Source organism: Musca autumnalis, unplaced genomic scaffold (assembly GCF_047663935.1).
Source record: "Musca autumnalis isolate F117 unplaced genomic scaffold, ASM4766393v1 scaffold_1, whole genome shotgun sequence".
Lineage (NCBI taxonomy): Eukaryota > Metazoa > Arthropoda > Insecta > Diptera > Muscidae > Musca > Musca autumnalis.
Genome location: NW_027411644.1, coordinates 313,763,510 through 313,907,688, shown reverse-complemented (window position 1 = coordinate 313,907,688; position 144,179 = coordinate 313,763,510). Strand labels below are relative to the sequence as shown.

The following is a 144,179-nucleotide window of genomic DNA, read 5'->3' as shown; positions in this document are numbered from 1 at the left end:
TTTAGCCGTCGGAAGATCAAGTTCGAAGATGGGATATATCGGTCCACGTTTTGGTATAGCCCCCATATAACGGTACCCCCCGATTTACGGTATTTTGACGTTTTCAGCTACATTTTCAGACCGATTTGGCTATAATTTGACATTTAGGGTTCTTAAGTGTCAATAAACATATATAACAAAACTTGTGGACATAGGTCCACGTTTTGGTATAGCCCCCATATAACGGTACCCCCCGATTTTCGGTATTTTGACGTTTTTAGCTACATTTTCAGACCGATTTAGCTATAACTTGACATTTAGGGTTCTTAAGTATCAATAAACTTATATAACAAAAGTTGTGGACATAGGTCCACGTTTTGGTATAGCCCCCATATAACGGTACCCCCCAATTTACGGTATTTTCACGTTTTTAGCTACATTTTCAGACCGATGTAGCTATAATTTAACATTAAGTTTTCTTAAGTGTCAATAAACTTATATAACAAAAGTTGTGGACATAGGTCCCCGTTTTGGTATAGCCCCTATATAACGGTGCCCCCCGATTTACGGTGTTTTGATGTTTTTAGCTACATTTTCAGACCGATATAGCTATAATTTGACATTTAGGGTTCTTAAGTGTCAATAAACTTATATAACAAAAGTTGTGGACATAGGTCCACGTTTCGGTATAGCCCCCATATAACGGTACCCCCCGATTTACGGTATTTTGACAGTTTTAGCTACATTTTCAGACCGATTTACCTATATTTTGACACTTAGGGTTCTTAAGTGTCAATAAACTTATATAACAAAACTTGTGGACATAGGTCCACGTTTCGGTATAGCCCCCATATAACGGTACCCCCCGATTTACGGTATTTTGACAGTTTTAGCTACATTTTCAGACCGATGTAGCTATATTTTGACCCTTAGGGTTCTTAAGTGTCAATTAACTTATATGACACAATTTGTGGACATAGGTCCACGTTTTGGTATAGCCCCCATATAACGGTTCATTTAAGTTCATATTTTCCTATAGCCCAGATACCTCCGAACTAGCTGTTAATGACATTTGAAGTTCCCACGTTATGTAACGATTTTCGATATTTTGAAGATTCTAGCTAAATTTTTTAACCGAATTAGGAGTTATTTGACATTAAAGGCTCCCATCAAAAACTGTCAACATAGGCCCATGTTTTATTATAACCCCTATATAACAGTACCTCCCAATTTCTAGCCCACCAAAAATTGTCAACATACATAGTTAGATATAGGCACCATAAAAAAGGGCCTCCCGAATGAAGCATAAATGTACATAAACATTATCTGACATTTTAACGTACCCACTTAAAGTTGGGGACAGGAATGAAAAGTAATTATTCCATTTTAGTTCAGAATATTTTATGGTGGAGGGTATGAAAAGTTCGGCCCGGCCGAACTTAATACTTTTTTACTTGTTTTTTTATACCCTCCACCATAGTATGGAGGGTATATTAAGTTTGTTTTTCCGTTTGTAACGCATTGAAATACTCATTTGCGACCCTATAAAGTATATATATTCTTGATCAGCGTAAAATTCTAAGTCGATCTGAGCACGTCCGTCCGTCCGTCCGTCTGTGGTAATCACTCTAGCATCCACAAAAATGGAGATAGGACGCTGAAATTTTGGGAAAATGCGTCTTTTGTTTGCAGGCAGGTCAAGTTCGATGATGGGCTATATCGGTCCACGTTTTGGTATAGCCCCCATATAACGGTACCCCCCGATTTACGGTATTTTGACGTTTTTAGCTACATTTTCAAACCGATTTGGCTATAATTTGACATTTAGGGTTCTTGAGTGTCAATAAACATATATAACAAAACTTGTGGTCATAGGTCCACGTTTTGGTATAGCCCCCATATAACGGTACCCCCCCCGATTTGCGGTATTTTGACGTTTTTAGCTACATTTTTAGACCGATTAACTATAATTTGACATTTAGGGTTCTTAAGTATCAGTAAACTTATATAACAAAAGTTGTGGACATAGGTCCATGTTTTGGTATAGCCCCCATATAACGGTACCCCCCGATTTACGGTATTTTGACGTTTTTAGCTACATTTTCAGACCGATGTAGCTATAATTTGACATTTAGGGTTCTTAAGCGTCAATAAACTTATATAACAAAAGTTGTGGACATAGGTCCACGTTTTGGTATAGCCCCCATAGAACGGTACCCCCGATTTGCGGTATTTTGAAGTTTTTAGCTACATTTTCAGACCGATGTAGCTATAATTTGACATTTAGGGTTTTTAAATGTCAATAAACTTATATAACGAAAGTTGTGGACATAGGGCCATGTTTTGGTATAGCCCCCATATAACGGTACCCCCCGATTTGCGGTATTTTGACGGTTTTAGCTACATTTTGCGACCGATTTAGCTATATTTTGACATTTAGGGTTCTTAAGTGTTAATAAACTTGTATAACAAAACTTGTGGACATAGGTCCACGTTTTGGTATAGCCCCCATATAACGGTACCCCCCTATTTGCGGTATTTTTACGTTTGTAGCTCCATTTTCAGACCGATTTAGCTATAATTTGACATTTGAAGTTCTTAAATGTCAATAAACTTATATGACAAATCTTGTGGACACAGGTCCACGTTTTGGTATAGCCCCCATATAACGGTACCCCCGATTTGCGGTATTTTGAAGTTTTTAGCTACATTTTCAGACCGATTTAGCTATAATTTGACATTTAGGGTTTTTAAATGTCAATAAACTTATATAACAAAAGTTGTGGACATAGGGCCATGTTTTGGTATAGCCCCCATAGAACGGTACCCCCCGATTTGCGGTATTTTGACGGTTTTAGCTACATTTTGCGACCGATTTAGCTATAATTTGACATTTAGGGTTCTTAAGTGTCAATAAACTTATATAACAAAATTTGTGGACATAGGTCCACGTTTTGGTATAGCCCCCATATAACGGTACCCCCCGATTTGCGGTATTTTGACGTTTTTAGCTACATTTTCAGTCCGATGTAGCTATAATTTGACATTTAAAGTTCTTAAATGTCAATAAACTTATATGACAAAACTTGTGGACACAGGTCCACGTTTTGGTATAGCCCCCATATAACGGTACCCCCGATTTGCGGTATTTTGAAGTTTTTAGCTACATTTTCAGACCGATGTAGCTATAATTTGACATTTAGGGTTTTTAAATGTCAATAAACTTATATAACAAAAGTTGTGGACATAGGGCCATGTTTTGGTATAGCCCCCATAGAACGGTACCCCCCGATTTGCGGTATTTTGACGGTTTTAGCTACATTTTGCGACCGATTTAGCTATAATTTGACATTTAAAGTTCTTAAATGTCAATAAACTTATATGACAAAACTTGTGGACACAGGTCCACGTTTTGGTTTAGCCCCCATAGAACGGTACCCCCCGATTTGCGGTATTTTGACGGTTTTAGCTACATTTTGCGACCGATTTAGCTATATTTTGACATTTAGGGTTCTTAAGTGTTAATAAACTTGTATAACAAAACTTGTGGACATAGGTCCACGTTTTGGTATTGCCCCCATATAACGGTACCCCCCTATTTGCGGTATTTTTACGTTTGTAGCTCCATTTTCAGACCGATTTAGCTATAATTTGACATTTAGGGTTCTTAAGTGTCAATAAACTTATATAACAAAATTTGTGGACATAGGTCCACGTTTTGGTGTAGCCCCCATATAACGGTACCCCCCGATTTGCGGTATTTTGACGTTTTTAGCTACATTTTCAGACCGATGTAGCTATAATTTGACATTTAGGGTTCCTAGATGTCAATAAACTTATATAACAAAAGTTGTGGACATATGTCCACGTTTTTGTATAGCCCCCATATAACGGTACCCCCCGATTTAAAGTATTTTGACGGTTTTAGCTACATTTTCAGACCGATTTAGGTATAGTTTGACATTTAGGGTTCTTAAGTATCAATAAACTTATATAACAAAAGTTGTGGACATAGGTCCACGTTTTGGTATAGCCCCCATATAACGGTACCCCCCGATTTACGGTATTTTGACGTTTTTAGCTACATTTTCAGACCGATGTAGCTATAATTTGACATTTAAAGTTCTTAAATGTCAAAAAAACTTATATGACAAAACTTGTGGACACAGGTCCACGTTTTGGTATAGCCCCCATATAACGGCACCCCCGATTTACGGTATTTTGACGTTTTTAGCTACATTTTCAGACCGATTTAGCTATAATTTGACATTTAGGGTTCTTAAGTGTAAATAAACTTATATAACAAAAGTTGTGGACCTAGGTCCACGTTTTGGTATAGCCCCCATAAAACGGTACCCACGATTTACGGCATTTTGACGTTTTTATCTACATTTTTAGACCGATTTATCTATAAATTGTCATTTAGGGTTCTTAAATGTCTTAGGTCTATGTTTTGGAATAGCCCCCATATAACGTTACCGCCCGATTTTAGGTATTTTGAGAATTTTACCAGCAAGTTTTAACCGAATTATCTGTAATTTGAACATTTGACATTTGAAATTCTTAGTGGTCACCACACCTCTCCACCAAAAATTGTCAAGAAAGCCCCATATAAAACGGTACCTCCCGATTTGCAGTAATTTGGCAATTTTAGCTGCAATGTTTAACAGAACTAACTGTAATTTGACATTTGAAGGTTGTAGTGGTCACCACACATCTGCATCAACAATTTTCAACATAGCCCCAATATAACGATACTTCCCGATTTTCGGTACTTTGAGGATTTTACTTAAAATGTTTAACCGAACGTAGGTCCATGTTTTGGTATAGCCCCAAAACAAACCTCCCGATTTTCCGTACTTTTGCTTTATTTTTTGGACGAACTTTCTGTAATTTGAAATTTAAAAGCCAACAAAAATTGTTCATTTAAGTTCATATTTTCGTATAGCCCAGATACCTCCGAACTAGCTGTTAATGACATATGAAGGTCCCACTTTATGTACCGATTTTCGATATTTTGAGGATTCTTGCTAAATTTTTTAACCGAATTAGGAGTTATTTGACATTAAAGGCTCCCATAAAAAACTGTCAACATAGGCCCATGTTTTATTATAACCCCTATATAACAGTACCTCCCAATTTCTAGCCCACCAAAAATTGTCAACATACATAGTTAGATATAGGCACCACAAAAAGGGCCTCCCAAATGAAGCATTTTATGTACATTATCTAACATTTTAAAGTACCCTTTTAAAGTAGGGGACAGGAATGAAAACTAATTATTCCATTTTAGTTCAGAATATTTTATGGTGGAGGGTATGAAAAGTTCGGCCCGGCCGAACTTAATGCTTTTTTACTTGTTATTCATTATGTCCAGTGGACCTACAAACCTGGCAGTAGATGAACCCAACCCCACCGGCGAGCTAATAAGGCCGTGTATCTGCGTGCCACTGCTACACAAAGTTTGTCATCAACATCAGCCACAGGAATTTCAACGTTGTATGCTACAAAAGAATCATTCGAATCAAGATGGATTATAGGTTGACAATATCGTATATTCCAGACCTTTAGTTCGGATTCAAAAGCGGGCACTCATCTACTGATGCTCTTGTTAAATTTGATATTGTTTGCAAATTACGAGAACGAAAGTGCACTATAGCGATTTCACTTGACGTTGAAAAAGCATTTGACCATGCTTCTCACATAGGAATTTTATATAAAATGGTTAGGCTTAACTTTAATTCGCATGTCATAAAGATTTTTCACAGTTTTTTTTTCTCAAATAGGAAGTTTTGTGTTGAATTTCATGGCGTTTTATCTGATCCAGGAAACGTTAATTGTGGTGTCCCACAAGGATCAATTTTGTCACCACATTTATATAGCATATTTATACACGATTTCCCTCACATTGAACCTGATTCTACCGGTCTTCTATATGCAGACGATTCATTACTTTACGCTTATGACGAGTCCCCTCAAAATGCATTGCGTAAAGTAAAATCTCGTTTAGAAAATGTTACACAATTTTACAATAACTGGGGTATTAAAATAAATGCATCAAAATCCGAAGCAATTTGTATAAGGAACGCGTCAGGGAAATGCAAAAAATTTGTGGTTCCCGAAAGTAAAAATTTGAAGTTAACATTCAATGGAGTCGAAATTCCAGTAGAAAATTCACTTAAATATTTAGGAATAACGTTTAATAATCTCTTCAAATTTAATACTGGGCTCTTTTTCCAGAATTTTGGTAAACAAAGATCTTCCTATGAGAACTAAACTTTTTTGTATAAAACAAGTATAAGACCAGTATTTATGTATGTCTTTCCTATATGTTTCAATATACACTTCACCCCGGTTAACTACCTTTCATAAAATTCCCAAAAATTGAGGCAGTTATGCGGGAAAGGCAGTTACGAAAATCCAGCATAACAACCTCATTTGGGTAGTTACAAAAATCTCATATCAGGCTTACAAAAAAATGACAGCAATTAGAACATAATCGCCAAAAAAACAAAACGGTCTATAGTAAAAAAGTCTAAAAATTTATAAGTTATATTATTTAATCAATAAGAAATGTAGTCATCAGTTAGCATAACACCATAACGTAACACTGGACATCTTCATCACAATTCACGTAGTCGTCGAAATTGATTTTCTCATAAATACACCAGTGCGGGTAATAAACCGAGAAAAACATTATTAACTGTTCTTTTTGGGGAAATATTTGACGGGCAAATATCCGAATTGGGTACTTATAGAAAAGTAGTTAAGCGGGACAGTTTGAACTCATTTATATGAAAAAACTTTGGGGATTCAGATTGTGAGGCAATTAAACGGGAAAGGCAGTTAAGCAGAGAGATAAATAAGCGGGGTGCAGTGTATCCCCTGTTGTAATCAGTGAAATGGAAATTCTGGAAAGGAAAGTTTTACGGCATTGTATTGGTAAATACTATGAATCAAGTTGTAAGCGTTTTTCAAATAGGGTAATTTATGGCCAGTCCAAAATTACTCCTATTGGTTTATATGTCTGTGACTTGATTTCAAAATTTGTTGAGCGAGTTAAAAATCATCAAAATAGTTATGTATCATCAATTTATGACAACCAAGAACCATATAGTTGGACGAACATAAATTATTTATCTCCAATCGGTTATATAAATGAGATGCCACCGAACTTTAACATCAATGCCAATCTGCGATATGAATTTTATACAAAAGCTATATCTTGTACGCACAGGGGTTAACGTGGATGTTGAGTTTTATTATTTAAAAATCCTTTTGTTTTATTTTAGTTTGTAAGATAATTGAGATTTTAACACTCGAAAACATTGTATTCTCGGGAGCAAGGAGTTCATAACATTATCTAGAATTAATTATTGCTATTTTCTTGTTCATATAAAAGCATGGTGCTGTACACACTCCACACCCAATACATTATAATCTTAAGTATACTACCAACCACTACCACTCTTAAAATTTATAACGTTTGTGAAAAGAAGGCTCAATAAATTAAACCTTAAACCTTATACACGTCAAACATATAAAGTATGTACATTATCTACCTCGTGCTGATACAGTTGACAATTTATCCATGCTCACGGTGCTCTTGAATCAAATTTAAATGGAAGGTGCTTACACCTGGGAAGTTTTTGCGGATTCTGGAACTACAATGTTCATAGATGAGAAAAATCAAAAAACAAAAAAAAAAAAAATCGCGGGAGCGCTTTTTAAATAAATCGCGATTCATGTTGACATCTTTAGGGATTGTTTATGTTTTCACGATTTTGCTTAGAAACCGCAAGTCCTATGTGACTGAAGAAAATGTTGTAGCTATGAAAATTCTCTACAAGATTTACCTTTACGGTATTTTCGTAGGTTTTACCATTTTTGAGATATTGACGTTCAAATTGGGACAATGCAATGACTGTATAGCCCCCTTATAAAACAATATCATGAAGGATGCGCCTTAACTAACATTTAATGGAAACCGCTTACACAGGGAAAGTTTTTGTGAATTCTGAAACGGCAATGTTCATAGATGAGAAAAATCCAAAAACAAGAAAAAATCGCTGTAGGAATTTTTAAATAAATCGCGGTCAAAATTCACATTTTTAGGTGTTTTTAGGGTTTCACGATTTTGCTTGGAAAGCGCATGTCCAATCGGAAAAGAGCTAAAGAATATGTTGTAGCTGTGAAAATTCTCTACAGGATTGACGTTTTTGATTTGTTCTCAGGCTGTACCATTTTTGAGATAAAGAAGCACAGTTTACATTTTTATGTTTTTTTTTTGTTAGGGTTTCGCGATTTTGCTTGAATACGGCAAGTCTTATCGGCATGGGACCTGAGAAAATTTTATAGCTGTTAAAATTCTCTACAAGACTGGCACATGTAATTTTTCCTAGGTTGTACCATTTTTAGATATATAAGTTTAAGTTGGGAAATTGCAGACATGACATTGTTTTATAAGGAGACGATACAGAATTGAATTTGAATTGTCCCAATTTCAACTTCTATATCTCAAAAGTTGTAAAACATACGAAAATATCATTACGGTCAATCTTGTAGAGAATTTTGATAGCTACCACACTTTTTATTCCCATTTTGATAGGACTTGCGGTTTTCAAGCAAAATCGCAAAAACCTAAACAACCCCTAAAAATGTCAACTTGAATCGCGATTTATTTAAAAAGCGCTTCGGCGATTTTTTTTGTTTTTTGATTTTTCTCATCTATGAACATTGTAGTTTCAGAATCAGCAAAAACTTCCCAGGTGTAAGCACCTTCCATTTAAATTTGACTCAAGGGCAAAAAATAAACGTAAAGTAGATACGTTATCCACGCCATGTGGATAAATTAGATACGTCATCCACGTCATGTGGATAAATTAGATAAATTATCCACGCCATGTGGATAAATTAGATACATCATCCACGTCATGTGGATAATGTAGATAAATTATTCACGTCCTGTGGATAAATTATCCATGTCAAGTGGATACTGTAGATAAATTATTCACGTCATGTGGTAATGTAGATAAATTATCCACGTCATATGGATAAATTAGATAAATTATCGACGTCATGTGGATAAATTAGATTTCTTATCGATATCATAAATAAATTAGCTACTTTAGCCACATAAGATGGATAAATTAGATATACTATACACATGTAGATGAATTAGGTACATTATCCGCGTCATGTGGATAAAGTAAATACATTATCCACCTCTTTTGGATAAAGTAGATACCTTAGTTAACCAATTCATGTGGACAAAATAGATACTTTATCGGCATTATGTGGATATGTAAAAAAAATGGATTCCACTTCCTGGTTATGTCGATTTATTTATTCCCTGACTGGATACACCACCCTCGTTTATAAATCAAATAACAATAATCACAAACCTTTTTACTTTTGCAACACACTTTCCTTCAATTAAATTAATTGTTGGGCTCATGATTTCACACTCATTGCCGGCGCCGCACAGTGGTTCAGAATCGTTTTTTCCTGGTCAAAATTCTGTAACTTTTGAACGGATAGAGATATTTTCACAATTCTTTTTTTGTTAGACAGATAACACAATCAGCTTTTCGGTGAATTATAAGCGGTCAAATTCGGTCTGGTTGTTGCAGAGGAATTCAATGTCAAAGTTAAACTTTTGATTTTTTTACTATTTTTCATCAAAATATCAGTGCTTTTGTGTTTTTATATCTTCTTATATATTAAAGATGGTCAAACGCCAATAAATAACTATAAAAATGCAAAAAAAAAATTAAAAAAATTTTCGAAAAAAAAATTAAAAAATTTTTTTCACAAATTTTTCACATTAAAAAATGCAAAAAATTTAAATTTTTTCAAAAATTTAAATAAAATGCTCCTTGGGTGTTCATAAAACTTATATAACTCATATGAAAACTCATATACTCCAAAAATGTTAATTTGTGTAAAAAAGCTGTAATTCATATGGGAATTGGTATGGAAAAACACACATTTTTACCCATGTAATTTCAATAAATTTAAAAAAGTGTTAAACGGACGGAACGGGACGGGAACAAAAGTATATATGGGCTAAAAGAGGAGACTTTCGGGCATATTTCTGTGGAAACAGAACATTGTTCCATGTTGTTCCACAAAAGTTCTAGTCCACTAAATTTGGAATTTCCTAAAATTTAGTACCTGAGGAAAAATAAAATAGCTCATGTTGTGTAAACGCCACGGTAATTTGTTTAATTTATTTTCAAAGGCCACAATCCTACCTACCTAACAAAAAAAGAGCGAACTCAATTTATGTTATAGTTTCCGAGAAATAGCTATTTTTTTCTCCAGAAGTTTTCAAAAATTACGTATTTCTCAAAAATTGGAAAAATGTTCGTCTTTAGGGGCACCCCACGCCCGCACCTTCCAATATTTTGACCTAATTTTTTGGTTTCCTTAGTTTCAATATGTGTGCTATCGAATCCCATATAGAAATTAAATATCTGTTACAAAACAAAATTTTGATTTTTGGCCAGGAAAATCGATTCCTGAACCATTGTGCGCCGTAAACAAATTAGGACCTAATTTTTTCTGTCTAATTGAAAACAAATTTTAATTTTCTCTCCACCTCTCTCTCTCTTTCTCTTTTCAGGCATAATTTCAAACTGAACTAAACATCATCTATAACAACAACAAAACTAAGATTTCTATAAGCAAACCTAATTCTTCCAAATCTTGGATCGATGACATTTCACCTCCCCCAACACAACTTTGTAACTCCCTCTTCACGACTTACGTTTAACGTATTTTGAGTTTTTAAAACTTTTGGAAATTTTGTTCGTGAAATCAAAAATTCTGATTGATTTCAAGCATTGTCATCATCGACCACTAACAAGCAACAACAACTATCTTTGGAATAAACGAAAACTAGAAATTATAGAAATTCATTAGTTTTTGATGTACGAAATTATTGCCCCCATAAACACAACAACAAGGAAAAACATCGTAAGAAACACGGATTTTTTAAACCAGACCCCCGAATAGTAAAAGGAACAGGAGGAGAATATTTATTTAGTTTTCTTTCTTTCGAAACAAAAGGATAGGAATTAATCTGAACACGGTAAGTAAACGTATTTTTTTTTATTTCAATTTGAATTTTTAAGACATTATTATGCATTTTGTTTTTAGTATGAAATCTAAATGCAAAATGTATAGCATGCCTATTTCATTTTTATAGTTAATAGTTTTTCTTTATTAAATCTAAGAAAAACCCTATTTTTAACATAGACTTTTCAATGAACATGGAAAGTGGCCATCCCCAGTAGGTGGACTGCTGATAGAAATTTGTTCAATACGTGAACTAAGACCGTCTCTAAGGCTATGTAGGTACAAATGAATAATTATTAAAATATTGAAATATATTCCAACAATACTTACTCTATGCTTTGTAACACCTTTGTATCTGCCCATGCTATATAGGTGATTACAAAAAGTACAGCGAGGAATAACTGAAATAAAAATCTTTTTTCTAGATTTTGTATTGTTAGTTTTTTTATTTTAAATTCTTACCACAAATTTCATATTGCTAACAAACGGCTTTGTTTTTTGGTTTAAGACTTTCTGAACCCAAAGTACGACTGATTCCAATTTGTGCCTGGGGCTAATTTTATATTGTTTCAAACCTCCACTATTTACCAAACAACAAACCTGTTTATTTGGTTTTTTAACAATATTTTTATCGTCCGAAATGGATTTGAATGAACATAAAAAATAACGGGTTTGATAATTATCATTTTTTCAATACGCTGGTCTTTTGGTAAACAATGTTAATTATTAATTAAGTTGTCGAGTTTTGGAGTCTATCGGACGTGAGTATCGATAACTTCGACAATTTTCCATTTATCGGCGCCATAAAAGCTGTCACCAAAGGTCGTCATACCATCTCTAAGGAGAATAATCAATCTGTAATACTTGAAGCAGAAACAGCACATTTGCAGAATAATATAACTATAAATAAAATGAAAGTTTCAGACCGTCTGCGTCTATAAATTAACCTAGTGTTTTATTTAAACCAACCTACACCACCAGTTTCCTAATAGCAACACGTAAGTATCGCCTGAATACTTGTTGTGTTGTCTATATTTATTGAAGTGTTGTTGTTGTTCGTCTTTTGGACAACAATTAATTTCGGTTCTAGAACTACTCTGTAGATTTAGAACCCCTACAAGTCCATACGCCTGTATCGGAACTTGTACATGGTCCTTCGAGCGTTTAAAAACGAATCGGCTGATTTGCCAAGAACACAAAATTTTTTAAATTTGTCTGAAAAAAATCTAAAATTTTCTGCCCATATTCAGTGTTTGAATGTGGCGACCCTTTGCATTATTGTTGTACACAATACACTACCAAGAAATACCGAGTGGAAATTAGAATAGAAAGAGAGAATTAGAGATTTTGCGTGTATTTATCAAATAAAACACATACACTAACATCGGGTAAGACCACGGAAGTCCAAGGTAAGAAGGTTAATATAGATTTTGTTTATGACAGTGACCACGGTGGACCATACATTGTATATATAGATAAGAATAACAAAGACGGTAAACGTGAAGGCATAAACACTATTCATCTTTCTAGAATTATCATAGAATTAGGTATTCAAGGGGTTCTGGATGTGTTCAAAATTGGCTTTGGCCGAGCCAAAGCGATTTGTAGAAATGCTATGGCAGCGAATTCGCTAGCCAAAAATACCCAATTAATTCAAAAAGGTTTTGAACCGAAAATTCTTCCCCACTTTGTCACAAAAATAGGTGTCATATTCGGCGTGCCAACGGACATAAGTGAAGAGCAACTGTTAAAAGTTATTGATTCGGAGATTGAAATCATACAAGTGACCAGAATGACTCGTTTTGAAAAAGGAGAGAAAATTCCTACACAGCGTGTGAAAATTATGTTTAAGGGAGCAGAGCTCCCCAAGACAGTAAAAGTATACGAATACACAAAACGCGAAGTGAAACACTTTATATCGTTCGGCCAGTGCTATAACTGTTTCAAATTTAACCACTACGCGCAACATTGCAAGCAGTCAATCCCAACCTGCAAGAAATGTTTTGTAACCCACGACCCGGACAGATTATGCAGCACTAAGCTAAATTGTACAAATTGTGAAGGGGATCACACCCCTCTTGATAAGAAATGCCCGGCGAGAGCAAAAGCCTTCCAAATAAAGAAGATAATGACAATAGAAAATATCTCTTATAAGGAAGCTCAAGCTAAATACCCTACAATTTTCCAAAATAGATTCCAAATCTTAAATGATGACGTCAACGCAGACTTTCCAATAATCCCTCCTAAAAGAGGCAGCAACAGAAACAATTCAAAAGATACACAGAACAACAGCAAAGAAGCTGCAAAATTTCTGCATTCTCAAAACTCTTTTGCAAAGGTCACGAAAAACAATGCCAACAAACTCAGAGAAGAAGCTAATGCAAAAAGAAACATGCAAGCATATAAAGATGCCCTTAACGAAGGGGAGGTTTACAAGTCACCTAACGGCAACGCCTTAAGAGCTCCAACACAACCACTTTCGGAAATTGGTAAATTTTTAAAAGAAATGAGAAGCAACTTATCAGAATTGACTGATGCAAAAAATGGAAGCCTAAATAAGGATCAATATCAATTGATCCAAAAAATGAAAGACATTTTAACTGAAGAAGAGATCAACATAGATGTGATGCTAATTAGAGAACAATCAATGTCAATAAATAATAATAATTTTGAATCCGAAATGGATAATGATTTAGAAGAACATTTTTAATTTAAACATCAATAATGATTAAAGTACTACAATATAATATTCAGAGTTTGAATAAAAACGTTAATAAAGATCTCCTTGAACTTTTCCTAGAGGACGAGAAAATTGATATCGCCCTCTTATCTGAGACGTGGGTCAGAGACTCCACGTCAACAAACATATGCAATTACAATTTTATAGGCAAAAGCCGAAAAGACGGGTACGGAGGCGTAGGCATATACGTCAGAAGAAACATTAAGTTTAAAATAATAAAATTCGAGGGTAGTGACGACATAATAGGAATTACTACTCTAAATCTTAAAAAAAACCTAAACCTAGTATCTGCATATATACCACCAAATCTTTCCAGAGGAAATTATAATAACATAGCTTTTAAAGTTTTCAATACAGCAGGGAAACTAAAACACCCTACTTTAATCTCAGGGGACTTCAACGCTAAGGCGTTCCTCTGGGGGAACCAAACCACGGATGCAATGGGGGATTTCATTGAAAGTCTAGCCAATCAATACAACTTTTTATGTCTAAACACAGGTGAACCAACTTTCATCCTAAATGATACAAGATCAGCTATTGACCTTACCTTTTTTAACAGTGTAAACGCGAAAACATCCTGGAGAACACACCCTACTAAAATCACCAATAGCAACCACACTCCTATTATAGTTGAAATTAATAATAATCATGAACCACCTAAAAATACAAAAATAATCTGCAAGAAAAAATTATACAAACAGATGGAAAACGTACAAATAGGCAACAGCTGGCAGGAAGCGAACAACATCCTAAAAGGCGAGATTGAAAAACACACCATCCAAATAAGCGAAAAGAATAGATACACGCCTAAGGCATGGTGGAATGAACGAATACAAGAGCTGTATAATAAAAGGAATGAAATGAGGAAAATATATCAAAGAACTAGGAGCATTGAGGACGCTGTTAAAACTGATGCGATCGAAAGGAAATTATACAGACAAATAGCAAGATTAAAACGTAAAAATTTTAACAAATTCCAAAATGAGCTGTCTGAATGCAAATCTCCTAAAGAAATGTGGAAATCGTTAAGAAATGTGAAAAAATATAGACAGGAGAAACCAGTAAACAACTCTTGGTGCGAAGATCAAAAAGGTGAATATCTGGAACATCTAGCAAAAGAATCATCCATAGCCCAAACGCCAACCCAAGTAAGATTTGGTCACACCTCCGACCCCAAACCAGAAGTGGAAATAGATGAAATGGAGGCTTTTTTAAAATCCAGGGATCCTAATTCTGCAGCTGGACCCGATAACATAACATACAAAATGATTGACAGTCTAAATTCCTCAGAAAGAGCGAAATTCCTCGGCTTCTTAAAAAACATATGGGAGCAAGGAGTTTTCCCAGATGAATGGAGAGAAGTCCGCATTGCACCAGTGCCAAAAAGAGGCAAGGACCTATCTGAAGTTAAAAATTATAGACCCGTAGCCCTGATGTGCACTGCACACAAAATTCTTGAAGGAGCTCTAAAACCAATCATTCAGAAATTTATTGACGAAAACAACATAATCCCGCAAAGATCGTATGCTTTTTCAGCTGGCAAAACAACATCCAACTGTATAAATGATCTAGTCAACTCCGTGGAGTTACACAAAAAAGCTGGAAAAATAGTGGTGGGAATATGCATAGACATAGACAAAGCCTTCGACAATGTGGATATAGGCAAACTTGCTCTAACACTCTTTGAGTATAACTGTAATAGCCACATAATAAAATGGCTGTTTGAGGGAATGGAAAAAAGAAAGTTGATTCTGGGAACAAAGGAGATTACCATCAAAAATGGTCTACCACAAGGCAGTGGTTTAAGCCCAATCCTATTCAACGTTTACACGGCAAGTCTTCACTCAGTAAATTCAGAATACTGTACACTACACCAATTCGCAGACGATTTTTTCCTGCTTTGTCACGGGCCAAACTTACAAGCGGCCAAAACAACCCTCACTGCTAAAATTCTGGAGTTTAAAACGAAATGTGAACAAATAAACCTCCACTTCAACATGGGGAAAGTGAAGGTAATGCACTTCAATAGAAGGTCTCGTCCACTGAACATTCAAATAGACGGCGTAGAGCTTTGTCAAACCAACAACCTTAAGTATTTGGGTGTAACTCTAACATCAAGCGGCTCGGCGAAAATACACATTGATAATTCAACCTCTGCAGTGAAAAACAGTTGCTCTTTTCTTAAGATTCTCAGTGGTTGCAAATTCGGCGTCAAACCGTCAAAAGCGATTCAGTTCTACAAGGCTTTTGCAAGACCGAAATTAGAATACGGGGCAGCCACTTTGTCAAATCTAACAAAAACCTCAGAGCAGAAGCTAAAAACCTGTGCACAAGAAAACCTCAGAAAAGCGCTTGGTCTCATACGCTCTACACCGATCCCTATTATCTATAATTTAGCGGCAGAACTTCCTCCACGATACAGATTCGAACTGGCAACAGCAAAAGAACTGGTGAAATGCAAAGCCTTCAATATACCAGCCGTAAACGCAGTCGAACAAAATAGTGACTTAAATACAAGCTACGCAAAAGTCTGGTCTAAATTTCAAAACGTACTAAAGGAGATCGCTCCGACTAAAACAACTTGGGTAAAGCCAAAAAAAATAGAGACAGTGAGCGATTTTTTCAAGAATACAGCCAGGAAAAAGTCTGAAGCCAACTCAAGCATTATTTCTCAATTGCTACAGGAAAAAATTAACAAACTTGTGAAGGAAGAATTCGAAATCTTTTTTACGGATGGATCTGTCCAGAACAACAAATCAGGAGCTGCCTTCTATCATTTGAGCTCGAAAACAACTAAATCCTTCTTCGTAAAGAAAAAACTCTCCTCTATGACAGCGGAAATACTGGCCTTCCTACAGGTAATATGTTACGCTGAAAATAACAATATTAAAAAAATAGCTATTCTTACAGACAGCCTTAGCGGCCTGCAAGCGATATCTAATAGGAATCACAAAAATTACCTGATTGACCATTTTGTAACGAAAGCAAACAACTACGCAGACAAAATCGAAATACACTACATTCCGGGTCACTCGGATATAAAATACAATGACATCGCAGACTTCGCCGCAAAAAACGCTGAACACGATGGCACCCTTCTCCAATTGTCATGGCCAATTGGCGATGCAATTAACGAAATAGCCAGACAGATTTGGGAGGAATGGTCAAGTGAGTATACTGTAATAGCTCGAAACAGCAACTCGCAATTTTTTAAGATTTTTCCGAACACATGCAGAACCCCTTGGTTCAAAAATTCCTCTTTGAACTCACTGCAACAAAAAACTCTAAACAGAATCCTAAGTGGTCACTATTTCTGTAACAATACCTTGCACAAAATGAACGTGGTCTTATCCAGTGACTGTGAAGTATGCAAATTAAATGACACTGCTTCACATATAATTTTCAACTGCTCTAAATATAATGACGCGAGAAGAATTTTCAGTTCTTTGTACGAAGTCCTCACCGTAGAGGAGTTCGTGAGTAAATTTGGCATGGGCAGCCTAAATGTAATTGTGGAATTTTGTAAAAGAGCTAATATTGAGCTTTAATCTGATTATTGATCGATTGATCTTCTTATTTTGATACATTGTACTTTGGTTTATGGCTCTGAACATCTTTCAAACTCCTCTAGGTAGGAGTGGGCCAAGGAGAGCGCTACTCTTTCAAGCATTAATTGTCAAAAAAAAAAAAAAAAAAAAAAATACACTAACATCATTTTTTCTAATAAAACAGTTATCATTTTCACTCATCACTTTTCCACATCATTTTGTTTCATTTGTTTATTGTTTGTTTTCATTTGTCATTTACAACATATAAACGAATATTGCCATCTGTTTATTGTTGTGCTTGATCGATTTGTCAATAGTCAACTGTTGCCATATCGACTATTGATCATTTAGTGTGGACACAAACCTTTGTGAATTAGTGTAACGTAACGCAAGGTTGTAGACCGTAACGTATAAAACGTAGCATAAATTATTGAATTCGAAACAATAATAAAAACGATAATAATTTCAATAAAAAATAATAATAATTTAATAAAATACAATAAATATGTTAATAAATAACATAAAATTTACAAATAATTAAAAAAATATAATATAATTTTTTCATTAAAATTTATAATTTAAATTTTTATTGAGAATACGAAAATTATACTGCAAACACAAAACAATTTTCGAAATAATTACATTTTATTTATTTACAAATAAATAAAATGATAGTTATAGTTTGATAGTATAATATAAATAATAAAAAAATATAAAATAATAAGAAATAAAATTTAAAAAGATAAATAATAACGATAAATAATTTACATAAAAATAATAACATAAAAACGCATAAATTTATAATATCAATATGGATTCAATGACATGTGCTAAATTTGAATACGAAACCGACAGCCTTATTCAAACTTGCAAAAAACTGGAAAAAACTCCAGAGAAAGATCTTTCAGATTCTTTGATAGAAACGAAGTTAGAATCAATTGATGAAGATTGGCACAATGTACGCAGTGCATTTGAATATGTCTTTTTTGTAGAAACAGAAGATGAGAAAGATAAAAAATATAAATTGACAGCCAAAAAGATGTTTGAGTCCGTCAGAGACATGTATCAAACGACAAAGGCCAATTTATTAGAAATATTGAAAAATAGAAAAGACAAAAATCAAAATACCACCGCTAGAGGCGAAGTTACAATTTGATATGTCGGAAATTTGTATTAAAGTGCCATCTTGTGACACTCAAGACTTCTACGGAAGTTATGAAGAATGGCCAACTGTTAGGGATATTGGAGAATTGTTCATCGTTATCCACTATCAGATCAGAATTTTTCCTTAGCCTGGGAAGCATTGTCTGTGCGATACGAGAATTTGAGAGTTCTGGTAGATAACCAAGTGAACATTTTATTTAATCTTTTGCCAGCTAAGGTTGAATCTAGTGTAGATATAAAGAGAATTCAATCAACAGTTAGCGATTGTCTAGCTATTTTGAAGGCACACAATGTAAAAGTGGATCAGTGGGATCCGATATTAATTTATTTGTGTTCAACCAAACTTCCGATTGAGACTTTGACCCTTTGGGAACAATCGCTCGAATCACATTCAGAGCTACCCAAATGGTCTCAAATGGAAGATTTCCTAAGAAACAGACATCGAGTTCTTGAGCGAATCGATAGTCTTAGAAGACAAGTACCTCAGACCAATGAATACGAATTTACAGCGCATCAAAATGCGCATACGACACTATCTAATGGATGTGTCATGTGTGGTAAAAACCACATACTAAAGAACTGTGGGAGATTTAATAATATGACAGTGAATGAAAGAGTTGAGTTTTCACGTGAGAATTGTTTGTGTAATAATTGTCTTAAAAGTGGACATGTAACACCAAGAATGTTTTAGTATGCATAGATGCTTATATTGCAAGAAGAAGCTTCATACAAAGTTACATATAGGGAATGCGTCACAATTTCCAACGATTACGAACCCACCAACACGTGGTTCTCAAAGTCCTCGATCGGAGGCAAATAGGCAAACATTATCACATGTCACGACAGATGACATGCCTAGTACTTCCCATACTCCAGTACAAACTTCTAATATAGAAACGCATTTATCTATGAGTGAAGATGATGTTTTGTTACCAACGGCAATTGTAAAAATCAAACATGCCGGAAAAACATTCTCTGCAAGGGCATTAATAGATACAGGATCTAAACGATCATTTATAACAAAGAGAATGGTGAAGAAAATAGATATTAAAACAAAAAGAACCAAAGCTGTTAATATAAGTGGGCTAAGTGGGTCAGTGGTTGCACATAGTAATGCAATGTGTAACATAACTTTGAGTGGATCTAACTCCGATATAAACTCAAATGTCGCAGTTATTCCAAACTTGACTAGTTCAATTCCAAATAAATCATATAATATTTCAAATTTGAGAGAAGTTCATAAGCTGAAACTTTGCCGATCCAGGATTCCTAAAGTCAGATCAAGTGGACATATTAATCGGAAGTGATTTGATACCATCCATTATATTAAATGGAACTAAAAGAAATGTAGTTGGGAGCATGATAGCTCAAAATTCCTTCTTTGGGTGGTATATCTATGGACACATAACTAACAACAGAAATATGGAAAATACGGCAAACAAAACTAAAAGCGACATAAAACAATAGTTAAATATTGTTGAAGAACAGATATGATCTATTAATTTGAGATGTGAAACTATGTATGGTTATGAATAGTTTAATTTCAAGGAACAAGTTCTTTCGACTGTATTGGTACTTGTGTTTGTAATTTGGAACAAAATGATGAAAGTGATGTTGAAAATGATGTGTATAGAGGCAAAATATTAATTGTTCCATTGGCGATTGTACAAGTATGAACGAGTACGAGGGCGGTTCGGAAACTTCTTAGCCTATCAATGAAAGAGAATAGTTAGTTTTTCAAAAATATTTTTATTTTTCAATATAATCTCCTGAAACTTCAATACACTTAGTCCAACCCTTTTCTAGCAATTCTATCCCTTGATTAAAATAGTTTTCCTCAAGGTCTTCAAAATAGTGGTTTACAACTGTAATTGCATCTTCATTTGACGCAAAACGCTTGCCAGCAAGGAATTTTTTTTAGATTTGGGAACAAGTAAAAGTCACTGGGAGCTAAATCAGGAGAATAAGGTGGGTGGTCAAGCAACTCGTACTTTAATTCGTTGATTTTAGCCATTGTTAAAACACTCTTGTGCGCTAGTGCGTTGTCTTGGTGAAAAATTATTTTTTTGTGTTGTAAGCCAGGACGTTTTTTTCGAATTTGTACATTTAATTGATCCAAAAGGTTGCAATAGTACTCTGAATTTATTGTTTTACCCTTTTGCAGATAGTCAATCAATAAAATACCTTTGAAATCCCAAAAAACCGTTGCCATAACCTTACCAGCCGATTGAATTGTTTTTGCCTTCTTTGGGGCATTTCCTCCAGCTTCAGTCCATTGTTTGGATTGTTCTTTTGTCTCTGGAGTATAGTAGTGGATCCATGTCTCATCAACAGTTATGAAACGACGCTTAAAATCCATTTTATTTCGCTTAAAACGATCCAAACAAGCTTGAGAAATGTTCATTCTTATGCGTTTTTGATCGACTGTTAACAAATGCGGCACCTATCTTGCAGAAAGCTTTTTCATCTGTAGTTCTTCATGCAAAATTAAATGGACTCGATCATTTGAGATGCCCATGATATTAGCAATTTCACGCACTTTTATTCGTCGATCATTTAATACCATATCATGCACTTTGGCTACAATTTCTGTTGTTGTTGCTGTTTTTGGACGTCCACTACGTGGTTCATCTTTAATGCTTGTACGATCACGTTTAAATTCAGCAACCCAATTTTTTACTGTTGCATATGAAGGAGCACTTTCACCTAACACATTCACCATATCATTATAAATTTCTTGTCCCAATAAACATTTTTTGTGTAAATATTTAATGACAGCACGCATTTCTAATTTTTCCATTGTAAAAAAATTGCGGATGCGTCTTTTTTGAACACCTGTTTCTATATGAAGGAGTTGCCAAATCGAAACAAAATTTAACAAGTGTTCATAACAGAGATGGAAGTTTTCAAAACACTTAACTTTTTTCTGTTTATACCAAGCTTTTTGTGCTAGGCTAAGAAGTTTCCGAACTGCCCTCGTAATATGGTGACATTGAGAAAATGTACCAACGTTTGAAAAGAATTAACTTGATTCATTGAAGTACATATATGTATGATATTTGTTGAAGATCGTTGAAGATTGCGACAGATAGATCATATTGCCCTTCGTGGCAACAGATTTTCAAATAGAATCCTGTGTCGCTGACACATTAACTGGTGGTTAGGTTTTGGCAAATCATCCGCGTATTGTGAAAATATTGAAGAGGCAACGGAAATTCGTAGATCAATTTAATATTGATTCTACGGTAAACAATAAATGTCACTAATGGTGGCTAATAAAAAAATAACACAATATTAAAATAGAGATGAAAAGATTTTAATAAAAAAAGAAGAAATGAAAAGAATGAATTATCCACATGAGGTGGTAATTTCAAAGAAAATGTCTACAAATCCTTTCATGAGTCACTAGAGGTGCCTCATTAACGTTTTCACTTTAAACAAAAGATGCAAAAAAATTGTTTAAATGGTAAATGATCCAATTATATGAATAACCACTAGAGGTGGTTATTACTCTAAAAATCGATTTAAGAATTGAATGCTTATGAAGAGAAAATGGTTTCGCTTTAGCTAGAAAAGCGTAATAAAATCGTTGGTTTACTTAAAAAAAATAAAAGTTGGTTATAAAAAATGAAAAATATGACCACTAGAGGTGGAAATTGAGATAAAGGAAGAAAGACTTTCAGCAAAAAATGGTTTCACTTTAGCCAGAAAAGTGTATCTAAAACTTGAGATTTAACTTTTATTAATATGCCATATAGAGTATGGTTTCTTTGCTTCAACGTTTTGCAGACTAACATAATATGATTGCATGGGAAAGACTTGACCACCGAGAAGCATTGGCCACCAGGACACAACACCTCAAAAGGCGTGAAAAAAGTTGCAGTAGTTCAGAATTTCGCTTGGGAAAGACCTGAATACACATCGAATTACATAGAAGAACTGGAAACAACGCACGACCATAGTTCCTACATTAACGAAGAAAATCTTATTTGCGAACGAAACGATGGCTTATTGCAATACGTGAAAATCAGTATACCCAATCCTTCCGAGGACATTTTATAATGTTGCACCCGTGCAAGGGGCCCGGCATGTCGAGTTTTGGAGTCTATCGCACGTCAGTATCGATAACCTCGACAATTTTCCATTTATCGGCGCCATAAAAGCTGTCACCAAAGCTCGTCATACCATCTCTAAGGAGAATAATCAATCTGTAATACTTGAAGCAGAAGCAGCACCTTTGCAGAATAATATAACTAGAAATAAAACGAAAGTTTCAGACCGCCTGCGTCTATATATTAACCTAGTGTTTTATTTAAACCAACCTACACCACCAGTTTCCTAATAGCAACACGTAAGTATCGCCTGAATACTTGTTGTGTTGTCTATATTCATTGAAGTGTTGATGTTCGTCTTTGGGACAACAATTAATTTCGGTTCTAGAACTACTCTGTAGATTTAGAACCCCTACAAGTCCATACGCCTGTATCGGAACTTGTACATAAGTTCAGCCAAACAATAATTAACTCAAGGTTACATATCGTTTATGCCTAAAGTGTTTTGTAGGTAGGGTCTCGTCCGACATGATCTTAAGGTGGTATTGAAAAACTACTTTGAAGTCGTCGATAAAGTCATGTAAATAAAATAGATAATAATAATCCATGTCGTGTAGATAAAGTAGATACAGATAAATTAGATACATTTTCCAAATCATAAAGTAGATAAGTTATCCACGTCATGCACATAAGATAAGATACCTTATACACGTCAAACAGATAAAGTATACACATTATCTACCTCGTGCGGATACAGTAGACAATTTATCCATGCCAAACGGATAAAAAATAATCGTAAAGTAGATACGTTATCCACGCCATGTGGATAAATTAGATACGCCATCCACGTCATTTGGATAAATTAGATAAATTATCCACGCCATGTGGATAAATGATACATCATCCACGTCATGCGGATAAATTAGATACATCATCCACGTCATGTTGATAATGTAGATAAATTATTCACGTCCTGTGGATACTGTAGATAAATTATCCACGTCATGTGGATAACTTAGATAAATTATCCACGCCATGTGGATAAATTAGATAAATTATCGATATCATGTCGATAAATTAGCTACTTTAGCACACATAAGGTGGATAAAGTAGATAAACTATGCACATGTAGATGAATTAGGTATATTATTCGCGTCATGTGGATAAAGTAGATACATTATCCACCTCTTTTGGATAAAGTAGATACCTTAGTTAACCAATTCATGTGGACAAAATAGATACTTTATCGGCATTATAACACGTCATGTGGATAACTTAGATAAATTATCGACGTCATGTGGATAAATTAGATAAATTATCGATATCATGTCGATAAATTAGCTACTTTAGCCACATATGGTGGATAAAGTAGATAAACTATGCACATGTAGATGAATTAGGTACATTATCCGCGTCATGTGGATAAAGTAGATACATTATCCACCTCTCTTGGATAAAGTAGATACCTTAGTTAACCAATTCATGTGGACAAAATAGATACTTTATCGGCATTATGTGGATATGTTAAAAAAATGGATTCCACATCCTGGTTATGTCGATTTATTTATTTATTCCCTGACTGTATACACCACCCTCGTTTATAAAATAAATAACAATATTTACAAACCTTTTTACTATTGCAACACACTTTCCTTCAATTAAATTAATTGTCGGGTTCATGATTTCACACTCATTGCCGGCGCTTTAAACAAATTACGACCAAATTTTTTCTGTCTAGTTGAAACCAAATTTTAATTTTCTCTCCACCTCTCTCTCTCTTTCTCTTTTCAGGCATAATTTCAAATTAAACTAAACATCATCAATAACAACAACCAAACTAAGATTTCTATAAGCAAACCCAATTTTTCCAAATCTTCGATCGATGACATTTCACCACCCCCCCTCCCCAAACACAATTTTGTAACTCCCTCTTCACGACTTACGTTTAACGTATTTTGAGGTTTTAAAACTTTTGGAAATTTTGTTCGAGAAATCAACAGCATTAAAAAGTCTGATTGATTTCAAGCATTATTATCATCGACCACTAACAAGCAACAACAACTATCTTTGGAATAAACGAAAGCTAGATATTATAGAAATTCATTAGTTTTTGTTGTACGAAATTATTGCCTCCAGAAACACTGCGGAACAACAACAACAAGGAAAAACATCGTATGAAACACGGATTTTTTAAACCAGACCCCCGAATAGTAAAAGGAACAAAAGGAAAGGAATTAATCTGAACACGGTAAGTAAACGCATTTTTTTTATTTTAAGATTTTTGATTTTCAATTTGAATTTTTAAGACATTGTTATGCATTATGTTTTTAGTATCAAATCTAAATGCAAAATGTATAGCATGCCTATTTCATTTTTATAGTTAATGGTTTTTCTTTATTAAATCTAAGAAAAAAACCTATTCCTTAAATATACTTTTCAATAAACATGGTTGAATTTGGCCACCCCCAGTATGTAGATTGTTGACAGAAATTTGTTCAATACGTGAACTAAGACCGTCTCTAAATGAACAAATGAATAATTATTAAAATATTGAAATATATTCTAACAATACTTACTCTCTGCTTTGTAACACCTTTGTATCTGTCCATGCTATATAGGTGATTACAAAAAGTACAGCGAGGAATAACTGAAATAAAAATATTTTTTCTAGATTTTGTATTATTAGGTTTTTTTATTTTAAATTCTTACCACAAATTTCATATTGCTAACAAACGGCTTTGTTTTTTGGTTTAAGACTTTCTGAACCCAAAATACGACTCCAATTTGTGCCTGGGACTAATTTTATATTGTTTAAAACCTCCACTATTTACCAAACAACAAACCTGTTTATTTGGTTTTTTAACAATATTTTTATCGTCCGAAATAGATGTGAATGAATATAAAAAATAACGGGTTTGATAATTATAATTTTTTTCAATACGCTGGTCTGTTGGTAAACAATTTTAATTATTAATTAAGTTGTCGAGTTTTGGAGTCTATCGGACGTGAGTATCGATAACCTCGACAATTTTCCATTTATCGGCGCCATAAAAGCTGTCACCAAAGGTCGTCATACCATCTCTAAGGAGAAAAATCAATCTGTAATACTTGAAGCAGAAGCAGCACCTTTGCAGAATAATATAACTATAAATAAAATAAAAGTTTCAGACCGCCTGCGTCTATAAATTAACCTAGTGTTTTATTTAAACCAACCTACACCACCAAAGTCGAGCCTTTAAAAACGAATCGGCTGATTTGCCAAGAACACAAATTTTTTAAAATTGCAATACGTGAAAATCAGTATACCCAATCCTTCCGAGGACATTTTATAATGTTGCACCCGTGCAAGGGGCCCGGCATGTCGAGTTTTGGAGTCTATTGGACGTGCGTATCGATAACCTCGACAATTTTCCATTTATCGGCGCCATAAAAGCTGTCACCAAAGGTCGTCATACCATCTCTAAAGAGAAAAATCAATCTGTAATACTTGAAGCAGAAGCAGCACCTTTGCAGAATAATATAACTATAAATAAAATAAAAGTTTCAGACCGCCTGCGTCTATAAATTAACCTAGTGTTTTATTTAAACCAACCTACACCACCAGTTTCCTAATAGCAACACGTAAGTATCGCCTGAATACTTGTTGTGTTGTCTATATTCATTGAAGTGTTGATGTTCGTCTTTTGGACAACAATTAATTTCGGTTCTAGAACTACTGTGTAGATTTAGAACCCCTACAAGTCCATACGCCTGTATCGGAACTTGTACATAAGTTCAGCCAAACAATAATTAACTCAAGGTTACATATCGTTTATGCCTAAAGTGTTTTGTAGGTAGGGTCTCGTCTGACATGATCTCAAGGTGGTATTGAAAAACTACTGTGAAGTCGTCGATAAAGTCATGTAAATAAAATAGATAATAATAATCCATGTCATGTAGATAAAGTAGATACAGATAAATTAGATACATTTTCCAAATCATAAAGTAGATAAGTTATCCACGTCATGCACATAAGATAAGATACCTTATACACGTCAAACAGATAAAGTATATACATTATCTACCTCGTGCGGATACAGTAGACAATTTATCCATGCTATACGGATAAAAAATAAACGTAAAGTACATACGTTATCCACGCCATGTGGATAAATTAGATACGTCATCCACGTCATTTGGATACATTAGATAAATTATCCACGCCATGTGGATAAATTAGATACATCATCCACGTCATGTAGATAATGTAGATAAATTATTCACGTCCTGTGGAAAAATTATCCATGTCAAGTGGATACTGTAGATAAATTATTCACGTCATGTGGATATAATATATATAATTGTTCCACAAACATCCCATAAGGGACAAGGAAGACTTCTCTCATACCAATGAGTGCACCCCGATTCATATTAGCTCAATGATATGGGACCTACAGTTTATCGCCGAGTCCGAACGGCGTGTCTAAGACACCACTTTGTAGAGAAGTTTTATATGGCTGAAATACTCAGGAAATGTCGCCAACATTACTGAGGGGTATATTGCCACCGTTGAAAAGTGTTTTGATGTTGCCTGGCCGGGGAATCGAACCCACTACCTTATGCGCGCAAGGCGGGTGTGCATACCATTGCACCACGGTGGCACCAATGTGGATACTGTAGATAAATTATCCACGTCATGTGGATAACTTAGATAAATTATCGACGTCATGTGGATAAATTAGATATACTATCGATATCATGTCGATAAATGAGCTACTTTAGCCACATAAGGTGGATAAAGTAGATAAACTATACACATGTAGATGAATTAGGTACATTATCTGCGTCATGTGGATAAAGTAGATACATTATCCACCTCTTTTGGATAAAGTAGATACCTTAGTTAACCAATTCATGTGCTCATGATTTCACACTCATTGCCGGCGCTTTAAACAAATTACGACCTAATTTTTTCTGCCTACTTGAAAACAAATTTTAATTTTCTCTCGACCTCTCTCTCTCTTTCTCTTTTCAGTCATAATTTCAAATTAAACTAAACATCATCAATAACAACAACCAAACTAAGATTTCTATAAGCAAACCTAATTCTTCCAAATCTTCGATCGATGTCATTTCACCACCCCCCTCCCCAAACACAACTTTGTAACTCCCTCTTCACGACTTACGTTTAAAGTATTTTGAGTTTTTAAAACTTTTGGAAATTTTGTTCTAGAAATCAACGGCATTAAAAATTCTGATTGATTCCAAGCATTGTCATCATCGACCACTAACAAGCAACAACAACTATAAACGAACCCTAGAAATTATAGAAATTCATTACTTTTTGATGTACGAAATTATTGCCCCAAAAAACACGGATTTTTTAAACAAGACCCCCGAATAGTAAAAGGAACAGGAGGAGAATATTTATTTAGTTCTCTTTCTTTCGAAACAAAAGGATAGGATTTAATCTGAACACGGTAAGTAAACGCATTTTTTTTTATTTTAAGATTTTTGATTTTCAATTTGAATTTTTAAGACATTGTTATGCATTATGTTTTTTAGTATGAAATCTAAAAGCAAAATTTATAGCATGCCTATTTCATTTTTGTAGTTAATGAGTTTTCTTTGTTAAATCTAAGAAAAAACTTATTTTTAACATAAACTTTTAATATTACATGGTGGAAATTTGCCACCCCCAGTAGGTGGATTGTTGAAAGAAATTTGTTCAATACGTGGACTAAGACCGTCTCTAAGGCTATGTAGGTACAAATGAATAATTATTCAAATATTTAAATATATTCCAACAATACTTACTCTATGCTTTGTAACACCTTTGTATCTGCCCATGCTATATAGGTGATTACAAAAAGTACAGCGAGGAATAACTGAAATAAAAATCTTTTTTCTAGATTTTGTATTGTTAGTTTTTTTATTTTAAATTCTTACCACAAATTTCATATTGCTAACAAACGGCTTTGTTTTTTAGTTTAAGATTTTCTGAACCCAAAATACGACTGATTCCAATTTGTGCCTGGGGCTAATTTTATATTGTTTCAAACCTCCACTATTTACCAAGCAACAAACTAACTATTTTGTAAAACCTGTTTATTTGGTTTTTTAACAATATTTTTAACGTCCGAAATAGATGTGAATGAATATAAACAAGTAAAAAAGCATTAAGTTCGGCCGGGCCGAACTTTTCATACCCTCCACCATAAAATATTCATTCCTGTCCCCAACTTTAAGTGAGTACGTTAAAATGTCAGATAATGTACATAAAATGCTTCATCCGGGAGGCCCTTTTTTATGGTGCCTATATTTAACTATGTATGTTGACAATTTTTGATGGGCTAGAAATTGGGGGGTACTGTTATAAAGGGGTTATAATAAAACATGGGCCTATGTTGACAGTTTTTGATGGAAGCCTTTAATGTCAAATAACTCCTAATTCGTTTAAAAAATTTAGCTAGAATCCTCAAAATATCGAAAATCGGTACATAACGTGGGAACTTCAAATGTCATTAACAGCTAGTTCGGAGGTATCTGGGCTATACGAAAATATGAAGTTAAATGAACAATTTTTGTTGCAGAATTTTTGTTGACTTTTAAATTTCAAATTACAGAATGTTCGTCCAAAAAATAAAGCTAAGGTACGGAAAATCGGGAGGTTTGTTTTGGGGCTACACCAAAACATGGACCTACGTTCGGTTAAACATTTTAAGTAAAATCCTCCAAGTACCGAAAATCGGGAAGTATCGTTATATTGGGGCTATGTTGAAAATTGTTGATGTAGATCTGTGGTGACCACTACAACCTTCAAATGTCAGTTAGTTCTGTTAAAAATTGTAGCTAAAATTGCCAAATTACTGAAAATTGGGAGGTACCGTTATATGGGAGCTATATCCGAACATGGACCTATGTTGACAATTTTTGATGGAGAGGTGTTCTGACCACTAAGAACTTCAAATGTCAAATTACTGCTAGTTCGGTTTAATATTGTAGCTAAAATCATCAAATTACTGAAAATCGGGAGGTACCGTTATATGGGGGCTTTCTTAACAATTTTTGGTGGAGAGGTGTGGTGACCACTAAGAATTTCAAATGTCAAATGTTTACAGATAATTCGGTTAAAACTTGTTGGTAAAATTCTCAAAATACCTGAAATCGGGCGGTAACGTTATATGACGGCTATTCCAAAACATGGACCTATGTCCACTAGTTATATAAGTTTAGTTACACTTAAGAACCCTAAATGTCAAATTATTGATCAATCTGTCTGAAAATGTAGCTAAAACCGTCAAAATACCGTAAATCGGGGGGTACCGTTATATGGGGGCTATACCAAAACGTGGACCTATGTCCACAACTTCTAATACGTAAGTTTATTAACACTTAAGAACCCTAAATGTCAAATTATAGTTACATCGGTCTGATAATGTAGCTAAAAACGTCAAAATACCGTATATCGGGAGGTACCGTTATATGGGGGCTATACCAAAACGTGGACCTATGTCCACAACTTTTGTTATATAAGTTTATTGACAATTAAGAACCCTAAATGTCAATTGATAGCTAAATCGGTCTGAAAATGTAGCTAAAAACGCCAAAATACCGTAAATCGGGGGTACCGTTATATGGGGACTATACCAAAACGTGGACCTATGTTCACAACTTTTGTTATATAAGTTTAGTTACACTTAAGAACCCTAAATGTCAAATTATAGATCAATCGGTCTGAAAATGTAGCTAAAACCGTCAAAATACCGTAAATCGGGGGGTACCGTTATATGGGGGCTATACCAAAACCTATACCTATGTCCACAACGTTTGTTATATAAGTTTATTGACATTTAAGAACCCTAAATGTCAAATTATAGCTACATCGGTCTGAAAATGTAGCTAAAAACTTCAAAATACCGTAAATCGGGGGCTACCATTATATGGGGGCTATACCAAAACGTGGACCTATGTCCACAAAATTTATTATATAAGTTTATTGACACTTAAGATCCCTAAATGTCAAATTATAGCTAAATCGGTCTAAAAATGTAGCTAAAAACGTCAAAATACCGCAAATCTGGGGGTACCGTTATATGGGAGCTATACCAAAACGTGGACCTATGTCCACAAGTTTTGCTATATATGTTTATTGACACTTAAGAACCCTAAATGTCAAATTATAGCACAATCGGTGTGAAAATGTAGCTAAAAACGTCAAAATACCGTATATCGGGAGGTACCGTTATATGGGGGCTATACCAAAACGTGGACCTATGTCCACAACTTTTGTTATATAAGTTTATTGATACTTAAGAACCCTAAATGTCAAATTGTAGCTAAATCGGTCTAAAAATGTATCTAAAAACGTCAAAATACCGCAAATCGGGGGGTACCGTTATATGGGGGCTATACCAAAACGTGGACCTATGTCCACAAGTTTTGTTATATATGTTTATTGACACTTAAGAACCCTAAATGTCAAATTATAGCCAAATCGGTGTGAAAATGTAGCTAAAAACGTCAAAATACCGTAAATCGGGGGGTACCGTTATATGGGGGCTATACCAAAACGTGGACCGATATAGCCCATCATCGAACTTGACCTGCCTGCAAACAAAAGACGCATTTTCCCAAAATTTCAGCGTCCTATCTCCATTTTTGTAGATGCTAGAGTGATTACCACAGACGGACGGACGGACGGACGGACGGACGGACGGACGGACGTGCTCAGATCGTCTTAGAATTTTATCCTGATCAAGAATATATATACTTTATAGGGTCGCAAATGAGTATTTCAATGCGTTACAAACAGAAAAACAAACTTAATATACCCTCCATACTATGGTGGAGGGTATAAAAATAACGGGTTTGATAATTATCATTTTTTCAATACGCTGGTCTTTTGGTTCAGCCAAACAATAATTAACTCAAGATTACATATCGTTTATGCCTAAAGTATTTTGTAGGTAGGGTCTCGTCCGACATGATCTCAAGGTGGTATTGAAAAACTACTTTGAAGTCGTCGATAAAGTCATGTAAATAAAATAGATAATAATAATCCATGTCATGTAGAAAAAGTAGATACAGACAAATTAGATACATTTTCCAAATCATAAAGTAGATAAGTTATCCACGTCATGCACATAAGATAAGATACCTTATACACGTCAAACAGATAAAGTATATACATTATCTACCTCGTGCGGATACAGTAGACAATTTATCCATGCTATACGGCTAAAAAATAAACGTAAAGTAGATACGTTATCCACGTCATGCGGATAAATTAGATACATTTTCAACGTCATGCTGATAAATTAGATAAATTATCCACGCCATGTGGATAAATTAGATAAATTATCGATATCATGTCGATACATTAGCTACTTTAGCCACATAAGGTGGATAAAGTAGATAAACTATGCACATGTAGATGAATTAGGTACATTATCCGCGTCATGTGGATAAAGTAGATACATTATCCACCTCTCTTGGATAAAGTAGATACCTTAGTTAACCAATTCATGTAGGCAAAATAGATACTTTATCGGCTTTATGTGGATATGTTAAAAAATGGATTCCACATCCTGGTTATGTCGATTTATTTATTCCCTGACTGTATACACCACCCTCGTTTATAAAATAAATAACAATATTCACAAACCTTTTTACTTTTGCAACACACTTTCCTTCAATTAAATTAATTGTCGGGCTCATGATTTCACACTCATTGCCGGCGCTTTAAACAAATTACGACTTAATTTTTTTCTGCCTACTTGAAAACAAATTTTAATTTTCTCTCCACCTCTCTCTCTCTCTCTTTCTCTTTTCAGGCATAATTTCAAATTAAACTAAACATCATCAATAACAACAACCAAACTAAGATTTCTATAAGCAAACCCAATTTTTCCAAATCTTCGATCGATGACATTTCACACCGACCGACCCCCCCCCCCCCCAAACCAACTTTGTAACTCCCTCTTCAAGACATACGTTTAACGTATTTTGAGTTTCTAAAACTTTTGGAAATTTTGTTCGAGAAATCAACAGCATTAAAAAGTCTGATTGATTTCAAGCATTATCATCATCGACCACTAACAAGCAACAACAACTATCTTTGGAATAAACGAAAGCTAGAAATTATAGAAATTCATTGGTTTTTGTTGTACGAAATTATTGCCTCCAGAAACACTGCGGAACACCAACAACAAGGAAAAACATCGTAAGAAACACGGATTTTTTAAACCAGACCCCCGAATAGTAAAAGGAACAAAAGGAAAGGAAGTAATCTGAACACTGTAAGTAAACGCATTTTTTTATTTTAAGATTTTTGATTTTCAATTTGAATTTTTAAGACATTGTTATGCATTATGTTTTTAGTATCAAATCTAAATGCAAAATGTATAGCATGCCTATTTCATTTTTATAGTTAATGGTTTTTCTTTATTAAATCTAAGAAAAAACCTATTCTGAACATATACCTTTCAATGAACATTTTTGAAGTTGGGCAACCCCAGTATTTGCATTGTTGAAAGAAATTTGTTCAATACGTGAACTAAGACCGTCTCTAAATGAACAAATGAATAATTATTAAAATATTGAAATATATTCTAACAATACTTACTCTATGCTTTGTAACACCTTTGTATCTGCCCATGCTATATAGGTGATTACAAAAAGTACAGCGAGGAATAACTGAAATAAAAATATTTTTTCTAGATTTTGTATTGTTAGGTTTTTTATTATTTTAAATTCTTACCACAAATTTCATATTGCTAACAAACGGCTTTGTTTTTTGGTTTAAGACTTTCTGAACCCAAAATACGACTGATTCCAATTTGTGCCTGGGGCTAATTTTATATTGCTTCAAACCTCCAGTATTTACCAAGCAACAAACTAACTATTTTGTAAAACCTGTTGGTTTTTTTTTAACAATATTTTTATCGTCCGAAATAGATGTGAATGAATATAAAAAATAACGGGTTTGATAATTATAATTTTTTCAATACGCTGTTCTTTTGGTAAACAATGTTAATTAAGTTCAGCCAAACAATAATTAACTCAAGATTACATATCGTTTATGCCTAAAGTGTTTTGTAGGTAGGGTCTCGTCCGACATAATCTCAAGGTGGTATTGAAAAACTACTTTGAAGTCGTCGATAAAGTCATGTAAATAAAATAGATAATAATCCATGTCATGTAGAAAAAGTAGATACATTTTCCAAATCATAAAGAAGATAAGTTATCCACGTCATGCGCATAAGATAAGATACTTTATACACGTCAAACAGATAAAGTATATACATTATCTACCTCGTGCGGGTATAGTAGACAACTTATCCATGCTAAACGGATAAAAAATGAACGTAAAGTAGATACGTTATCCCAGTCATGCGGTTAAATTAGATACATTATCAACGTCATGCCGATAAATTAGATACATTATCCGCGTCATACGTATGAAGTAGATACATTATCCGCGTTATGCGGATAAAGTAGATGGGCTTGGATGCAATTTTTTTCAATTTTCTTGATTTTTTTGTTTTTGTTTATTATAGTACGATCAATTACAAACATTTAAGTCATATTTGGTAGTGTGAGTCGAAGATTACTATTTCTTCTTAATTTTTTAAAGTTTATCTATAACATCTAAAAAACTTCTTCATTTTGCGATAATTCAAGAACCATCGTCTTTTATCATCCATGACGTGTCTCCGGAGTGACGTCTTAGGCGAGGGAATGAGAATCTCATTTCCAAATGCTAGCAGGGTGTCCTTCTGTATCAGAAGATTTTTTCTTATCATCAACATTTGTCAACGGAATCATTGAAAAGTTGATGGCGTTTAGATGCTAAGACGTCGAAGGTCAAATTTTAGTGATATTTAATTAATTCTCTTTCGAGTCGAGCTGTTTTGACCTAGAGGTACATTGAAATATTAGGTATCCACCGGAGTCCCACACACTCAACCATTATGCTAAGTTTCTGGGGGGTTCGTAGTTAAAAAAAATCAAGAAAATCGAAGAGTATAATAATTTCATCCAAGGCCACTGTGCAATTTTTTTCTATTTTTTGTTAAATAGCTGATAAAACAAAAAAAAAATAAAAAAAGATTTTTCAGTATTATTATGAGTATTTCTTTACCTATAGTTTTTACAGAATTCCACTTTTTTAAGGCGCGATATCTCGATATCTTTCACCGTTAGCACAAAAAATCTGAAATATATACAGCAAAAAATAACGGATATCAGAAACCTCATTATGAAAAGGTGTCCGATTTCACTCTGAAATCCCCATATATATGTATAGTACAGCGAAATTCGCCTTTAGCCTCCATACAAAGTACTATGGACATAAAGATCGGTCAAAAGGCACGTGTTATCGTTAACCGAATGACATAAAATTTGTAGAAATCGTTTTTAGCCACAACAATGAACTGACAATGTTTTTATCGATTGGACCATAATGGCGGCGTCTAGAGAACTTTCATGCAAATTACAATGGAAATAAAAATCGCTACGTTGACATGGGCTAATGTTAGCCGATCGCCATAAAATGTCATATTTAATTTTTTTTTTAATCAAATGGAAAGAAAAGATCCATTTTTTTAGGATCAGTCTGTTTTGTACATTATACATATATGGTAAAATTATCCCAGGCACAGGCTTGATCAGATAATACAATCAAATGTATTTTTTGTGACTTCTTTATCGTTTGTCTGGTAAAGGTAGCCATTTGGAAGCTAGAGGTCGAAATATTGATAACGGTTCAATTTTCTGAGAATATTCAGAATTAACATTTAAATCAAAAAACCCAAAACCGAACAAAATGTATAAAAACAAAGGCAAGTCTAAGACACCATTCCAAGTCATGTACATATTTTTATTAACAACTTTCTCTACATCACCTCCATTTATCTATACAGTTCTATAGGCCTATTCTGTAACTTTTTAACAATCGTCGGATCGACAACGTTGTCGACACTAAAAATTGTTTGCAGTAACGATTGTGCTATTCTGTAAAAATGTAGACAAATTGTCTATAAACTTTCAAAAGATTTAAATTTTGAATGTATTCATAAACTAAACAAACACACAAACCAAAGGCAAATCCAATATTGAACATTTTGTGGGAACACTTCCATGAAAAGATGTTCTTTAATAATATATCCACATTCTTTATACCGACACAAAACGCATTATTGAAACTTCCGAGTTAATCACTGTTGTAATAAGAACGACACATTCATGCAAATAAATACCTGGAGTTGCTGGTTGTTTTGTATGTTGGTTTGTGATCTTGTCGATTCTCTATAATATTCATCGCAATTAATTTTCCAACGATGCACTTTTATATGACTCTTTAATACTATAGCCTCAGTGACTTTGCTCAGAAATTAATTAATTTTGGATAATCCTTTCATAGAGTTATCTAAAGCAAACACAAAATTATTTCGCATCACAATTTTTTTTTTTATTTTTTGTTTCTCTATGCTGTATAATATTGCTTCTGTAAAAAATGTAACTTGCAGAACTTTTTATACCCTACACCACTATGTGGAAAGGGTATTATAAGTTTGTTTTGGGGAAAATTCATGTAACACCGTCCGTGTGTCCATTATAAATTGTAATCAAACTCCAGGCCGCAATTATGGACCGATCGTCACGAAATTTGGTATGGAGGTCGTTTTCATATCAGAATAGATCGCTATTTTAATTGGTGATGATCGTGAAATATTTAGCGGGTGAAATGGACCAAAAACATAATTTTTATCCGATTTTGTAGCTGCTCCGTAGGTAGCAATCGTCCGATCTCCTCGAAATTTTAAATATGGTAAGAGTATATGACAAAGAAGAAGTTTGCAATTTGAGATGGCGATCAGATAATATTTAGAGTGTTAAATGGACCACATCTTTTGTGTGAAAATTTGTAATAAACACCTTATATATTTGTTCCTGAAAGACACATTCCCCACTCGTGAGTTATATCTGGAAGACGATATCTTGACCTTTCAATTGATTCAATTATGTTGATGTACGTGATCAGATAACAGAGTTACAGCCTAATATATCCATTTTTTGTTTGTAGTGTAATCAGAAACCCGCTAGAGGTCGCAATTATAGCTCAATAGTCACGAAATTTTGCACGAGTTTAGGTTGAAGAAAATGCCTATAATTTTGCAAGATGATCTGATATTATTTAGCGGTTGACATACACCATTACTTTTGTATGAAAAATATACAAATTTTATTTTTGGTTCATATTTTGATTCCTGGAGGGCATTTACCGGCAAAGTAGCCTACATATGGAATAATAACTACTGAGCTTTCCCCTGATGCAAATTGCAATAATGTGCCTGCTAAATAACGCACCTACTGCCTGATATATAATGTGTTTTGTGCAGAGAACCACAATTTCCTCCCATGCTACAAATTGTCTCTATCATGACAGAGAAATTTTCAGTTCAGTTGTCAAATTGGATTTTTATACAAATATTGCAACATGGGGTCGCCTCGCCACCTATTTTATACCACAGGATTTAGGGTAAAGGGGATACAAACAAAATACGACCAAATATGTGTCTCATCGAAGTATTGGTTTTAGACCCCAAGTATATTTGGACGAAATTCATTTCAGACAATTTGGAGTCTATTTAGCGCTGTCCGTTCATCTGTCTCTCTTAGTGTCTAACTGGCTGGTGCGCACGATAACTCTCGAACATATCTACCGATTAGAACCAAATTTTATACAACGTAATATTTTGCCCAAACTTTGTTTAAGTTCAAATGTTTTCGAATGTTAAGTTCAAAATTGTTTTCGAAAAATTGTGTGAACGATAACTGGCGAACTGAGCAATCGATTTGCTCCAAAATTTCCATATATTATTATTCCTTCCAGATATAGATCGGGTAAGACTATATCGGTCCGTAGGGTACCGCCCACACAAAATTCGCAAAAGGGAAATTTAAGAGTCCTCTCGAATCGTTTTGAATTTTCTTCAGCAGACTGTACTTGCGACGCAAATCCACAAGTTAACTCTCAAGGGGATTTTCTGATTGGTCGAAACTTTACACATCGTATTATTTCATCCAGTCATGTGTCAGGTCGGAATATGGACTATATCCGTCCGTCCTTCGAGGATCTCCCACACAAAATTTGGGAAAAGTGCAGTTTGAGGACACGTATCGGATCTACTTGATCATTATTTTCTTTTTTTTTTTTGAAGAAGAAGAAGAAGAATGCTCTTTTTTTATAGTCCAGAAGTTCCAAAATCCACTGCCGGCTCCAACTAAAATTACAAATCTAAAAAAAAATAATTCTCAAACTTTTCGAAAACTCAGAAGTTAGCTTACTAAAATTGATTTGGTATAGCCCCATATTACGATACCTACAGATTCCACGTATTTTGAAGCAAACTCGTGTTACAAACTAAATATATATTTTTTAGAGGCTGAAGGTATATCACCGTTAGCGCAGCTGACTTATACTATCTTCTCTACTCTATAATTGAACATTAATAATTTTGGGATTTATAAATTTGTTTGCATGCATGTTTTTTTCTACCGGTATAAAATATATTTTTGATATCACAATATATGCCCACAATGAACTATTTTCGAAGCATATGTGAGGTAAAAGTGCACCATTTTTGGACGATAGATCTTTAATAAACGCGCAATTTTCCCAATTATCAAATATACCAAATTTCATGGTACATATCTAAATTTATTTTAGGTGTATTCCAAAAAGGAACCTGATATTCAAAGACAATTTGAAGATGTACCAGGAGGGGCCAATAAATTTGAATTTTCCAATTTTCGAATATTTTTTAGAAATCTAAAATTGTTATATTTTTCCACAAACATCTCAGTAAAGACAAGGGAGGCTTCTCTTATATCAGTGGATTCATATTAAGTTATTGATATGTGACCTAGTTTCTATCGCCGAGTCCGAAAGGCGTGTCCTAAGTTGCCACTTGTAGAGACGTTTTTCATGGCTGAAATACTCAGGAAATATCGCCAACATTACTAAGGGGTATTTTGTCACCGTAGACAATTTGATGGGAATCGAACCCGGACATTCAGCGTGCAAGGCGGTTGCACATAGCTAATTCCTACAGGTTGTGGTGTAGGGTATCACATGGTCCGCCCCGTCCGACTATAGCCTTTGCTTACTTGTTTTGGTTTTGTTTTGATTCTGCACCAAATAGAGGCAAATAGCATATCGCTCTCAGGTCCACCAGAGTTGTTATAGAAATATTGTATAGCCCAGAAAAAATGTATTGTACAAACAAAACGACCTACAAACCTGGAACAAACAAGAATCATCTGTGAAGGAAAGAAAAAGGACTAATTGTAATTAAACAATAATGCAAAAATAAAGAAGGTATTCCGATAATTATCGGTTAGAACCATATGTTGGCAACTCAACAGCCTTTTTTACATTCCTTGTTCTCTCTATTTTTCACATTGACTAGCAAAGGCCTAATCTTCCGCAGCCAAATTAACTAACTTTCTTTATTACAAAAACTTCAAGGAGAAAACATCAAAAAATATTAAAAAAAATCCAAATTAATTAAAAGTCATCCCTGTGGTTTAAGTTATTCTTTTTATTCCATCCAATTCTATCAAACGTGTGACAAATTAACTTCCATTTATTTAAAAAGTGTAAGATAATTAAATATTGCGTAGAAAAAGTACAACTTTTGATTTAAATTGTTTTATAAGGACTTCTCGCATAGCGTCACCTGTCGTTAAGCATCCATATATGAAAATAACCTTGATTCTGCATTGGGATTCCATTCCAAACGGCAATTTACTAAACTGTGCAACTACCAAATATTGGAGCCTTCCCAAAGGGAAGGCACTAAACGTATTGCTTTTGCTGGACAAATCTCAAAACCTCTTAATCAAGAAATAAGCCAACAAACCAAATATAATCGTGTCTACCCACAGGGAAGACAAGAGTTCCATATTTGTGTTTGATGCAATTGAGTTTTTTTGTATTCTTAAACAACTGGAACCGTCAAAATTCTGAAAACTATCCGGATCAAAACAGCCAAAGTCTCAATTGAGTAAAAAGTCATCGTTGGCCTGTCTTATAATACCTCAACATTTGCGAATTTCAACAAACTGCTTTTCATATTGGAACCAGGTTGCCACAGGGTATAATACTTGAAGAATCATAATAGAAATCAACTTCAGTCCTTTTGGTAAAGAGCAAGTATTACCAGGAGATATTGCAATTTGAATACTTGGGTACCATATTCATCAAAAAACCCCAAAAATGCCACTTCAAGACCAACTGCACCATAACACCTGGATACTGAGAATTTCCTGTTAAAAGAACTAGTAATAGCCTGTATCACCGTCAATTATCTTAATGTCATAATGATGTATTACATGCTACATATTTCATCAGTCATTACGCGTGAGTATAAAATCATATAGTGAATATTTTGATGCATTATATATACCAATTGAAATTTGTTTATTTAGTGAGACATGCATACATGTTTCTACCCGTTTTTTGTCTTCACTTTGAGTGGTGATTCATATTAGTTTCCATACCACATAATGTCAAAAATTTATATATGGTGTATCAAAATAATTTATATGTATATGGTGTATCAACATAATTTCTTTGTACTGCATACTAATTATTTGTCACTTATTGTATGATCGACACTTGAAACTTTTTACATTGAAAACCAAACAGCATCCCTCTCCAAATCTCGTTGAAACAGATCTGCATAACATAACAACAACATACGCATCGATTGTAGACCTTCATGACAAGCAGAGTATGTTGAAAAGTTTTTAATAAATCCCCATTTACACTAAATTTCTTATATGGATCAGAGAGCATATTTTACAAGAGAGATCATATGGTTTGAGTACCTAAAATTTACATGTTTTTTTTTTGTTTGAGTTATCCCTCCTTGTTTGGAATAACAGTATTAACATATAATCTCTCTATGATAAACGCTTAAAATGAAATATATCAGTTTGCTATTTTCTTATGCAGTTTTAAGATACATATTTAAGATAATAACCCTTTGAGAGCTCAAGTAATTTATATTTTCTTTATTTGAAAATATTGCCTTTTTAGTCGAAGATTTTTTTTAAATTAATTTATATTAGCGGTTATGGAAAATCTGAATCACCTTGCTAAACAAAGCGAATAAAAATATATTACTATATTCTGAAATTTTGAGCAACATAATTTAAATAATCTAAATGTATACATATTTATTAAGAATTTAATAGATTTTGAATATTTTGAAATGAATCCTTAAAAGATAAACACGAGACGTTTCTTACAATATGGTATAGGGTCGTAATGTTGGATTGAAATCGTACAATTAGAGGTCCAAAGTAAAACAATTGCCATTTGGACACTGGTTGGCGTGGCTTAAGAGGCATGACTCTAGTGACATCAAAGAGTTCGCATTTTCTTGCTCAAAGGTATTAACCTTTGCTGAAGAGGAAGTTAGTAGTTTATAATTATGGTTTTTTTTCGAATAACAATAAAGCTCAAAATCTACTTGTATGGGGTATTTCAATGTAGTGCCTGCAATCTGTACCTGTAAGGCCCAGACTCAGAAGATACAGATAATATTATCACCTAACGAGCAATGCATTTGTGAAAGATGTCACAACAACACCTAAAGGAAATGAATTTTCTATAGCCGGAAACTTACACATTTTGTCTAGTGATCCATAATGGTGGGTTTTTGTTTGCAAAATTTTCTTAAATTTCCATTTTCATTGAAAGGTTAAGTGACACATAATTTCACATAAGTTATAATCAAGAAATCTTTTCATAGGAAAGAAGAATAAGTGGAGGAGTACCATGTGCATCTCTGTTTAATTTTATAACTTTTATTATACTGGGAAATGTTAAACATGTGACTATTATATTTATTTATTATATTCATATTTTGCATCAGTCCAAAAAATTTAGTTAGTATAGAATGTTGAAGAATATGTATGATATGATGTTTCTGAAGCAGTGATTTTCATTTGAATATAACTGGACCAAATGCTGCCCTCTAAAACATAGCAGCGTACTTTTGTTGATGTAGTACTAATATTTATTTTGCCATCGAGTATTAGTTTGCCAATATTAGTTTTGTCACAGCTAAGAGTAAATTGCACATTATTTAAGTTAGACCAGATATGCGAGTTATAAGCACTACAGCCAATTGTATCTAAAATGTCAAAAACAATATATGTAAATAGGATATTTTATAAGACCCAATAATTTTTGAGCACACTTACCCACTGTACACTCATACTCATATATCGCACCTGTTCAACAAAAGGGTAGTAACTCAAAATTTTGAAATTTTCACTTTTTAATAAAAAACGATAGATAATGATCAACTCCATCCACTGTAAAAATCTCCCATTGTTTTGTCTACTCTTTCGTCAAAAATACCGTTATTCCACTCTTCGTGTCCTCAGAGTTACTAGTTAAGTATGAACAGGTTTTTGTCTCTACTGAAAAATAAGAAATTTTGAGTTGCTTCCCTTTTGTTGATCAGGTGCGATATGTTATCTCCAGATGTTGTTTTTTCACAGACTTCAACTACTTCAAAATAGGTTCCTCAACCATATTAGATGGAGTTATCTTCATTTGTTCCAATACAGCTCCATCAATGGATTTGGCAGGATTGAGGCTTAAAACAAGCGAAGCCTCTAGACTGCAGAGACATCCCAAGAGAGCAAAAATTACAAATTGTTTTGCAATGAAAATTTTGACTAATTGTTGTTGTAATTGAAACTGTTTGAACAGTATGTGAAAGCAGCGAATTTTATACTTCTTCACCAATCCGAAAACAAAGAATTTGGATTTGAAAGTCTATTTGGAAAATTCATAGAAAATTACACTGTTTTCAGTATTTCGACTTTTAGATTTCAAGTGGCTACAATGACCAGACAAAAGAAACAAAAAGTTACCTGATAATAAATGTGGTTCTCAAATGTCAAAATTGAACAGACAAAAGAAAAATGTAACCAGAAAATAAATTTGATTGTATTATCTTATTAAGTCTATGACTGCGACAATTTAACCATGAAACATACCTTGTAAAAGAAGTACAAGAGAACACTATTTTCAAAAATATTTATATATTTTTGTTTCTATTTCTATAACATTGTGTGTAATTTTTGGAGTCATGTTTTATTAAAAATATTCTGACTCCACAGTATGATAGAACACCAAAAATTATAAGATACGTGTCTCGCCGTTTTTTTCCTATCTCATCAACTTTCGCGGTTCTAGGCCTCCAAAGGTTTGAGGCTTTGATGTAGAAAGGGTCATTTAGTCAGGACTATATCTTCCAAAACGTTAGGAAATTTGAATTTATCTCAGAGGCAAAGTTGTAGCTCTTGTCTTAAAGAACAAAAGTTTTGAACACATATAACCCATCAAACTTCATCTGCAAGGTCAAAATCGCCATGGTCAAATTTCTTTTAAAATTTTTCTCAAGTTTTCTTATACAGCTATCAAACCGATCAAATTTGAAACAAACAAGCACCTACAAAATGTACCTCAGATCTCAATAAACATCTTTCTAGAATATACGAACTCTGCAGAAACGGATCTTAATCGTCAAAATAGCAAAACGATTGCGATTTTTATCCTCTTTTCTCGGCTTCTGCTCCATAGATACTAAACCGTTCAAAATTCAAGAAAAAATCAACCACAATAGTGTAGAAAAGGCTTCAATAAACAACTTTCTGGAATATGCGAAATGTCTGTGAACGGTTCTTAATGGTAAAACAAGTAAGCAAAGGCTATAGTCGGACGGGGCCGACCATGTGATACCCTACACCACAACCTGTATGTGCAACCGCCTTACACGCGGAATGTCCGGGTTCGATTCCCATCAAATTGTCTACGGTGACAAAATACCCCTTAGTAATGTTGGCGATATTTCCTGAGTATTTCAGCCATGAAAAACGTCTCTACAAGTGGCAACTTAGGACACGCCGTTCGGACTCGGCGATAAAAGCTAGGTCACATATCAAAAACTTAATATGAATCAATTGATATAAATATATACCATGAAATTTGGTATATTTGATAATTAGGAAAATTGCGAGTTTATTAAAGATCTATCGTCCAAAAATGGTGCACTTGTACCTCACATATGCTTCGAAAATAGTTTATTGTGGACATATATTGTGATATCAAAAATATATTTTATACCGGTAGAAATAACTAACAAGGAATAGAAATTAAAAAACATGCAAGCAAACAAATTTATAAATCCCAAAATTATTCATATTCAATTATACAGTAAAGAAGATAGAAGATGTAACACGAGTTTGCTTCAAAATACGTGGAATCTGTAGGTATCGTAATATGGGGCTATACCAAATAAATTTTAGTAAACTAACTTCTGAGTTTTGGAAAAGTTTTAGAATTATTTTTTCAGATTTGTAATTTTAGGCCGGCAGGGGATTTTGGAACTTCTGAACTATAATCTCAGGAAGTATGACTTACCCCGTGAAAGAGACCAGAATAGAGACCGTAAAAAGAGCATACTTCTTCTTCAAAAAAAGAAAAGAAAATAATGATCAAATAGATCCTATACGGCTCCTAAAACTGCACTTTTCCCAAATTTTGTGTGGGAGATCCTCGATATAGTCCATATTCCGACCTGACCCATGACTGGATGAAATAATACGATGTGTAAAGTTTCGACCAATCAGAAAATCCCCCTGAGAGTTAATTTGCGGATTTGCGGCGCAAGTACATCTGCTGAAGAAAATTCAAAACGATTCGAGAGGACTCTTAAATTTCCCTTTTCCGAATTTTGTGTGGGAGGTACCCTAAGGACCGATATAGTCTTATCCGATCTACATATATATGGAAGGAATAATAATATATGGAAAGTTTGGAGCAAATCGATTGCTCAGTTCGCCAGTTATCGTTCATACAATTTTTCGAAAACAATTTTGAACTTATTTGGGGGAGGTGTGAACCGACATAGCCTATATTCGAACTTAAAAAATGTTGGGCAAAATATTACGTTGTATAAAATTTGGTTCTAATCGGTAGTACTCGTATGTTCGAGAGTTATCGTGCGCACCAGCCAGTTACACATTAAGAGAGACAGATGTACGGACAGCGCTAAATAGACTCCAAATTGTCTGAAACGAATTTCGTCCAAATATACTTGGGGTCTATAACCAATATTTGGTCGTATTTTGTTTGTATCCCCTTTACCCTAAATCCTGAGGTATACAATAGGTGGCGAAGCGATCCCATGTTGCAATATTTGTATAAAACTCCAATTTGACAACTGAACTAAAAATTTCTCTGTCATGATAGAGACAATTTGTAGCATGGGAGGAAATTGTGGTTCTCTGCACAAAACACATTGTATATCAGGCGGTAGGTGCGTTATTTAGCAGACACATTATTGCAATTTGCATCAGGGGAAAGGTCAGTAGTTATTATACCATATGTAGGCTACTTTGCCGGTATATGCCCTCCAGGAATCAAAATATGAACCAAAAATAAAATTTGTATATTTTTGTAATGGTGTATGTCAACCGCTAAATAATAACAGATCACCATGCATAATTATAGGCATTTTCTTCAACCTAAACTCTAACCTCGTGCAAAATTTCGCTATAATTGCGACCTCTAGCGGGTTTCTGATTACACTACAAACAAAAAATGGATATATTAGGATGTAACTCTGTTATCTGATCACGTACATCAACATAATTGACATCAATTGAAAGGTCAAGAGATCGTCTTCCAGATATAACTCACGAGTGGGGAATGTGTCTTTCAGGAACAAAGATATAAGCTGTTTATTACAAATTTTCACAATTTTCACACAAAAGTTGTGGTCCATTTAACCCTCTAAATATTATCTGATCGCCATCTCAAATTGCAAGCTTCTTCTTTGTCATATACTTTTACCTTATTTAAAATTTCGAGGCGGTCGGACTATTATTGCGACCAACATAGCAGCTACAAAATCGGATAAAAATTATGTTTTTGGTCCATTTCACCCGCTAAATATTTCACGATCATCACCAATTAAAATAGCGATCTATTCTAATGTGAAACCGACCTCCATACCAAATTTCGTGAGGATCGGTCCATAATTGCGGCCTGTAGTTTGATTACAATTTATAATGGACAGACGGACACACGGACGGACGGACGGACGGACACACATCTCAAAATCGCTTTATCTCGTCGAGATATAAAGATTGGTATACCACATTGGGGTCTCCGACGAATATTTCGCGGTGTTACATGAATTTTTCCCAAAACAAACTTATAATACCCTTTCCACATAGTGGTGTAGGGTATAAATAGCAAAAATCTTTTGAAAATATCCAATTTTTATACTTTTTTCTCCAAAGATACGCCATCGCCCAAAAATTAAGGATACAGTCAACTACAAAAATGTACCTTAGATTTCAACAAACAAGTTTCTAAAACAAATGAAAACATGGGAACTATATTATAAATGTTTGCACCTATACCCACAACGAAGACCACAAACATAGTTATCTAATTACTATACCGTTTATGTGGGTGCCACCGTGGTGCAATGGTATGCACACCCGCCTTGCACGCTGAAGGTCGTGGGTTCGATTCCCCGTCCAGTCAACATCAAACACTTTTCAACGGTGGCAAAATACCCCTCAGTAATGTTGGCGACATTTTCTGAGTATTTCAGCCTTGTACAACTTCTCTATAAAGTGGTGTCGTAAGACACGCCGTTCGGACTCGGCGATAAACAGTAGGTCCCATATCATTGAGCTAATATGAATCGGGGTGCACTCATTGATATGAGAGAAGTCTCCCCTGTCCCGCCTGGGATGTTTGTGGAACAATTATATATATATATATATATATATATATATATATATATATACCGTTTATGTAATACATACAGTGACTGTCACTGAAAATGATGCAACCTCAAATAAAAAATATAAACGTTGATAACTTGGAAACGGGGCGAGATTTTTTAACAATTCAAAAAAACATTCTGTAGGCCCTCTTTAAGATGGCATAAAAAAATATTCCGCTTACAGTACCGTTATACTAAAATTTTACCGGATTTAAAAATGGTGCACCACTATAATCGATTAATAATTTCCAATTTTTTTTTGCTTTTTATGTTTGGGCATGAATGGCAACAATGGTTGTTGAAATTTTTGTTTTAGTAAAAGGAAACATGGTCAAAACATTGTTAACAATATTTCTGAAAGCTATTTTCAAAGAAAAGTGCAAAAAGTTGTGTTTTATGTCCCGATTTTTACCTCTATCAGGGCAACGCCGTTAAAGACAGGTCTAATATGGGGCAAACCTGGCTAATACAGTACTTTCGATATAGCATTAGGTTATTTGTACCTATTCTGGAAATAAACCATAATGATTTTTCATAGTCATTTGTTGGAAAATAACTTCAAAAACTAGAAATTTCTAGCCAAATTGCCTACAAAGGGACGTTAATTACAATCATGCCAAAATTACGTCAGGAACATCAGTTTTTTCTATCGGAATCAATGACAAAACTACTGAAAACGATAGGGAACCTATTATTCCACCATTTTGATTACTAAAATGGCATAAAAGCCAAAAATTTGGAAATTATTAATCGGTTATTGTGGTTCATCATTTTTATACCCTCAGCATTTATGCTTTTATACTTTCAAAATGTGCCTCATTTGGACGAAATATGTTTCAGACAATTTGGAGTTGATTTAGCCATGTCCGTCAGTCTGTATGTATGGCTGGCTGGAGCGCACGATAACTCTCAAACGGATCAACCGATTCGGTCCAAAATTCGGCTTTCGTAATATTTTGTCCAAACTTAGTTTAAGTTCGAAGATGGGTTATAGCGGTCCACTCCTTCCGGTACCTCCCCCACAAAAGTTCGGAAAATTTGTGAGCACGATAACTCTAAAAGGTAGTAACCGATTTGGTTGGGACTTAGATGATGTTTCAAGATGGACTCAATCGTTCTACTCCTTCGGGTACCTCCCACACAAAATTTCGGAAGAGTTCTGTTTAGGACCTGCTCTCGAATCGCTTTGGTTTTTGTTGTAACAGCTTGTAATCACAGCCCTCCAAACAACGGTACAAGTTTCATCAGGGGCAAGTCCACACTTCCTGAGAAAATAGCCGGAAAGGTGCAAAAAAACCTATAAAACCGTGTGTAGTGGTTGGAGGGCAATATAACTCTCGAGAGGATCTGCCGATTCGGTCCAAAATGTGGTCCTCGTAATATTTTGTGCAAATTTAGTTTAAGTTCGAAGATAATCCATAGTGGTCCACTCCTTCAGGTACCTCCCAAACAAAAGTTCAAAAATGTTAGGAAAAATTGTGCGCACCATAACTCTTGGTCCATACTTTACACATCCTAATATATCTTCCAGATATAGATCAGGTTCCAATATGGACTATATTTGTCCACCCACACGAAATTTTGGATAATTTCACTTTAAGACCTGTTCCCGAATCACTTTAGATTTTGTTTAAGCAACTCGCATTCGCTGCCTCAATTATGACAGTAAAAGTTTTTTTTTTTTCAGGGGCAAGTCTATACTTCTTGAGAAAACAGCCCGAAAGTTATAAGAAACCCCTATGTCACCGTTTGTAGTGGCTGGGGAGCTCGAACCGAATACTGCGCTCGTCCACATTTTGGATATTGTAATATTTCTTCGAATATTAGAAAGAAATTCGAAGATGGTGCTTATAGGTCCACTCCTTCCGGTAACTCCCCCACATAAGTTCGAAAATATTCGCTAAAATTGTACGCTCGATTTATCATTGACGTAGCAACCGATTTGGTCCAAACCATGGATTTAGTAATAATTTGTCCACATTTAGTTTAAGCTCGAAAATCGCTATATCAGTTCGCTCTTTAAGTTTAAGGTCTGATTGAGGATATGGTCCAAAAGCTCTAACTATAAGATAACTAACTGAAATAACAAAATAAGATCCACTACCACTATGTCGCTTTGGCCCATTCCTTAAGGTACATTCTCCTCAACACGCGGAAAGTTTATTCGTCCAAAAAGAGCCCCACAATTATGAAAACCCCCTAAATGCATAGTTTTTGGAAAAAATTTTTGGTTGTGTAGCCGGTATTCGATCTCTGGTTTTCTATGCTAGATGCAGACAGAGATATACCCTCAGCCTTTGTGAATTTAAATTATCTTCTACGGACAGATTGAATGTATTTAGGGTCTTTTCAGAATTTTGCAGCCTTTTTGGACATTTGAACTTACCGACAAAATGTGGTTTAGGATGAAAGTTCAAAAGTGTTGCGAAGGAGGTTCTTAAAGGAAAGGACCGACATAGTCCATTATGGAAATGGATCCTATTTTTTAGATATCGCTCCCAGTAGTCATTTTAGTGGATCATTGTATAACTTTTGGACCAGTATGCCAGGAAGCATGGACTTTTCCACACATAATATGGCTGTTAACAGGATCACAACGAAAATCATCTGTATACAATTTCAAAGGATCAGACCCAAAACTGTGCTTAGACGCAAATGTTGAGCTTTTGTTTGGGAGGTACCATAAGGAGAAAATCGATATCGAAAGTTAAACTAAATTTGGACAAATACTCGTATTATGAGATCCAAAGTTTGGAGCAAATTAGTTGCCCCATTCAAGAGATGTAGTCATTTAGTGACATTTTTAAATATTGGGGGGAAGTACCGGAAGTTGTGTGACGGGTATTGCTGCTCACCTTCGAACTGAAACTAAGTTTGAATAAAATATGACGAAGGTCAAATTTTATTTGACCATTTAGGTTTTTACACCTTTTGGATAGTTTTCTCAAGAAGTATGGACTTGCCTCTGAAAAACATGTTAGCGTCATAATTGAGGCAGCGAATGCAAGTTGCTTCAACAGAACTCAAAGTGATTCGAGAGCAGGTCTTAACCGAAATGTTGTGTGGAAGGTATCCTGAAGGAGTGGACAAACTTTATATACATCTGATAGTTTATTATGGTGTGTAAAGTATGATTCAAATCGGTCACAACCTTCAAGTGTTATTGTTTTCACAATTTTTCCGAATATTATTGAACCTTTGTGGGGAAGGTACCTGACGAAGTGGCTCAATATGGCTTATCATCGAACTTAAACTCAGTTTGAACAAAATATTACGAAGGGCACATTTTGGACCGAATCGGCAGATCCGTTAGAGAGTTATTTCGCGCTCCAACCACTTCACACGGTGTCATAGGGATTTGTACAGCTTTCAGGCTGAGAAAGTATGAACTTGCCCCTGATGAAACTTGTACCGTTGTGTTGGGGGCAGTAAATACAACTTGTTACAACAAATACCAAAGCGATTCGAGAGCAGGTCCTAAACTGAACTTTTTCGAAATTTTGCGTGAGAGGTACCCGAAGTGGTAGATCGATTCATTCCATATTGAAAACTCATCTAAATTTGGTAGAAGTTTGACGATGTGCAAAGCATGGATTGAGTCGGTTACTGCCTTCAAGAGTTGTAGTGCGCACAAATTTTCCGAACATTTTCGAACTTTTGTGGGGGAGGTACCGGAAGGAGTTGAAAAATATAGTCCATATTCGAACCTGATCTTTATCTCGTAGATATGTTAGGATGTCACTTAATTCAAGAGTTATCAAACAAAGCGCTTGTCATTTAATTTTGCCACCATTTTTAATTTATATACAAGCATTTTATTTGAGAGACCAATCGAACTAAAACTTGGCACACTTTTCAGATTTGAATGACAATACATGAATATGGGTCCATTTTTTTCTATAGGCCTCATACAGCGCTACCAAAGATACAGCCAGACTAAGCAAAGTTATGGCAAAGGGTCACTCAAATCCCACCTACATAAAAAGAAATAACGGTACCTGGTCAGAAAACTCGGCCGAATCTCTTGAAATCCTTCTTACGGCGCACGGATAGAACCTTGCACGGATAGAACCATCGAAGAGCAAACCAATACAGCTATAAATAAAGACAACATTGAAGCCGAAAAGATAATAAGTCCGAGTAAAGTCACATGGGCTATTAACAGCTTCTCTCCCTACAAATCTCCGGGGCCAGATGGTATTATACCAAAAATGCTTCAAAGCGCGGAGAGCATAATAACCCTTGGTTAGTACACATCTACAGTAGATGTCTATCCCTAAACTACGTCGCTACGAGTTGGAGACAGGTAAAGGTTGTTTTCATACCCAAAGCTGGAAAACGTAGTCACGAAAATGCTAAAGACTTTAGACCCATAAGTCTCTCATCATTTCTGCTTAAAACACTCGAAAGGCTCATCGACGTGTATATCCGAGAAAAGATGGAGAACTCAAATAACATATCTTCAAGTCAACACGCTTACCTTAAAGGACGCTCGACAGACACAGCCCTACATGAAGTCGTTAGGACTATTGAGATGTCCTTGGAGCACAAACAATACACCTTAGCCGCTTTCTTGGATATAGAAGGCGCTTTCAACAACGTTAGCACCTCAGCAATAGAACAAGCTCTATATAACTTCGGCGTGGAACCATTCATCAGTGGTTGGATTACCACCATGCTGCAGAGTAGAGTCATTAATGCCACACTGGGAAATAGCATGCTGTCGAAGCACGTAAATCGAGGAACCCCACAGGGAGGGGTGATCTCGCCACTGCTTTGGCTCCTTGTGATTAATGAAATCCTAAGCAAACTTGACCATATGGGGATTAAGGTGGTTGCTTATGCGGACGATGTGGTAATGCTCGTCTCTGGTTTATTTCCGTCCGTGCTGAGTGACATCATGAGCGGAGCCCTGAAATCACTGGATACTTGGGCCACAAGTAGTGGTCTGGGGGTGAATCCAGGGAAGACTGAGATGGTGCTATTTACTACAAAAACCAAATATGCAATCATCAATTTTCCTCGACTACGAGGTCAAGAAATACCACTATCAGATCACGCCAAATACCTAGGCGTTATCCTAGATTCAAAACTGTCATGGAAACGTAACATGGAACATCGTGCTCATAAAGCAACCGTTGCATACTACACATGTCGCAAAATGTTTGGGAGCCGCTGGGGTCTCAAACCCAAAATGGTGTTATGGATGTACACCAGCATAATAAGTCCAATACTCACATATGGATCACTAGTTTGGTGGCCAACAGTGGGAAAGAAAACAATTCAGAGAAAACTATACAGCATACAAAGATCGGCATGCATCGGGGTGACAGGGGCAATGAGAACTTGTCCGGCTGAAGCCCTGAATACAATGATGCATATACTGCCGATAGATCTACACATCAAAGCAACTGCGGCCTGCAATGCTGCAAGGCTACGTGCTCTAGGAACGTGGAGAGACAAAGCTTACGGACATGCCTGTGTGCTTCTCAAACTTACTTACTTACTTAGTTGGCCCATTACAGAACATTTGTTCCATAGACCGAACTAAGAAAAGATCTCCATTCCTCTCTGTTTTTCGCTTGACTTTTTGGAATACCGCGCCTTTGCATTTCTTCATCCACTTGTATGCTCCATCGAAGCTTAGGCCTGCCGATTCTGCGTGCACCGCCATGTGGCATGTATTCATACGCCTTTTTAGCGGGTTCATCATCACTCATTCTCATAATATGGCCTAGCCAACGCAATCGTTGCATCTCGATGCGTTTAACTATATTCATGTCTTTGTATAGTTTATATAGCTCGTGGTTCATACGACGTCGATATTCACCGTCAACGCAAATCGGCCCGTAGATCTTTCGAAGAATTTTCCTCTCAAACACACCAAGCACTGCCTTATCTGCTTGCGCAAGTACCCATGCTTCGGAGCCATACATTAGCACGGGTAGAATCAGCGTTTTGTATAGTGTTATTTTTGTTTGACGAGATGTGGCTTTGTTTTTAAATTGCTTACTTAAACCATAGTAGCATCTGTTGGCCAATACAATTCTTCTTCTTATTTCACAACTGATGTTGTTGGTTGTGTTTATGGCAGTGCCGAGGTAGACGAAGTCTTTAACTACCTCAAAATTGTAGGTACCAACTTCAACAGTTGGTCCGAGCTCTATGGACGCTTTGCGTGTCGACACCATCAATTTGGTCTTTTCGCCGTTTACCGCCAGACCCACTTTTGCAGATTCTGCTTCGATCTTCCTAAAGGTATCAGTTACTTCCTTTACTGATCGTCCCATGATGTCTATGTCATTAGCATAGGCAAGTAACATGTGGCTATTGGTGTAAATTGTGCCATTTCTTTTGACATTTGCATCTCGTATTACCTTTTCCAGCAAAATGTTAAATAGGTCACACGAAAGGCTGTCTCCTTGTCTAAAACCTCTTTTGGTACAAAATTCTTCGGAGAGGTTCTTTCCAATTTTTACTGAGGACCTAGTATCAGTTAAAGTCATCTTGCAAAGCCGGATGAGCTTTGCGGGGATACCAAATTCAGACATTGCATGGAATACCTTTGATCGGAGGGGACTGTCGAATGCTGCTTTATAATCGACAAAAAGGTGAAATGTGTCGATCTGCATCTCTTGGGTCTTCTCTAGGATTTGCCGCAGGGTAAATATCTGGTCAATGGTGGACTTGCCAGGTCTAAAGCCACATTGGTATGGTCCAATTATTTCGTTGACCATTGGCTTTAGTCGTTCGCACAATATCCCTGACACTATCTTATAGGCAATAGGGAGAAGACTTATGCCCCTATAGTTGGAGCATACAGTCTTATCTCCTTTCTTGTGGACGGGACATAGGATGCTCAGGTTCCAATCGTCGGGTACGCGTTCTTCCTGCCAGATGGTGCTAACAAGCTGATGCATACACCTTATCAGCGCGTCGCCTCCTGTTTTAAACAGCTCGGCTGGTAAGCCATCGGCTCCTGCCGCCTTATTATTCTTCAGCCGGTTGATTGCTGTTTTTACCTCATCTTGGCCGGGCGGTATACATTCTATACCATCTTCTGGGATTGGATCTGTGGTATCATCGTCTTCGCTACTATTGGATACCAGCAGATTGGAGAAATGTTCCTTCCATATCCTGAGCACGCTATCTGTATCTGTTACCAGATTACCTTGCTGGTCTCTACAGGAGGATGTGCCTGTACCAAAGCCATCTGTTTGATGTTTCACTCTTTGGTAGAATTTTCGGACTTCATTCTGGCTCCTGTACATCTCGATTTTTTCACACTCCCGCTTTTCCATTTCTCTCCTTTTCTTGCGGAAAAGACGTTTCTCCTCTCTCCTTTTCTCCCGATATCTCTCTCGCGCACTACGCGTTGCTACTGATTGTAAAGTAGCTCTATATGCCGCATTTTTCTCTTCGGTAGCAGCACGACACTCCTGGTCATACCATGAATTCCTTTGTGGAGGTCTCTCAAAATACCAAGAAAAATAGCAACTAATGCTGATTACTGCACACCTGCAATAACTTTTGATCAGCCTTTTAAAAGTAAATTTCCAAGCAGGAAAGAATGGAAAAATAGAACTCCACTGACGGGGTACGGCATCATTGTATACACGGACGGCTCTAAGATGAATTGTGGAGTCGGCTCTGGTGTCTACTCGGAATAAGCAAACATATCTAAATCCACAAAGCTACCTGAAGATTGCAGTGTTTTTCAGGCGGAGATACTGCCTATTAAGGAAGCTTGTAATATACTTCTACAGCACCCCTCACCAAACTCAATAGGAATTTTTGTCGACAGTCAAGCGGCGCTCCTAGCATTGAAGTCAAACATTGTCACATCAAAGCTGGTGAAGGAATGTAAAGAAGAACTTGCTAAGCTAGGGCTTCTGACAAGAGTAGTTCTTACTTGGATCCCAGGTCATAAGGATCTTGTTGGAAACGAAAAAGCAGACGAACTAGCTAGAGCGGGATCTGCCTCTAACGAACTTCCAAGGGCGTCAGTCGCAACACCAATGGGAGTAGTTAAAGGGGATATCTTCAAATACTATCTTTCACAAGCAGAGATAAGATGGGACAAGACTGAAACCTGCAAAATATCAAAATCTACATGGCCACACTACAACATCAAACGTACAAAGTTCCTGATTAGCCAAAATCGACGGAACCTGGCAAGACTAATTGCGGTGCTAACCGGTCATTGGGCCATTGGTAACCATGCAAAGCGCTTACATATTCCACACAATGACTACTGTCGCAGCTGCGGAAACGAAGAAGAGGAAGAAACGGTTGAACACCTCCTCTGCTCCTGCCCTGCACAATTGCAGAGAAGATTTAAAACTCTTGGACGACCGTTCCTACACGATCTTGCAGAGACAACCGAACTAGGTCTAGGGGACCTTCTGAGGTTTCTCAATTTATCAGGCTGGATATAATTTACCAACATACTATAACGGAATAACAATCTCTACCCGAGTGGTGTGGTTTTCAAAACGGTATATTTTAACATACTAATTGAGGCTATGAAGATTATAGCCACCACGTAAACCAACCAACCAACCCTCTGACTTATTATTTGTTAACCGGTTTATTAATGTCTTTATCTCATCTGGACGGTGCGGTATATATTCAATATCATCTTCTGGGATTGGATCTATGATATTCGTCGTCTTCGCCAGTATTTGAAAAAAAGGTACTGCTTAGTGCCGTATTTTTGCCGCTGCGAAGTCTATCAGCCTTATTCCATTGCCATTGAAGACTGAGTTTCCCGACTATTGGGCCAAAAATATCCTAATTTCCAATTTTGGCATTAAATTCGTCTAGTATAATTTTAATGTCGTGGGCAGGACAATGGCCGTATTTTTCTTCTAAGAGCTCGTAAAATATTTAGTCTGCTCGTCACTGGGAGCATGGACGCAGGTAAAGCTGATGTTGTATAATTTCCCTTTAAACGTATTGTATCAAGTCTTTCATTTAGTATAGTGGATATTGAGACCAATGAGTTAAATGCCGACTAACTACAAATCCGTAACCCAACTCACGTTTACATTTCCCAATCCATGGAATTTCCTGTACTCGTATGGCAGTAACATCGACATTATATTTTTCAAGTACATCTGCCAATGCATAAACTACATAATAATTGTTCCACAAACATCCCTGAAGGGACAAGGGATAGTTCCCTCATATCAATGAGTGCACCCGATTCAAATTAGCTCAATGATATGGGATCTACTCCTTATCGCCGAGTCCGAACGGCGTGTCTTAAGTTACCATTTTGTAGAGAAGTTTTACATGGCAGAAATACTCAGGAAATGTCGCCAACATTACTAAGGGGTATTTTGCCACCGCTGAAAAATGTTTGATGTTGCCTGGCCGGTGAATCGAGCCCACGAGCTTCAGTGTGCAGGCGGGCGTGCATACCATTGCACGACGGTGGCAGCCACGCATAAATGCATTAACTACACCTTCTCTGTAAAGATGGCGAACATTCCAGGTGCAGATACGAAGATCATGGTTTTTAAAATGTTTGTGGGGGTCATCAACTTTAGAGGGGTTTGTTTTTCTTTGTTTTTCCATAGTACGTTGCTACAAACGGAAAAACAAAATTAATATACCTTCCATACTGTGGTGGAGGGTATTAAAACTGTGGAATTTAATCAATGAAAATATACAAAAACTGTTGATGCTGTTTAGGACTTAGGACCTATGGAGTAGAATCCTAGAAAAGAGGATAAAAACCGCAATTGTTTTGCTATTTTGACCATTAAGATCAGTTTCTACAGAGTTCGTATATTCTAGAAAGATGTTTATTGAGATCTGAGGTACATTCTTGTAGTTGTTTGTGTGCTTCAAATTTGATCGGTTTGAAAGCTGTATAACAAAACTTGAGAAAAATTTTAAAATAAATTTGACCATGGCGATTTTGACATTGCAGATGAAGCTTGATGGATTATATGTGATCACATTTTTTGTTCTTTAAGACAAGAGCTACATCTTTGCTTCTGAGATATATTCAAATTTCCTAACGGTTTGGAAGATATAGGCCTGACTAATGACCCTTTTTGCATCAAAGCCTCAAACATTTGGAAGCCTATAACCGCGAAAGTTTTTGAGATAGGGAAAAACGGCGAGACACGTGTCTGCTCATTTTCAGTTTTCTATCACACTGCGGGGTCAGAATATTGTTAATAATTTTCGTGTTGCACAGTGATATTGTCTACAACAAAATTGTTCCAATTGCTATAACATTAAAAAAAGGCGTCTAAAACAAAAGCAAACACTCTACTAGTGCAGTTTTTAATAGATAAGTACATATACATACATTTACTTATTTGTATGTAATAAAAACCCGTTATAAAAGACATACAAAATATTGAAAACTTAGAGGGTCCAACTAAAAAACGACAAATAACCCAAGTATGGAGAAGAGAAAACACTTTTCAACAACTCCATTTGCATGTCAAGTGGATTTGTTTTTTTTTCAATATTTTTTCATTTAGTTTCTTTTAGCCCTCTCAGCAGTATCATCATCGGTTCAAAGCTTATGATGACAATGATAAAAATTACACATTTTTTTCTTCCGCTTTTTTGTTGAGAGTTTTTTTTTTGCATTTTTATAATTTCGGGTTGATTGTTATCATTATCATTGTCGTCGTTGTGACAATCGGAAAAAATATTAAAAGTAATGGCCTTTGGCACTAAAATAGAAAAAAAAGAAAAAACCAAACAAACAAACCATCTACAAAACTTGTTTACAAAAAATTTGTTGCAGTTCAAAAAATACACCAAAAACAAACAAAAATATATGGACAAATATTAGGCATTTGATAATAAAAATAATACGCTGTTACTCTCTGATATTCTTTCATTGTTATTGCTGCTGCTGTTTTTTTCTTCTTCTTGTTATTGTCGTCGTTGTTCACTCGGAAATGTAATGCAAATGGGAAAAAGTTATTCTTTCATTTTTATATTCATTTGGTTACTTTTTTGACAGTTGAGTTTCTGAAAAAATGAGAAAAAAACTTGCTGAGGCGTTGAAGGCTCCAGTGATGACAAAAACAAAACTATTTCAACAGCTTGCAACTTTTATTGGCCAAAGTTGGTAGACAATTTTTGATGACTTCTCTGTTATAATTATTTAAATCATCATAAATTTAAGAATATGTTCATTCTTTACTAAATTTATAATTTCAGTTATTTAAATATGCAATTTCAAGCACACGGTGCGCCTTTACTAATTTTAAATGGAAGGTGCTTACACCTGGGAAGTTTTGGCAGATTCTGAAACTACATTGCTCTTAGATGAGAAATATCAAGAAACGAAAAAAATCGCAGGATGGATTTTCAAGTAAATCGCGATTAAATTTCCCATTTTTAGGGGTTCTTTAGGTTTTCACGGTTTTGCTTGGAAACCGCGAGTCCTATGTAAATGGGCCTAAGAAAATTTTGCAGCTGTGAAAATTCTCCACTAGATTGACCTTTATGATATTTTCGTAGGTTTTACCGTTTTTGAGATATAGAAGTTCAAATTGAGACAATGCACTGACTGTATCGCCTCCTTATAAAACAATGCCATTACTGCAATTTCCCAAATTAAACTTATATATCTTGAAAATGGTACAACCTAGGAAAAAATAAATCATCCAATCATGTAGAGAATTTTCACAGCTTTAACATTTTTTAGACCCTCAGCCTTTAGGCTAAAAAGGGTATTTACACTTTGATACGACCAAAAATGTGCCTCATCAAAATAATGGTTTTAGACCCCAAGTATGTTTGTACGATATCCGTTTCAGACAATTTTGAGTAGATCTATCAATGTCCGTCCGTCTGTCTGTCTGTCCGTCTGTCTGTCTGTCTGTCTGGCTGGCTGGTGCGCACGATAACTCTCGAACGGATCAATCGATTCGGTTCAAATTTTGGGTATCGAAATATTTTGTCCAGATTCGATTTAAGTTCGAAGATGGGCCATAAAGGTCCACTCCTTCAGGTACCTCCCACACAAATGTTCAAAAATTGTCGCAAAACTTGTGCGCACGATAATTCTTGTAGGGAATAACCGATTTGGTCCATACTTTGCACATCGTGTAATTTCTACCAAACTTAGATGAGGTTTCAATATGGACTCAATCGGTCCACTCCTTCGGGTACCTACCACACAAAATTTCGGATAAGTTCGGTTTAGGACCTGGTCTCGAATCTCTTTGATTTTTGTTTACGCAAGTTGTATTTGCTGTCCTCTATACGACGCTGTAAGTTTCATTAGGGGCAAGTCCATACTTCCTGAGAAAATAACCTGAAAGTTACAAAAAACCCTATGACACCGTGTGTAGTGGTTGGAGCGCAAGATAACTCTCGAACGGATCTGCGGATTCGGTCCAAAATTTGGCTTTCGTAATATTTTGTCCAAACTTAGTTCAAGTTCAAAGATGTATTATATCGGTCCTCTCCTTCCGGTACCTCCCCCACAAAAGTTCGAAAATGTTCGGAAAATTTGTGCGAACGATAACTCTTGAAGGAAGTAACCGATTTGGTCCATACTTTGCACATTATGAAATTTCCACCAGACTTAGATGAGGTTCCAATATGGACTCAATCGGTAAACTCCTTCGAGTACCTCCCACACAATTTCAGAGAAGTTCAGTTTATGACCTGCTCTCGAATCGCCTTGGTTTTTGTTGTAACATCTTGTATTCACTGTCCCCTATACGAAGGTACAAGTTTCCTCAGGGGCAAGTCCATACTTCCTGAAGAAATAGCCTGAAAGTTGAAAAACAAACCCTATGACACCATGTTGATGGGTGGAAGCGCAAGATAATTCTCGGACGGAAGTTCCTATTCCGACCAAAATTTGGCCTTCGATATATTGTTTCCAAACTTACTTTAAGTTCGTAGATAAGCCATATCGGTCCACTCCTTCAGGTACCTACACCCCAAAAGTTCAAAAATATTCGGAAAAATTGTGCGCAAGATAACTCTTGATGGGAGTGACCGGTTTGGTCCATACTTTACACTTTCTCATAATATCTACCAGATATAGATATGGTTCGAATATGGACTATATTTGTCCACTCCATCCCGTACCTCCCACACAAAATTTTGGATAAGTTCACTTTAAGACCTGCTATTGAATTACTTTGATTTTTGTTGAAGCAACTTACATTCGCAGCCTCCATTACGATGGTAAAAGTTGTTTCAGGGGCAAGTCCATACTTCTTGAGAAAACAGCCCGAAGGGTGTAAAAACCCCCTATGGCACACCCATGGTCTATGACGGTCCATTCCTTTAAGTACCTTTTCCGCAAAATTTTTGAACTTTAATCCTAATCAACACTTTTATCGGTTCATACGACCAAAATTTTGAAACCCCTTAAATACATAAGTTTTTGTGTGAAAAAAGTGTTTCAATTTGCTGAGGGTATATCTCTGTCGGCAAAGCCGACTGATACTTTTTAACTTGTTTTAGTCCCATTTTGATATGACTTGCGGTTTCCAAGCAAAATCTTGAACCTCTATATCTCAAAAATGGTAAAACGTACGAATAATCCTAAAGGCCAGTCTTATAGAGAATTTTAACAGCAACAACATTTACTTTAGACTCATTTCGATACGACTTGCGGTTTCCAAGCAAAATCGTGAAAACCTAAAAAAACTCTAAAATTGTGAATTTTGATCGCGATTTCTTTAAAATGTCTCCGGCGATTTTTTCTGCTTGTTTTATTTTTCTTATTTATGGAAATTTCTGTTTCAAAATCTGCGAAATTTTCACATGTGTAAGCGGTTTTCATCAAAAGTTAGTTAAGGCGCACTGAGCATGATATTGTTTTATATGGAGGCGATACAGTCAGTGCATTGTCTCAATTTGAACTTCTATATCTCAAAAACGGTAAAACCTGCGAAAATATCATGAAGGTCAAATCTGTGAAGAATCTTCACAGCTACAACATTTTCTTTAGGCCCATTTACATAGGGCTCGCTGTTTTTAAGCAAAATCGTGAAAACATAAAGAACCCCTAAAAATGTGAACTTAAATCGCGATTTATTTGAAAATCCCTCCGGCGAATTTTTTTGTTTCTTGATATTTCTCATCATTGTAGTTTCTGAATCTGCAAGAACTTCACAGGTGTAAGCACCTTCCATTTAAATTTGGCTAAGGCACACCGTGAGTAGTGTAATGTCATGTTATGGAAAATGCATTCTCTTGAATTTATATATGGGGCAATATCCAGAGTTTATATAGGTACCTCTTTCGGCTGAATTGGATACTGATCTCCCATAGTATCATCTGGGTAACTGCTTTTAATACCCTTTTTGCACCAAGAGCAATACAAACTCGTGTCGGGCGATCTATTAAATAACAAAGGCGGAGAAAGTAAATCCAACCCAATGGTTAAATCACCTACAAATATTTTAAGGTCCTGTTCCGCGAATGCCTACTTGAATGAACGATGTGAATACGTCATATCGCTGTTCTAAACATTAGTTTTAATTACAAATCCTACCTCAGCACAAAAATTATTCTCTGTAGAAATTTCATATTTTTCAATGCATTTCCAGACTGGCCTATTATCAGCACATCGCCTTCGATCTTGAACAACTCGTCTGGTAAGTCATCTGTTCCCAACGGCCATATTCTTATTCAAGTGGCTCATTGCTAACTTTACCTCATTTTGGTGACTACTTTAACATGGCAAAGCCAAGAATTTATCTTAGTTTTTCTTTCATTTCATATGAATGTAGTGAGGTAACATGTTCCGTGCTTTCACCCATAAGATCGTTAAACCTTTTTAAAAACAATCTACTACGGAAGAAATCTTCTAAAATTGATGACCCCCGCAAAGATTTATGGGCAATGATCTGGGAATCTTCACCTGGAATGCTCGCACTCTTCGCAGAGAAGTTGAAGTTCACACACTGGAAGAAGAACTCGGAACGTGCAAGACCGATATTGATTAAAATCGAGCTTCCCGATTTTGACATGAAGTTTTATTGACGTTTTTGGATTTTTGGCATATAACTGCCAAAGCATTGAGATATGCGATCCAACACAGAGAACAAAATTGTAGCCAACACAATAATTAAGAACTCTCTAGTACATCGCAAAAGTATTGGAATGCTCCCTCAGGCAGTTTTGGCCTTGAGAAAGTGCACATTTTTCGGAAAATATCGATAAACGACACTGTGCTACAAAAGTTGACCAGAAAGAAATATTCAAGCGTTCTGCTATAAAATTCTATCGTGTTGGGGTCCATAGACAACGAAAATACCTTTGGTTCGTGTATAATATCTTTGTTCAGGTTAGGTTAGGTTGAAAAGAGGGCCGCAATTCGCCATTGATTAAGTCCCGGTATAGTGTCGGTCCCTAAAGACTGGGACCTGATATTTGCGAAAGCTGGACATTGGCAAAGAAGGTGTTCCAACGTTTCGTCGTCCTCCCCGCATGCCCTGCATAAGCTGTTTAATGTTATGCAGATGAGCTTGTAGGCCCAAGTGACCAGTAAGGATGTTAGCCTACAAATGTCTGCCTTACCTAAAAATAGTAAGTTTTTAGTTTTATCCTCGTTTGGGCCCCCCAGAGAATCTTAGTGGGTTTCCCTATCTCCTCTCTATTCCATAGGGATGTATAGGCCTGTTTTGCCCAATTTTTTTAACTCTAGATTGGGCAAAACAAGCCCAACATCCCTATATATTTGTTCAAATCGGTTAATAAATGGCTAAATTATAGTGGTTGGTTGATTCATACCAATACAATTACTTTGTACTTTAAGTGTTTTTTGTTCTGTTCAATATTAATTTTGAAAATTATGAGAAATTTCCCATGGTTCAGAGGAGTATTGCCAGAGGTTATGAAGTCGAGTGGTCTGTTTACAGACTCGGGGTGTCAGATGTTGAGTTTGTTGTTGTTGAGGTGACTGCGGGCGTCTCGTATTCAGACGATAACGAAGTTGGAGATACGCTGGAAAATGCTCTGGCACAGCTAACAGCAAGAAGAATCATATCGCAGTTGTCCTGAAGGCGACTAAGACCTGAGCGGCCTCCCATTTACTAAGTCCATTACACCTCACCGAGGTTGAAATATGGTGGGTGCGCTTTGTAAATTGGATATGGTATGACGATGCTCTAGAGCGATGATGATCGGGAACGATGTTGAGAGAATGACAATGTTGATTAATTTATATGACTTAGCGATGATCGGATCGATGGTGCTGGATTATATGATTTGACGTTGTTGGTTGCCATCGAGTTCTATGATGACGATGATCGGTAACGACAAGGTGGAAAAATTATGAAGATCGGGAAATCGATTGGTGACGGTGAATGACGATTATTTAAGAAGAAGTTACAAAGTACTGGAGTCTATTAACCGAACAGGATATAGTAGCCTCTTTGAGGGACATAGAGTGAATGCTCTGTGGAAGACAGGAGACCGAGGTCGAAGCCGAAGCTATTGTGTGGAATAGCAGGCTATAAAAACAGAATATCGGAATCTCTATGAAGGAATAGTAAACCGAAGTTCTTGAAATGCGCCGCCACAAAAGGTAGCCTTTCCACACAGGATTACCTTCCAAGAGTAACAGCTACAGTCAGAAAGTCTGTACTACTTAAGGCACCTACGCTATGAAGTGAATAAAAATTATAACTGATCCGTGAATCTGGGGCGAGGGTAGGTAAGGTTAGGTTTGGGGATGTGTAGTCAATATATATTGACTACGCCACTCGGAGACCTTTCGGTCCATTGTGATCATCCATAATCAGAAAAGAGAGACTCAGAATTACCTGAAAAAGATAAAAGAAGAGAAAAAGAGAAAGTAAAGAAAAGAGGGTGGGGTTGGGAAAGTAATAATAAAGATGTAATAAAGAAAGGAGGATGGTTTATTTGGTGATGGTAGAAGACCGTCGGGGAAATGGTTACGTTTATGGGTCGCGCCGTCCCAGCCAATTCAAATTGTTGATGATGTTGTTTATAATAGTTGGTTCCATGTTTGAGTAGAAGGTTAAGCTTGGAGGAATGCATACTCCTGTTAACCTATTTCGCTTTCGAGTTAACCTCGGGCAGCGACATAAGATATGCTCAATAGTCTCCGTTTCCTCCTTGCCTTCACAGAGCCTGCAATAGTCCACGCCATCACCCTGCCATTTGCCGACAAAAGCTCGGATGTTGCAATGACCGGTAATGACTCCCGTCAATACCCTGATTTCTGACTTTTTCAAATTTAAGAGTGAAGTTGTTCTGTTTGTTGATAGAGTCAGCCAAATGGGCCTTGACACGTTGCACCTTGGTTCATTATGCCATAGTTCCTTGGCTCGTTCTTCAAAGAAGGTCTCCACTCTCCGAAAAAGGTGGCATATGGGTGGTCTGATTGAATCAGTGATTGCTCGACTTGTTGATTGGGATCCGTGTCTTGCAAGTTCATCTGCCCTCTCGTTTCCCACAATGTCACAGTGTCCCGGTACCCAGCAGGTTCGCCATAGCAGTTCTACACTCAAGAACGGCCTCCGACTTGATATTGGAGGATTTGATGGGTTTAAGAGCCGGCTGACAATCAACGTTCAAAGATTTCAGCATCCAGACTTTTTATCAACTCTGCGGCCATTTTGATCGCGAAGATTTCTGCTTGGAAAACGCTACAGTCGCTGTTCAACCTATATGGGTATTCGAGACAAAGCTTTTCGCAGTAGACGCCAGCTCCGGTACCTTCTTCCATCTTGGAACCGTCTGTGTAGAAAGCCAGACCGTCCAGAGGAGGGTTACTACAGATCCAGTCATCTCTACTAGGGATAACGACCTCAAAATCTTCAAATTGGATTGGTTATAAGTAGTCGCTGAATTTCCCCTGCAGATTTAAGCTAAGGTTTGGTCCTAGCTCCCGAAGAATGCATGCATGTCCATAGGTGCTGTCACGCCAACGATTCAGTTCATGTAGCCTTAGGGCGCTACGAGCTGCTTGACCTTTGATGCTGAGTCTCATGGGCAAGAGGTTGAACATCGCATTTAGAGCTGCTTGTGGTGTACTGCTAAAAGCTCCAGTTATCAGGATCGAGGCTCCTCTTTGCACCTTGTCTATGCTGCCGGAGTTCGATTTATGTCGAAGCGCATGCCACCGGACAAGACATCCGTAGGATAAGATGGGTCTCACAACAGTATTATACAGCCAGTGTATAATAGCTGGATTCAATCCCCAGCTTTTCCCAATCGAATTCTTACATAAATAAAGTGCAATCATACCTCTCTTCGTCCGTTCCTCGACGTTCCTTTTCCATCTCAATTTAGAATCCAGGATTGTACCTAGGTATTTGGCCTCAGGAGATAGATGTAGTTGCACTCCATCCAATGTTGGTGGCACGAAGTCACCGAGCTTACGCTTTCTGGTGAACAATACCAGTTCTGTTTTCGTTGGATTTACACCAAGGCCATTTGCGGTGGCCCAACGAGACAGCTTTGATAAGGCTCTTTGCATAAGCTCCGATATTGTGGACAAGAATTTGCCAGTTATTAGTATAACCACATCATCCGCGTAAGCGACAACCTTAATGCCCTGATTGTCGAATTCCGCCAAAATATTGTTTTTCACAAGTAGCCACAGCAGCGGTGAGAGTACACCTTCCTGGGGGGTACCTCTAGTTACTGTCTTCCTTATTGTCAACTCCCCAATGCTGGAATTAATGATCCTGCTCTCCAGCATCTTATTTATCCAGCAGATCAGGGTTTCCGGGGTGTTGAATGGAATGGACTCAAGTTTTACGTTGTTAAAAGCTCATTCTATATCAAGGAAAGCCGCCAAGGTAAAGTTTGAATTCTCCATATTTCTCTCAATAAAACCCACGACCTCATGAAGAGTGGTTTTGACAGATTTACCTTTCATGTAGGCATGCTGCGAGTTGCTCAGCGAGGCAGTGTCTGCAAAGCTCCTAATCTCCAGATCGATCAGTCGTTCGAGTGTCTTGAGGAGAAAGGAGGATAAGTTTATAGGTCTGTATTCTTTCGGTGCAGAGTGACTGGCTTTCCCCGCTTTGGGGATGTAAGTTACCTTTACCTCCTTCCACAGATCTGGTACGCAGGAAAGAAACAAACAGGCCCTGAATATCTCCTCCAGAATTAGGTATATCTGCGGTGCGGCAAAATGAAGCATCACAGGAATTACTCCATCTGGACCAGGTGACTTATAGGGTTTGAATGTACTTACTGCCCACTTTATTTTGTTTCTGCTTACAACCTTATCGATGAGGCTCTCGTCCACTGACTCTTGGACTTGGAAGTTGTCACATTCAATGTGAAGGTTACTGGCGTCCGTGCAGTCAGGGAAGTGGGTCTCAGCTAGAAGGTTTATTGCGAATGTCAGCGAAACCATGGCTGAATGATCCGTTCAGCGTAGGTGTTGTTGCAGTAATAGGTGAGTAACATTTGTAACGTTACAAACCTTGAATACTTCTAGAAAACGGGCCCAATCGATTTATGTCCCTCAGATCGATCGAACTCCTAAAACACTGATAGTAGTGTGCATATGCCATATAGCGGATAGGAGCCCAGGCAGGTCAAAAGCATATTCATGTCAACCGCGCATGCCACAATAATCAGTGACACGCTGAGATGTCGAATCAAGGTCCTAAATTCCATAGCTGGCTACACTGATGAAGAAACCGTGTTGAACACATTTAACGCGATACGTCGGTATGTGGTAAGCTTTGCGACGCCATTTTGGTCCGCGAATAAAGGTGGAAAGCGGTGAAAAAAATATGTAAACCTGTCAGAACGCCGCTTGCGAACTGCACAGGTTTAAAAAGCATTCACACGGATGCAGCCGCAGATGCCATAAACAACTATCGAGTGAAAGCGGTTCTTGGAGAACATACCCCACCTATCGCAGCTGGGGAGCGTCGGCTGCCACGACAAACCAGAGTAGTTTTGGTTCAGCTACGCTCGGGATGGTGCAGCAATCTAAATTCCTATTGTGCAAGGATCGATGACACCGTGCAAAACATCTGGACAGCATGAGACAAAGCCCGCACGATACACTTCCCCTTTTCAACTGCTCTGTCAAGCCTACTCACCTAACTTCAGTATATCTGTGATTACATCCCATCGAAACAGCCACAATACTAGAACTGGATATAGCACACGAATATATATTAAATTCTGTTACAACAACCATGACGGTAGTTGTTGTTGTTGTAACAGTGTTTTATATTATTATGTTTGTATGTTCGTTCTCCTGTTCAATCTGGCTCTGGGTCTATCTTCAGTTCCAGAAAAGTGGCTACTTCGATGGGATGTAACCACAGATCCACTGGAGTTAGATGAGTAGGTTTAGCTGGGCAGTTGAATAGGTGCTTAGTATCGTGCGGGCCCATGCCGCATACTGTGCAGATGTCTTGCACGGTGCGATCGATTCCCGCCCAATAGGAATTTAGGCGACTGCAATATCCCGAGCGTAATTGAGCCAAATCTACTCTGGTTTGTCGTGGCAGGTGACGCTCTTCAGTTGCGTTAGATGGGGGATGTACTCCGATGACTGCATTCACACAATAATTGCTTATGGCCTCTAGAACATGAATATCCTTCTTGATATACCTTGGTGTATCGGTGGCCAGCAGATGGTCATTAGGATGGCTCTCACGGTAACACCAGAGCAAGTACTGCAACGATAGCATCTCATTATGTTGTCGTACTGGAAGAATCTTTGCCTCCTCATGTAGATGGTCGACTGTAGATTTGAGGAGGCACCCTGTTGCTGTTTTCAGGGCGGCGTTCTGATAAATTTGAATCTTATCCCACTGCGTGTCACATAAATTCGGGGACCAAACTGGCGCCGCATAGCTTACCACAGACCGACCTATCGCTTTATACGTGGTCAACATAGTTTCTTTATCTGAACCCCAAGTGCTGCCGGCTAGGGACTTAAGGACCTTGTTCCTACATTTCAGTTTATCGCAGATAGCTGTGGCATGCGAGGACGACGTGAAATTGGTGTCGAATGTGACCCCTAGAATTTTGGGGGCAGTTTGTGGTCGGAATTCTGCTACCATCGACCCTGATATTCAACTCTCTTCTATACTGCGCCGTCCATGTGGTGAACAGAGTGGCCGTCGATTTAGGGCGGATATCTGCATATTCCTCGCCTGGAAAAAGGTGGTAAGATCTGTTAAATAGGAGTTCAGTCTCTTTACAGATGTAATCAGGGTAGGTACCTGACGCCAGGATCGTACAATCCTCCGCATACGTTACGATCTCAATGCCGTCTGGAGGGGGCGGAATACAGGAAAGGTAGAGGTTAAACGGTTCCGGAGATATCACCCCTCCTTGGGGAACTCCCTATTTCACTCTACGGGGCTTGGATTTCTTGTTCCTGAATTCCACATACGACTGGCGACCGCACGTTTCAGACTTGGCCGGAGGGTTGTCTGCTCGGTGTCCTCGAACAGCGTGGAGTGCATGACAGTATCAAAGGTTTTTGATCACACGGCCGATCCTGGTTAAGTCCTCGACAAATATATGTGGAGATGGCATGCAGCGCTGTTGTCGTGCTGTGCTGCTTACAGAATCCATGCTGATGATCGGCAACTTGATAGCTGTTTCTACTGCTGGGAGGACTAAGGCCTCAAGGGTCTTCGATACAGGTGACAAAAGCGAAATCGGCCTGAACGATTCACTTTTGCTGGCATCCTTGCCTGGCTACAGTAGCGGGACCACCCTGTCCATTTTCCAGATAGGTTGAGAACTGGTCTCCGCCCTGAATATCGCCACTACATCCGTCGATGTGATTTCCAGACCTTGGACGAACTCATGTCACTCACGGATGACTTCGAGCTCTTAAAAATGGATGAAACTCGGGCCAAACGTCCACATACCTCACACATGCTTTTTCATCGAGCCGAAAGTTATCAACGTTCAACGCATTGCTGGCGATGCAAACAGAAAGGTCACACTCGTTTTCAATGCATTGCCAGTTGGAAGATCTTTTGTTCGTATTGTGGCAAGGAGGATATACTGACAAGGAACTGTCAATTCAGAGAAGATACGAACGTCGAAGTCGCCAGGGACAGGGACCGGGGTCACTTCTTCTATAGCACAAAGAGCCGGCAGTATCACAACAAGTTTAGAGAACAGATGACTCCATTACAACCAAGCCAACAATTAACATATACATCGGAAAACCGAACATCGATGAAACCAGCCGCCATCCAATCGACGGGCAAAGAATCTGCCACCAGCCGGCAATCCACTAGCAGATGTTCAACTGGCCGTCTCGTCACCGAAGCACTGACATCATCTAACCATCGATCACCATCGATTGCAACCGAAGAACCCAAATCAGGAGGATCTAATACCGTCTCGTTCAATGCAAGCGAACGTCCAGAGAACAGAGGTGGTACCCTTTGAAGCTACACCTATTAACGAAAGACACTGCCAAAAACTGGAAAAGAAGCAAAAACCAAAGCCAAAATTTAGAAGGAAAAAGAAATCTGAATTTTGATTCCAGTATTTTTTTGGTATACGAAGTATCCCTTTCCGAAGTGGGGGGGAAATGTAACGTGACAAAATGTTCACGTACATAATTCAACAACAACTACCTTTACCATACCGAACCAGCCACCCAATATGCAACATACACTACATCATTACTACCCATCCACTTCGGAGATAACAAGTAATGCAAAGGATAAGTGCATTCCGGTGTAACTTTACAACGACCGCCGTCAGTGCTTACAACTAATAATTCTCATTTACTTCATACTTTAGGTAACTGAAGTATTTCAGAAATGGTTGAGAATGGCGAGCTTACTACTGCAGGGGGTTAGCTACAAGGGTTGGAACAAAGGACTGTTCTAAATCCGCCAACTTACACTTCGGTGCTAAAGCGTTGGGAATACTTTTTGAGGGCTACTCAATTAGTTGTGGTTGCTAATACATACACTGGGCCTTCAGGTCAGCAGTTCCACAGGACCTTCGGGTCAGCTGTTCCACAGGGCATTCGTGCCAGCTCTTCCACAGGGCATTCGTGTCAGCTGTTCCACAGGGCCTTCGGGTCAGCTGTTCCACAGGGCATTCGTGCCAGCTGTTCCACAGGGCCTTCGGGTCAGCTGTTCCACTGGGCTTTCGGGTCAAGCAGTTCCGATCATCTGTAGCCGAACACCGAATTCATCGTCTTCCCGATCATCTGTAGCCGAATACCGAATTCATCTTCTTCCCGATCATCTACAGCTGAACACCGAATACATCGTCATCCCGATCATCTACAGCCGAACACCAAACACAAACAACACCGTTTCCCTCGTAGAAGAAGCCGGTAACTCAACACGAGCTGCTCAGCTGCCAAAACCCAGCGAGTCTGCATAATCCAACGCCAACTATTAATCTAAATATATACCCATTGAATTCATTCTTATCGCATTTGAACACATGTAGATTGTAAATTAGTATTTATTCAATAAATTCCCGATTTAGCCCCCAGGAAAGGGGGAATACTAGTCTTCTCATTTCGTAAGGTTTAGTGGGTCCTTATGGAGACTCTGGACGCGACTGAGCTTACCCCAGCAGACGACAGAACCACGTTACAGTGACACGATGGTTATGTCTGGCGAACTGTGACACGCTCCTCTAAATCTGGTAGGGGCGTCCCCATTAACCGAGCAAAACGTAGAGCTATCAATCTTCTCAGCCAGCGCTACACCCTTCTGGTCGTTTCCGAGGGCCGAATTACCCCCATACATTCCCTGTACGGGTCGTTAGAGGTAGGCTCAATCGAGATATGTCTGTATTGAATAGACTGGTGCAAAAGGAAAGCAAATCCCCCACCTCCACATCTGGTGCGATCCTTCCTTATTACGTTGTAACCATCACAACGTACTGAGCTGTGGTCGTTCAGCATGGTTTCCTGTACCGCCGCGACCTTGATCTTCATCCGATTCATAAATTCCACTATTTCATCGATCGTACCACGGAGCCCATTGCATCGTAGTCCCTCGAGTGGGCAAGTCCAGAGTAACCCCTTAAATGCACCCACTCCTGACATCTATTGCATCTCACCGAAGATTGAATATGGGTGAAGATGCGGATGTGACAAACCGAACACAAATTTATTGGTCCTGTGTTTTCCTCCGTCCCGGCACGGACCAAAAGAATCAGGAGCAGACATTCCGGGATATGCTGCTCCCAGCACAGAAAAACGAAACAAATACAAACACATGTACACAGAGGTGGCAGCCGCTGGCAGGAACGCTGATGTTCTGTGGTCCCGGGTCAATCCGCTACAGAGAACCCGCTCCCGTGGGATTGCGGCAGTGTTTGGGAACGCCGATGTTATCGGTACATGAAATGTTTAAATATTTCTATTAATCAATCAGTATTAATTATTGTGTCAACTATAAAATATAAAAGCCACCACAATGGGTAGCCTTTCCACCAACAAACTATCACAGCCAGATAATCTGAACTACTTAAGGCTCTAATGTTATGAAGTGAATCAGAATCATAACAAAGCCGTCAATGCTGGGTGAGGGTGTCTTGCGAATGTCAGCGAATGATCCCTTCAGTGTAGTATTTCTGGAAACGGCCCAATCGATTTACGCTGTTAAGATCAATCGGATTCCTAAAACACTGAATGTAGTTGGAATAGTTCCTAACTTCCTTAGTTACTAAATCTCTTCACAATGTAATCGGTTCATGGAATGATGAATTATTTGTGTTAATACAACGATACCAATTATGAAATACAAAAGCCAAAAATAATGCCGGCAAATAATCCTTCTCTCCTCTTTTCATTCATATTATTCTTTACGGTGACTTTATTCTACTTAACACTTAATAATGTTTTTAATGTAATGCAAAGTTGTAATTTAAACAGTATTGGGTTATTACTGAGCTAAAAACCTAGCAAACGAATTTTTATTATTATTTGTGTTTTTGTTGTTGTGACAGTTAATAACAATAATAGTGGGGAAAGTTGTATTAATAAAATTGCATAAAAGATACGAACATAAACATGGACACACACACATAGAGATGCAGACACAACAAGAAATACGAAAAGGACATCAGCAGGAATATTCACGCTATGTCAGACCACCCACACACACTGGCATACAATATATGGGAACGCATAGTGATCTTTGTTATGTTGTATGAATGCGGTTTAAGCTCTCTCCACACACACACACATAGAAAAGAAGAAGACACAAAAGGCTAAACTCACATAAGTGTGAGATTAAATTCCACTTTATTACAACGTATTACAAGGACATTTATAAACATTCGTAAAATTATACATATGTACATTACACAGCATGCTTATATGTAGAAACACAACTATAGTATATGAGCAATTCTGCAATAAGTAGAATAAGCTATTTCAAAATGATAATTTTTTAATAAGGCCCCAATAAGTCTGGGGATATATTAATTGACATAAAATATTTAAACTAACTAATAAATTAAATATTTCACTTGATTACTTAAAAATTTAAAAAAAAATAATTTTGTTATGAGCAATATTTCCTGGAAATGTCTCACACTACAGTGGTCGCTCATCTGTTGAAGTTATACTGTCTCCCACAGTACAAAAGCAAAGAAAGAAAGCCAAAAATCCAACAAGAACAAACAACACCAACATCTACACGGAAATATACGCAGCCAACACACACGCCAAGACGTTGATGACAAAGTGGAAGAAGACAAATGTGACATTGAAGCTTAAAAAGTGTGCCATTCATTTATAGCTCTGACAATGATAGGGCAAATGATGACTACTATGTATCATGGCGTGAAGGAGAAAGATGCTGCTGCTTCAGTCCAACACTAAAGATGCCTTTAGTTGGCTCTGTGTTATGACAACAATAGTCGTCATTGTCATCATCAACACAATCATAATAACAATACTCGTAATATGTACGTATGTACATATGTATAAGGACTATAGAAATGGACTGCATATATGACCGAACACAATTATACACCTAAATACATCCTTATATGCACATAAATCCATGAGTAACACAATGTATGCATGTGTATGTGAGGGTTTATGTTGTGCACATTTATATAGTGTGTTAGTGAGCATAGTTATGTTTATAGCATTTATAGGGATCTCAGCATGACGATAGTACTTCATGCTAAACCCGCATAAACGCGACTCGGGAATGGTGCGTTAATGAAGGAAAATGCTACTAAAGAAGGCTTGAGTCTGCAACATGTTTAAGATCAATTATTTTGGCATTTTACACTATACATATTCGACAGTTTGATACAGGGTTTCGGAGTCTACTAGTCGGAGTCGAGCAATTTTGGTGGAGTCGGAGTCTGAGTCCAAAAAAATAACTCGACTCCGACTCCGGGCAATTATTTTTCTACATTATAGAAATATAATACTAAATTCGGCAATCCAATTTTTTTTCAAAAAACATCATTTATTTGAAAAGAAATCTATAAGAAAACATATAAGCGAACGGTGGTTAGAGGACGATTCACAGGATATTTACTATCTTTTGAAGTCTAGACTTTTTCAATTCTATTTTGAATACAAAATATGTGGAAAATATTTTTTGGTCCAATTGATCCTTTAAATTTTGGCAAACAAAAGTAAAGTTCTATAACAATCGGGTTATAATTGAACATTTTACGTCTTCTATATAAGTCCTACAAGTCTTCTGTCAGAAGACCTACTGGTCTTCTTACAAAGTTCCACTGGTTTTTTCATCTTGTCTTTTGTGAGAAATCATCCTTGTCTTTTATTAAAAGAACTGTTGGACTCCGTCGAAAGACATTGTGGTCTCTTCGGATATCCTACTGATTACACTGTGACACCAAATGGAAGTCAAGTCCTAGGGGTGAAAAATTCCCTTTTGGAATAAAAGCCAATATTAAGTATATAAGGTAACCCAAAAGATCCCATAGCTGATATTTCTGAGTTTTGACGTAATAATTTTTTTAATTGGCCCAATAACGCCTGAAAAAATGATTTATAGCTATATAGTATATAGTGTGATATTGTTTCATCATTTTGAGATGACATGTTTTCAGTTAAATAGAATGAGGATTCCTTTTTTAGAATATTTGGATCTTCCTTCTATGTCCGTTTTGTTCTTGAACTAAAAAAGAAAAACAAGACGGGATTTTCTACATGAAAAAATTCTACAAAAATGTTCCTCCGAGAATTTTATGTAAGTTCCAAAAAATCCATATTGGCACGTTTTCATAGTCCTTTCTCAAAAAAATCCGTATGTTTATGTATTTCAGTACATTTCGTAAAGTTATTACCTATGTATGAAATACGGATGGTTATTATGATTATGATTTTTTAACAACCTGATATTCCTGTATCATATTTTGGAGAGCTTTTACAATTAGATAAAATCTTTATTATAAGATGATTTCATAAAAATCTCGTAAGGACATCAAAATCTAGAAACTCGTCGATCGAGATTTTTTCAAATTTTTGCCTGCTTTAAATGTTGACTTTTTCTGTCCACCATTTTAGTAAAATCTAAAACTTGTTACAAAATGGATCGATATGGTACTAGATTTGTATGTCCTTGATAAGCCCACAAAATATATATGACAAACGATTTATTAATTTTCGAGCTAGAGTTGGCACCACAAAACGTCTTTATAAAAACAGGTTTTCGCAGACTGCGATTTGTCAAAAAACTTAGCACATATTTTTCAACAAAAATTTCAGAAAGTATATTAAGTTATATGGCTTTTTAACTGGGGTCATAATTGAGCCTCTAGAAGTACTGTAAAATTTTGACTTACATCCATTTTAAAACCTGGTCATGAATTGCTTATAATTTTGACGACATTCAGTTTTTTGATTTGTATTGCCCTTAATTTTCACATATTTTGAAGGCGTAAACATTTTCGCACGGGAAAAAGTTCCTTCCAGAATATACACGGGAAAAAAGTAAATCTGACAAAAACTTTCTAAGTTGTAGTTTGTTGCTATTTTTCAATATAAGTTTCAGTAGAAATAATATAAATATGAATGTTACTTCATATTTATGTTCTGTAGTTGAGAATTAATGAACATTCTAAAGAATATGTTAGGAAAAACAAACAGATTAGCCTATATTGGCCCAAATATAGAAAAAGGTTAAACATTTGTCCACATTTTATTCATTTTTAGTGGTATAGGAATTTACCCTCTGGGACTTACTTGAAATTTTGTGTATAATACTTCTTCTTTAATACCTTTCATCTAAAACTAAATTTGATGTTACTTTAATGCATCAACTCGAAAGAAGAACAAAACAAATTTATTCAAAAAATATTTGGGTGTTTTTTTTTTTTGGAAAACTTGATGTATATATTTTCTTGATATATATTGCAAATACATATTTCATTTATTCGGCGATGGAGATTATTTTTGTCTTTGATGTCTTCTATTTAGAATGAAGTTTTGTGGTCAAATTTTAAAACTAAAATTTATGAGTGTTTGATGCCATTTTCTCGGCCTAGTATTCATCATAACGCCTTAATAGTTGAAATTGAATCTCTAGATTTTATAAAACAATCAAATATATCTCATTTAAAAGAATATGATTTTAATCATTGTGATTTGATGCCCTAAATTCTGCACTTGAAGATGTTAATTGGTCCGAATTGTTGCATGATAAATGTACCAATTCTTCATATGGATCTTTCGTTAATACTTTGCTGAATATTTGTGATAGATATGTGCCGATTAAGAAACCCGTATCAAAAAATCATCCTTGGTACACAAGAGGTTTAAAAACTTTAAAAAATAAGAGAAATAAATTGCATAAAAAATTTTTAACATCAGGTTCAAATGATATTCTTTCTCAATATAAATTGTGTTCAAAAGAGTTCAATTTTTTGAATAAGTTTTTATACAAGCAATACATTTTGAAGATAGAAAATTCCATAAACAATAACCCAAGTCATTTTTGGTCATTTGTACGTGCCAAAAAAGGGAGCACTGACATTCCATCGTCAATGATTTTCGGTAATGAAACATCGGACAGAGGTGATGACATCGTTAATCTTTTTGCTAAATTTTTTAAATCAAATTTTGAAAATTCATGTGTGGTCTCGAATAACTCAAACCTCCAATCAGACTTGAGTTTAGGTAGAATTCAATTAACTTTTAATGAAATTCTGAACGCAATTAATAAGATTAAAAACTCTACGAAAGCTGATGCAGATTGCATATGTCCCATATTAATAAAAAAGTGTTCACAACCATTATTACAACCGCTCATGATTATTTTCAATAAATCCTTATTGGAGGGTGTTTTTGCAGATAGGTGGAAGATAGCTCGTATTTGCCCTATTTTCAAATCAGGCAAACGTAATAATGTGGAAAATTATCGATCTATTTCAAAACTGTCAACTATTTCAAAAATTTTTGAACATACCATATTTGATATTTTGTATTTCAATACTAAATCGCTTATTGTACCGCAACAACATGGCTTTCGCAAAAACAAATCCACGGTATCTAACCTCTGTGTATTTTCCGATTATTGTCTGTCGGCTATGGAATCAGGATTGCAAGTTGATACAATCTACACTGATTTTTCCAAAGCTTTCGATAAAATTTCTCACAACATTCTATTGTCTAAATTGTTTTCTTTGGGAATTCATTCAATGGCTCTCAAATGGTTTTCATATTATCTTCAAAACAGAGTTTGTGTTGTACACATAGATAAATATAAATCATCCCCTTACATTCAAAACTCTGGTGTTCCCCAAGGTAGTATCCTTGGTCCTTTGCTTTTCAACATTTATATAAATGATATATATTCTTGTTTTGAATATTCTAATTTCTTGCTTTATGCAGACGACTTAAAAATATTCTCAAAAATAGAATCACTAGCTGATTCATTTGCTTTACAAAAAGATTTAGAACGTTTTAATAACACTGTGACACAAAATGGAACTCAAAGTCTGGGGGGTGGAAAATTTCTTTTGGAGATGAAAGCCCTTGATGAGTTTATTAAGAACCCAAAAGGAAATTTTCGCCATAGGTCAAGTTTCTGAGATATAGCGCAATGAAATTTTTGATTTTTTCTCCATAATATTTGGGAAAATAGCTCCATATCTCTCTTTGGCGTCGTTGTAGCTTCGTTTAAAGGTGACATACCAAATTTATTCCATACCAAATTTATTCCACCCTTGCTTTTATTAAACGCAATGGTAACGAATTTTGCGATCCATACACTTTGAAATTATTATATTGCTCGTTTGTAAGATCCAAATTGGAATATGGATCTGTAATCTGGAGTCCGCACTGTTCTATGCTTATCTCAAGGATAGAAACGATCCAAAAAAGTTTTATACGTTTCGCTTTACCGCATTTAAAGTTCATGGCCCCACGACCTTCTTATGATGTCTATTGTACTCACTTGGGCATGATATCTCTTGAAAAAAGACGTAAAATTCAGTCGATGCTACTTGTTTTTGATTTAATAAATGGTAATATCGATTTGCTGAGTATTTGAGCAAAATTCCTTTTTCAGTACCTAGTAGGTTATCTCTTAGGCACAGAAACTTATTCTATGTTGGACTACATCAGCGTAACTATGCACTAAATGGGCCATTAACACGTGCATTAAATTATTTAAATTCTATACAAGATATTAATTTGTTAGAATTTACGGCATCCAAAACTTCATTTAAAAATGCAATTCTTCAATTTTGTTATGTATATGTATATTGTTAATAATATTTGTATATTTTCTTTAGTCTGTAAGGAACCTTGTTCAATAGACTTAATTAATAAAAAAAAACTTAATGTCACGCTGTTCAGTCGTGTTTGAAACTTTGGATTATCCACTATATGTGTGGGCGCCAGTCGTTCGTAGAAATCAGAAATAAGAAGTACACGACTCGTAAAGTAAAACAGGGTATGCCCCAAGGCCGGTTGATATCTCCGGAACTGTTTAACATAAATCTTTCTGACATTTTACACCCTGCAGATGACAAAGAAATCGTAATGTATGCGGATGATTGTATGATCTTGGTGTCGAGTCCTATCTTCGTTGTATATATACCGTAGGTTGAATATCTACATAGCTGACTTAGTGCAGTTCTTCAATAAGGGGAATATGAAATTATCCGCCGTTAAATCCACTGCCACAAAGCTCAATACCTGGACGGCTGAAATGAGGCTCACCCTGAACATATTAGTCGATGGTGTCCTAATTCCGACCACAATCTAACCCAAGACATTGGGTGTAACGTTCGACAGCATGTTTAACTTGTCCGCGCAAGCCACAAACAAGGTTCTGAAGTCGCTGGCCGGCAGTGCTTGGACTGTTGACAAAGAAACCTTATACAGCCAGTCAGTGGTAAGCTATGCTGCGCCAGTGTCTTATGCAGATGAAGATTTTAGTGGTGCATCAACACAGCATCATTTTGTCGATACAGTACTTGCTTGGGTGTTACCGCCGTGAGCATCCCTGTCACTATCTAGTGGGCAGGCTTCCCCCAACCAGGCACATAAAGAGATATATCCATGTACTGGAGAGAGAATAAGAGGTCCAAAGGTACAAACGAGAACCTCTGGAACAACGAGACTATCAGACATGCTTAAATATCATTCATACTGATGCAGTTGCGCAGGCAGTTCATATGTACAATAGCCTTGTTCCTTTACTTTTTTAATGGTAAAGTGGTAATAGAGAAAACTGTCTCATGACCAGTTTTACCAGAAAAGTAAAGGGAAGAAAAATGGAAGATCTGGTAGCAATGTCAAAGGAAGCATTAAAATGCACTTTTCTTCTTTATTTCACAGTTTTTATTTCATAGTCTGGTAGCCCGTGGTAGAAGAGAAAGGCATTTTTGCTTTCTCTCTCTCCTCTCCCACTCTCTTAAAAATTGATTCCAGTTTTACCACTTTTTGGGGTTAAGAAACGCTTTGCAGGTTAAAAATGCAAAAAATGGTAACGTGAGGTAAGTAAAGGAACACAACTAATGTGAATGCTGTACTCGGAGACCATCCATCCTAATTCGCAGCATAAGAAGGTAAACAATAGTGACTTCAGCCTAGTTAAGATACGGGCAATGCAGCCACATCAGTTCCCATTGGACCCGATTCAATGGTACTATACCCACGACATGTTCTGCATGTGGATTGGAACCGCACGACACGCTGTATTTGTGTAGCTGCCATCTCTACTGATTCCATACGTACTCATCCAGCCCAGGTTGGAGAATTTTTGAATCGGGTACAAAGGAACCCGAACCAGATAACTGAACTAAAAAACCCGAGGGCGGTTGCCTAGAAGTCCACAAAAAGAATACACATAGTTGAGACGAATAAGCAACCTATACAAAATACCCACATGTTAATCATAATTAAGACATTAATTAATTAACTTAATGTTTGTGGGTCCTTGAGCCGACACAGCTTACCTCAGCTTTAGATAAAACCATAAAAACGAAGACAAGAACAAAGCTGACATTGTTAGCTTTAGAATAGCTTGAATCAGGCTGCAACAATTGTAATATAATGTAGTAATTAGTAACACTAGCTGACCCGGGTATACGTTGCTGGTCCGTTGTTTGTGTTCTTCTGGTAAACTATTTCTGGCTCTCGACCGAGCCTTTTCAGTGTGCAAATCCTACATAAAAAATGCAAGTATTGATACTTTCAGATGTTATTTGTTTAATTTTTCAGTAGAATTTTCTAACTGAATTGACCATAACTATACATACTTCTTGAAACTTCATAATATTAAATTTTAGACAGGAAATTTTCATAATTCATTCATATTGAAAAATCGGAAAAATCTCAGTAATTCATAAAAATACTTTTAAATTCAAATATCTTACCTGCTATAATAAAGTTTTCAAAATAGGAACGCGGGCGCGGTATTCTACTTCCTTTACAACCATTAATGACAGACCTCAGATCGACAGACTCTACGTACAAAATTGCATCAATTTCGGTCAAACCGTTTCGGAGGAGTTTGTTTTTGGTCGAACACTCTGTCATGATTGTTATAAAATAGGGAGAATTTTTTATATCGTCACCATAAAGCCCAAAGGCGTACAGTATCGGCCATAACTAAAGCTACCCTCAGTACATTTTCTTAAAACGAAAATTTTTTTAAGAAAACAAAGTTGTAATTATACCCTACACCACTATGTGGAAAGGGTATTATAAGTTTGTTTTGGTAAAAATTCATGTAACACCGCGAAATACTCGTCGGAGACCCCCAATGTGGTATACCAATTTTCATATCTCGGCGAGATAAAGCGATTTTGAGATGTGTGTCCGTCCGTCCGTGTGTCCGTCTGTCCATTATAAATTGTAATCAAACTCCAGGCCGCAATTATGGACCGATCGTCACGAAATTTAGTATGGAGGTCTGTTTCACATCAGAATAGACCGCTATTTTAATTGGTGATGATCGTGAAATATTTAGCGGGTGAAATGGACCAAAAACATAATTTTTATCCGATTTTGTATATGCTCTATAGGTCGCAATAATAGTCAGATCGCCTCGAAATTTAAAATAAGGTAAGAGTATATGACAAAGAAATAGCTTGCAATTTGAGATGGCGATCAGATAATATTTAGAGTGTTAAATGGACCAAAACTTTTGTGTGAAAATTGTGAAAAATTTTAGTATACAGCTTATATCTTTATTCCTGGAAGAGACATTCCGGGCAAGTAAGCTAAACTTCTACTGATGTCAATAGTGTTGGTGTACATGATAAGATAACTGAGTTACAGCCTAATATACCCAGTTATTTGTTTGTAGTGTTATCAAAAACACGCTAGAGTTCGCAATTATAGCTCAATAATCACGAAATTTTGCACGAGGTAAGATCATCAATTTTGGATGATGATCTGATAATATTTAGCGGGTAAAATGGACCATTACTTTTGTATGAAAAATACAAAAAAAAGTTGGTCTATATTTTATTTCCTGGAGGACATATACCGGCAACGTAGACTTCATATGGAAATAGCTCTACTGATCTTCCCCCTTATGCAAATTACAATAACGTGTCTGCTCGGAGATAAGCTGTGGGTCCCATAACATTGAGCGAATATGAATCGGGGTACACTCACTCATTGATATGAGAGAAGTCTCCCTTGTTATATTATTTATGTTATTACTAGCTGACCCGGTTCCGCGTTGCTGGCCCGTCGTTTTGGATTTCCATGTAAGCCTTAGTAATCTATCAACAATTTATCTATCTAATATTGATATCCCTAGATTTCCGAACTGAATTGACGATATGTCGATGTTTTCGTATAACCCACATACAATGGTATCTCCAGATGTAGAATAGAAAAATACTTAAATTATAGCTTCCACCATACGATGTGTAAGGCTATAATTAACTTTGTGATTCTGTTTGCAACACATCGGAATATTCGTCGGAGAACCTATAAAGTATGTATAAATTTGTGGTCAACATAAAAAATAAGTCGATATAACGATATCTACGTCTATCTGTTGAAATCAAGATACAGCTCGCGATATTTAACATAGAACTCTTCAATTTGGTATTGAAAAGTTATTATATCAGTCCACATTTTGATATAGCCGCCATACCACTGACCGCCCGATTTGGAATATATTCAAGGTTTTAACAGAATTATCTTACCGAAATGACAATATTTTGGTATTTAGTCTCCCTTGGAGGCATATAATATTTCTGTAATAAATTATCAACATAGGTCCATGTTTTTATAGAGCTACTCTAAAACGGTACCTCCCGAGTCTCGATATTTTGAAGGTTTTAGTCTCATAATCCCACAGAAATGGCTACAATTTGGTATTAAGTGTTCAGTGTGGGTATAAAATGTAGAATATTCGGTTTTGTAAATAGTCATCGCTAGATTTCTATCTTCGGTATTTGTATGTGTACAGCCACATTATTCATACGAAATGGCTATAATTGGTAGTTAGTCTCCCTTGGGGGTATAAAACATTTCTGCAGAGAATTATTGGTATAGGTCCACGTTCTAATACAGCTACCATAGGACTGTAGCAGCATCCAGACATTGTGAGGAATAAAATGAAACCTAAGTCGTGAAGTTTGGAGCTATAGTATTCGTGTTATTTGCAAAAATACAATGAAAATGTGACGAAAAAAATAAAAATTATGTTATTCTAATTTTATTTTTTAATGGTTTTATAGGAAAGGTTGAAGAAAAAATTATTGAGTTCTTCGTCATTTTCGTCCAAATTTCACGCAATAATGAAGATATTCCGTTGCAACAACTTTTTCACTTATAGTTTTCCTATTGGCGAATATTTTTAGAACATTATATTAAATCACAAGGAATTCCAATTGTGGCATAACATTAAAATAATGTTATATTGAATATTACAACATTTGAAACGCATATAAAACACGTAATAGTGAAAGTGACATGATGCGCATCCGATTTTTCAAAACAGCGTTTCAATCCCTTTTAGTTGATGTACAGTTTTTGATATTCTATTAGCGGTCACGATGTAGCATCTGTTGCATATTAGGTCGCAAAATACAGTAAAATGCCCATAATATCCACGAAGTACATTTGCAATGATGATTTCAATGATCACCATTAAAAAATACATCATCCTATGTCATTTCAATGCGATCCATCAAGAACCGTGGATGTAGCATCGCACTTAGTTTTTAGAACAAATCTATTATATCTCCGGATTCGCGAACGTTTTGCAATATCTGTTTTCGCACATTTTAAATATGCGTTTCGCTCTCTTTATCTAAGTAGGAATAACACATCTAAAACGCGTCTAAATACGCGATATTTTCAAAAATATTTTTTGCATATTTTCGAAATTTGAGGGGTATCATATCCGCCGATCTAGTGGATGGATTTGGACGCGCAAAGGCTTGTTAGATTCAGAACGTAAAAAAACTAAATTCACGCGGGTTTCCACTGAAATCGAAAGGCATTTGTAAGTTTTGAATCCAAAAAACTGGATTTAAAAAAAAAAATACGCACAAAAATTTCGACTTTAAGCTGAGATTGTTGTGAACCTTTGAAGGCTACACGCCCGAGTTATACATCAAAAAATGCGTAATCGCGAGTACTACAATCTCATAGTCAGTTTTTAAACGAGTACAGTTGCGCGTTCCGATTAGAGCAAAAATTCAAAAAACCCAATTTTTCAGTCTTCAAAATGTCAGCATCCGTTTGAGATTGATGCGGTGGTTATATTAAAAAATCATACATTAGAAACTTCATCTCTGAAGTGTATTCTTTAACTTCTTCTTTGAACATTATACTCTACATTGTATTGTAAAGCCACTAATTGAAAATTGACTTAAAAAAACTCGTTTCCTTCAACGATTTTTTTCTATTTTTTTACATTAATATGACCACAGCTTCCGCTCAAATTATAATTTTAAGAAATCCATCGGTGAATCGTGCTAAAACAGTTTATTTTACCTAAATGCGTTCAAAAGTTATGGTATATTACAACAATTCGCGAGATACAATACCCCATACCTCAGTTTCAACAGAAGTAAATTTTCTACAAAAAGGCCGATATATATATATATATATATATATATATATATATATATATATATATATATATATATATATATATATATATATATAGATTTAAGCTTGGTGTGATACGGTACCAGAATGCGCAAAGTTACTTCTACAATAAGTTTATTTATTCCATAAAGAAATTTTGACATGTAGAAAGCTAATTCCCAGGGGTAAAGGTGTAGGGTATCACATTGGCGGCCCCGTCCGACTATAGCCTTTTCTTACTTGTTTTTGTTTGTATTTTTCTTTTTATTTATTTATAACTTGATTGTTGGAAAATAAACAAGTAAAAAAGCGTTAAGTTCGACCAGGCCGAACTTTTTATACCTTTCAGCATAAAATATGCTAAAGCGGAATAATTATTTTCTTTCCAGTCCACAATTTTAAGCGGAGATATTTTATGACCACTGATACCTAAATAAGGTAAACAATATGAAAAATGTATTCAATCGGTCGAGAACCTTTTATGGACCTATATCAAAGTGTGGGCCTACGTTTTTTTTTCCTGTGACCACTGTTAACCTCAAATGTCGAATTGCAGATACTTGGATGAAATACTGTAGGTAAAATCCAAAAAACCGAAAATCGGGAGGTACCGATGGACCTATGTTGACAGTTTTTCGAACTACAGATAGTTCGGTCAAAAATACCGAAAATGGGAAGGTACCGTTTTATGAGGGTATACAAAAACATGGATCTATGTTTTCAATTTATATAGGGGGCTATACAAAATATGGACCTATGTTTACAATTTATATAGGGGGCTATACAAAAACATGGATATATGCTGACAGTTTTTGGTGGAGATGTTGTGTGAACACTGGGAGCCTCTAATGTCGACTTACAAATAGTTCTTTCAAAAATCGTCCTCGGTATCCTAAAAATACCGAAAATCGGGAGGTAGCGTTATATGAAGCCTGTTCTAAAACATGGACCTGTGTTTACAGTTATTGAAGGAGATATTTTGTGACTACTGGGAACCTCAAATGTTCAATTACAGGTAGTTCGGTTAAAATTGTAGCTAAAATCCTTTAACTACCGAAAATCGGGAGATACCGCTATATGGGGCCTATACCAAAACATGCACCTATGTTGGCAGTTCTTAGAGGAGATGTTTTGTGACCTCTGGAAACCTCAAAAATGTAGTTAAAATCCACAAAATACCGCAAATCGGGAGGTACCGTTATATGGGGGCTATACCAAAACATGGACCTATGTTGACAGTTTTTGGTGGAGATGTTTTGCGACCTCTGGAAACCTCAAAAATGTAGTTAAAATCCACAAAATACCGCAATTCGGGAGGTACCGTTATATAGGGGCCACACCAAAACATGGACCTATGTTGACAGTTTTCGGTGGAGATGTTTTGTGATTATTAGGAACCTCAACTGTCAAATTATAGGTAGTTCGGTCAAAAATTTTAGCTAAAATCCTGAAAATACCGAAAATCGGGAGATACTGTTATATGCTGCTATACCAATACAGGCGTATGGACTTGTAGGGGTTCTAAATCTACAGAGTACATAGTTTTGGAGCCGAAATTAATGTTTGTCCAAAGACGAACAACAACACTTATGTATATGAATATAGACAACACAACAAGTATTCAGATCATACTTACGTGTTGCTATTGTGAAACTGGTGGTGTAGGGTAAATGAAACACTGAGTTAAATTAATAGACGCAGGCGGTCTTAACTTTGGTTTATTTTCTTTATAATTCCTTTTGCGGCAAAGTTGCTGCTTCTGCTTCAAAGGTTTACAGATAGAGAACTATAGCAAACATCTAAGCAACAACAAGAGACCAACCAACATCAATCCGAAGCGAAAAACCTGCAACAGGTCCAAAGCGAACAAAAACTAAAAATCGCTCAACAGCCGAACAAAAATGTCGCCAACAAACAGGCTGCTAAAAAAACGCCAAATGAAGTTTTACCAGAGAGCAGCTCAAATCTTAAAGAGACCAGTTCACCACAAGAGTCGGCTACAATGGACAGATTGCTAAATGTTTTGGAAAAGATAGCATCTGCTCTTACAGTTGCACCAGTGCAAGGGGCCCGGTATGTTGGGAATCGACCCAACCCACTCGACGATATGGACATAGACCTTATCGCACTCGATAAATCATTATCGTCGCCCTCAATCCCATCTCTAGCGCAAGAAAATGACTCTTCTTCTTGAAGTTGAAAGCGCGGATCGTCTGATCAATAATTTGGTGAAAACCATTTTTTTAAACTCTGGTTTTACATAAATATTAATGAATTGACCGACAGCGTAATTTTTGATTTGAATTGAAATCAGTTAAAGTGTTTTTCTTTAGTTTGCAATCAACCAAAAGTAAGTATGAAAGTAAGAAATATTGATTTCAATCGTTTTTGTTATACTTCAGATCCTATCTTGAATAAATATAAAAATTGTAAGACAAACGCGAAACAAATCGGTTCTAAATTGGTCGAGTTTTTGATAAAAGTACGAATTTCAGTTTTATATAATATACTAGCAGACCCCGGTCCGCGTTGCTGGCCCGTCGTAACTTTTTTTTAGTTTTAATAAAATTTTTTATGGACTTTATTCTTCTTCTTTATTTGCAAATCCGTATTCGGATATAAGCGATCATACATTGTTTGTTTTTAAATTAAGTACAATATGTTCTTATTTAGCGCATGTATTATTATAAAATTTATTCTACATTGTTGAATTGCCTATTTTTGCAGCATTTAGTAAATTTCGTTCGTTAGAGAAATTTGTCCAGTCTTGTATGTTCCGTAGCCATGTAATTTCTCGCCTTCCTCTTGTACGATTTCCTTCAATTGTTCCCTTGAGAACTGTTTGTGGAATTTTTTATATTTGTTGTTTCTCATTATGTGGCCGAGGTATGCTATTTTTCTTTTCTTGATAGTCTATCTCGTTTGAGATACGATCAGTCCAAGGAATCTTCAGTATTCTCCGATATAGTCAAATCTCAAAGGCCTCCAGTTTCTTCTCGTCTACATATTTTATTGTCCATGTTTCAACTGCGTACAGCAACACGGACCATACGTAACATTTAGTAAAACGTATTTTTGTTGGAAGACATACATATGCCATGACTTGTGAGGACTTTATTATATCTAAAGGAAGCATTTCTGGCCTGTTCAATGCGGCATTTTATTTCTATTGATGTGTCCCTTTCTTCATTTAATAGTACTCCAAGGTATTTAAATTTCTTTACACGCTCAAATTCCGAATTATGTATGCTCAGCGATGTGTTTTGGTTGGAGTTTTTCCTACTAACCACCGTCTATTTGGTTTTTAGTGTGTTTATCTTCAATCCGTATGTTTCACTGCATTGAGTGAGCTTGTCCATTAATTTTTGTAGGCCAGAAATACTGTTAGATAAAAGTGTTGTGTCGTCGGTATGTTGTTAATTATTTCTCCGCATATTTTGACACCTATTCTTTCGTTATTGATCGACTCTCTAAATAACCTTTCTGCGTAGATGTTAAATAATAGTGGCGATAAAATGCAGCCTTGTCGTACTCCTTTTGATATGGGAACGTTTTCTTGATCAACTTTTATGTTTGCAACCTGATGCCAATATAAGTTTTTTATTCATCTTATTTCCTTTCCATCAATTCCTATAGCTTTAAGAATCTCAATAAGTTTGTCATGTTGGACTGTGTCAAACGCTTTTTCGTAGTCCACGAAGCATAAAAATACGTCCTTTTGCATGTCTCTGCATTTTTGAATTAATATTTGTATATTTAGAAGTGCTTCTCTTGTACCCATTCCTTCTTTAAATCCAAATTGTGTTGTTCCCATATATTTCTCGCATTGCGGATAGATCCTCGTATGTATAATTCTAAGGAAAATTTTTAGTGCATGGGACATTAGGCTTCTCAATCTGAAGTCGTTACATCTTCGTGCACTTTTTTTCGGTATGGCTATAAATGTTGATAAAAGACAGTCATCGGGATATATGCCTGTGTTATAAATATAGTTGAATCGACTGACTAACATGCGGATATTGTTGCCGTCTATTAATTTTAATATTTCGGAGGGTATTTCGTCTGGTCCTGTGGCTTTGTCATCTTTTAATGCTTTTATTGCATCTTTCACTTCCTCTTCCTCTTGGGATTCCTTTTAGATCAGTTTGCACTGAGTTATTATATGATGATCTTCCACTGTCTGTAAAGAGTTATATTATATAATTCTGCCAAATCGTTTTCCTTTCTGAGATGTCAAATACAGCTTCGTTGTTATCGTCGAACAATATTCCTGGTGATGTTCTGCGATATACACCAGATACTTCCTTTAGTTTCTTATGAAGGTCAAAGTCATCATGTAAAGCTTGTAGAGCTTCAATTTCTTGGCATTGAAGATTTATGTAAGTAGTCTTTGTAGCACGTGTTGCTGTCCGGATCTCTTGATTTAGTTCCCAGTATGCCTCATAGTTTTTGTTTTTGTATTTTCTCCTTTCATTTCGGAGCTTTCGTATATCGTCTGTCATCCATTGTTTCGTGTGTTCATTCTGCCGTGTTGCAGGGATACTCCTTGTGCTAAGATTAATTACATTTTTTATATTTTCCCATAAACTGTTTAGACTTTCAACGTCGATGTGGCTGAGATTATTGTTTAAACTTTCTCTCACCACTTGTTTTGTTGCCGGATCATTAAGCTTTTTAATATGTGATATTGTTCTTGTTTTATTTTTACGGATGGAAGAGAGTTTGATGCGGATATTGCACATTAAAAGATTATGGTCTGACGCAACATCGGCCCCCCGGAAATATTGAACATTTTGTTATGCAGGAAGAATATCTATTGTTTATAATAATGTAATCTATTTGGTTTCTTATGGCATTTCCTCCGTTGTCCTGTGGAGATTTCCACGTATATAGTCGCCTTGTATGAAGGCAGAAAGTTGTATTTGAGATTTTCAGTTTATATTCTAGACAGAATTGGATAAGCCTTTCGCATCTCTCATTTCTTATGCCTAGCCCATATTTTCCAGTTACGCCTGAAGTTTCCTCGCATCCTACTTTGGCATTGAAGTCACCTTGGATAATTGTAATCTGGTGAGACTTTGTCATTTTTAGCAGTTTTTCTATTTCTTCATAAAATTTTTCTATATCTTCGTTGTTTGAATTGCATGTTGGAGCGTATACTTGAATTATGTTAAGATTTAGTGGCTTTGCCATAATTTTTAACATCATAGTTCTTTCAGACATTTGGACGCATCCGGCTACATAGGGACTTATGCTATTGGCAACAATTACAGCGACACCTTTCCTGTGGATGTCTTCTCGATTTCCAGAATGATATATTTTTGCATTGTTGGATTTGAATTCTCCACAATCTGTCCACCATGTTTCGATATTTTCAGCCTGTTCATTTCGAATATTTGATTATCTAATTTTCCTGGTTCATACAGACTTCTTACGTTTCAGGTTTCAATTTTTAGTTTTCTATTTGTTTTACCTCCGGGGACTTTATGCAGAAATATATATTTTCTACCTCACTTCTTGGAGGAGGATTTTAATTTATCAACAGATTTTGTCTATAACCTTTCATATCTCTTTTTCGCCCATTGATGCTGTTTAGGATTTATCGTCCATGTCCCCTGTGTTTATCCTAAAGCGATCTAATTATAAAAGTTAAAAAACTGGTTAAGTCGAATTCTCCCGGTTATTGAGACTTATATATTTTAGTTTTTCATGACTGGACCGTTGAACCTCACCATTTAAGGAAATTTGTAAATATGTATATTGTTTTTCTTGATCGGCTACGCAACCACCGTTGTCTCAAAAAATAGCATTTTGGACCACGGGACATTCCTGAACATTTTCTTAAAATTACATGAAATTAGGTTTAGTAGTTTTGGAAAACTAATCTATTGAAAAGAGTGGGCGTGGTCATCAGTTTTCAATATATAACATATTAAACAAGTAAGCAAAGGCTATAGTCGGACAGGGCCGACCATACGATACCCTACACCACTACCCTGCGAGTTAGCTTTCAGCAAATCAAAGTTTCTTTTGGACAAATAAGCTCATTGTATAAAATAAATTTTTGGAGTTTGCAACCTTATCACATTAAGTTTAAATAACAATATAATAATTTTTCCACAAACATCACTGAAGGGACCACGATTCATAGTACAGCAATAGTATGGAGCCTACTGTTTATCGCCGAGTCCGAAAGGCATGTCTTAAAACACCACCTGTAGAGAAGTTGTACATGGTTGAAATACTCAGAAAATTTCGCCTACTTTACTCAGGGGTATTTTGCCATCGTTGGAAATTTGATGTTTGCTGGCCGGGAATCGAACGCCCGACCTTCAGCGTGCAAGGCGGGTGTGCAAACAATTGTACCATGGTGGCACCAATAAGTAATTTTAGAACGGACATTTAGTCTGGACCTAATTTTTTGCATATTTTGACATATTTGCTAAACCATATGCAAGACTTTGTGTCCTACATATCCCATCGGATTGGCTGAAAGTTTGTATTAAGTATTCGTTCATCACAATTTTCGATCTGAAATTTATCGGTATAGGTCCAGGTCTTCATATAGCTCCCATAGAACCGTACCTCCCGATACCCGGAATTTTGAAGGTTTTGGCCTCAATATCAAACTGAAATGGCTGACATTTTGTATTCAGTCTTCGTTGGAGGTAAAAAAACTTTCCACCTGAAATTTGTCATTATATGTCCACGTCTTCATATAGCTCCCATAACCAGAGCCTACCGATTTTCTTTACTTTGAAGGTGATGGTCTCAATATCCCTCGGAATTGGCTAAAATTTCGTATTAAGTCTTCATTGGGGGTATTAAACTTTCCATCTGAAATTTGTCGGTATAGGTATTGGCGTTCATATAGCTCCCATACTACGAAAGCTCCCCATTTTCGACATTTTGAAGATTGTGGCTCTGGTTACAGATTTCTCTATGTTATTGACTTGTCTGAAGTGAATTTCAAACAGAAAAATGTACACATAAACATTTTAGAAGATATTATTGAAATATATGTAGCATACGAAAATATGTGAAATACAGAATTTTTCCATATGCAAAAATAATATTTGCATATGCATAATTTATACATTTCGCATATTTTTGCATATGTGATATATTTCGATTGGAATTTAATTAGAAGCCAAAAATATGCAAATTTTACAAAAATAGGTGTTGCATAAAATTCCGCTGTCTACATATCATTGAGCTGATATTAATCGGGGTGCTCTCATTGATATGAGAGAAGGCTCCCTTGTCCCTACTGGGATGTTTGTGGAACAATTATATACAGTACATTTTAAGAAATATTCTTAAATTTGAAAATTGACGTCGTTTAGCAATTTCTGCTACATCTTTAAATTTTGGACAATTGAACACGTAATATGATAGGGTTCCACGCAATTTGTAAGAACTGGGAATTTATCTGTCATGATAGAGAAAATTTGTAGCATGGGAGGAAGATGTGGTTCTCTTCACAAAATTCATAATATCTTAGGTAGTAGGTTCGTTACCAAGCACACATATTATTGGAATTTTCATTAGAGGAAAGATCGGTAGTTAATTTTTCATATATAGGCGACTTTGCCGGTATATGGCCTCCAGGGATTCAAATATGGACCAAAAATAAAATGTTTTTATTTAGCATACAAAAGTAATGGTCCATTGCACCCGCTAAATAATATCAGATCATCACCAAAAATTGTAGGCATCTTCTTCGACCTAAACCCCTACCTCGTGCAAAATTTCGTGACTATTGATCTGTAATTGCGACCTCGAGTATGCTTTTGATTACATTACAAGCAAAACACTCGAGATATTAGGCTGTAACTCTGTTATCTGACCACATAAATCAACATTATTGGCATTAATTGAAAGGGCAAGAGTTGTCCTTCCAAATATTATTTATGTGGGCGGAATGTGTGGTCCAGGAATTAAGATATAAGCTGTATATTTAAAATTTTCACAATTTTCACACAAAAGTTTTGGTCCATTTAACCCTCTAAATATTATCCGATCGCCATCTCAAATTGCAAGCTTCTCCTTTGTGATATACTCTTACCTTATTTAAAATTACGCGTGGATCGGACTATTATTGAGACCTACAGAGCCGCTAGAAAATTGGATAAATATTATGTTTTTGGTCCATTTCACCCGCTAAATATTTCACGATCATCACCAATAAGAATAGGGATCTATTCTGATCTGAACCCGACCTCCATACAAAATTTCGTGACGATCGGTCCATAATTGCGGCCTGGAGCGTGTTTACAATTTATAATGGACAGACGGACGGACGGACAGACACACATCTCAAAATCGCTTTATCTCGTCGAGATATGAAGATTGGTATACCACATTGGGGGTCTCCGACGAATATTTCGCGGTGTTACATGAATTTTTACCAAAACAAACTTATAATACCCTTTTCCACTTTGTGGTATAGGGTATAAAAAGTGGGCGTGGTCCGGTATTTTGGTATATTTACCTAGGGTACACACATTGCCTCTCAAAATGTATGCTGAAAGCGACATGATCATAAGTTTGGCTTAGACATATAGCGTTTAAAAGAGAGGCTTTGGGAAGTTACCCCACCTCCTCCGAAATTCATAAAATATACATAACAACGGCAAACATTAAGCTTTTGCTGCAAATTTGATAGCATTCGGTTCGGTTCGGTATAGGGATACGTAAAATCGATTTCGGTTAATCGATTAATCGATTATTAACCGTAAAATTTCCGTAGTCGACTATTGATTGTGCGAAAACCGAAAAATCGATTATTCTTAGTCGACTTTCGGAAGACGGAGTCAACTATTATTCGTAGTCAACCATTAGTCGTAGTCTATTATTATTCGTAGTCGGCTATTAATCGTGGTCGACTATTAGTCGTAGTTGACTATTGGGTGTGCTAAAACGGTATTTTTTATACATATAACCATCACGGATCGCATCAACGTAAATGGTCGATTATATTCGATTATAATCGATTTTCGGCGGTTAACGATTAATCGAAAGTCGACTTTTAGAACACTCTCAAATAATCGACTAACCGAAAATCGAGTTTTAAGTTTTTGACGAAAACCGAATAATCGAAAAACCGATTATTGCAATTCACTGTGTATCCCTAGTTCGGTAATGGTCGGGTATTTAGGCTCCAAAGAAGTACCTACATTGAAGATTAATCCTTAAAATTTTAAGCCGATACATGCGTATGTTTTGCAAATATAGCGTTTTTTTAAATATCGCACAGGGGAGGTACCCCACCCCCTCTGGAATTCAATAAAATATGTGCGGGGGTCATCCCTGTACATTCCATGGCAATTTCAGAAAAATCAGTTCAGTAGTTTTTTGTAGAAAAGATATAAAACTGAAAAAAGTGGGCGTGATAAAAACCTAAGTTAGGTTATGATGAACATTTCAAAAAAGAATTTTCCAAATCGGTCCAGCCGTTCTCAACTGATGCCATTACCAACGAACGACATTTGATTTTTATTTATATAGATTTGTTAAGCTATAAAAATTGTCTACTTTTCGGGTCTACAATACATTCTTCGGCTGAATATTGGTGTCGTTAAGTAACAAGTATAAACCTACAATTAATACAATGGCTAGATCAAGTTACGAGAAGGGACGAAGTGGTGTAGCTAAAATATAATTCGAAAACAACGCTGCTTATGGCTCATTTTAAGAGAGAAGGTAAAACCTTCAGGAGATATAAGACACCATGAAACGTCAAATATTAACTAGAAAGTATTACTAACTCATTATTAATATACCACACCCTATTATCTGTGTTGTTTGCCAAACATAAAGAATGACAATACGTAGTTTTGTTTTCTTCCTCCAACAGATTTGGAGCACAGCATGCGCTTACTTTTTTGTCAGAGGTCCTTTTTAAACTCCAAACTCTTCAAATGTACCCAATGAATCCTCCTGCTATGTTCACTGTGGGTTAAAAAACATCAACCCATGCCTTTGCTGGTGTTCTTGTCCGTGATGTTGTTGTTGGTGGCGCTGCTTATGTGTTTTGTATTTAATAAAATAAATTAAATAAAATGAAAGTTTAATAACAATGTTTTCCACAATATATGTGTCATGGCTACCCAATCGAGCCATTGGTGGTTGACGGTTGGCAAACGATGCTCGAGATGGTTATGTCGTCCATTTTGCGGAAAATGAAAATGGACAATTTAGCTGTATGTCACTTATACTCATTTAGCCTGACATAAACGATGTTGAAATGTATTTATGATGTGAGAATTTCGCTTTAGCGTTTCCGTTTTTTTTTGGCATCACATTTGTTTTCAATGATGCAGGAATTTATAAATTTAATGGCACTTAAGCTGCATGGGTACGTATGCTGTGTTGTTCCTCCAACGTCGAGGGGAGATTAAAATTAATTTGTATTATATTTATTTTTCAGAAAAGAAATAGTAAACCTTGTGAATATTAATTAACGAAAAAATTCCAGTTTTTTTAAAGATCCCACATTTTTATTATTTAATAATAAAAACATATTCGTAAAAATAGCATTCAACAATTTAATTAAAGTTAAATAAAGAACACCAGATTATTTTTTATTGAATTTAAAAAATATTTTTAATAGCAAAGAAAACAAAAAAAAATATTGACATTCTATAATTTGTGAATAAGTGTGAATTATTGAGATGATCATCCTCTGCTTACTGGTTTTCTTATTTGTAATAGAGTTATAATTGAAATGATGATATAGGATGGTGGCTATATTAATTTCTATGTATATTTAATCATATTCGGATATCTGTTCGGCCTAGCCGAACTTAACGTTGGACACAGTGAGCTTTCGCCTTGAGGGCGTTCCGGACGATGTTTCCACGTATGTATGCAGATTTTCCACGTATGTATGTTCGAGGGAAGAAAGAAAATAAAGAGAAATAAAGAAAAATTTAAGGTTAAAAATAGGACATTTTACATATCCACATCCAATCCAAGGAATATTGCTGCTTGGATGTGTCCAAAGCGATTCAGGTGTCAGTGTTATGGGTTTTTGTGGGCACACGAAAAGATGCCTAGTGATGTGCGGAGACTGTCCACAATCTGGGCACTCGTTTTGTATTTCAGGGTTTAGGAGGCATAGGTAACTACTTAGGTACCTCGATAGTCCAGACCTGAGTTGTGCTAGAATGCATCTGGTCTCTCGTGATAGCTTAGTTTCCTCTTCGCTGATTGGAGGAGGTCTGCCACCTAAGACGACACTATAGGTGTATGCATCTATAGCTTCTTGAACAGCATTTGTGTCAGCTAGGTTTATTGCTCGTTGAATTTCTGCCTCATTGGGTGTGTTCAGTGGGGGAAGGGTGTGCTTGTCCCTCCTGAAATCCCACCTGATTGGTGTGTCCCTTTCTGAGGGGGGATATACGAATGTGAGGCGATTTTGATGGTTTGGGGAGAGCCACTTCAGTTGGTGTTGTTTTGTGAGGAGTTTTGAATGTCTTTTGACATTCAGCATCTGGCATTCGTGATGCAGATGGTCTTCGGGCGTTTTAGAGTGACATCCCGTTGCCAGTCTGAGGGCAGTGTTTTGTGTTATTTGGAGGTTATCCCACTGAGTGTCACTAATATTGGGGGTCCAGACTGGTGCCGCGTAGTCAACAGTAGGACGGCCTATCTTTATAGGTTGTTACGATGGTTTAGTTTTCTTTACCCCATGTGCTTCCAATTAAGGCTTTGAGGATTTTGTTTCTGCCACCTACCTTTTTGCCGTTAGTTCAGAGTGTTTACTGAACTGGAAAGTGTTGTCGAAGATAACTCCTAAGATTTTGGGGTATTTGACAGTAGGTATGGTATTGCCGTTTATGTTTATTTTTATTGTTGTATTTACCTCATTTGTCCAGGTTGTGAACAACGTCGCGGAGGATTTGGAAGCTGAAAGTTTTAAATTTCGACTTTCGAAGAAGTTTGAAAGGAGAGGGAGATACTCATTTAGTCGATTTTCTATGGTGGAGATTGTTCTGTCAGACGATAGTACACTGCAGTCGTCTGATGTTTGGAGGTGGGGTTGGTTCTTTCGCCACATATAAGTTGAAGAGTAGTGGTGATAGTACTCCTCCTTGAGGGACTCCTTGTTGTTGCGTCTTTGTTTGGACTTTGTTCCTCTGAACTTGACGTAGGACTGTCGTCCGGCCAAGTAGTTTGCCATCCATCTCTTCAACGAATTTGGGAGAGTTGTCTCTTTGATATCATTTAGGATTTTTATCACCGGAGATAGCAGGGTGATTGGCCTGTATGACGATTCTAAGTGTGGGGGTTTCCCCAGTTTGGGGATGGGGATAATTTTGCCTATTTTCCACATATTTGGTATCTCATGGGAGTTTATGCAGATATTGAAGTAGTGGGCTAGGAAAGAAATGCCTTTGGGACCGATGTGCTTTAGCATTTTGGTGGCAAGACCGTCCGGACCGATGGCCGTCGAGCTTTTGGCAGTTTTGATGGCGTTTGCAACATACTCTTCGGTTATTTGGATGGGTGGCGTGTCTGGCTTTAATGACTGGAAGTGACGTTTCAACTTGCTGCGCGTGTTATTTCTGTCGGTGGAGTGTTCTACGAATTGACGACAAAAGGAGGAGGCAGTTTTCTCATGGCTTTTGGGAATGTTGCTTTCAAAACTAACTGCTATTTTGTCGTTTCTCAGCTGGATTAGTTGCTCTGATAGGTTAGCTTTGTGGCTTCGGTGGGGAAGTTTGGCCTGATGTCGGGAATGCGTCCCGAAGGAATACACCTCTTGCATGCGTTTAGAATGATGGTTCTGAAAAATTTTTCACAAGCGGGTGCTGTATTTGGTAGAGAGGTGTTCATGAACTCGTTTTCTGTGGTTGACTTGAAAAGGTTCCAATCGGCCTTTTCAATATTGGTGAAAATTCGTTCTTCTGACGAGGAGAACTCAGATTCTGTGGAGACGTTGTTGGTTATAGGGAGGTGGTCCGAATTAAGGGCTATGTTTACATGTCACGAAGTGACTGTGGCTAGATCGGGACTTGTGATGGTTATGTCGGGGGAGCTTCTACATGTTGCAGTAATGAGTGTTGGGTGGACTTCATTCATGACACAGTTGTCACGGTGCGCCTTAACTAATTTTAAATGGAAGGTGCTTACACCAGGGAAGTTTTTGCAGATTCTGAAACTAGAATGCTCATAGATGAGAAATATCAAGAAACACAAAAAATCGCCGGAGGGATTTTCAAATAAATCGCGATTTAAGTTCACATTTTTAGGGGTTCTTTAGGTTTTCACGATTTTGCTCAGAAACCGCGCGTCCTTTGGAAATGGGCCTAATTAAAATTTTGTAGCTATGAAAATTCTCCACAAGATTGGCCTTTATAATGTATTCGTAGGTTTTACCGTTTTTGAGATATAGAAGTTCAAATTGAGACAATGCACTGACTGTATCGCCTCCTTATAAAACAATGTAATTACTGCAATTTCCCAAATTAAACTTATATATCTTGAAAATGGTAAAACCTAGGAAAAAAATAAATCATCCAATCTTGTAGAGAATTTTCAGAGATTCAACATTTTCTTTAGTCCCATATTGTTATGACTTGCGGTTTCCAAGCAAAATCGTGAAAACCTAAAAAACCCCTAAAATTGTGAATTTTTATCGCGATTTATTTAAAAATCCCTCGCCGATTTTTTCTGATTTTTTTTATTTTTCTTATCTATGAACATTGCTGTTTCAGAATCAGCGAAATCTTTTCATGTGTAAGCGGTTTTCATCAAAAGTTAGTTAAGGCGCACTGAGCATGATATTGTTTTATAAGGAGGGGATACAGTCCGTGCATTGTCTCAATTTGTACTTCTTTATCTCAAAAACGGTAAAACTTACGAACATATCATAAAGGCCAATCTTATGGAGAATTTTAACAGCTACAACATTTTCCTTAGGCCCATTTACATAGGACTCGCGGTTTCCAAGCAAGATCGTGAAAACCTAAAGAATACCTAAAAATGTGAACTTAAATCGCGATCTATTTGAAAATCCCTCCGGCGATTTTTTTGTTTCTTGATATTTCTCATCTATGAGCATTTTAGTTTCAGAATTTGCAAAAACTTCCCAGGTGTAAGCACCTTTCATTTAAATTTGGTTAAGGCACACCGTGTAGTTCGTGTCATCAATCTGTTGGGCAATGAGGTTTCCTCTTTGGTCGTTACCTAGTTCTGAGAACCAGGATTCGTGATGAGCATTTATGTCACCGAGAACGATGTAGGGTTTGAAGCCTGTTCGGCATGCTGAGGTTTAGCTCTTTCCCGTCAGTAAGAATTTTTATACCCTAAATTTCAATGTGGGGATCAGGGCTTGAAAGGTGAATGGGGCTGTAAGTTATTGAGTCGTGTACAATGAAGCCAATTCCTCCGCCAGCGTCTTTTTCACGGTCTTGTCTTATGATCGCTGGACCTGGATTTTGTTCAATGTCTCCGGCTAATAGGAGGAGGAGGCTGAACAGACTAGCCGCAAAAGCCTATTCAGCTAGGAGAAAAATAATGATAGAATAGGGTTGAAAGGATGGAAAAGGTAGAGAAGAGAGAAATATACATTCGTGAGTCCCCTGCGTGGGGAGTTTGCAGTCCTTGGGCAGGTGGATACCTGCGACGACCCCGGTACAAAGAACAAATTACGATGAGGGCCGCGGACGATGTTGTTGCGTCCGTTGCTATATAGGCAGGTTTGAATCGATCAATGAATTGTATCGAATATCGATTTACGCATTTCTATAGGTGTGTATGGTCGAATCCTACCAGTTGAAGTGTCGCAATAAATTTCAGTTCTGCTTCCTGGAAATTGAAAAAGTTCAATTTCAAGACTGGATTTTGATAATAACAGTTGACGTAGTTCCTCATAATTTTTTGTGCCAAATGTAGATTTTTGTACACCTTTTTCAGATGTAATTCGAATCATTTTAGTGGTAATTCGAGAATTTAATTTGTAATTCATAACATTTTATATGTAATTCGAGAATACCATTTGGAATTCGAAACATTTTACTGTAATTCGAATTATTCCATTTGTAATTCGAGTTATTCTATTTGTAATTCGTATTAGTTTAATTGTAATTCGAATTATTCTATTTATAATTTCAAATGGAATAATTCGAATTACAAATTCATATTTTTCAGATGTAATTCGAATGATTTTAGTTGTAATTCGAGAATTCCATTTGTAATTCGTAACATTTTATTTGTAATTCGAGAATTCCAATTTGAATTTGAAACACTTCAATTGTAATTCGAATTATTCCATTTGTAATTCGAACTAATCTACTTGTATTTCGAATTATTCAATTTGTAATTCGAATTATTCCAGTTGAAATTCGAATTTTTCTATTTGTAATTCGAATTATTCTATTCGTAATTCGAATTATTTTATTTGTAATTCGAATTGTTTTATTTGTAATTCGAATAATTCCATTTGTAATTCGAGTTATTCGAATTACAAATAAAATAATTCGAATATCAAATAAAATAATTCGAATATCAAATGAAATAATTCGAATTACAAATGGAATAATTCGAATTTCAAATGTAATAAATCGAAATACAAATGGAATAATTCAAATTACAAATAGAATAATTCGAATTACAAATAGAATAATTCGAATTACAAATGGAATTCTCGATTTACTAATAAAATGTTACAAATTAAAATGTTAGGAATTACAAGTGGAATGTTTTGAATAAATCTGAAATCCTAGACAATGTATCAGCAACGATATTGTCTTGACCGGAAATGCGACAAATGACTGTAGTAAATAGCCCAATCGCCACTGCCTCGGACTGGATTTATCAGGATTTTTATTGAAGGCGAAACACAACGGCTTGTTGTCGGTAAACAGTAACATGTTCCGGATTGCTTTATAAGCGGCGAGCAATTCCCGAGGGTAAGCACTGTATTTAGTTTGAGAGGATCTTAACTTTTTTGAGAAAAACGCTAAGGGTCGCCACTGGTTGTCCACCAATTGTTCGACAACCACGCCAATGCCACTATTTGAAGCATACAGCTTCATAGCTAGTGTGGCATTAAGAAAGGGGTGTGAAAGTAGTGCAGCATTAGCAAGTAATGAGTTGCATCATTCTTCAGACTGTTTCGTTCATACAAATGATCGCTTATGCTTGAAGATAAGCATTGAGTTGTATTTGAATTTCAGCAGCATTAGGTAAGAATTGGCGATAAAAATTTGTCATAGCTAAAAGCGGCCGAAGGTCCTGAATAGTCTTCGGAAATTGAAAATTTTTCCAACTTTACTATCCATTGGCATAATACCTTGGGAAATTAATTTTAATACGAGAAAATTTACATCAGATTGTCCGATTGGTTTAAACGATGGCGTAATCCTTAAATCGTTGGAAGGCAATTCTCAGGTGTTCTAAATCCCCCACCGGATTGTTAGATACAATCCAACACAAAATCTAATCCGCGACAATTTTCGAAGCTCAGAAGATATCTAACGAAATCAAAAAATCATTTAAAGCAGGTTTATAAAACGTTTTTGTTGGAATATTTCTTGATTTTATCTGAAAGTTCTTGGTAACTTTTTATGTTGAGAATTGAACCCACGTTCCTAATAAAGCGGATGAAATTTGTTGTAGGATTTATCAGAATGTTCAATTTTACTAAAATTGCGCAATATTTGCATGGGTAGTACAATTTTTCAATTTTATTTGATTCAAACCTTTTTTGTAATTTTTTTATTATAATTGGGATATTTTCCGTAAATATGGCAACACCGTCAAGTTTTTTCTTGGGAGTGTTGGCTAGTATAGGACTCTCAAAAAGTAAATAGTATGGATCAAAAACACGAACACATCAGAAGATACCTTAACATATAAAAAGAAAAAAATTCAAACCTATTCGGATGACCGCTAGTGTTTGTCGATCTGATGATAGTCGCGAACCAAATTCAACATTGAGAAAACACTGCATCCGTTAAGTTTTTGGTTGCAAAATTGGAATGTTGTATCGATCCGGAATAGTTTTTTGTTAAGACTTCTATAGTCTCAGCAGCATCTCCACATTCCATCTTTTTTGGGTACCATTTGTAATGAACTGGACCACACAGAGTTTGAAGGACGAATTATTCAATTCTCTAGGATGTGTTCAAATTCTTTTTTCACGGCCACTAATTTATTAGACATACTTTGTATCATCGCAGAGAAACCAAATATATGCTGAGGAAATCTTTGTAAAACATTAGACATTTTATAAATGTCAGGAAATTCAGAGAACAATGCTGAATATTCTGAATTATCGGTGCGTACTGCTGTAATGCTATTCCGTGATATATTTTCAAGTTCTGCCTGAGACTTCGTGAATGTTTTACCGTCAACGGATGTTTTACAGCTTTCTGATAGCTACAAAATCATCTATGCCAATGTTAATTGCAGATATGAAGTGTTTTTGAACACGTTCTGAGAAATTTTGCCGGAAAATGTGGTTCAAATCAACTTCTTAAGAATATTCATTTCCAATTATTTGTTTTTGTTTCCATTATTTTCAATTTAAAGATTGAAAAGCATTTAACATATTAAATTGGCGCATGACTGTGACAAAGTGTTACAAATTTGTCCGAAAATTTCCATTTGACACATTTTCTATGAATTTTATGAGGCTACTGTTTTTTGTACCCCCCAACAAAAAACTATGCTGCCGATTTATTTCCTTCCTTCTTTCACCTCACGTGAAGGCAAAAAGAAAGAAATTATAATAAAAACGGCACAGCACACTTTTCATATTATGACACAGGGCAATATGCAGTCACTTTTCATTTGCTGCAATTGTCTGTCGGTCGGTAAATGCAGCAGTAAATGCAGTAGTTACAGGCTACTTCTTTTGTCCGCACACAAAACAGAGGTGGATATTTATGATTTACAAAACGACGAACACACTTCAAATATACCAACGACGATGACTCCATACAACAATGAAATACTAACTGCAACAACAATAACCAGTTGGTTGTTTATAACAACAATGGTACGCTGTGTGCATGGATATTCATTTGGTTTAATTCAAATTGGAAGCTGTTGAAATAAACGCCGCCCCTCTGCCTTGGCCCTGCTCTGCTCCCTTTTAACAATAATCTTCATCATCGGGACTTCTGTTTTGATATGACTTAATGTTAAGTTTCCGTAACGTTTGTTTGGATTAACCAACCAACTACACTTGAGGCTTAAATTTAATGCTGAGACTGAGGCTGCATGCAGCAGTAGTAAAAATGCGACGCCATTCACATTCAATTTCTGTAAGGCCATTAATAATGGAAGACAACACAATGCCATAGAAATGGCCTTTACTTTTAAGACAGTATTACAAAATCAAGGTAATACCAAGTGAGTGCAAAGAATAAGTGGAAATGTGCTTTATATACACTCGAGGAAAGTATAAAGTAAATTAAAAACAAAACCATTGGAGAATGTTAAAGTTAAATTGGCCGAAAAGAAGAAGATCAGTTCCAAATCAGAAAGAAAAAATGTTATAATAAGGAGGGACTACTTTATGTTACTATACAACACTCTGTTATTTGGAAAGGGTGTTTCTTTTTATACTCTCCGCTTCATTATGTAGGATATAGCGGTGTCTGGCCATAAGCAAAAAAAGAACCGAACAGAACAGAAATTCGCCCTGGCCGAATATTTTATTCCCTCCATCATAAAATATTAGTTAGTTTCCTTCCCAGTCCACAATTTTACTTGGAGATATTTTGTGACCACGGACACCCAAATGTCTAAATATGGTCAGAAAATTTATCAAAAAGTATATTCATTAGGGCGGAACTTATATGGGCGCCATATCAAAGTGTGGACCAATGGAGAAGTTTTTTGATGACTGGGAATCTCAAATGTCAAACGCTTAAAAATTTAGCTAACTTAAAGTACCGAATATCAGGATGTGAGGCAATAAAACGGATTTGGGGGCTATACCAAAACATGGACCTACTCGTATAGTGACAATGTTTGGTGGAGATATTTTGTGACCGCTGGAAACTTCAAATGTCGTATTACAAATAGTGCGGTCAATAAATGTAGCTAAAGTCCTCAAAACACCCAAAATCTTGAGGTACCGTTATATGGGATCTAAACTAAAACATGCACCTACGTTGACAATTGTTGGTGGAAAAGTTTTGTAACCACTGCGAACTTCAAATGTCAACTTGTAGATAGTTCTGTCAACTTATAGATAGTTATCCTCAAAACAACTAAAATCGGTAGGTACCGTTATATGAGGGCTAAACCAAAACATGCGCCTACGTTTATAATTGTTTCGTGTCCACTGGGAGCCTATACCTATCGGTCAACAAATGTAGCTTAACTCCTCAAAACACCTAAAATCGGAAGGTACCAAATCATGGACTTACGAAGGAAAGTATTGGTGGAGGAGTTTTGTGACCACTAGGAACCTCAAATATCAAATTAGATATAGTTCCGTCAGCAAATGTAGCTAAACTCCTCAAAATACCTTAAACCGTCAATTGTCAAATTACATTTACTTAGCTGGCCATCTACAGAACGTTTGCTCCATAAGCCGAACTAAGAAAATATTTTCTCTCTATTTGTTGCTTTATTTTGCACAATTCGGGATATCGTGCTTTCTCATTTTGTCTTCCACTCCATCTAAGCCTTCGCTTTCCAATTCTGCGTGCACAGCCCTGGGGACCGCACTTTTACGCCTTTTTGGTTGGAGTCATCATTCCCAAGCCAAGTCCTAGCCAACGCAATCGTTACAGCTCGATACGTTTAACTATACTGTTATCGTTGTATGGGCGATACTGCTCGTGGTTCATAAGACATCGATATTCACCATCAACGCGGATTGGGTCATAGGTCTTTCGAAAAGCATTTCCCTCTGGAACACTGCTTTCTCAAGTATAGTTAGTATCAGTGTTTTGTAAAGCGTTAGCTTTGTTTGACAAAACGTGGCTTTATTCCTAAACTGCTTACATAGCCCAAAGAAGCATCTGTAGGCCAACACTTTTCTTCTTCTTATTTCACAACTGTTGTTTTGTACGAAATGATTAATTTTTGTAAAACTTGTTGACATTGTTGTAAAAAATTGCTAATACTACGTTAGTAAATGTACTGTTGTTGGCGCGAATAGGTTTTCATAGCTTGATTTTTTCATTTTCGAGCAAATACTCGATCGAATCGAATGTCGTATGGCATGGAATACCTTCGAACGTACAGAGCGGTCGAAGGCTGCTTTATAACACTGTGACACAAAATGGAACTCAAAGTCTGGGGGGTGGAAAATTTCTTTTGAATATGAAAGCCCTTGATGAGTATACTAAGAACCCAAAAGGAAATTTTCGCCATAGGTCAAGTTTCTGAGATATCGCGCGATGAAGTTTTTGATTTTTTCCCTATAATGCTTGGGAAAATAGCTCCATATATCTGTTTGGCGTTGTTGTAGCTTCATTTTGAGGTGACATGTCTTCAGTCAAATCGATTAGCGAATCTTTTTGTAGAACATTTCATTCTTCTAACTCAATGCCTTTCATGTCCTTTTCGTCCTTTATTTCTTGAACCGTAGTGAAGGTACCACAAGATGAGATTTTTCAGCATCCAAATATTCTACAAAAAAGTTGCTCAGAAGATTTTAGGTACGGTTCTCTTTGACAGCTAATCGATCTTGTCCCGTTTTCATTGTCCTTTTTGACATTTAATCGGTTTTGATTCAGAAATAAACTATGTTTTGTTTTTCTGTATATTCGTCATTGGTTATTTATTGGTATGTAGACATAACAATTGGTTATTGCTTATGTAGGCATCTGGGGTGCTTCTGAAATATTTACCACAAATAGCTCTTGTAATGGTGAACACGTTAATAACAAATTTTCTTGGAGGATAGATCCGGTTATCTCAATTTTTGATCCGGATATTCCGACATTAAAACGGATTTTTGAACCGGTTTTAAGTAACCGATTAAACTTATATGTATACTGTTAAAAAGCATATAGAGTTGCCAATCAAATTATATTAATTCGCTTCTGAAAACTTTGTTAGTTGCAGTTCTAGAACAAAAAACCGATTTCTTAAACCGTTTTTAAGGAAAAATATCAGTACGCGCAAATATGGAGATCAAAGGCTGGGGGGCGAAAAATTCTTTTTGGTGATGAAAGTCAATGAGGATAATATTACGAACCCGGAAGGACATTCATGCGGTAGGTCAAACTTCTGAGTTATGGCGCGATCAAATTTCGTTAGGTTTTTTGTCATGTAGGTATGTATAGTATGTCAAGAAAGAGTTCATTTCGCCAAAACTCAGAAGTTTGACCTACGGCATGAATGTCCTTCCGGGTTCGTAATATTATCCTCATTGACTTTCATCGCCAAAAAGAATTTTTCGCCCCCAGCCTTTGATCTCCATATTTGCGCGTACTGATATTTTTCCTTAAAAACGGTTTAAGAAATCGGTTTTTTTGTTCTAGAACTGCAACTAACAAAGTTTTCAGAAGCGAATTAATATAATTTGATTGGCAACTCTATATGTTTTTTAACAGTATACATATAAATTTAATCGGTTACTTAAAACCGGTTCAAAAATCCGTTTTAATGTCGGAATATCCGGATCAAAAATTGAGATAACCGGATCTATCCTCCAAGAAAATTTGTTATTAACGTGTTCACCATTACAAGAGCTATTTGTGGTAAATATTTCAGAAGCACCCCAGATGCCTACATAAGCAATAACCAATTGTTATGTCTACATACCAATAAATAACCAATGACGAATATACAGAAAAACAAAACATAGTTTATTTCTGAACCAAAACCGATTAAATGTCAAAAAGGACAATGAAAACGGGACAAGATCGATTAGCTGTCAAAGAGAACCGTACCTAAAATCTTCTGAGCAACATTTTTGTAGAATATTTGGATGCTGAAAAATCTCATCTTGTGGTACCTTCACCACGGTTCAAGAAATAAAGGACGAAAAGGACATGAAAGGCATTGAGTTAGAAGAATGAAATGTTCTACAAAAAGATTCGCTAATAGATTTGACTGAAGACATGTCACCACAAAATGAAGCTACAACAACGCCAAACAGATATATGGAGCTATTTTCCCAAGCATTATAGGGAAAAAATCAAAAACTTCATCGCGCGATATCTCAGAAACTTGACCTATGGCGAAAATTTCCTTTTGGGTTCTTAGTATACCCATGAAGGGCTTTCATCTCCAAAAGAAATTTTCCACCCCCCAAAAATGCTGCTGCACAGTGTAATCGACAAAAGGTTGGTCGGTGTCGATCTTCATTTCTTGGGACTTTTCCAGGTCAATAGTGGATTTACAGGTCTAAATGCGTACTGATATGATCCAATTATTTCATTGAACATAGACATTAGTCGTTCACACAATATCCCCGATACTATCTTATATGCAGTAGGGAGCAGACTTATGCCCCTGTAACTGAAGCACATAGTCTTCTTTCTTTTGGATAGTTCTAACTAGCTTATGCATATACCTTATCAGCGGTCGCCTCCGATTTTCAATAGCACGGCTGGTAGACCATCTGCTGCTGCTGTCTTATTATTCTTCAGCCGGTTTATTGTTGTCTTTACCTCATCTTAGCTGGGTCATATACATCCAATTCAAACTTCTGGGATTTTATCTGTGGTATCTTCGTCGTCTTCGCTAGTATTGGATACAAACAATTTGGAAAAATTGTCTTTCAATAACCGGAGAACATTATCTGTATCTGTTACCAAATTTCCCTGCTCGTCTCTACAGAATGATGTACCTGTACCAAAGCCATCAGTTTGATGTCTTACACTTTATTTTCAATTTCTCATTTTTTCCTGTGGGAAATACCTTTTTCTCACCTTTTCTTCCGATACTCATTCGTGCGCTACCAATTGCCACTGATTGTAGAGTGACCCTATATGCCGCATTCTTCTCTTCGGTAGCAGCATGACACTCAACACTTACTCTGAAAGCAATTACCTGACAATCTGTATATAGTCCTTGTAGTCTATTTATAGACCATGTTGTCTATTTTCAGTAAACTATTTTTTGTTGACAGTTTTATTTTAATACCTTAAGGAAATCCTACGGTGGGAGTAGCGAGCTTCCAAGCGTGTGACTGTGAAAGCTAGTAAAAGTGTGTCCCATCGTAATACAGAGGATACAGATGAGTTAAGTAACGATCCACCCAAGTAAACTGACAGTCGTGCGGGCAGAGTAGCGTGAAAAGGGAAGACGAGTTTCTAAAGTCACCTATATATATGTATATATACCACGAGCAGTGGTGAACGTTGCCATAAGTAATAACCAGGCAGAACTCCAACCGGAGCCTCGGCTTTCAACGGCGAAGAGTAGTCATATACCATATACGAAGTATGCTATATATTTTTCTGACCTAAAGATGTGAACATTTATCATCAAAAATTAGTTTACTGTTTTTTTTTTTTTTAATTTTCCAGCATATGAAAATGTGTATAAATACATTTTCATACACTCAAACCAATTGTCGAATCACTTTTTCCACTCCGATTGGGTTTCACTGTCTGGTCTGTCAAAAAGGCGCCGTGTGAGAGCTCGACTTGTGGGGTACAATTCAGAACTGACCTCCAACCTTTTACAAGCGGAACAGTCGCCACAGCACCAACTTTGCTCAAGACAGAGACTATTTTGTTTCGGGCTAATATGCATAGATCCATGATTCGTCAGCAGTGACGATCTCATAAACGTCTTTTAAAGCACCACAATCGTACTTTTTTAATTTCCATGCGCCAAATTAACACCAGACATTTTGAGTGATTGACAATTTGTACGGGGTCCAACTAGAGAAAACCTTTTTTATGGCAAGGTGTTCTTGCAATGCATCATTATGCTGGTGGAAAATGCCCACGGATGCCTCTATCTCAATGTATGTCACTTACCGGTCTTGCAGTTCACGCGCGGCATCAATGCTCTCTGGCACACCGGCCGTTTTTGGACGACCTTCGCCGAGCGAGCGTCGGCTACGATTGAATTCATTAAACCAGTTTTTTACAGTGCACCATCCATCGCCTAAAGTTATAATGGTTTTAGACCCCAAGCATGTTTGGACGAAATGTGTTTCAGATAATTTGGAGTTGATTTAGCAATGTCCGTCCGCCTGTCTGGCTGACTGGTGCGCACGATAATTCTCGAACGGATGAACCGATTTGGTCCAAAATTTGGCTTTCGCAATATTTTGTCCAAACTTAGTTTAAGTTCGAAGATGGATTATATCGGATCACTCCTTCCGGTACCTCCCCCACAAAAGTTTGAAAATGTTCGGAAAATTTGTGCGCACGGTAACTCTTGAAGGAAGTAACCGATTTGGTCCATACTTTGCACATCGTGGAATTTTTACCAGACTTAGATGAGGTTCCAATATGGACTTAATCGGTCCTTTCCTTTCGGAAAAGTTCAGTTTAGGACCTGTTCACGAATCGCTTTTATTTTTGTTGTAGCAACTTGCATTCACTGCCCCGCATATAACGGTATAAGCTTCATCAGGGGCAAGTCCATACTTCCTGAGAAAATAGCCTGAAAGGTACAAAAAAGCCCTATGACACTGTGTAGTGGTTGGAACGGATCTGTCGATTCGGTCCAAAATTTGGCTTTCGTAATATTTTATCAATACATAGTTTAAATTCGAAGATCGGCTATATCGGTCCACTCCTTCAGGTACCTCCCCCACAAAACTTCAAAAATGTTCGGAAAATTGTGAGCACGATAACTCTTGAAGGGAGTGACCGATGTAATCTCTACTTTGCACATCCTAATATATCTACCAGATATAGATCAGGTTCGAATATGGACTATAGAGCTGTTTGCATTCGCTACCTCCATTACGACGGTAAAAGTTTTTTCAGCGGCAAGTCCATATTTCTTGGGAAAACATCCAGAAAGCTGTAAAAACCTCTATGTCACTATATGTGGCGGTCTAAGAGCACGATAACACTCAAACTGTTCAACCGATTTCGTCCAACATTTGGTCTTCGTCATATTATATCCAAACTTAGTTTCATGGGCAATACCGGTCCACAACTTTCGGTACTTCTCCCCAATGTTTAAAAAATATCACTAAAATGCTAGGACGATAACAGTTGAATGGGGCAACCAATTTGGTGCAAACTTTGGATCTCCTAATATTTTATCAACATTTAGTTTAACTTCTAAAATGGCCCATATCGTTCCTCCCTAAGGGTACCTCACCTACAAAAGTTCAACATTTGTGTCTTAGTGCAGTTAATTCCTAATCCACATTTTTGTCGGCAAGTTTAAATGTCCAAAAAGGAAAACAAAATTTCTGAAAAGACCTTAAATACATTCGATCTGTCCGTAGGTAAAAGTTTCACTTCACATTGGTTGAAGGTATATATCTGTCGGGAAAGCCGACTGACACTTTTTTGCTTGTTTATATGTCAACTCCTTCGGGCACCTCCCACACAAAATCTCGGAAAATGTAGTTTAAGACCTCCTCTCGAATCGTTTTGATTTTTCTCGTTATTGAGTGGCAAGCCCATACTTCTTGAGAAAATGATCCAAGTGCAGTTGCATATCGTAATATTCCCACTCCTTGGGGTACCACGCACACAAATGTTCAACAATTTTGTTTAAATGTATACAGCAATAACATATTTTTAATGGGCAAGTCCAAGGGTCTAAATTGTATGGTGACCAATTAAATAACTGATCTAGACCTGATAAGACCCACTTCCAAAATGGAATATGTCGGTCGGTCCTGTAGGTACCTCGCCCGTTTTTTTTTTCGTTTGTAAGGCATTGCAAACCTCCCCTAGAAAAAAGCATCCTACTACGAAACAAATAAAAAAGTATCAATCGGCCTTGCCGACATAGATATACCCTTAGCCTGTGTGAATTAAAACATTTATTTACCAAAAAACTTGTGTATTTGGGACTTGTGAACTTGCCGACAAAAATATGGATTTGGATTAAAGCTTAAACTTTAAGTTGAGGGTATAAACATTTGCGAACATAACTCCCAAAACATTTTCTTAAAAGTTTGCATCTGCCCACTAGTTGAAGTATCAAATGCCGGCGTTAGACATGATTTTTTATTTATCCCAGGGTTGACGTCTTAAGTCCCGGTCGAAGGCCTATCTCAACATTTAGTGTGTGGAACGAAGACAAGTTTCGCAAACCACCTTCCTAAGTACGAGGTGGTATCAATAGACACTACCAAATTAACAGTTGTTGAGGCAAATAATTAACCCTGTTATCAGGCAAAGTCACGGTCACGAAAGAGAAGGACAAAACAGCATATTGGGGCTGAACAACGGTCGGAGCCTTGACGAGAGTATTTTTAAAACGGCGAAAAGCAGTCATACACAATATACGTCTGCTGTCTACGGTCTGCTATATATTTTTTCTGACTTAATAATAAAAATGGGAATATTTATCAATGAAAATGGTTCTATTTTATCATGCTCTCAAACCAGTTGTCGAATAGCTTTCTCCACTCCGATTGAGACACCTCTAAAACATGATTTTTGAACGAGTCAACAGCGTCTTCTGGCGACGAAAATCGTTGACAGGCATTTTGTTCTTTTATTTTTTGACATGCGAAAATAAAAATAAATCATAAGGTTCCGAGCCGGAGCTGTAGGGGGGTCATCCGCCTCTTAATTCCTTTGTTTGGTCGGTCAAAAAGGCACCTTCGAAGACCACCACGGTCCACTGCTGTTTTGTTGCGGGCACATACGCAGAGATTAACTGTTCTGTGTACGCTTAGATAAACTGTCAAACTAAAATAAGTCAGATGGCACCTGGCAACCCTTTTCAAGTTCTCCACGTAGTCTATTTACAGTAAAATATTTTATGTGGGCAAGTTTATTTTTAATGGAACATTGTAACACAGATTATGCAGATGAGGTATGTGACGATCGACCCAAGTAAACTGACAGTCGTGTGGACAGAGTTGCGTAAGAATCGAAGACGAGTTTCTAAAGCCACCTTTATATACTACGAGCCCTGGTATCTCAAGCCATCTTCATTAGTATGACGAACTTTTGCCAAAAGTCTCTACCAAGGCATGCGGCATGATCTGAGTAGTAGTAAGGAACACTGTTATCAGACAGAATCACCGTCACGACAAAAGGGAACAAAACAGCACCGATATCCATGGAATAACATCAGTTGGAGCCCTGAAGAGGGTAATCATTGATCAGCCCTATACCATCAGCCAATACTCCTTATTCACACAGCTGACAAAAATATATTTCTGTGAAGGAACTTTGGTCTTAAGATATGATGGTTCATTTGGGTTTGGGTTTGGTCTCCCAACAGCGCTACGCCAAATAACTTCAGTCTATGCAATCCCAAATTTCAAAGTGTCGTTTCAATAACTCGAGTAGGCCCACCACCTTATGGTCCCCTGTGTGCATAATTCAACACTCTCAATTTCCTCCAGTGTATATCGCGTAATATTTATCTGCTACTGCAGCTCATAATTTGTCTGTCGATTATACTACAAAGTGGAACTCTTGTAAAAAGAAAGTGCCCGTTTTTTCCTTCATATTCATTCATTCTCTTCCTGTCATCAAAAGTAAAATAAAAAAGCGGCAAATATTAGCAACTCCTTGTTACCATTTTTGTAACAATTTAACTTGCATGTTTGCATTTTGTTTTCGTTTTTTTTTTTTTGGTGGGTTTCAACAAAGCAATTTGAAAATATTGTTTCACTTAATCTCTGTTTGGACGTTAAGAAATTCGACCTAAAAACAACAAGAGCAACAAAGCCAATGGCGTTTGCTAAAACAATAAGCCAAAATTTGTTGAACGGACAATTCTATGGCTAAAGAAAGGTGAATGGTGGTGTTGTAATTGCAGGTTGTAAATCGCAGGTCCTAAGACATCGCAACAACAAAAAAAGTGAACGCCTTTTTCGTCCAACATTGCCGCCAGACCAGATTATGTACACCTGTAAGCTAAACTATCTGGGGCGTAGGTTTCCGTGTCAAATCTTAGAAGGGCGGGGATTTGCATGTGATTAGAGACGATGAGAGATGAAAGAGGTTTTTCCTCTTCACTGCAACAGCGGTTAACTTTCTGAATGCCATGATACAAGCTGTCGATTAGTTTGCAATGGTTTGACCGCACATGGGGTGCTTAAGAAATACAACGTAACTTTTGCTGCTGCTCCTCCTGTTGTGTAAGGTTCAGCACTGCATTTTGTTGGGCAAGTTGCAAGTTTTTTGTTTTTCTTCTGTTGCCTAGTTGCGAACGGGTGAGTATTTATTTAGTTCAACACTGAGTGTTGCAGTGATCTGTTTCGGAGGAGGCACTGCCACACCACCGCCATCACATTACCAGCGTGAATGTTGTGTTGCTTAATTGAATAAGGAAATAACTTGACTCGCCAAAAGTTCACTTTGCCTTTTCAATATTAAACGACTTTGATTGCGATTATTGTTTGTTTCTTCGGAAGAAAGGGAAGAAAAGTCGGCAGCGTTTAAGTAAAAGTATTTTGTAATAATGGGCGAAAGTAACAATTTATGAGCGAAGAATGATATTGGCAGTTTAGTTAAGTTTGTTTAAAATGGAAAATTGCAAATGAAAAGCAAACATTTAACTTTGATTCCGGTTGCGAAAAAAGGAAAGGGCATTTTGGTTATAATTAAAGTGGGAGGACAATTAGTTAAACATGTTGTAACAAGAGTTAAGTCACAAGTTATTTGAAATATGCAAGTCATTCAAAAATGTTAAACAACAAACATTGAAATGAGCTCAAGATTTGTTGCTTTTAATAATTGCATCAAAGTCAAATATCAATTCGCTCATTTACGCGGAGATTGTATTAATCCAAAAAGTTATTTTTTGGGTTAGCAATTCTGAAAAAAATTATTTAAGAGCCAAATGTGCATTACAATGATATACATTGCTTATGTAATAATGTCCCTACAACAATAGTTCGTGTGAGAAAAGAGGATATGAATCCATAGAAAAATTCAAACCCCCTAAATATTGACGAATCTACGAATCTTCAACCGATGTAATTAATATTACTGCCATTCAGAAATACGATTAAAAAAGCAAAACAAAAGTACCAATAACTACAGGAGGCTGTAACGTGGTTTTGTCGTTGGCTGGGTTCAGTCGTGTCCAGGGTCGTTATAAGGACCCACTAAACCTTACGAAATGAAAAGACGAGAAATATCCTTTTTCTGGGGGGTCAAATTGGATATTTATTGATGTAATACTAATTTATAATCTACTTATGTTTAAATACGATAAAATGTGGTTAAAAAGCCAAAGGTAGATCGGATAATTGGATGATGTAGGGGTGAAAGATACCAAGGAACGGTCCTGACTGGCTTTAACATGGCAAAACATATGTCCATGTTTTGGTACAGCCTCCATTTAATGATACGACCCCATTTTCCATATTTTGTAATTTGACCTTCGAGATTCCCAGTGGTCACAAAACTTCTACACCAAAAATTGTCAACATAGGACAATGTTTTTTGTACCATGTCACAAAACTTTCATATGATAAATTGTCAACATAAGTCTATTGTTTGGTATAACACCGATTTTAGGCGTTTTAAAAGGTTTAGCTACATTTATCAAACTATCTGCGGTTTTACATTTGAGTTTTCCATTGACTTACACATATATAGCCCCCATGTAAAGTCCGATTGAGACACCTCCAAAAATGTTTTTTAACGCTTCAACAGCATCTTCTAGTGATTAAAATCGTTGACCATGCCTTTTTTCTTGATGTGCGGGAATCAAAAGAAGTCATTGGCTACCAAGTCAGAGTTGAACGGTGGATAACCCATGCATTCCACGTTTTGTCCGGTAAAAAAGGCGCCGGTTTGAATCAATGCGTGAGAGCTCGCATGGTTATGCTGCACACTTATTCGTCTTCTCTTGTTCGTTTTTCGAATTTCTCAGGAAACTTCAAGCAAACAAATTGTAGAGTGGTACACTCAGAATTAACCGTCCGTCGGCGGTTTTGCAGAAGAAACAGGCGACCATTTGCTTCGAAGTGCTTCTTCCACGAAAAACTTTCCTTGGATTCGACTCGCATTCGAAGACCCCACGGTCGATTCATGTTTTGTTTCGGGCTTAGGATAAATCCTAGGTTCGTCGATCGTCGCCTTACAAACATCGTTTGAAACACCGTGATCGTATTTACTCACAAAGTATGTCTCTATATCACGGTATACAACATAACGGTGGTACATTATCCGTACACGCACGGTTTAATTCCAACGGCCCTTTTTGTGCGGCCCTCACGACCTTAGTTCTAACCGAGTGTCGGTCACGATTAAATCCATTAAAAAGTTTTCCATAGTGCTATAGGATGGTCCTTTATCGTCATATAAATATTTAGTTTCATCGATGCCGTCTTGGCGTGATTATCCACATGGAAATTTGAGAAAAATAATTTGACGAATATGAAATTCCATTTTTGTGCAAAGTGATTTTTTTGCAAACAAAACTGTCAAACTTTCCAACAAAAAAATGTCAAACGGATATTTTTACTTGTTATTTTTGATGTTTGAGATCAACATACCCGTAATCCGACTATAGGATAATAAGGTCGCACGAGTCAATGGTTTGACAATCGAGCTGTTTACGATCTGAGTCGACATGGTTATATTCTGTACGGGCAGTATCAGTGTGTTGTAAAGTGTTACTTTTGTTTGACGAGATGTGGCTTTATTCATAAACTGCTTACATAGTCCAAAGCAGTATCTGTTGGCAACACTATTCTTCTCTGTATTTCATAACTGATATTGTTTGTTGTGTTTGACGGTGCCGAGGTAGACGAAGTCCTTTACTACCTCAAAATTTTAGGTACCAACATTCACAGACCGTGTGAGATCTGTGGACGTATTACGCGTCCATACCATTAACTTGGTTTTATCGCCGTTTACTGCCAGACCGACTTTAGCAGATTCCCTTTCGACTTTTGCAAAGGTATCAGTTACTTCCTTTACCGATCGACCCATGATGTCCATGCAGTCGGCATAAGCAAGTAACATATGGCTGTTTGTGTATAATGTTCGACTTCTTTTGATCTTCGCATCTCGTATGACCTTTTCCAACAGGATTTTGAAGAGATCACACGACAGGCGGCCTCCTTAACTGAAACCTCTTTTGGTATTAAACTCTTCGGAGATGGTTTTTCCTATTTTAACTGAGGACCTAGTATCAGTTAATGTCATCAAAAAGATGAAAGGTGTCGATCTGCATTTCTTTTCCAGGATTTGTCTCAAGGTAAATATCTGGTGACTGGTGGATTCGCCCGGTCTAAAGCCGCGCTGATAGGATCCAATTATTTCATTGACCAAAGGCTTTAGTCGCTCACACAATAGCTCTGTTACTTTACGTGCAAGAATATTCAAGTTTTACCACTTTTTACTAGAAAAGCGTTCCTTTACTTCAGACACCATACAATGCATATGGGAGCAGTTTACAACTTTTACTACTTTTGCTACCATTTTCAAAAGTAAAGGAACAGACCGAATATATGCAATAGGATGCAGACTTTTACCCCTGTAATTGGATCATACAGTCTTATCACCCTTCTTGTGGACTGGACATAGTATGCTCAAGTTCCAATCGTGGGTACGCGTTCTTCCTGCCAGATGGTGCTAACTACTCGTAGATGATGCATACACCTTATCAGCGTGTCGCCTCCGGTTTTGAACAGTTCGGCTGGTAGGCCATCGGCTCCTGTTTCATACGGGAAAAATGTGCCTCATAGAAATAATGGTTTTAGACCCCAACTATGTTTGGACGAAATCGGTTTCAGACAATTTGGAGTTGATTTAGACATGTCCGTCCATCTGTCTGGCTGCCTGGAGCGCACGATAACTCTCGAACTGATTAACCGATTCGGTCCAAAATTTGGCTTTCGTAATATTTTGTCCAAACTTAGTTTAAGTTCGGTCCACTCCTTCCGGTACCGCTCACCAAAGTTCAAAAAAGTTCCGAATATTTTTGTTGTTGCAACTTGCCCCGCTCCCCCCATACTACGGTACAAGTTTTATCAGGGGCAAGTCCATACTTCCTAAAAAAATAGTCCGAAAGGTTTAAAAAACGCTAACACTGCCAATTTGGTCCAAAATTTGGCCTTCGTAATATTTTGTCCAAACTTATTTTAAGTTCGAAGGTAAGCCATATCGGTCCACTCCTTCAGGTACCTCCCCCACAAAAGTTCATAAATGTTTGGAAAAATTGTGCGCACGATAACTCTTGAAGGGAGTGACCGATTTGGTGTATACTTTACACATCCTAATATATCTACCAGATATATGTATATCAGGTTCGAATATGGACTAAATCTGTCCTCTCCTTCATGGACTTCCCATACAAAATTTCGGATAAGTACACTTTAAGAACTGCTCTCGAATCATTTTGGTGTTTGTTGAAGCAACTTGCATTCGCTGCCTCAATTACGACGGTAAACGTTTTTTCAGGGGCAAGTCCATACTTCTTGAGAAAACAGCCGGGCGCACGACAACTCTCGAACTGATCAACCATTTTGGTTCAAATTTTTGCTTCGTCATATTTTGTCCAAACTTAGTTTCAGTTCGAAGATAGGCATTAATGGTCCACAACTGTATTTAAAAAAAATTAAAAAATGTCACTAAAATGTTATGCAAGGTATCTCTTGAACGGGGCAATCAATTTGATCCTAACTTTGGATCTCCTAATATTTTGTCAAAATGTAGTTTAACTGCTAAAATAGTCAATATCGGTCCTTTTCTTAGGGTCTAAGTGCAGTTAGGGTCTGATCGAAGATTATTATGTCTTCCGTGGACAATTTCATGCTTCCTGGCGTAACCAAAAGTTATACGACCTACTGAAGTGACTAGTGGGCGCGATACCTCGAAAAGACTCCCAAAATAAGATCCACTTCCATAATGGACTATGTCGGTCCATTACTTAAAATACTTCCTCCGCAACACTTTTGAAGTTATATATGTACATCCTTATCCATATTTTTTTCGGAAAGTTGAAACGGGATACGAAATTCTGAAAAGACCCTAAATACATTCGATCTGTCCGTGGATGAAAGTTTCAATTCACATAGGCTGAGGGTATATCTCTGTCGGCGAAGACGACAGTTACTTTTTTACTTGTTATCATTAATAGTTTCAACATTTGGACTTCTTTTCATAATTTTTATCTATTCGCCATTCTTCTTGTGAAGTCAAATTATATAGTTTTGACAAATTATGTAGTTTTGACAATTCCATCCTTATGCAATAGGGAGCACATCTACCTTATAGACTGATTCAAAGGATTCAATTTCCTCATTTCCAACTGTGGCAAAAATACCCCTCCGCGTAATGAAAGCGACATTCCCTGAGTACTTCTGTCATACACAACTTCTGAATATGTGGTGGTGGTCACAACTTCAACATAAAATGTCTTTCAATAGAACACTTTGTTCAAGCAGGATATATTTCCTTCTATGTATTATTCTTTCTTATTGAATTAAAAATATTATATTGAAAATAATTTATTTATTAAATTAAAAATATATTCCTTTATAATAATGATCATTCTTAAATACCTTAAAATACCAGCCTGAGAAAAAATTATAATATTAAATTTTCCCACAACGACCTAAAATGATGTTGACATAAAAATACCTCAAGCATAAACTTCTTGTCATAAATAATATTTTATTAGTATTATTTTAGGCTAAAAGAGTAACGAAAACTGTTTCAAGGTAGTTTGAATAACATTTGCATAACCGTTACTTGCACACCATTTCAGCCGCTCAGACATTGTTATTCACGCCCCACCAGTGTGCCGAACGAATATCATTTATGTTAAACATTGGCATGTACAAGTGATAATAGGAGCAAATACATAATACCCAGGCAGTCGGACGGACAAACATCTTGCATCTGCATGTATTGACTTTGCAACTTACTAACTTACATTTTCGTTTTACAAAGAAAAAACAAAATACACTTGGACTCCGTTTCGATTGTCTAAACATTTACAATTTACTTAAATCTTACACTCTCTTCTTACAATGTTGTTTTATATTTTTTGGCTGATCCGTTTCAATTTCCTTTTGAACGAATAAGCGAACCCAGCTACATCATCAATGTCTAAACTTATGTCTGCCCTGTTTCCTTTCTATTGAGGCTTGCTTTGCTTAGCTGTTTTTTAGCTGGTTGCATTTTCGTTTTCAAAAATTGAAAATTTGGCTGGCATAACGCGTTTCTGTGTTAGAGTTTGTGAATAAATAAATGAGGAGAATAAAATGTTGATGATTTTGCACAATGGGGTGAATAGTGATTGCCAACGATTTCAAATATGCTAACCATAGTAATATGTGGTTCTTAAACTATAGCTTAGTGCCAAACATCTGCTATAAACAGATCCCTAAGAACTCCACTTGGGCGGAATTTTTGTACTGCAGTAAAACCTGTACTCCTAAAACCATTAGAACATAAAAACGAATCCGAGAAATTGCCTTCAAACTGATTTAAACGCAAAGTGTTGTTTTAGGGTTTTCCAAAAAATATGTCAGGAAGCTTAGCCCACGAACATTTTATCGTTGCAAATAGGAGAGCAAGGACTTCAGCCTGTAGAAGAGATACTCGAAGGAAGTAGGCCGTCTTGGAATTTTAAGAAAATATTACGACTGCAAAGGTTGGATCAATGCCAGTCATTTCTTTCGATAACTATCTTAGCTAGCCATCGTAGCAATAGTTAATACCCTCAACCATAGCATGGAAGGTATATTAAGTTTGTTTTTCCGTTTGCAGTCGTTTATAACCTTATCGCGATACCATTTTGAGTCCGTAATCATTCTAGCCTCCACACTAATTGAGCTAGAAGGCTATATTTTTGTGCCCAAGTGATTTTTTTCCTTAGCATGTCAAGTTAGTAATGGGCTATAGTAGCCCACGTTTTGGTATAGCCCCATATAACCGCACCTCAAGATTTTTGGTATTTTGAGGTTTTTAGCTACAATTTGTAACCGAACTAGCTGTAATTCGACAATAGAAGTTCTTAGGTTCACAGCACTTCTTCGCTAAAAACTGTCAGTATAGGTCAACAATCTCACGGCGCACAGTGTTGCCACTTCCATACAAAAGTGGACAAAAATAGAAGGAGTTGACCTAGGTTGATAAATTTTTGCACAAGTACTTGTGAGGGCATAGGAATGACAAATTTCAATTTTGGTCCATATCGGCTCAGATTTGGATATAGCCCCATATATATCTTTCCCCGATTTTGCTATAACTCTGCCAATCTTGATGGAATATTTAATATGTAACATTTTCTTAGGCCTCTGAGTAGCTCTACTGATTTGCACAAATATCGGTTCAGATTTGGATATAGCCCCCATATATATCTTTCCTCGAGTTTGCTATAACTCGGTCAATTTTGATCGAATAGCCTTAGGTTTTCAGTGGCCACAAACCTTCTCAAACAAATATTGTCAACATACATATCGCTCATTTATTCAAAGAGTGACACATCTCAAAAAATCCAGTTTCGAGAAAAACGCGTTTTAAGTTGGCAATTGAAATTTGATTTCCCAACTTAAAAAGATTGTTACACAAAAACTAGAATAACTACTTGAACCATATTTTGCAAACAGCTAGCCAGGTACCACTGCTAAATTTCTGTGCAAGATCAATCATGATTTGAAGTGCTTTAGTGCTTCCTAAACTCAAAAAACATGTTTGTTGAATTATGCCAAACTCTTAGTAAATGAGTTGTACCTCGTTGAATTGTACAGATATCAACATAAAAATTTGATAGAAGATAAAATAGAAGTCGTAGAAAAAATAGAAATTGCTAACTCAGAAAAGGCATTTTTTGAGTTATGCCACTCTTTAAGTAAATGAGCGATATGTTGGCCCACATTTTTGTATGGTCCCAAATAATGGTGTTTTTTAGTTTTTATCTACATTTTCGGGCAAGATTGGATTTCCTTTGGCATTTATGGTTAAAAACTTTTCCCACGTTGTGGTATTTCAGGTATTTTTAAATTTTTAACTGACCGAATTATCTGAAATTAGGTATTTGGGAACAAAGTAGTCGAAAGGTATCGAGGTATAATTAAATCTGTCATTCGAGGGTATAATTAAATCTGTCATTCAGTTTGTAACACATCGAAATATTCGTCAAAGAACCTATAAAGTATAAATATTATTATTCAGCATAAAATTCTAAGTCGATAGAACCGTGTCCGTCTGTCCGTCCTTCCGTCCGTTTGTTGAAATCAAGATAGAGCTCGCAATTTTTTTTTAAGAGGGAGCTTTGTAATTTGGTATATAAGTCTATGTTATTTCCAGGATGTTCGATATCGAAAATTAGCTATATCGGCTCACTTTTTTATATAGCCCCTACAGAACGGTACCTCCCGCTTTCGATATTTTAAAGGATTTGGTCTCATTATCACACCGAAATGACTAAAACTTGGTATTCAGTATTCGTTAGGGGTATGCAAATTTCCAGCGGTACCTTCCGATTTTAGGTATTTTGAAGTTTGTGGCCACAATACCCCACTGAAATGCCCAAAGTTTGGTATTTGCTCTTCGTTGCTGTCCATCTGAAATTATCAGTATAGGTCCACGTCTTCAAAAAGCCCCCCATGTTCGGTATTTTAAAGGTTATGCCCCCAATATCCCACCGAAACAACAGAAATTTGGTATTTAGTAGTGGTTGAGGGTATAAAACATTACCTGAAAATTTTCTGTCCGAGTTTTCGGTCCTGTCCGGACGAACTTAAATCCGTTCTTAATTGTTTAATTATTAAACTTTTGGACTACTCTGTTAGGAAGCACGGATTTGCCCAGAAAAAGAATAGATCAAGTCCAAAATGACTACATTTGGTGAAACTTTGAAAATTTTTGAAGGAGATAACCAAAGGACTTGTACGATATAGACCTTCTTGAAACATGGCAGCGGCATGCTTAGGCTCTCCTAGTATACACCTTAAAAAAAGGGACATTTTATTTTTCACCTATCGAAGATGATTCTAATCTGCACAACGTAACCCATTGTGCATTTCCATACAATGATTTCCTTACATTTACATCCGTTCATACTCTGGCGCCAATTTCCCCAATTGGCATTGGTGCTATATAGCACCACCAGCACCAGCAGAAAACTGTAACGTTTTAAACAAATACACCAAAAACCGATTGAACTCTTTTTCCTTTCTGCTCTCTTAACTTTTGTGCTTAGCTTCCTTTGAGTTTTTATTTTAAGCTCACATTGTTGTTGGCGTTATTATTTTGCATCCAATTCGCAGCAGACTGTTTTGTTATGCTTCATTTGTTTTGCTACATTTTGGCTGCTTTGCAATAATTTTTTTTTCTTTCTTTCTATCTTTCTTTTTGGCTGGCATTCATTTGCTTTAACTTTCAGATGTGCTTGTTGGCTTTTTCCTAAACTTGGTTGCTGGTGGCTCCTAGCTTTCTTTGTGGCCCTGAAGAGAGTGTGTGTGAGAGAGAGAGTGAAGATTGGATTGGATTGAATTGGGGTTTCCTTCTTAAATAAATATTTCCAAATCATATAAATTCAAATGCAAGTTTTGCATTGACTCACATTAAGTTGCCAACCGCCACAAAGGGATAAAGTTATATTTCAATAGAAAGGAAAGAAAAACAAATAAACGAAAGAAGAAAAAACGCGCACACACAAACAAACTAAATAATATTGAAAGAAAAAAAAACAGAACAAAAAGGAAATCTTGTGCAAAAAGAATCCTAAATAAAATTTAAACGAGAACTTCCACCAGAAACGAAATGATGTCAAACAATTTGGTAAGAATTTGACTTTGAGCAGCAAAAAGGACTAAGGATTAAATGTGCTGCAAGTGAATTTTTATAAAACGAAGTGTAATAGCAATGTTCTTTGAAAGATTATTACAAAGCATTTAAAATAAATCGAGAAACAATATAATCTGTATTAATATGTTTTGTAAGCGATTTGAGATCGTTTTACAAATATTTGAATTGGATTTGTTGTGAACAAGACCGATTTTAATCGACATCAGTAATCGCAATCGTATATGACTGACTGGGTGCCACCGTGGTGCAATGGTATGCACACCCGCCTTGCACACATAAGGTCGTGGGTTCGATTTCCCGTCCAGGCAACATCAAAACACTTTTCAACGGTGGCAAAATACCCCTCAGAAATGTTGGCGGCATTTCCTGAGTATTTCAGCCATGTAAAACTTCTCTACAAAAGTGGTGTCTTAGACACGCCGTTCGGACTCTGCAATAAACTGTAGGTCCCATATCATTGAGCTAAAATGAATCGGGGTGCACTCATTGATATGAGAGAAGTCTCCCTTGTCCCTTATGGGATGTTTGTGGAACAATTATTATATTATTATATGACTGACTACTGCAAGTTTTTTTTGCAATGCTACTTGGCAATGCGGACTTTTATTCGATTAATGCTGAACCCACTTTAGCAGATTCTTTTTCGACCTTCAATGTTGAACTTGATCCGAGTACTTCAGTGTTGCGCCTTAATCACATTACTTAGCACAGTGGATGCACTTCTTTGAAAATATGTGATAAAAATATTTCTAATCAAGCTATCGATCTGATATTTTTGATATTTGTTCCGGATGAGCTAAATCCTTCGCAACTTCTTAAATCGTCTCCGTAGGTCAAAATATTGATACCGGATCCATATAAAGATTAATATAAAGATTAATATAAAATATAAAGATTAATGGTGTTTTGCGATTTTAAGGCACATTTTACAGCCACTTCTCATGATTTTGCAAAATGTTTAGAAAATTTTGAGAGTTTTACATCTCGTTTACTACCCGTTAGACAACAATAATTTACGTAACAACCAAAAAACGAGGGCTGCACTTTAACTTTCTGGCCCCATTTGAAATTTTTTATACCCTCGGCCTTTAGGCTACGACCACTTTGATCGAAATAATTATAATTCAGAACCCAAGGACGAAATTAGTTTCAGACAATTTGGACTCCACTTAGCCATGTCCGTTGGTTTGTCCGTCTGCTCGTCTTGTTGGTGGGCACGATAACTCTAAAATGGATCATCCAATTCGAACCAAATTTTGCACTTCGTAACATTTTCCCAAGTTTAGTTTAAGATGGAAGGTGGGCCATATCTGTCCTCTTCTTCGGATACCTCCACCACAAACGTTCAACATTTTCTGTAAAATGGTGTTAACGATAACAATCGAGGGGAACACTCGATTTGGTCCAAAGTTGGCACACACACTCCTTTCATATATAGATCAAGTTCGAATATGGACAATATCGGTCCACACCTTCGGGTACCTCCCACACAAAATTCGGAAAAGGTGAAGTTTACGAGCTACGAGGCATAGTTTTGAATATATTTTTCAGCCGATTCTTTACCTCAGTACAAGTTTTTTTAGAGGCAAGCCAATACTTCCTGAGATAATGCCCTAAAAGCTCTAAGAAACCCCGACGGTAACAACTAAAAAAGAAAATCTACAAGATAACTCTCGCAGGGAGTTTCTGATTGGTCCAATTTTTGCACATCGTCTTACTTCATCCACTCATGTATCAGGTTGGAATATAGACTGTTTAGGTCCCGGGCTTAGGGTACCTCCCACACAAAATTTGGAAAAAGTGCAGTTTCTGAACTCGCCTCGGATCTATTTAAAATTTTTGCAAATGGTTGTTTTCACGGTCATAACAACGGTACCATTATTTTCCTGAGTATGTCCATACCTCCTGAGATAATGGTCCAAAAGCTCCAAAAACCCCTGCCTGCACATATTAAAATGGATTGTGCAGAAGATAATAACTCTAAACACTTTGTAAAAATTTTTCCACACTTAGTTTAACATTATTTAAAATGTCGAGTACTCTCTGAATCAGAAGTTTGCTTCCTAAAAATTTGTGCTCAAATCTTTCAACAGACTTGATGATCCACTACAATATTATGGATGTGGTTCCTTGTTGTTGTTTTTGTTGCAGCAACACAAATAAATTCATTCGTGTATTATTCTAGTTATATAGACTTAACAGTTCTGGCTGGGCAGCTGGGCAGCTAAACAAATGCAGCGTATCGTATGGTCCCAATCCACATGCAGGGCATGTGTTGGGTATCGTGGCATCAATTCGGTCGGGCCCTATATGAATTGAGACGGCTGCATCGTCCGGATCTTAATTGTGCTAAAACCACTTGTCAGCTGGCGTTCTTTTTTTAGTAGCCAAGAAAAGCCGGTAATGGGACGGAGCCGATACAGTGATACCCTTATTATACACTATATATCATAGTTTCTTGTTTTTGTTATTTTAGCAAGACAAATACGAGAACGTTCAGTCGTTCGTATAACTTTTCAGTTATCTGGTCCAAGCTCCTCTGCATCCAGTTTCAAGAATTCTGCAACCATGACATAAGACAGGTAGTGGGCACTTGAGCAAATGCCGCTTCTCGTGTGTTCCAATACACATGTAGGACTTGTGTTGTCGCGCTATCAATTCGCGATCAGCACGAATTGAGGCTGCTGAATCGTGCGGATCTTAATTGGGCTAAAACCACTTGTGTTGCCCTGACAGCTGCAGTTCTTCTGTTGCGATTGATGAGGGTGGTTCGAGTACGACATTCACACTGTATCTTTGTACTGTCTGCGCTACTCCATCAGTGTGAATGCTATCCAAGCCAACTTGATAGGCTCGTTATACTTTCTCGTAAATCTCTAGCGACATGCCTGGGTGGGGGAAGCCCATCCTGACCCGATTCCAAGATCAAACACTCATCCGCATACATTACGATCTTCTATGCCGTCTGGGGAGTGTGGAATTTCAGAAAGGTAGAGGTTGAAGAGTTTCGGAGATAACACCCCACCTTGAGAACTTCCTGATTCACATTACAGGTCTTCGACTTATTGTTGTGTATCACACATATATTTGTGTATCCAACGTTTCAAGAACCAACATTACTGCTCGATCACACGGCCTGTTCTGGATCAGTTCTCGATTGATATATCTGGATATTGCTAGTAATGATGTTGTGGTACTGTGCATTTTTTGTAATCCATGCTGATGTTGGGCAATTGGAAAAGAGCTTCTCATCATAGGGAGGAGTAGTGCATCTAGAATCTTTGCTACGGGCGACAGAATGGAAATCGGACTAACGTTTTATTTCTGCTGGTATCCTTGACTGTATTCCACAATGGTGACGTCTGGCGAGCTGTGCCAATCTCTTCATATCCTCGTAGGATCGTCTTTATGCGCCTTGCAAACGTGGAGCTATAAATATGCTCGACCAGCGCTGTACCCCTTTGGTCATTACCTAGGACAGAGTACCAAAGCTCTTGATGAGCATTGAAGTCCCCTTGCACCAGATGTTTATAGCCCTCCAAAAGCGAACTTATATCCTGCATATTACGTAAGGCTTAGCTATTCATCTGCTCTATATACACATTAAGCAGCTCTACCCTGATAGTACCACACTTTACTGCTGCTACCCCATACAATCCATTCACTGGAGTAAAGCTCAATCGAGATAGGTCTTCTTCTTGAAACATCCTTTCGCAAATCGTTGTAACTTTGTTGTGGAAACCGTTGCAATTGAATTGCAGGTGGTGCTGAACAAGAACTAGTGATGTAAGATGCTGGAGACGACTAAAGACGACGTCGATGAAGTTGGAGAAACGCTGGGATATGTTCTTACGCAGCAAGCAGCTACCTCGGACAGTGCATCCATTACATATCACCGATATTGACATCTAGTGAATACGCAAACGGAACAGATACATAGCCCTGGGTAATCTCGGACGATTTAGCAAAATATGACGGAATTTTGTCTAGAAATAAATACGCCGAGTTTGTTACCGAATACAAAACTATGGCTGCGATCATGGTGTAATGGCATACACACCTGCCTTGTAAGCTGTCCGGGTTCGAATCCTGGGCCAGAAAACAATGCTGGCAAAAATATCCCTCAGCGTAATTTTGCCGACATTATTTTTAATATTTCAGCCACGTAAAACCTTCCAGGAAGTGGTATCTTAAGACCGCCATTTGGTCTCGAAGATAACGCACATATGTTAAGATCACATCCATTTTGGACAATTTAGAGTTCGATCTCGTCATGTCCGTGTGTTGGCTAGTAAACATAATAATTCTCGAAGGAAGGGATCATTTTCGTCCAAACTTTGTACATCGTAATATGTCTTCCAAACTTAGATGAAGTTCCAAAATAGAGTATATAGGTGTCCACTCGGCTACGTATCCCTTTTTTTGGCTCGGAAACAATTAAAAGGAGTGACTCTCAAAATTTAATGATACCAGAATGTACCACTCAGTGCATCCAACCTACCTCAGAGTCTCATGCTACACCGACTGATGTAGCCGGGCCATTGTTATGTTTGAGTCTCAGTAGTGGAATTCAGTGACTCCATGTTTGTGTTACCGACAAAAATCGGTCAAATTAAAACGCATAATTATGAATGAAAATTATATATTCACGACACTGTTGCTATCGCTAGGATTTAGCGACTTCTTTTTTTTCGTTGTTAACATACCGAAAATTTTCGTTAATGACTGAAAATACATATAAACATTTTAATTTTACCGAATTTTATCGGTAACACGAAAAATGAGTTACAGTATTTCACTACTCAGAAGCCAACATAATATAGCCCGGCTACATCAGTAGGTGTAGCATGAGACTCGTGGGTCGTTAGGTCGGCCCACGTTGAATTCGTAGAAAGACACATGAAGGTATCATCAATGCGCTTTACGCAAATAAACATATCCATGGCTTATCACAGTCGACCACCTCTGTCATGCACATCACTATTTGTGTTACGGCAGAAACTGGAAAATCAGCTCAGGATTGATATGGTTATATAGGGGACAGACCATAACAGATAACATTTTCACAATTTTTGTATGATTCATTCATATGCCACAAGGATGTATATCAATACTCTGTAAATTTTGAAACTAATTGTTACTGACTCCAAAATTGTGGGTTAATTCCTGATACCCAATTGAAATATTTCTACAGTTATTATAAATCCCCTAACATTTTATGATATCATGTCTCAATAAAATTCTGCAAATCAACATTATTTCCAAAACAAGCTCAGCAGACTTTTCTCTACCTCTTCTACTGCTTTATGAAAATACCATATCAATCTTTATAATACGAACGGTGGCAAGTCATAAGCATCATAAATCTTGGTTTGTCATTAACATTACACAATTGGCATTACACTCAGCAATGCAGACGGTAGGTAGGTTGTGACTGCTTCAAGCATTTCGCTTGCAACAAATCACGAGATTCACAAAAGCGCTCTCCAAAAACTTAAATCAATCAACGTACAACCCAACAACAACAACAAAACAGCTAAGTTATGAAGGCAACCAACATTCTGCATTCAGGCAGACAGACACATAAGCTACATAAACTTTGGCTTAAACAGATGACGATTCAGGTTGACTGGTTGATTGTTTGGCTGGTCTAAATCACACACACATACAGTGGGTGTTCACTGCACTAAGTGACGATGACGATAATGATAGCGGCATAGCCGGTGATTATGAATGCAACAACCATACACCTTTGGGGGAACGGCAAAGGATGTTTCAGTTGTTCTACACGATATGATGGGATGTGTGTGTGTGTGAATGTGTGATTACCAAACCTAGAACACAGACAATTTTAGCCATTCGTAATGATGGGTTTTGGCATTATATTTAATCCCATGATACCGTGTATACGCTGCCATTACATACAAATCGGTCATGGGAATTCATGTCAGCATTGATGATTCTGCGATAGCTTTGGTGGGTGGATGGAAAGTGCAATACATATGTATGTGTTTCCTGTGTGCGAAACGTATATTGAATCAAAGCCAGCTAATGCGAATAGTTTTTTATACCATGGATAGGAAATTTTAAGAGCCTGTCTTTAAAATAATGTTTTTGGCCGAATGGAAGGTTCTGAAATATTAGTTATAATGTTTCTTGAATATCACAAAGTCTACAAAGATTGCTGCGCATAATAAAATGATACGTAGAAGACGACCATTGGTTCCACCCGTGACAAGAAAATCAATATATTTTCTGCTATAATAAAAACCCTCAGGGTGTTTATTCAGAATTTTTTGGCAACATTCGTTATTATTAATACAGAATACAAACACAAATCGATTAAAGTTACTGAATTCCAATAGAGGAATGTTTCAGCTTAATAACACTGTGACACAAAATGGAGGTGAAAATCTGAGGCAAAGATAATTCCTTTTGGGGATGAAAGCCCTTGATGAGTATATTAAGAATCCCGAAGGACAGATCCGCCGTGAGTCGAACTTCCGATTTATGGTGTGATGAATGTTCTGTTGAAGACCCTGTAAGGCATCTTAAATTAGCGTTATATATTTGTCAACTGTTGTTTTAGCTTATTTATGAGATGACATGTCTTCAGTCAAACCAAATTAGGATTATTTTCGTAGAGCATTTCAACCTTCTAACTCGCTTCCTTCAATGTCCTTTTCGTCCATTATTTTAAGAACCGCTATAAAAGTAGCACAAAATTACTTTTTCAGCTTCGAAATGTTCTGCAAAATATCGCTCAGAAAATTTTAGGTACGGTTCCCATTGACAACTAATCGATTTTGTATCGTTTTCATAGTCCGGGTTTGTTCACAGTGTAATTAATATTGGAATATTGGTTTTTGATATAACGATCTTCCTACCTCTAGGAGATAAGCGACTAACTGAAAAAATGGACCGTCGCTACGAAGTTTTGTATGGAGTAAGGGCTCCTTCGGATACCTTCCTAACAAAAGTGCAAAATATTCGCTGCTTAAGTCTATTCGAGGATCATTTTAAAATTTCACAGCAAAATTAATTGGAAGTAGCTCAATGTAGATTAGTTCTTTCACGGCATGTTTTGATGCAGTTCTAACGGAGTAGTGAAAGAGGCTCTCAATCCCCACATTTTATGCGCTTTCAGATGCGATCCAACGAATGACATCCATTTCTCACATTTTAACAGCATCCGGATGCAGTTCAATCAGACTCGTGAAACATGCACTCCAATTTCTTACATTCTAACCGCATTCGGATGCGATCCAAAGATTGACATCCATTTCTAACATTTTAATAGCATATGGATGCTGTTCAAATGAAGTCGTGAAAAAGGCACTTCGTTCGCTACATTTTATTAGCAGTCCTTAGAGGTCCCTACGAGTACATAAATCAGTTTGTAGTCAATTTGTCTAAAAACAGAAAAAAAAGAAACATTTCCAAAAATTGTTTATAAAATAATTTGTGAACTTTTGCGGAATCTCATGAGAAGAAAATTTCTTAATGGTTTGATGCTGGATTACATGTCGAATTCTTAAATGATGATGGGAAGACAATATAAGAACCACTTTAGCAGATGAAGGAAGAACAGTTCAGTTTGGATTAAATACAGAGCGGAGGAAACAATATCAGTTGCGAATGAATTAAAATTTAATGATGCAATTTCATAATGTAATAAAATTCTTATTATTCTTGTTTCACACAAACAATATATTATTTTTATTTATTCTGGTATATTTTGCAATGGCTTGCATTTTGATTGCATCTTTAAACTGAATAAAAACACATTCCGAAGAGTGCCTTTAAATGCACATCAAAAGAACTGCATCAAAACACGTGCTTTGGATGCAAATTGGAATGCATCCTATTCTACCCTAAAGGGTTAGTTAAAATGCGATTCCAAGGGGTCAGTTAAAATACAATGCCAAATGGTTAGTTAAAATGCAGTGCTAATGGAGTGCATCTTTCAGTAGTCACGATTTTGTAAAAATAATGAGAGAAAATGCAAATTGATGCACTTCCAAATCCCTTGTACATATGATTTAGCTGCATCTTTGGGGGCAAAATTTTTGCTGGGTTCCATCGAAGGTAGTCCTTGGGGTCCTGATTACCATAATATAATTTTTTTCGTGGGCATTGTTCAGAAAGGATATAATATATAATAAAATATATATGTATAATAATGATATTGTTTGTTGTTTTTATGACGGTGCCAAGGTACACGAAGTCATCAACTACCTCAAAATTGTAGATACAGACTTACACAGTTGGTCCGAGTTCTATGGAATCGTTAAAAAAAATCCTTTTCTATAGATACTCCTCTCGTGCGCTACGTGTTGCTACTGATGGTGAATAAGCCCGCATTCTTCTCCTCGGTAGCAGCACGGCATTCCTGGCATATGTTCCTTGGTGGAGGCCTCTGGTATCCAATAATACTTCAGATTGCCACTGATATGTTGTCCGAACGAGGAGTGCTTTCGTTAAGCAAACGAGCCAATTGTGTGGAATGTATTGTGGTTTGTGTGTTATTGAAGCTCACGGATTTTCAACTTCTGTATTGTGTCTTTTCGTACTTTATTTACTATGCTTAATCGGGTACGTAGATGCTGAATCTGGTGCTGCTAACTACCACGTTTTTGACGTTATCAGATTTTCATAGTTATGCGTAATTAGGATTCACCACCAAAAATTTTAGAAATTGGTATTTTCATAACAGAAAGACAACTAATTATTTCAGGTCAGTTCACAATAGGTCATGGTGGAGGGCATACAAATTCAACACTTGTTACTATTTTCATAGTGGAGGTTTTGTATAGGGGGTGGGTTACTAACCCGACGTCTTATGGGTGAACACGCTGCACATGTTAGCTTACTAAATTAAACGGGGTTTAAAAACAGTTCTCAATGTGACACCACGGGAATGTCAGATTCCACTTGAGATAAAAGAGGGATAAGCACTAGCCTTTGCCATGTTAATGTTCAACTACGTCACCTTATCCAATCAAAATGGTATAAATTTTGTATTTGATCTTCGTAGAGGTCCGAGGGGCACTAGAAAGCTTTCTAGCCTAGGTAACACGCAGTGTCGCCAAAAGTCATTTGATTTTTTTTTTTGAAAGTTTGACAGTTTTTACCTGAGCGTACTCAGGACAGTTTGACATACGACCATGTGTTGGGTTGTTTACAGTGACTTGAAAAAATCACTTTGCAATTTTCGTTCGACAATTTTTTACATTTTTCGACGCAGATAATCACGGCAAGAGTACATCGATCAAATTAAATCTTTGTAAGTCGATAACGGGATATCCTATAGCAGTGTATAATTTGGTTTAAAGAATTCAATCGTTGCCGACATTCGACAAAAACCGAAGGTCGTGAGGGAGGCCCTAAATCGGACATTGTGCCAGAAAAAAATAAAACCGTTAGATAGAGGCACCCTTGGCAAAAATTTATTTTTCTCGCTACATCCAGCAAAATGGGTCAATCGCTCAAAAAAGGCTCTTATGGATTGGTGCAAAGAAATTGTGAATAAAAACAATCGCGGTGCTTCAAACGACATTTGTAAGATCGTCACATATGACGAATCTTGGATCTATGCTAAGAAGCCCGAAACAAAACAGGAATCGACCGTTTGGGTCTTGGAAAGCGAGCCAAATCCAACGAAAGTTGTTCATGGAAAAAGAACTTCGAAGCAATTGGTTGCCTATTTCTTCGGCAAAACTGACCGTGTGGCGACTATGCGGCTTGAGAAATGTAATTCTGAGTGTAACACTACAATTTGTTTGCCTGAAGTCTCCTGAGAAATTCGAAAAACGAACAAGAGAAGGCAATAGAGCGTTGAATGCTCTTGTGCCAAACTAACTAGTTAAATAGCTGAGACATATGCCTTATGGGAGTATCACTATCGGCCTGAAAAACTCTTTTGTACATGGCTTTAAAACAGCGTAGTCATGGTTACTATTGCATATCAAGAGCTTAGAGAAACGATTTTTCCATAACCAAAGAACCTTCAATATATGAATATCTACAGGAGGATTTACTTGCTTGAAAGCCATCAGAACAATGTTTCACTCTGTGCTGGAATTTCAAAACTTCATTCAAATTCTTCTTTTTATACTCTACAAGAATGTGGAAAGGGTATTACAAGTTTTTTTTATCCGACAGTACATGGTCAAAGACCCCTCCAATGTGGTATACCAAAATTCATATCTCGACGAGAATTTGAGATACGTGTCCATTAAAAATTGTAATGAAACTCCAGGCCGCAATTATGGACCAATCGTCACGAAAATTTGTACGGAAGTCGGGTACCCACCACAATAGAAATTATTAGTTTTTGGTGGTGATTGTGAAATATTTAGGAGCTAAAATGGTCTAAAAACAAAATTTTTATCCGATTTTGTAGCGGCTCTGTAGGTCACAATGATGGTCTGATCGACCCGAAATTTTAAGTAAGGTTTGGATTTACGACAATATTTAGCGGATGAAATAGACCATAACTTTGTGTTAAAAAGTGGTAAAATTTTTAGTATAATGACTATATCTTTATTCCTGGAAGGTATGTTCCACCCCCGTCAGATATATTAAGAAAGGAAACTCCATCAGAGCTCCTATTTACTCGCGAGTGAAAATTTGAGGGCAGGTGGCAATATTTTTGGTTGGTTTTGGGGCAAGTTTATTTGAGGGTGGGATAAGTTTTAGTTTGGCGCTGGGGGCAAGTTGCCCCCTCAGCTTGTTCAAATTCGAAAAGAGCTTCACTCGCGAGTTGAATTCGAGCGAGTATTCGGAGCTCTGAACTCCATTGATGCCAATTAGGATGACGTAAGTGCTCAGATAACAGATTTACAGCCAGGCATATAGTGTAACCATAATCACGCTAGAGTTGACCTTCCAAAGTGGAGAACCCGTAGTGGTTTGTGTGTTTAGGCGTACTTTATTGGTTTATTATACCACTTCTTTTAGCATAATTTTAATGTACCTCACCATGGCTACCTTTTTGAAATTCCCTGAAATGAATTCACTTGAAACCTATGAATGAGACTCGATTCTCGATTCTAATCCATATGGCGAGGTAGAAGTAATAAAGAATGAATGTATCGGACACGTCCAAAAGCGTATGGGGTCCCGCCTTCGAAGTTTAGTAAAAAGTAACAAAAAGCTTGGAGGCAAAGAAATTTTGACAGGAAAATAGAGTGACAAGCTCACTGTCTACTATGGACTTGCAATTCGACGCCATTCGAATTCAAGTCACTATATGCATGACGCAATATGGGCGACATTTGATCATTACAGTTCAAGCGATACAAATCCAAGTCACGAGAGATGTCCAACCGATGAAGACTCGTGGTGTTCATATCAACGGGCTCGGGCAAGAAAAGAGTTTATTATCATTTGAGCCCTTTTTATAGCATTTTCCATCACTTTGCCCAAAACTTCCGGCGATAGGTTCTCACATTCTTGACGGATATGGTCTTTAAAAGCTGAAAGAGTCTGAGGCTTGTTGACATAAACCCGCGACTTCAAAACGCCCCACAAAAAGAAGTCTGGAGCGGTCAAATCGGGCGATCTTGCTGGTCAGTGCAAATCGACAAAACGGGAGATTAGGCGCCCGGGAAATACATCCTTCGGCATATCGGTTGTGGCACGTGAAGTGTGTGCCGCTGCATCGTCCTGTTGGAACCACATGTTTTCCAATCCCAATTCATCATGTTGCGGCAAAAATAACTCGTTGATCATTGCTCTGTAGCGCTCACCATTCACAGTAACCGTTTGGCCCGCGACATCTTCGAAGAAAAAAGGTCCGATGACTCCTCCAGCGAAAACAGCACACCATACAGTGACTTTGAGCGGGTGTAATGGCTCTTCATGGGTTACACGCGGATTTTCAGTGCCCCAGAAGAGTAAATTTTGCTTATTTACGTACCCGCTAAGATGGAAATGCGCCTCATCACTCATGATTATATTTGGTGAAAAATCATCTTCCTCTTGGTGGTGATTAAGGATGGCGTTCTGGAGCAGTGTAGCGTAACATTGTTTATTAACGTGTATTTCGCATGTGTTTACTACATAAATGTAAAAACAGAACTGACATTATAGCATTTTCTGATAGGAGGATTACTTTTGCGCCACCTTATACATAAAAACCCTGTCTTTAAGCGAGGCAGATTCTTTTTAAAAATTGTATAGCCGATTTTTGGGCATTTTTTTTCGTTAAAATCGAAATTTTGATTTTAAAGGGTCACTATTTTTGTTAAAATAGATTTGTGAAAATTCTGTCTTGCATAAAAACAAGATTATTAGGTTCTTAAAACGCGCACCAAAATATATGAAGATCGGCCCATTCGTTTTCGAGCAAGCGTTGGCACCGCAAAACGCTTTTACAAAAAATGGTTTTCGCAGGTAGCCATTTGTCACAAAACTGTGCAATATTTTTCAACAACAAAAATTCCAAATGTAGTTTAAGATGTGCTCTTTCATACGAATAACCTAAAAATATTGGAAGTTTTCTCAGAAAAAATATGAAAATTGATTTTTTTTAATACTGACACAAAGTAAGAGGTTTGGTCAAAGAAGATGACAATAATTTGTAAAAGTGGTCGGATTGGAAAAATATGCAAATTTAATTTTTGGTCCAAATTTTAAATTCTGGTGGCATTTTCCGACAAATTACGACTACGAAATGTGAATACCAACTCTTGATCTATCCTGTGTTGCAAATTATATCAATAACATAACGTGTCGCAATCATATACAATAACTGTCGACTATAGTCCTCTCTAAATTTTTTACTTAGGAAAAGCTACATTTCTTTTTCTCTCAATGCCTTTCTCGTATGCAGCGTGCGTTCTACTACCGATTACAGAGTATGTCAGCATGACGCATTCTCCCATCGTTAGAAGGATGAAAAGAAATTCCTGGTCTTACCATAAGCCTCATTGGCGTAAGCCTATGGTAGCCAAATTAAGCTTTTGTGACATGGAATGGACAATATTTCGTCACAGCTCTGATATTCTATCAGGACTTTCCGATGTCCTGAACGCCTGAACTTTCCGATGACCAACTGTCTTGTTGTCTCAGTTCATACCTTATTCACTACGTTCAATGGGTTGAGGACCGAGATCGGATCCATCTAAATGGCCACAACCCCTTCAGAATCTGAAAAAAAACTAATACGATAACCAATAACACCTTTGTAATCCTTAAATTTGAAATTAAAAATATAAAATGTAATAACATTTTCTTTTTACATTGTTTTAATGCCTTTCTCTTTTTTCTTCTCTTCCTCATCAACTATAAATTTCAACGCTAACAAATGAAAACTGACAGCCAACGTTGCTTATCCTGGCAACGGTGTTAATTGTCTATGAATCATCATTATACACAACAACATCAACAGCAATGGCGGCTGAGGTTACAGCTGCAACGTCATTAAAACAAACGGAAATGGATGTGAACCATCAAAAGCACCACATAAATAAAGCGTCAATAGCTGAGACGGCTGGTGCTGATGCTGGTATGACTGGGTCGATTAAGCGATTTGCACGTCACATTGCACAAGGTCAGCAACATCACAACCAACAGCAACTTCAACAGATAAATTCAGATTCCTCCAATACAGCTGTTCAAGCTCAACAAGCCAGCGATGGTAACTCCATAAAAAGAAGTTACTCTTCGTTGGCTACATCCGCTGCCGGTGGATTGGCATCCACTCTAAATAGTCTTTCAAGTCTTTCGGCTTTGCAACACATTAGAAGCAGTTCGGGAATTGGTACCGGTGTTGGTTATGGTTATGATGCAGGAACTGCAGGCCATATTAAAACGCATCAACCATCAGCATACACTGAGGCAAAACCAATCTATGAGGACCAGCAGGAGCATGACTATGCAGCAACGAGTGGCACTAGTCAACAACAACAACACCAACAGCATCAATATGAGTTGGGTGGCAATGCAGCATTGCACTCAGCTATTTATAATTTACAGGCAGCCGGAACGCACAATGCTGGTCTGGGAGCAACGTCAAATAATGGCGGAAGTAATGGTTTCCGGCCATCATGGAACTTTGGTAAACTTTCAACATCATTTTCAGCTTCGACAGTTGCGTCAACACCTTACAATAGTTATTATCAACAGTATACGGGAGCTAAAGGTGGTGGTGGCGTTGGTGTTGGAGGCATTGCCGTTGATAGCTCCATCAGTAGCAGTAATAACGACAAAATCTCTGAAGGCAATTTTCTGCATCATTACGATTCACCATCCGGTTACAATGAACTCACGCAACAAACTCACCAAACATATCAACCGCACTACGAAACTCCGCATTATGCCCAGCAACAGCAACGTCAACAACACTCCTATCATCAGGCCGATGACTACAATTACAACAGTGTCGAACAGGCAGCAGAGAGTAGCTCATCATATGGCGAGGACATACAACAGCCTCACGATCACAGCAATTATTTGCCACCGACTCCACCCAGTGCTGCTGGGGGCCATCATGAAGAGAAACAACCCGATGTCATCAACTACGTTCCGTATCCGGTTGTGAAGAAATTGCACGTACCCGTTCATGAGCCAGTACAAATACCCGTATCGCACACAGTCATTATTCCGATTAGAAAACCTGTACCGATTCACGTGCCGATCACCCAAAATGTACAAGTACCCTTTGAGAAGGATTTGAAAATTCCCGTCGAACGTGTAGTACCCTATCCGGTTGAGAAGCATGTACCAGTGCCAGTGGAAAAACCTGTACCCTATGAAGTTGTCAAATATGTACCCATTAAAGTTGCACGTCCTTTCCCCGTAAAGGTGCCAGTCTTTAAAACGGTGTTGCACAAAGTCAAAGGGGGTGGTTGGTGGTAAGGCCACCCACTCACATTTTGTGTGTGGGGAGATGTTTTCAGTATTAAATGCAGCCACTATGAGTTCAAGTTTTTCATTGTTAGTATTTTAAGTTAAATAGTTAGGGATCGCTGTTTTTTGACATTTTATTGTTTGTATTTTTAAGATACATTATAGAATAAGAAGAATGTTGTTAATTATGTTTTTAATAAATTTGAAAAAAAAAAAAAAGAAATGACTAGTAAAGTGTTTTAATGTGAAACCCCCATAATTTCGCGAATAATCGGGTACAAAGTAAAAAAAGGAATATTATGAACTAAAATGAAATAATGAGAAAGTTTTCTGGCCGCTTGGTGCAGAAGTTTTTTAATCACTGGGAACATTATCTGTAAAATTGCAGCCACTCTAGACCGAAAATACACATATAAACTTAATATTACTTGAATTTCAAAACGTGAACCTAGGCCCAGCAATAACTCTGGGTAATTTTTTTGGGCATGGTAACACAAATTGCAGCCAATTAAAAAGTAGTTAACAACTTAAAAATACCTGAAATCCTTAATGGATCCATTCCAAAATTTGGACTTAAGTCCCCAATTTCTGGTGGAGAAGTGTTGTAGCCACTAAAGTGCCACAAACGTGCTAAATTACTGGTATTCGGTCCGAAAATTTAGATAAAAACTTAACAAGTGAGAAGTACAAGTCAGGTTTACCGACAGAAATATACCCTCAGTCTATGATAACTGAAAACAAGTAAGCTATAGTCGAACGGGGCGGACCATTTGATACCCTACACCATAACCTCTAGGACTTAGCTATGTGCAACCACTTTTCACGCTGAATGTCCGGGTTCGATCCCCAAGCCTGGCCACATCAAATTTTCAACGGTGGCATAATAACCCTTAGTAATGTTGGCGATATTTCCTGAGTATTTCAGCCATAAAAAAACTTCTCTACAAGTGGCAACTTAGGACATGCCTTTCGGATTCGGCGATAAAAACTACGTCACATATCACTGACATAACATGAATCCATTGATATAAGATAAGCCTCACTTGTTCCTACTGTGATATTTGTGGAACAATTATATAAATTATACATTTCTATTACTTACTTACATAGCTGGCCCATTGCGGAACATTTGTCCCATAGGCAGAACTAAGAAAAGATCTGCATTTCTCTCTATTTCTTGCTTCGCACTCTGGAATACCGCGCCTTTTTATCTCTTCATCCACTTGTTTGTGCCATCTATTCATTGGCCTGCCAATTCTTCGCGCCCGCCTTTTTAGCGGGTTCATTTTCGCCCTTTCTTATGATATGTCCTATCCTACGCAATCGCTGCATCTCGATACATTTAACAATATTGATGTCGTTGTATAGTAGATACAGCTCGTGGTTCATGAGACGCCGATATTCACCGTCAACGCAGATTGGTCCGTAGATTTTTCGAAGATTTTTTCTCTCAAACACAACAAGCACTGCCATGTCTGCTGGCGCAAGTACCCAGGCTTCGGAGCCATATATCAGCACGGGTAGTATCAGTGTTTTGTAGAGTGCTTTATAATCGCCAAAAAGGAGGTATCGATCTGCATCTCTTGGGTCTTCTACAGGATTTGCTGCAGGGTAAATATCTGGTCAATGGTGGACTTGCCAGGTCTAAAGCCGCATTGGTATGGTCCAATTATCTCGTTGACCATAGGCTTTATTCGTTCGCACAATATCCCTGAGACGATCTTGTAAGCAATAGGGAGTAGACTTATGCCCCTATAGTTAGAGCATACAGTCTTATCTCCTTTCTTGTGGACGGGGCACAGTATACGCAGGTTCCAATCGTCGGGTTCTCGTTCTTCCTGCCAGATGGTGCTAACCAGCTGATGAATACACATTATCAGCGTGTCGCCTCCGGTTTTGAACAGCTCCGCTGGTAAACCCGTCGGCTCCTTGTACTTTTCAAGTACATCTGCCAATGCGTAAACTGCACCTTCTCTATAAAGAGTGCGAACATTACAGGTGCAGATTCGCAGATCATGGTCCTTAAAACGTTTGCGGGGGTCGTCAATTTTAAGGGATTTGTTTTTCTTTTCTTTTTTCATAGTAGGCTGCTTTTTCTAGGGGAGGGTTACTAACCTTGCGCCCAAACCCAAGCTTTTAACGTTCTTATGGGTGAACGCGCGGCACATTTTAGCTCACTACCTTTAACGGGCGTTAAAGGCAGCTACCCTTGGTGACACCACGGGGAGGTCAATGTCCACTTGAGATGAAAGAGGGACCAAGACAAATCCTGGACTTTGCAATGTTTAAGCCGGTCAGGACCGTTCCTTGGTATCGTTCATCCCCTACATCACCCATATATATATATGTATATATTCCCTATATCCTAAAGGCTGAGGGTATAAAAGAGGTGGCGAAGCGACCCCATGTTGCAATATTTGTATAAAAATCCAATTGGACAACTGAACTGAAAATTTCTCTGTCATGACAGATGCAATTTGTAGCATGGGAGGAAATTGTGGTTCTCTACACAATACCCATTATACATATATTAGGCATTAGGCTCGTTATCTAGCAGACACATTATTGCAATTTGCATCAGGGGAAATGTCAGTAATTATTTTTCCATATGTAGGCTTCCTTGCCGGTATATGCCATCCAGGAATTAAAATATGGACCAAAAATAAAATTTTTATATTTTTCATACAAAGATAATATGAGAGCATCATTCAAAATTGTAGACATGCTCTAAACTAAACTAAATTTAGACAAAATATTAGGAGATCCAAAGTTTGGACAACATTGTTTGTCCCTTTCAACAGATATGGGCTTACCATTGTTGTGACATTTTTTAAATATCAGAGGGAAATACCGGTCTTGGCTATCTTCGAACTGAACCTAAGTTTGAACAAAATATGACGAACACCAAATTTTGGACCAAATCGGTTGATCAGTTCGAGAGTTACCGTGCTCTCCAGCCACTATATATGATCGAGCGCACAAATTTTCCGGAAGGAGTGGACCGATATAACCCATTTTCGTTTGGACAAAATATTACAAAAGCCAAATTTTGGACCGAATCGATTTTTCCATTTGAGAGTTATCGTGCGATCCCTCCAGCCAGACAGGCAGAGAGACAGAAAGACAGGCAGACGGACATTGCTAAATCAACTCCAAATTGTCTGATGAGGCACACTTTTCCCGTATGAAAGTGTAAAAACAAAATATTTTACAATTAATGAGTCCGAGTTTCACCCTTTTATATTCTACTAGCAAAGTGCCCGCTACTTCGTATGCGGAAAGGATATAAAAACAAATAAACAATATATAATATGGAAATGGCAAACACTGAAAATTTTATTGTACTTATACCAATTTTAATCAATATTTATTGTTATTTTAGTACTGTTCATACCGTTTAGTTCGATTTTCAAAAAGATCAGCCGTATCTCACCCTTACATGTTAACAGCTAGACCAACATTGTACACCAATACTCACACTAAATCCAAACATACAAATTCCTGCACTGTCCCTACACCCAATAGTACGATTTTCCGAAACTACCTCAATCCTTCACTTCACCTTAATTCCAAAAAACAGGATTCCAGCGCTATCGGTGCACTGAAATGCAAATTGTACCATTTGGTATATTTCGTGGCCATAAGTACGAATTTCAAAAACTGCCTCCATGTCTCAATCCTACACTCCAATCGTAGTCTTACCAAATTCCAGGATTTCAGCTCTATCCGTTCCCCCAAATACCAACTGCACCATATTTAGTACCATTTAGTACTTTTCGTACCCATAAGTACGAATGTCCAAAACTACCTTAATCCTATACTCCTACAGTAATCTCAATTCTAAATTTAAGGATTCCAGGTCTAATCGTTCACTCAAATCCAAATTGTGCCTCATTTAACACCATTTAGTACTTTTCGTACCCATAAGTACGAATTTCCAAAACTTCCTCAATACTATACATCAACAATAATCTCAATACCAAATTTCGGGATTCCAGATTCCAAATCCCAATTGTACCAAATTTAATACTTTTCGTTCCCATAAGTACGAATTTCCAAAACTACCACAATCCTACACTCCAACAGAAATCTCAATTCCAGCTCTATCCGTTCAACCTAAATCCAAATTGTATAAAAATTAGTACCATTTATTACTTGTCGTACCCATAAGTACGAATTTTCAAAACTACTTCCATTCTACTCTCTAACCAGTATCCTTAATTCAAAATTTCAGGATTCCAGCTCCATCCGTTCAACCTAAATACAAACTGTACAAAATTTAGTACTTGTCGTACCCATTATGTACGAATTTTCAAAGCTGCTTCCATTCTACTCTCTAATAGCAGCCTTAATTAAATTTTCAGGATTCCAGGTCTATCCGTTCGCCCAAATCGTAATTGTACCAAATTTAGTACCATTTAGTACTTTTCGTACCCATAAGTACGAATTTCCAAAACTACTTCCGTTCTACTCTCCAACAGTAGCCTTAGCTCAAAATTTCAGGATTCCAGCACCATCCGTTCGCCCAAATCGTAATATTACCAAATTTAGTACCCATAAGTACGAGTTTTCAAAACTACTTCTATTAATTCAAAATTTCAGGATTCCAGCTCAATCCGCTCAACCTAAATCCAAATTGTAAAAAATTTAGTACCATTTATTTCTTGTCGTACCCATAAGTACGAATTTTCAAAACTTCTTCCATTCTACTCTCCAACAGTAGCCTTAGTTCAAAATTTCAGGATTCCAGCTTTATCCGTTCGCCCAAATCGTAATTGTACCAAATTTAGTACCATTTAGTTCCTTTCGTGCCCATAAGTACGAATTTTCAAAACTACTTCCGTTATACTCTCCAACAGTAGCCTTAGTTCAAAATTTCAGGATTCCAGCTCCATCCGTTCGCCCAAACCGTAATTGTACCAAATTTAGTACCATTTAGTTCCTTTCGTGCCCATAAGTACGAATTTTCAAAACTACTTCCATTCTACCCTCCACCTGCAGCCTTAATTCAAAATTTCAGGATTCCAGCTCTATCCGTTCAGCCTGAATCCAAATTGTACCAAATTAAGTAAGATTTTAAATCTACTTCCATTTTACTCTCCAACGGTAGCCTTAATTCAAAATTTTCGTACCCATAAGTACGAATTTTAAAATCTACTTCCATTTTACTCTCCAACGGTAGCCTTAATTCAAAATTTCAGGATTCCAGCTCTATCCGTTCGCCCAAATCATAATTGTACCATATTTAGTACCATTTATTACTTTTTGTACCCATAAGTACGAATTTTCAAAACTACTTCCATTTTACTCTCCAACAGTAGCCTCAGTTCAACATTTCAGGATTCCAGCTCTATCCGTTCGCCCAAATCATAATTGTACCAAATTTAGTACCATTTAGTACTTTTCGTACACATGTGTACACTTTTCTTAAACCACCTCCTTATGTCAACCGTACCTATTTACCTCGATTATCACACCAAATTTCAACCTTTAACCTTTATCCGTTCACAAAATACGATTTTGGTACCAAATTTACTACACTTTAGGACTTTTCGTACACTTATAGTTCGAATTTCTAAAAACCCTTTAGCCCATCTTTACTACACTCCGTCAGTGACCTTCATTCCAAATTTCAAAGTTCTAGCTCTAACGGTTCGCCAAATACAAACGGTACCATATTTAGTACCTTTTAGTACTTTTTGTACCCTTCCAGTTCGAATTTCCAAAAACCCAGCCTTATCTGATCCCTTCGGACCAAGACCGACCCTCACCCAAAATTTCAAGATTCTAGCTTCAGCCGTTTGGTCTGGGCGCTGATGAATCATTAAGTCAGTCAGTCAATCACTTTACTCTTTTATTAATATAGATATAGTATGACTGAAAATTTTCATGACGATCTGAAAGGAGCTCCTTGACCAAAATTTTCCAAATTTGTGTGGGAGGTAAACGAAGGAGTGCAAGAAATATTGCGACGTGCAAAGTGACCCCGAACGGAAGAAATTCAAACATTTTCATATAAGTCAACCGAAAAGAATTCAATGGAAATATATCGAGTTGCTGTACGCGTTCTTCTATGGTTTATCCAATTGGAATCCCAATTAGTAACAGCAGGAATAACTTGCGACGAAACAAAATTCCACATGCTAGTTGGGTCCATGGAAAGCAACATCCTAAGTCACGTGAGCCATGTTTAGAAAATCCCTCAGCGAAGGACAAATGCATTGCTGAACGAATTTATTGGATCGGAAGAAAAGAGGCTACGGCAATTATTGGAAAACGCATGTATTGGTTACAAAAAAACGCTCCGGATTGTTGAGAGAAATGCGAGAATTGGCAAGCGGAAAAGTGTCTGAAGAGCTTTTGAAGACATTGTGGATTCAACGCCTACCTCAAACAACAAGAGCTGTATTGTCGGTGAGCGAAGATAGAATTGATAAATTAGCAATGATGAATTCATGAACAATCGGATGCTGCTGGTGTAGTCAACGCGGTTTCAACAAGCGACAATGATCGATTGCAATTTCATGAAAGGCAAGTATCTGAACTTTTTAAAAAGATCGATAGTTTGACACTAAAAGGAAATAGTAGAAACAAAACAAATTATGGCTGCTCAAGAAGCAATACCCAGACAAGATCTTCCATATGCTGGTACCATTTTAAGTTTGGCAAGATGGCTACAAAATGTCGGTCGCCCTGCTCCTTCAAACCTTCGGAAAACAATTAGGCACCTCATTTACGGTGACGGATGAGAGTGGCCCACAAATAAGTCGCCTGTTCATTCAAGATACAAAATCGAAGTACAGATACGCTGCGCAAACATTCCAACGCTTTATTAATGAGGTTTTACGAGGACTTGACTTCTGTTTCGCTTATATTGATGATATACTTGTGGCGTCTGAAAATGAAGAAGAACACAAAAATCATCTCCGGCAAATATTCTCCCACTACAAGAATATGGCGTAACTATCAACACTGAAAAAAGCGAATTTGGCAAGAATTATCTTAAATTTTTGGGATACTGTGTTACTCCACATGGTCTTATTCCAAGTCCAGAACGAGTATCTGCAATTCTCCCGCATAAATTGCCACAAACAGTTAACGAATTAAGTCGATTCCTGGGAATGATTCATTTTTATCGACGGTTTATTCCGAAAGCTGCTCAAGCTCAAGCAACGTTAAATGCCGTAAAAAGTGGCGAAAAGAAAAACGACAAAACGCCAATAATTTAGACACCGGAATTACGCAAATCATTTGAAGAATGCAAGAACCAGCTTGCAAACGCTACGCTTTTGGCATATCCTGGTAAATCCGCCGAAACATCTTTATGGGTAGACGCGTCTGATACTGGTATGAGAGCTGTTCTCCAACAACTAATAGATGGTGAATGAAACCCTCTCGGATTATCTGAGACGCAAACACGTTATAGTGCTTATGATAGCGAACTTTTGGCGGCATACTCAGGAGTTAAGTATTTCCAACATTTTCTTGAATCTCAATTTTGTGCTTTTAATCAACGTCAAGATGAAGCATCTCCTCGTCAACTACGTTACTTAGCTTTTATTGGACAGCATACTGTATATATTCGCCATGTACCTGGAAAAGACAATATCGCGGCAGATGCTCTATCCCAACTCAACGCAATATCGTTTCCAACTTCCTTGAATTATTCAGATTTAGCAGAAGATCAAGCAAAAGGCGAAGATCTCAAATTACACGATTACACGAGCAGTACCATTTAAGTTTTGTATTTGAAACTGAAAATAACACTCATATCCATACTACACACCAAAATTGGGTTCTACCTTCAAGAGTTATCGTGTGCTCCAGCCAGCCAGACATACGGACATGGCTAAACTGACTCCAAATTTCCAGAAATGGTCAAAGGTCATTTTTTGGGGGCCTTATTCAGTTTTTTTTTTTTTATTTTTGCGACTAAAGTAAAGTTTGTAGGATTAAAAATTGCTTTTTGATTTTCAATAGAAGTCCCCATTCTTGAGATATCGTGATATAAGTGTCAAATTACACACGTGAAGAAGTAATCCGAGTAAGAACATCATTAGGCGAACCGGTTAAATAACATTACCATGTGTTAGGTATTCCCATATGATTTCCAACGATACCCACTTGCAGTAATCGGTTCAGTAAAATAGGGTCTAACCCGGTTCTAAATCTGGCCTGTCGTGTCAAATAACCAGCGAACCGGATGTGCCGCCCATGAAAAATACAAATTTCCGTAATTAACCTGACAAACTCTACCTTTCGATAAAAACAAAAATCGGAGTGTTTTCGATGCAATCGTTTCCAATTGGGCTATTTTTGGCATAAAATTACTGTAACATGGAATAACTCCACTAAACACGTGACATCAATATCCCACCGAAAGACAGAAATTTGTTACTTAGTCTTCCATGGGGCTATACAATTTTCCAGAAGAGAATTATAAGTATAGGTCCGCGGGTTCCTATATACCTGATAGAAGCGTGCCTCTTGATTTTCGATATTTTGAGGTTTTACCGAAATATCGGAAATTTGGTATTTAGTCTTCTTTGAGTCTAAAAACTTTCAGCCA

General features: G+C 36.9%; 1 protein-coding gene and 2 long non-coding RNA genes across 4 annotated transcripts; 1 reads left to right on the top strand and 2 right to left on the bottom strand.

The window, feature by feature from the left end:
* Window positions 1–11,279: 11,279 nt before the first annotated feature.
* On the bottom strand, window positions 11,280–11,580 carry LOC141391455 (uncharacterized). Its single transcript, XR_012409658.1, has 3 exons — window positions 11,524–11,580; window positions 11,392–11,462; window positions 11,280–11,332 (listed from the first exon to the last, which is right to left on the bottom strand). It is a non-coding gene; the product is annotated as an uncharacterized lncRNA (long non-coding RNA).
* Window positions 11,581–27,928: 16,348 nt separating this feature from the next.
* On the bottom strand, window positions 27,929–28,619 carry LOC141391454 (uncharacterized). Its single transcript, XR_012409657.1, has 3 exons — window positions 28,494–28,619; window positions 28,362–28,432; window positions 27,929–28,302 (listed from the first exon to the last, which is right to left on the bottom strand). It is a non-coding gene; the product is annotated as an uncharacterized lncRNA (long non-coding RNA).
* Window positions 28,620–32,493: 3,874 nt separating this feature from the next.
* On the top strand, window positions 32,494–135,711 carry LOC141391474 (uncharacterized). 2 transcript variants are annotated; one of them, XM_073964352.1, is made up of 2 exons: window positions 32,494–32,845; window positions 134,081–135,711. In XM_073964352.1, exon 2 carries the CDS (start codon window positions 134,153–134,155, stop codon window positions 135,617–135,619), a length of 1,467 nt encoding a protein of 488 aa, XP_073820453.1. In that variant the 5' UTR covers window positions 32,494–32,845; window positions 134,081–134,152; the 3' UTR covers window positions 135,620–135,711. The 2 variants fall into 2 exon arrangements, with proteins under 2 accessions (XP_073820453.1, XP_073820451.1); XM_073964350.1 differs by lacking the exon at window positions 32,494–32,845 and adding an exon at window positions 120,592–120,727.
* The last annotated feature ends 8,468 nt before the right edge of the window (window positions 135,712–144,179 follow it).